The sequence below is a fragment of the Mixophyes fleayi genome, chromosome 1 (assembly GCF_038048845.1).
Source record: "Mixophyes fleayi isolate aMixFle1 chromosome 1, aMixFle1.hap1, whole genome shotgun sequence".
NCBI lineage: Eukaryota > Metazoa > Chordata > Amphibia > Anura > Limnodynastidae > Mixophyes > Mixophyes fleayi.
In genome coordinates, this window is record NC_134402.1 from 286,973,649 (window position 1) to 287,117,827 (window position 144,179).

The window sequence follows — 144,179 nt, forward strand, 5'->3', positions numbered from 1 at the left end:
GGGACACACAGTTCCATTCATTCTTATGTATATGTGATCCTTGCAAATTACTATCCCTAGTATAACATAATACAATGCTTATAAAAGTATTCTATAAATGAAAAGAAAACAACAATCAAAAATGATCTTGTAACATTATACTGCTGTCTTGACTTGACAGCTTGGTAACATATTGTCATTCATCTGTGTATGCATCATGCCATGTAATACAGATTTCCATATTGTTCTGTTAAAGTAATTGTCACATTCAGAGTTAGCCGGGTTTAACCATGAAAACCAGCCATTTCTGTCTAGATTATATTCAGGGTCATTATGTTGCTTTCTTAATTCATCTTTCAATCTGTGGATCTCAGCAATATGGCTGCAAAGGGGGTCACTGAAATTAACTGGAATGTATGAGCAGCAGGTGGGGTCTATTGTCACATTCCCCCTTGGGCTACTGTGAGGTATCAAGTACCAGCTGATGCTGTCTATGTACCTTAACATGAAAATGCAAAGTGTCAGTCTGAATTTCTAGTATGTTCAAGATCTGGTCCGTGACATTATCAAATAGTTTAGCCAAGGCTTCTATGTTATGGGCATTGTTTGCGATGAAATGGGAGAGTGAGTGCATATCCAGCAATCAGAAAATTTCAGTTTCTGCAAACATATAATGCATCTGAACAAATCTATTGTCCCATGGATCCTGCAAGTCTTTATGTACCTCTCTTTGGCTATGATTGTGGTATATTGATCCTTCATCCGGATCTCATGTGTGAGGATCCAGAAAAAGAGACCAGACTAAAACTGCAATTGCAAAAGGCGTTAGCCCAGCACAGGTCATTACTTTAGCAACAGTGGACCCCTATTGTCCTGACAATTTTGGACCCATTAATTATCTTTTAATGGTGTCCTGTTAATGTTCTTGCAGTGTGAAGCGCGGATCCACGAATCTAGTCCTTCCACCTTCACTGAGGTTGCTGTGGTCAGCAACACTAGAAAAGGGCCGTCACACCGTGGCTCAAGTGCTTTTCTGAAATGTTTCTTTATGCATACCGAGTCCCCTGGCTCGAGACTGTGAGTTCCACTGATCTGATTAGGATCTGGAATCGAAGCAAAAACCTGATGGTGGATTTTGGTTATTTTTTTTTTTTCCTTTCAAATTTATCATAGAGTCAGTCAAGTCACCATGTTATACTGTAACTGCTGAGGAAAAAAACACTCTAACTTAGTGGGGGCACCAAACAGTATCTCATAAGGGGTTAGTTTGGTTTTGGTATTTGTGGTATTCCTTGCAGAGAAAAAAGCTAATTGTAGACATTCCATTCAATTTAATAGATCCCATTTAGCCTACCAACTTTCCCCACTACTTTGTGGATGGTATGATCTGTGGTGAGCATGTGTGATGCAAAATCTCCCCTAACAAATGTGTACCTCTGTCACTTTAAATGACTTTTGGAACCCCATATCTGCAGACCACTTCAACAAGGATTTTCTTCGCTACAGTTTTTACGTTTTCTTCCCTACAAGGCCAAGCCCCCAATCAATCTGAGCTAAGGTTTATACAGACCAGGACATACTCCTAGAACGAGACCTTTGGCAGCGTAATAAAATATACCTGGAATCTTTGGAATGGGTAATAAGTCTTGACAGTGTGTCTTTTGGGCACATGCACAGTTTTACCTGGGTTGTGAAGGGCAAATATAGTGCATCCTGACACATAGGCCTAAGCTGCCTGAAAGAATCCAGGTGCAATCCAATTTTCTCCAACTTGTTAATCATGGCATCACATGATATGTGAGCCTTTCCATGTAGGAGTTGAGCTATTATGGGATAGAGTGACCGAGGTAGGCAGTATCGATGTCCTGCTAATCATACCTCTTGGTCCTCAACTGCTCCTTCTGCTTTACACTCCCCTAGGTCCTTCAGGGAGATTTGGCTCTGCATGGTTTTAAAAGTTTAAACATCAAATGATTCAATGCTCACTGTCATAACTGGGGTGGGAAGGGGCTTTAGAGCTGCCTCTTTTCCTGCTTGGTCTGCCAGGGCATTTCCCCTATTCTGCATGTTCTCTTCGCTAGTGTCTGCTTTGACCTTTACTACTGCTAATTGACTGGGCAGCTGTAGTGCCGTGAAGAATGACCATATGTAGTCTTCATTCTTTATGGGTTTACCTGCAGATCCTACAAAGCCTCTACTTCATACTGGGCCATAGTCGTTAGTTACCCCAAAAGCTTAACGTGAGTCAGTGTTTAAATCAGTATGTCTGTTTCTGTTGTAATGGCATAACCTGTGTGTGGGGTACCATGAACCATCCACAAAGTGGGGCAGGTATGGGAACATCTGGTATGTGGGGAGTACTGGCTGTTTCTTAATTCATTAATTCAAAGCAATCAGGACTGTCACAAAAAGAAAGAAAAAGTTTATTTTCTGTATCTACCCCTGTGACCTTGCCTCAATTTCCTCCCCATCATATGTCCACCCTGTCACTATTCTCCCCTCTTTTGAACTCAGCAATAATAACGTAGCTGGTTTCAAAGCAGTATATCTTTTCATTATGACATTGGAAGGTGTTAACAAGACTACGTTATACTTAGTCTGGCAGCAGACAGGTGCCGTGTTTGTGCTTGGTTGAGAATTTCAGTGACTGCATGTAGAACTTTGTATTACCAACAATGTCCTTAGAATTTGTTGCAAACAACATGAATCCATGGATCCATCCTGGAATGTAGTGGGATAGGAGCTTTGCAGCATGAATGTGCAGCCAACACATTTGCAGCAACTGTGTTATGCTATCAACAGATATCAGATTATCTAAGCAATATTTCCAGCACCTTGTTAAATCCATGCCACAATGAAATCAGGTTGTTCTGTAGGCCAAAGGGCTGTCCTACCCAGTATTAGAAAGGTTTACCTAATAGAGTGCCCCAACCATGGTCGCCTCAACTGTGGTCAAGCTTTCCTGAAAGATGCAGAAAACTAGCTACACCCAATGTCTAACTAAACAAAGAAATATTGTTTACAGTTTAGAAATAAAGAAAATGTAAGTTTTTATATTAGAAGTAAACCGTATTTCTTAAATAATGATCAATGATTAATACAGGAGTATATGATCAGGCTAGAATGAAAAGGCTATGGATTCTCCATTTTAAGTCAGCGGGAATTTGGTAAGTAATCAACTAACATCCAGTTGATACAATACTCATTCTTTTTTTGACTAATGGGTAGTCCAGTCCAATTTCAAAGCAATATCTGGAGCATATTTGAAGAAATTGGATGTCACAGACTACAACACTGTCATCTCAGACTCCTGCAATATGTGGTCAGATCAGTTATGCAGCTAGGGCTAGTTTCTACAAATATCATACTAGTAAATACTACTCATATTCTGATTCTGCTGTCCCGATTGAGGTGCAGGGGGAGGTTGGTGGTGCAAGTCTCGGTATCAGCGACAGTTGGAGGCATGGCCTGATCACGCTGTAATCCTAGACCAATGGCTGCACACACTGAAGGAACTTTTATGCACTTGAATGTTGCGTCAAGATGAAGTTCCCAGATTATTGAGTGCCTGCACCAGTATTACAAAGCCGGGATACCACCAGCCACTGCGATTCATTGCTACGAATACCAACTGTGCAAATAATTAGCAAAAATCATTACATTGGAGGGAAATTGTTTTTTTGTACATTCCTTTGTTCAAACCATTGATTACTTGTGTCCAAATGTTTAAATACTGTATATTTAGTTTACATAGGGAGGAGTAGCTTAGTGGTCCATGAAAATATAACAATAACACAATGTTTTTATGTTTCATATATATCGTTCAAACTTATCAAATACTACTGCAATTCGATGGAGATATAAAACACAATAGCCCAACAGAATGACAATGATTGCATTTTATTATAACAGAACATAATATGCAGGTTAATCAGGTTTAACAATTTGTATTCTCTGTACATTACATACAATATTGAACAACCATAAATGTGTTCTTCTTAATAAACACATTTTCAGATGTCAAAAATATATTACATTGATAAACATAGTTTCCTGCATTATTACATTAGACCTATTTTAAAATTGAAGCCATCAGTAATCTTTTTACTTCTTTATTCAACATGAAAACAAGTAGACATTATAAAAAAATATTTATAGGATATTGTAATGGTCAAATAAATGTTATTTCTATATATGTGTTTGACTTTTTGTATTACTGTAACATCAGTTTGATTTTTGAGTATGTTTAATGTATTTGGCAAATGCAGTTTTGAAATACATACTTAGATATTTCTTGATACTCCTAGGTAGAAACCTGACACTGTTTGCATCTTGAATAAATATCAATCTTGATGCAACCGGTATTTCCACATCAGATTAGCTTTTTTAAAGCGGTGTATAAAGCTCATTTCATAAGAATGTACTCAAATAAGGTCCTCACGCGTTTTATGATCTTAGAAATCTATTTAACAGACTGGTATCACATTAACGTTTATGAAGGTAGTCGTTTTTCATTCTGTATTAAACAGCTTTTCAAGCTAGTTTATTTAGATAGAGCATCGGGAAACAGTACTTACCAATGTCACTACATAGCTTCACCTGAGTAAAAAATGCTGCATGAAGTCCTTTCAGAGTTGAAGTTGATATTGTGTGACAGGGAAATGGTGTTTCCTATAGAGAGCGTTTTCATTGCTTGAAAAATTCTGCATTACATTACTTTTAGTAAGATGATAAAGGTTTGTTCAAAGCAAAAATATCAACAGGGTGAATTGCTGAAGGCAAATTACAAGTTTGTTAATGATATTTTCATTTTTGCTTGTTTTGCAAAAGCAACACCATTTTTATTGCTAACTCAGCACTATGGCTTCATTAGTACAAAGTGTTACTGAACAGAAGTGTGGTGCTGCTGCTTTGCTTAGTAAATGGCTCTGCAAAAATTTAGCATTATTAATTTTAATCTCAAAAGATTAACATACAACTACTATACTATCCTCCATTATGTTATACAATTAATTCAATTAATTCAAATAACCAAACCAAGACTTTCTAATCTAATAAAACAAAAAAGGTGTTTAAACATACAAAAAATACTGATTCCCCTGAACTTTATTGTGTAGTTGTGTTATTCAATCCAATTATACACTTATTAAAATGTACATTGTTTGCCTGCAATATTAGGAGAATGAATGAGAGATTTTATCAGTGTACAAACAATACATGACTCTCTACTAACAAAGAAACCTGCTTAGAAACTAGTGTGATTGTGCGAGAAGTATTCTTACATCCTCAGTGTTTGACTTCTGGTGTCAGTCCTCCAGTGTTATACTACTGTAATGGGAATGGGTGCAAAGATTATTTTATAGCTGGACAGAAATGTTGTGTTAGAATTTTGTATTATATTCGAAAATATCTTCATCTGTGTCTGCTTCACCAATTTCAAACCTTAGATTGATCCTCCCAGGTGAGTAGTCATTTATTTTCAAATCTGTAGGTGAAGAAGATGAAATGTTTGAGAGAGCAGAGGAAATAATGACATACCAGACAATGGAGATGAGAGAGGACATAGAGATGTGGACTAGCTGTACAGCTCTACCTTTCATGTTGTTTCTGTCAGATCCTGATGCTATGGGGACATGTAGGAGGGGAAATACACTGCATAGCTATAGCAACTAACTATGCACTGTAACAAATACAATCAATTTATCACACATTAAGTTGTTTGGGCTGTAAGTGGACAATGAAAACAACTAAAGAAAGGTGATGTCCAAAAAAGGTGAAAAATGCCCAATACAAAAACTGCATACAATAAGACAGTGAGATATATAAATAACAGTGTCACATATATGGCCAATTTATGGTTTATGAGTTTCAGCTTATGATATGAAACTGTAATCACTAGTGGAACGTTGACAAGAGGGGAGTGTGGTGTAGTGAGATCTAGCTACTATATAGGCAAGGACAGGACATGAAGAGGTGCATCTTTTCTTCCTATGAAAGGTGAACACTATTATTTCCCTAAAAATAATGTACTAAAAACTAGTTTGCTTTCTTTTTAAGTGTGATCATTTTACAGTTAAAACATCTTGATGACCACAGCCCCAGTCCCTGTATTTATTATTCAGCATTTTATATTTCTGCCACTAAGTAATTTGTAATAATTGTTATCACTAAAATCTGAAAATGGAGCGAATATCATTTAATTGAATTCAACTTTGCATATCCTTTTAGCTGTGGTTTACAGGCTTTGTAAGGTGACATTAACAAAGTTTAGCCTAGATTGGTATCGTTATATGAAACGGAAGCTGCACAAAGTGTCAGTTGACAATTACTGATTACGTCTGACCAGTGATTGTCTATCACTGGAACACTGCTATTCTGAAGTTATTTCCTATGGGAGCTGTTCCCACAGCAGTAATGGAATCACCAACCCCAAATTACACAGATCTCAGTGCTGGTACTGGCATCATAGGAAGGAATTACAGCAGACATGAAAACCAGAATGGTATGTAGCTTAAAGAGCAAATAAAATATTTAACTTTTTAAACTTAATAAATATCAAAGTCTGTTTATTACTTAACCAAATAATATAAATTAAATGCCCCCCGGCCCAGCCCGCTCCTGAGGACCAGTGATGTCACAGAAACTCAAATGACTCCTATCCTAAAAATGTAGGAAGAGTTTCAGCAGTCTGTAATGGAGTCGGGAGGTAATACCTTTCTCTTACAAAGCTGTAGTGGAAAGGCAGCACAATATGGAACAACGTACCTACTGACATGTAAATTTACATATGACCGTATGTCTGTAAATATTTACCTATTCTATATTAAACATTTACTTATTTCTTCATTAGTAATACTGTTATTTTCAGTCAAATTTAAAAAGCTGAAATAACACTTGAATCTGTCTGACATACCCTGGGGGGTACCTGTAAAACAGGTCAATGTTGGGCACACCTACATAGATTTTTCCCCACTTACAAACAATTTTGTTGCAGTGAAATAATCAGATCCATGAACTGTTTAAGGACATACAGAACAATGACATTGTTATTAATTCAATACTTTTTCAATTCCATTGTTTATCAATAAACTGTTGTGTCACATGCAATTGTGATCCACAGCAAGCACAAGGTAGGATAGTTTTGAGTAGAACAATGGCCACCATTGTGCAGGATAGTGATAAGTAAAATACTGCTTAATCTAATGAATTTAAAATAGAGATAACAGAGGATACAGTATTAAGAGACATTTATGATTTGTACAAAAATGGAATCCACACAAAATAGATGAATAGGTCTCACTTGAAGCTATATTTTAAACATATTTTGATTATAGTGTCTCTTTAAAATCTATTGGCTGTTAAAAAGTAAATGCTTCAAGTCAGGTTATAGCTCTGCTTGTTAACAACTTCAGCATCAGTGTTATTTTGATTAACTCCATAATATTTATTTATAGTGATTTAAGAGGTTTGCAATAGTAGTGTACCTATATTGGTTCCCATCCTATGTCACAGTCGCTAAGATTTTTTTCTCCAGAAAAGTAAAAAAAATGCAGCATGTTTTAAGACAGCAGATACTGGTTGAGAACCAATTACAGGTGTAAAGCACAAATAATTTCATGTCCATATGCAAAAGAAGATCTAGTCCTGCATCACGATTATATTTATATTTACAGATGTTCCCTGGTTAGTGGCTTGTTGGGCGTGGTGGATAGTAGACCTTGGCCTATACTGTCAGTGGGATATCTTTTGCGCTTTCTAGGTGTATCCCTGGCACGTTACTAAGGACAGTCCCCATGTCTTCTTACGGTTATGATTAGGAGAACAATGGAAAAAGTATAAATGAGTGGATGGTCCTAAAGTGTTAGTAGGCAGGACTTGGACATGATATTTTTACACTTTCCACCATGTGTATTTCCAGCCTAACCTGCAAAATCAGAATGAAGTTGTGCTGTGTGCGTGCACTTTGTTATGTGCCAGGTGCGCAATTAGACACAAACAGAAATGCAAGGCTGCATATTTTGTGGTTCATAAATTAACTTTATTATCCCCAAAACTGTATGTTAGCTACTGCCATATTCACAACTGTCTTTCTGTAGCAGGTAAGTTTAATATTTACTTGACTATGCATATATATTGTTCACTGATTCAGCATGGTCACCATCTGTAGACTGATGGTATACATTTACACTTCATTTAGCGCTGTGAATTAAATGGCTGTGATTTAGTAGTGTAGGAATGTATTAACTGAACTTTTTTTTTTTGCCAGCTAGATGTAGGAATCCCTTTAGAGGGAATAAAATAGGGAACCTTAATTCCCGACTTCCTCTCATGCTATTAGTAGTTAAAAAAATCTGCAACTGCACTTACATGAATCATAAGTTTATGGAAAGCACTCCATTACCTGTAGTATTATAAACAACAGACATTTTACCAGTTAATGTGGGAGGGTTATATTTCCATCCTCCATGAAACTTAGTGTACTGGTTTGATTGCTTTTTTGTGCTTGCGCAATTAAATATGATTATATTATAGTCCCACCAACCTTTGACAATAGGAATACATTATAATTAGTTTTTACACCTGGATCAAGATTATTTTTTTTCTATACTAACAAATAATACCTGTAAATTAAAAAAAATTATACATACACAATTAAAGGGGATGATATCCCCCTGTGGCTTTCCGCAGGAAACATGGATTCCTCCTAATTGAACCAAGACTGGAGTGCTCTTGTCATGATGGATCAGTGACAAGTGCCTGATTACCTAGTTTCTCTTGCTCTCTCCTTTTTCATCTCTCCTCCTGCCAAGCTTTGGATTTGAGCTACCCTACTAAAATGTGGAAGAAAAAAGGGCTTACAGGTTGACCAGAACATTCCTGGTCATCAAGCCCTACTCATCCACTAGATGTGGAGCCTGGTTATAACACGCAAGACCAAATCAAATTGAGACCAAATCCTGTAGAAATTTAAAAAAAGCCATGGACGATGTTAAAGCAGAAATATTATCCCTCGGAAAGAGAAGCCTTGAAAATAAAGCAATTGAGCTCTGCAGTTTACAAGCGACAGAAGATAGAAAGCTAATAATTATATGCTCTGAGCTGAGAAGTCTTAAAGAAAAACACAAAGACACTAAAAATAGGTCTCAACGAAACAATTTACGAGTTTGCATTGTACCATCTGCTTCTCCCCTACTGGCTTTCTTCATTAGCCTTCTTCCTCCCTCTCTTTTACCCCTTGTTCGTTCCCCTTTACTGGCCACTTCTTGCGTCTCTCCCCTTCATCTGTTCTTTAATTTGGTGTAGTGCCCAGACACCTTCTCAGCTCCTTGTTCTGTAGAATATGCTACATTTCGTTGATAAGCATCTCCAGGCTGAACTTCTCCATCTACTACACATGCATAACTATGAAAATCCATAACCATACGGGCCATACACAGGTTTGTTTTGATAAGGCATACATGGGCCTCCCCTTCTCCTTTCTATCCTTCTCAGATTTTCAGTATTCCTCATTCCCTCCCCTGTCACCCACCTCCTCTCCTCTGGTCCAGGGGAAGTCTGCTAAATTCACTCTAGTGTGGACCCAGAATCAGTAAACTTTTTCAGCCTCTCTAAACACGAGTGGCACCGAAATTAATATCTATAAATGTTAACGGGCTAAAATAACATAAAAAGCGGACAGTGTGCCTGCAGGATAGAGGAAGCCGATATCATCTTCTTGCAAGAGACGCACTTGAAGGAAAGCACACCCAGCAACGTGGTAAGCAATTCTCCCAGACCTTTCTTCTTCAGCTAATTGTAAGAAAAGGGTCGGGAAGTTACTTACTCATAATAAGGTTCCCTTCAAGCTCCTCCACTCAACACAGGCCTGGTTAAACCAAGGCACAATTTTTGTCGCCCCAATTTTGCTAGTACCAGCCAAGTGTGGAAGCACTAGGGTTGGTTAAGCTGTTTTACATTTATTTCCATTTTTTTTATATATTGCCGTTTTAATCTGTTTATTTATGTCGACTTTCCGACTGTGTCCACATTTTACATGTCGACATTTTAACTGTGTTGATATTATGATCATGTATACATTATGACTGTCGACATTATAACGGTTGACATTATAACTGCATTGATATTATGAACGGCGACATTACAGTGTTGACATTTCAACTACATCCTCTCAATAGCATCACTTCAGAAAAGCAAAATAGAAAACAAAGTACATTTCTAAGACACACTTCAAACAGTCTGCAATTACAACTCTGAAAACATATAGCAAATGCCCTTGAGGTTATCAAGCATTTCTGATGAAAAGGTGGGACTGCATGACTCTGACTTGCCATAGATAAACTGAATATAGGATCCACATGATCTTAGCAAAACTCCAGAGGAAAGCAAAGACTTAAAATAAGACAGGGATAAGGAGTTTAATAACTGAATTGTTAACACTGTGATTGTCCTTCTGACATGGTAGGGGTCACTTTAATATAATTTTGTGTTGCATGGCTGGCTATGGCAGTATTGGTGCTATTCCTCTTCTCGGAAATGATTGACAGGCCGAGGGCAGAGAGGTAGGCACGCAGCAGCTGTACTTAATAGACTCAGCAGCAGTGAAAGACTGTCTCATCATGTGCCGCATTTAATGTAAAAGTGTCAATGCTGTTTAATCTCTTCTCTGAGCAGCTCTTAAATAAATCCCTTCCTAAACTCTTCTCAGAATATTTTTATAATCTTGAAAGTAGAATGTCAGCACTGTACTGGAAATTAGGCAGAAGTTACACATTTAAACAACATAATAAAGAAAAAAGAAGTGTTGATTTATAGCGTAATCAGACATGTTCATTACGTACCAGGCAGTTTGAGTCTCCTGCAGCAAGAGTTGCATCTGTGTTTTGAAACAAAGTTTGTAAGTGCATGTTCTCCTAAATTGGCTGGTCCAAACACCATACCTCTTGACCTATAGAGAAAAGTGGAGTGTCAGAGTAGTCATCAAATCCCTCTATGGAATTTTGTGTACCTACGATGAAGACTAACACCACAGCGGTGCATTCAAATGTTATTATGTCAGTGTACTGAAGTGATGTCATGAAGTGATGTCATAAAATGATGTTTAGCGAGCACAACACTAAACTGGGCTGCAGAACACTTTTTGCATCAGGTTTGCCTTTGCGCAGGCGAGACACCTCTAGAATATCAAGTATTCATGACATTATTTTTTTTAATTGAAATGCCATTTAGTGTATTCAAAATTAATTTTTCATTCATTTTTCAACATGTTGGAAAATGTGACACCTAAAACTGAAAACCTCCAAAACTAGCATTGCTTTTACATTCTATTCAATATATCATTAGATGTGCTTCTAGATGCAATAACATGGATACATTCATAACCCTATATTTTACTAGTATTGTGGTAGTTACAAATAATATTAAGGCATTATATGCCACCAGAATGGTCCAATAACTTGTTTACAAAATGGAGAACTGCATGTGACATTTCTCATTCATGAAATGAGCATTAGCTTTAGCTAAGGACTAAATATTTCCTGTAAACATTGTGATTTCATGCAACACATATGGAAACTACTCAATTAGTGCAATAGCAAAATGATATACACAATAACAGCTCATCTTCAGCTCAAAGAGGTCCCAGGGTAAAAACAGAGAGCAGAGCAGATGAGTGTTCCCACGAGGCTGTAGACATCTATTAACTATAGATATTTTGTTTCCTCGCAAATAAAAGACTTCATGGAATCAAAGACACAAAGATAAAACACAATATACCTAACATAGAAGTAATAAATTATACTGCTGCTGTTTTAATTTGTGTAGTTGTGTTATTCTGTCATCCAGTAATATGTAAAGATAGATGTTTGAGCTGATTAAATGCACAATTGTTCCAATTACGGAAGCTGGAAACCCCCCTTAAATATATTATACTCTATTAACTGTGGATTAAGACAGGCCGTCTCATGTGAAAGGGTGCAATCTGCAGAGAAACCCCTCTGATGAGCACAGATGGACAGACAATCTCAATTGAATGTTACATCGGCTTTAGTATTTTCAGAGTGGCAGCTTGTAAAATGTGATTAAACTTACTGCTTGTCTTCCGGTTTAATAACAGATGGATCAGTAAGATTTTCCCCAACACCTGTAAGATAAAAAAAGACACTATATATATATATATATATATATATATATATATATATATATATATATATATATATATATATATATATATATATATATACATATATACATATATATATATATACATACATACATAGATGTATATATAGATAGATAGATATAGATATATATCTACACATACGCATAGACATACAAGAGAAGACAGTTTTACAAATTGATATTTTCTATTTTATCTGTCTTATATTTTGGTCAATTATGTGTTTACATTTCTCAAATTATACTTCAAGGTCTTCAATCACTAAATATTGCTATTATCCTACAAACTGGAGGACTACAGATAATAGATGCATGCAAGAAAGATTCAGAACAGTGAAACATTGTAGAAAGCCACTTTGGGTTTAAATATGGAAAGCTAGATAAAGCTGCCATAGTATAAAATCCTTTAAAGAGAGACAGGGACATCTGCTGTATATCTGAGGTAAATCCAGTTTGTAAATATGTGTGAGATGTAACCTTAAACTGACACTGGCCTATGTCAGATAGCTAAGAGATGTGCTATGTATGTATGTATGTATGTATGTATGTATGTATGTATGTATGTATGTATGCGGTTTATATAAATAAAGCTGTCTAACTGCAGTTGTTATGGTTCTGTGCATGTGCTGTAGATATAAATCAGACAATTTATCTTCTGATATTTCTCTAGGCAAATGTTCTATGAGAATTCTGTCCACATTAATAGAACCACATTAATGTTGCAGGCTGAATGCAATTAGAATATTAGTAAACACAATATATGATAGTAATAAAAACAAGGGAGGCATTAAAGAATCAAACTGAGCCTTTCAGCTGGACAAACCTGTTCCAAAACAATTCAACATGCAGTGCGATATTTGATAAACTTAGTAAGAAAAAATAATTGTCCAACAAGAACCTTATATCTGCAGCCATATATCATACTTACCCACTCTCCTGGAATGTCTGGGCAGCCCAACCGGACCCCCGGGAGAGCAGGCCATTCTCCAGCATCCATTTGTGCCCTCCCCCTCTGCTCTTGTAATTCACCTCCCTCCCTTGCCCAGCCTAAAGTTGGCAAGTATGCCATATAAATATATATCTACAGTCAAGAACATGTATTAAAACTGGTGCACATGAAAGAGGTTCTATAGCATTCAAATAAAAAAATCAAACATTTTCTTTTGACTTTTCTAAATGTCACAGAGTAAAAGCTAAGGACCAGCCAAACATACTGATATGTAGCCACATGCTGTCTAACTTTAAATATGTGAAGCCAATGCATTGCACTATATACTATAAAACATTTACAAATTGAACATTTAGATAGATTATTGTTTTTTGTTGCCTATTACTTGTTTGCTAGTCTTTACAGTTAAGTACATGTTTCAGGAGAGAATAATTGCTTATCACTTCTCTATCATGTATTATCTTTGTTTTGCCCAATAAATGCTTGGTAATCTTTTTCATTTGCTACGCAGTTTATGCCTACCCTATCTATGCGAGTCTTACCTTGCAGGTCAAGAACAAGCAGCTCTCCACTCGTGAATTCATAAGTCCAGTGAGAAAAGGACAACAGTGCCTCCTCCAGTAACGTGGTCGGGGTGATTTCATCGCCATTGTTGTTGTTATACTTGCGGAATTCTCCTGTCATACATTTTTCTATTGTTAGCCATTGGTTAGCAGAATGACAATAGATCAGGAAGACTTCTAGGAATCTGCAAGTACATAAAAAAGGCGAACAAAAAAGCACTGTTGAAAAACTTGCTTCATAAAAATGAAAGAAATGTAATGTTACAAATATCTATAAATGGAGATGCATAATAAAAATTCAGAACTGGTACATGTCACATAAGTAATTGCATTTCCCGTGTGGAGTAAAACTATTATGTTTGTTATTTTTCATAATTGCAGAAAAATTATTCTGCTCTCCTTTAATATAACCTAATTACTAAATGATGTAACAGTTCCAATTATCCATGGACTCCAAATTATTGCAAAATATTATAATGTGCAAGTCCAAAAGCAAAAAAAAATTAAAAGGAGGTACACAATGTTTAAAATTAAACAAAGGCAGTTGCCTACATTTACCAATCTAAAAGGCTGCAGAGTATCAATCAGTGTCTTTTGGGCACTCACTTGATTCACCTTCTCTTTTCTACATGAATAGTAAAAGACAAAGAGGTAGATTTACTAAACTGTCTAAATAGAAAAAGTGGATGAGATGCCCACAGCAACCAAACAGATTCTGGCAGTCATATTCATTTAAACGCAAAATAACTCTGGAATGAACCCGAAGGCACTCTGCGCTACCCCAACATTGTGGATTTCCGTTCGCCCTCCATAGTTGTGAAGGGTAATCCGCCAAGTTGTGGCACCATATTAGCATAAAAAATGCGTTGCCACGATGTTCATCCGCTAATTGACTATGCCTTTAGATATCATATATCTAGTGTATCCTAGAAAATGATGGCTAGATGCTGATTGGTTGCTGTGGGCATTACCTTAATCACATCTATGACAAACAGACAGTACAAAAATCTTTCTATCCCATACACCTTAAAACTTTTTACAGAACTTTATTTTGTATAATTTTTATCATAATAATCTTTTAAGGTATTTAAAATTAATGATACTGAGGACACATGATGAATAAGGGGACAGGACCACTTCTGAAACATTTTACAGTACTCTGACATCAAGGGGTAAATGTATCATACCCCGGTTTTGTCAACTCCCACGAGTTTGGCGTCTTTGCAGCTTAAATTTAAAGCGGGAGGATTGTTTAGTTCAGCGCTCCCTAAATTGTGGTGTGTTTGATCTGCAGCCTCTTGGGACCGGAGAGGGGAAGGGGGGAGGGAGGGATGGGTATTAAGGTTTAGGGTAGCTCAACTCTTGGTTACAGTGAATATCAATGGTGGTCCCTGGGCTCATAGACAAAACTGGCATGTAAAATAGACATTTATTGATATAATCGAGTTGCAACTCTGTATACCAGTAGGTAATTAGTAATGTGACTATCAGCTGGATGCAGTAGGGGATTAGCAATGTAACCATGATCTGGATTACAGTAAGTAATTAGTAATGCAACCATGGTCTGGAATACAGTAGGTGATCAGTAATGTGACCATGGTCTGGAATACAGTAGGTGATCAGTAATGTGACCATGGTCTGGATTACAGTAAGTAATTAGTAATGCGACCATGGTCTGGAATACAGTAGGTGATCAGTAATGTGACCATGGTCTGGAATACAGTAGGTGATCATTAATGTGACCATAGTCTGGAATACAGTAGGTGATCAGTAATGTGACCATGGTCTGGAATACAGTAGATGAACAGTAATGTGACCATGGTCTGGAATACAGTAGATGATTAGCAATGTAACCATGATCTGGATTACAGCAAGTAATTAGTAATGCGACCATGGTCTGGAATACAGTAGGTGATCAGTAATGTGACCATGGTATGGAATACAGTAGGTGATCAGTAATGTGACCATGGTCTGGAATACAGTAGATGATCAGTAATGCGACCATGGTCTGGAATACAGTAGATGATTAGTAATGTGACCATGGTCTGGAATACAGTAGGTGATCAGTAATGTGACAATGGTCTGGAATACAGTAGATGTTTAGTAATGTGACCATGGTCTGGAATACAGTAGATGATCAGTAATGCGACTATGGTCTGGAATACAGTAGATGATTAGTAATGTGACCATGGTCTGGAATACAGTAGATGATTAGTAATGTGACCATGGTCTTGAATACAGTAGGTGATCAGTAATGTGACAATAGTATGGAATACAGTAGGTGATCAGTGATGTGACAATGGACTGGAATACAGTTAATATTTAAAAATGTGACCATTATCTAGAATAGAGTAGTTGATTAGAGGAGCACCAGATATAAATTCTTGAACCTCTCCACTGCTGTTTGTAGTGTAGTTGCCTTTTTTGTTTACACTATTAATCTTCTGTTCCACCAGTTGCTTAAATACCTGAGTGTCATAAGGTCACCATGTCGAAATTAAGATGATGGTAGAACAAAATCTAAGCAATGCAGCCATTAAGATACAAACATAATGAGTACAAATTGCAATTTTACCTCAGCATGTAGGGAATACTGTGTGGTTTCAATTGATTGAAGGTGTAAATCAGTTTCTGTGCAGCTCTCTGTTGCTGAATCTCCTGTATAATGTAAATCAGGCATATTAACCTAATGGCTGTCATAGGTCTTTTAGTCTTTCATAAACCTGTCCCTGACCATCTAGCACTTCCTACCCATAGACAGACTGCTCCTTTGGCACTGCTTGGGACTGCTCCTACGGCACACAGCACTCGCGGCTCGATAATTCCAATTGGGGAAGGAGGATTTATGCAAAGCAGCTGACGGCGTACTATAGAAATCGGTACCATAATTAAAACACCCATTTTATTTGAAGCAGAAAGACAGACATTGCAATATTATTACGCCTTACATGCCACCCAAGCTTTTTTTTTAAGTAACTTATACCTTGGACTATTTATAGGCATCCATTTCCTACACTGATAACGCAGATACAAAAACTGCCCCTTTCCTAGGAAAATCAGAGCCCATGGGATCACTAACACATGGATTCCACAAGAGTGGAAAACTAGACAAGAAGACTGGGTTTGTAAATCCACTTTTCTACTATAATAATCAGCTCATGGGAACGTAGACACAGTCTGCCATTTAGCATACCTATAACACACATCCGTCACACTAGAATGGTGAAATAATCCTCTAAGTCCCCAGTTGTCACCATGAGCGCAAAGCCCATGCAAGCAGATGTGATAAGGCTACATGGCCACAGTTACAGCAGTTGTATAAGCATGCTATGTGCGTGGGAAATAACCGAGCTAGGATGTGAACACTGAACTGGCAAGGTACAGCATTTCAATATCTGAACTCGTGGAGGAGATGTCTAGTTCACTGTATACTAATACTAATTAATCTACGGTCATAACAAAGGGTGGTTTATAAGCAATGTAGGTAGGTTATGTTATGCTCACAAGATGTTATAATAAGTATCAAACACACAGACCTAGCATATTATTATAAACTATGTCTTTCTAGAAACCCAACATATTACTTTAAACAAACCATTTGCACAGTTTTCTATTTTCCTTTTATAAACCATAATAAGTAACAATATTCTTTTAATATTCAGTACTGGAATGTTTTTGCAAAACAGGCATATACATGCCATTCTTTCTGGGAGTTATATTAGGAGATAGAAAATAGACTACATAGGTACTTTTGACCCAAGAACAGTTACATGCAATTTTCCATCAGTCGCATTACGTGTAGTCGGCCCACAAGGTGCCATTTGTTTGATGACTAAACTTACACATGATTATCCACTTTAACCTAACACACCTTCTTTTTCAGTAACAAATGTGATCTCGGAAAATGGCTCACTAAAGGTTGAAAAATTAACAAAATGTCAAACCCCCGCCTCCTAAAAACAATCAACTTTATAAAGCCCCTACATAATATGGTTTGCATAATTAATTTAAATATATACCACAATTTTAAATTGACCTCACCCTGCGACACAACTGCAAAACAGTGTCACTGCGGAAAACCTTCTGCCAGGCCTGTACCACTTCAGGAAGAAAGGATTTAACTATGAAGACCTCTCCAGGAGCCAGGACATTATGTTCAGACCATGTACAGACTACTTTTAGTGCCCTACGCAGACCTCCATCCATCTCCTCAGGAGACAGGACCTGGAGCATTGCTGCCATCCCTCTCTGAGACCATGTGGACATGCTCTTATCCAGATTGGATGGGGAACTCTCTTCCAGCCTATAGACAGTGACTACCTCTCCAGCTGTAAAACAGAGATAAGTTTGGACATTACTATGACACATTTACAGTAACATACATACTGTTTCACATTAGATGCCAGATCTAATAATACATAATTATTTGCTTATTCAACAAGCTAATATGTAAAAGAGAAAAAAATATGTGTAATTTAAACTATTTAACTTTACTGTATCCAGAATTGTGCAATATTTTAAGAGACAAAATACAAGTAATGAAACAGACAATTAGGTAACAATATGCAATTCAGAACATTTTCATGTGGTCTTAAAAGTACCGTATGCAAAGAAGTTCCATGGAAGTTATTTATTTTTGGAAAAAAAAAAATTCTCCTGGAATCATCATTTCTATTTGTATTTTAGAACATGCTGTACAAAGAAATGATACTTAGGCTCATTTTCAAAACTGCAAATAGTGGGGACGTGACTCTCTGCCCAGGTCAATATCTAAGCAGCCACCCTCATTGCCCCGACGCTCCTGGTGCCCCCGTCTGTTGACATAAGACACTGCCGTCGCAATGTTGGACTGCAGACGGACTTGGTGTCCATGAAGTATTGCCTGGGCTCTTTGTAAGGCCATTAGCATGGCTTTAGCTCCAGAATGATGAATGGGAGCGAAGCATCCCAAACGGTCCAGAGATCCTGGAGCCGTAACTGAAGAATCACAGCCTCCCATCCTGTCAGGCTGACGTCTGTGGTTACCAAGATCCAGGACCATGGGGCAAAGGACCTCCCCACTGTCAGATTGTCCTGAACTGTCCACCATCTGAGGGAAGCCTTCGTCTCTAGTGACAATTGTATCAGCTCTCTCTCCAACTTCAGATGGGATCCTGACCAGTTTTGTTTTTTTTTGTTTTTTTTAAAGGTCCCAGAGTGAGTGCAGCCGAGCCTAAGAAATGGTCTCAAAAGTCGCTACCATCTTTCCTAACAGACGGATGCACAAGTGGACCGACGGTCTGCGGCAGTACATAACCCGAGCCGTCAAGTTCCTCAGTGATTGAGATCTGTCCTCCGGAGGGAAAACCTTTTGTCTGTTGTTGTCCATGATTAGTTCCAGAAAGGTCATTTTCTGGCATGGAATCAATTGTGACTTTTCTCGAGGGGACTTGGTATATTCCAATATGGCGGCCAGCAGCATTCCAATAACCGGGGCTCTTTACCGTTTCTGGCAGCGCCGGTATATCGGTCTTAAATCAGCATGGCAGCGGCTATCAGAAGCTTGTCAGCGCTGAGTAGTTTTAAAAGAATAAAATAAAATAAAATAAAAGTTTCGGTGTTAGTGAGAGCTCTGTACAGTTAACAGAGCACACTGCTGCAAAATTAAGTTAAAAATGATTAGTAAAAAAGGAGTATTTCTTCCTGTAATCTAAAGTAAGCCCAACTCCCTTGGGCACTTAACTAAGACTGTAGAGGCACATTTGTGCAAAATAAAATGTGCTGCATATCTGAATATTGTTCAGTTGGTAAATGAGTTTTACTGTATATTTATTTAGAGACATGATTTTATATATGTATTGTTGAATATAGGAGAAGAACTATATAAATATTAGAACCATAGTATTGAAGAGGAAAGGGAAAAGCAAGCTCAAAGATGCCTTATCCATGTTACCTACACATAAAAAAAAAAAAATCGGTGAAGTGTTTCAACAGGTGTCTATTAATGAATCAATGTAACTAGTATGAAAATGCAGAATTTGCTTAAAAGCTGATCTCCAGTTAAAAACTTAGATAAACAAAAAAAAAAAAAGAAAAAGAATAAAGATTAGAGGTCAAGGTATAGATTTTCAAAAGAGAAATGATACTCAGGAACCAGTCAATTTAATAAAGCCCCAAACAATGCAATATGATGAACAATTAGAACTCACCAAATCGATGCACAGGGGTAAAAGGTATGGTCTGCGCAAGCCTCATTAAGTTGTTTCTTTGCACCGCTGAAACAGAAAGAAAAACACTGCTGACCATGCACATTTCAGCTTCTTTAATAGCCAGAGACTTAGCACTTGGTATTACTAATTTACATTTTAATATGTCTCACACATACACAATAGAAGTTTTTCTATGTGTCATTACATAGGAATGGGTATGATATCATTAGATGATGTGTACCTATTTTTCGAGCAGCAATTAAGCATGCATTATGGACCATTCATATTGTACTACATAAAGATCTGTTGCAACTTTGAATACCGGAACTGATCCATGCAGGAATTTACACTAAGCACCAATATGTTTCAAGATATTTTGCTTCCTCGTGGATTATGTGTTGCCTTTCAGTCATTCAAATTTACTGACAGTAAAAACTAATCAAATAAAAAAAATAATATATACACACACACATATATATATATTCATTATATATATATCTATCTATCTATATACACACACACACATATTGTATATATAGTGGTTTTGTTTCCTAGGACAGTTCTGAAAATGTTATTACTTCCTTATGATTTCCTAATGCACTGTATGCTACTATTTCACTTCTTGCTGCCTTTAGAATGACAAATAAAATATCAGAAAAAGTGAGTACAAAAATAAAAAATGTATGTAGTAAAAGTGATCAGAGGACATGTACAAACCAATTTTAAAAGTAATTAGAAGATGGAAATATCTTCAAAACAATTCATACGACATCCATTGCATTGATTTTACTTTTAAAATGTATAATAACCTCTCTCTAACTGCAAGTTTCTAGCTAACTAGCTGTAAACCTGGTAATCCTGAGGTGTATGCCAAATTGGCAAAAAGGCTAGAGATTTAACAAGAAACTTATTGTAAGTACCTCTCATTACTTTGACTTACCTGAGTGATGTTTAAGTCTTGAGAGGCTTTTAAAGAAGCAGACATTTTTTGTAATGGACTCATAATTTACGTACTGATTTGTGCTGTTATAATGTCCCAGTGCTCAGTAAATTAATAACTTACATTTGTAGGAGAGAGGGAGAGCATTAGAATCAGATTTTCCATGTCAATTTTGTTACCTCGGTCATTCCATTATCACACCAGCACTAGAGAATACAATTATGGTTTTGCATCCATTGTGTCCTGTCACATTTCCTTTAGTATAATGGTGTGACATTATTTTTTTTAGAAATTGTATAAAACAACAAATAATCCTAATTGTGGGCATTGTATGGACCTCCCATGTTTTCAGAAAACATCTGCAAAAATCTAGTGATAAAAACATTCCTGTATTGCCTTTTACCTTGAGAAAGATGCTTTTATATTTTAAAGGAAACAATACACAAACAGAAAACTAAAAGCACTGAAACACATGTTTGACTAAAGAAGGACAACAAAATGATGTCCTGTATAACTGATTCTCCAGTACGTGTTGGCTGTTGCTGCACCACTCCATTAGAGACTATGCTGGATACGTAATTTACTTTTTACTTTGTCCTCAGAGCGTTCTCAAAGCCTTCCTGCAGCACAATTTACTATGTACTTAATGAGCATTCCCATAAAGCTCCATTATATTGTTCTAATGGTTAATGATCACGAACATTGCGCATAATGTTGAAAAGATGTAATGGAGGAAATACTTGTCAGGAAGTGTGTGTAAACTGATTCATTTGCTTACAATATTTTTGTAAGAGGTAGTTTAGAGGTAGTTTACTAAGATTTGTTAATGAGCATTCAAAGAATTTGAGAGCTTGATTTAACAACCCCTCCCAAGTGCATGTAGTCTTAGACTGTTGCCTGGCAAATCAGTGGGGTAACAAGACCAAAGCCTATATCTGCATTACAAGCAGAGAATTGCTTGTAACCCACCAAGAACTGCCCGTTGGTTTCTATTTACATTTACTTTAATTCTCAAACTTAAAAAATAAAACGTATCTTTATTTTATTGAATCTGTGCTATTTTATCTCTAAAGCACGGAGACTTCGACTTCTCTATCCAATGTACTGAATATATTTTGTTTGAAATAGCATGTATCCTTTGCACTGTTAATTCTTTTTTGACCGTTAATAAACACTTGTTTAAAAAAAACAAAAAAAACTTAACAGAGTTATCGATAATTTTTTTGACAACACTGCAACTTTCAATAGAGGTTCAGGAAACACGTTCCTGCCCAAGGGCTAGATTTACATTCTAGCTTTCATTTATTTAGTACCTTCTACAAAATGACAGCTAGAATCTGATTGGTTGCTATAGGCAACATCCCCACTTTTTCAAACCCGCAGCTTAGTAAATCTAGCCCCAAGTGTGTAAATCTGTAAGAAAGAGAGGTTCAAAACAGCAATCCGCACTGTGTCAATTCCTAACACCGACGTCAAGTAGCAGAACTGTGGCTCTGTCCATCTAGTGCCTGGTTTAGAAATGGATACACAGTCCTGTTTGTATTTGAACCGCTACCAATTTCAACACCACTACAAAAAACAGTGCATAGTTGGAGTTCGTTAGGTCTTTTGAACTGTGGCGGTCCCTGGCATGAAACACACATGGTTGTGCTAAGTGGTGGGAGAAACCACAAAATAAAACAGTACAGATTTTCCAAAATTGGCATACTGGATAAATCTGCATGTACCTATTATAATAACAATGTAATGATATGTAGGCTAAGTGATTGTCTCAAAAACCTTTTAATACATTAAACAAATATTTATAAGCAAATTTTAATAACGACTGCTTAAAATTCATTCTCCACAATTGAAATTACAGAATATCTTTGTGTAGCTTGGATTTTACCTAACTTGAAAGAGACATTCTGGGGCATATTCAATTCCGATCCCGATTCGCGGGATCGCGCCGGAACGGCCGCGAACGTAATCCGCGGGTACCGCAATAACGTGGATTTTCGTTCGCAGCACATAGGGCTGCGTACGAAAATCCGCGTTATTGCGATACCGTATTACCGGCAGTAGTGCGCATTTTCCGCGGTAACACGCGTTACCGCGAATCGGATCAGAATTGAATATGCCCCTCTGAATGTTATCCATCTGTTAGGATAATGATGACAATTGAGAATTGATAACTTTGACTATACCAGGTATGCAAAATATTACCAAAGGAAATTAATTAAATGAAAGTTTACTTTAACATTGTAATGACAGACTTACTTTTAATTGTGTCCGAGTTTCTGAATCTATAGTAAAAAGAAAATATACATCTTAATGAGAAATGTCATTCTTTTAACTAACCAAATTATTACTCCATTTAAATTGGTCTGTTATTTTTGATGTCTCACTGAATAAAGCAAGCTATATCACAGAACTCAGATATAATTATCAAAACCAATATGCACACACCTATGTAATTAAATTGTTACGTGAAGGGACCTTGGATACTTGCAACCACTTCTCCTGATCTCTCCCCATTGCTCCTCTCTCGTGTATTTGACTGCCTTTCCGCCATCTCCTCTTGGATGTCACCACGTTTTCTCAAACTTAACATCGCTAAAACTGAGCTCATTGTCTTCCCTCCTTCTAGATCTTCTTCCCATCTTGATCTCTCCATCACTGTTAACAATACTACCATCTCTTCTGTTCCTCAACTCTGTTACCTGAGCGTCACCCTTGACTCCGCCCTCTCCTTTGCCCCCCACATTCAATCTCTTGCCCAATCCTGTCGTTTCCAACTCCGCAATATTTCCCGCAGCCAGCCCTTCCTTGCTCAGGATGCCACCAAAACTATTATCTACTCACTCATCGTCTCCTGTCTTGATTACTGCAAGCTCTTATTCCCCGGCTTCCCCCTCTCTCACCTTGCCCCCTCAGGTCTATATTTAATGCTGCTGTGAGACTCATCTTCCTGTCTCGCTGCTCATCTTCTGCCTCCCTTCTCTGCTTTGCCCTACACTAGCTTCCTTTCTCCTACAGAATCCTTTTCAAACTCCTCACTCTCACCTACAAGGCCCTCTCCCACTCCTCTGCCCCTTATATCTCTAACTTCCTCTCCAGTCACACTCCATCACGTTCCCTGCATTCAGCCAATAACAGTCGCTTCTCATCCACTCTAATCACCTCATCCCACTCCAGAATCCAAGATTTCTCCCGGGCTGCCCCCCCTTCACTGGAATGACCTTCCATGCTCCATCCGACTGTCCCCAAATGTGTGCACCTTTAAACGGGCACTTAAAACTCACCTCTTCCTCATACCTTACCAGCCATCCATCTAACCTGCTCTCCATGCCTGACTTCCTCACTTATCTTCCCCTACCACTCCACTCGTTTCTCATGTCATTGTTCCCCTCTAATTCCCCATTGTACTTCATGTCTGTTTCCCCTCCCTTTAGGATGTAAGCTCTCACGAGAAGGGCCTTCTTCCCTCCTGTCTCTCTACCTATTCTTCCGCTCCCTCCTCAATGTGTAAGCTATGTTGGGACCTTAGAAGGCCTGGTATTTTTTGTTTATTGTTCTGTATGGTTCTACCCTGTATGGTCCGTATGGTCTGTATTGTCTGTACTCTGCACGGCACTGCAGATACCTTGTGGCGCCCTATAAATAAAGATTAATAGTAGTAACAATTTCCTGTTTAGTTAACTATTAAATGTATAAACTCTAAACAACTGTTGTTTACTTACAGCTTTACTCTCTTATCTATTTTTAACTTACACGATACCACTCTTGGCACTTAAGCTCCAACTCGATTTAATGAACAGTGCAAAACCCTTTAATTTAGGACCTGTACATCTAGATGATCCACCATGCACAATCCAAGGTTTACTCTCTGCTCTAACTGGTAGTGTGCCTACGTGCCCTTGTTTTATGTACGTTCTGCGCAGCAAAGCGATGTGGCACATTACAAGTCAATGATAATAATGTGCAAAGAGATAAAAGAGGTGTACTGCGTAAACGTATAAATGCCACATCATAAGACCAAACTCCTACCATATAGTACAGCAGTGGCCAACTTGTGACTCTAGAACGACGCGTGGCTCTCTGAGCGTTGAAATGTGGCTCTTGGCCAGGAGCATCAACAAACTATAGCTCTCCAGGCAACAGCAGGGGCAGATTGGAAAACATTCCACTGTTCGACTGACCAAGAGCAGCTGTGTCTTGTGACCTCCTTTGAACAATGGAGGGATGTCGCAGTGTCGTAGACAATCCAATCAGGGAAGGTGGAGGAGAGAGTGTAGTGGAATGTGTGTAGGCATGTGGGGAGGTTTGATTGGCATGTATGAAGTATATGGGGAGATCTGATGGCATGTATTTGGAATTTGGGTATATCTAACGGCATGTGTGATGGTTTATGGGCACGTAAGGGGTATGTGTGGAGGTCTGATGGCATGTATGTGAAATGTGGATAGATCTGATGGAATGTGGGGACATTTGATGGCATGTGGGGATGCCGAAGGGCATGTAAGGGACATATGGAAAGGTCTGATGTAAGGGGCATGTGGTGAAATCTGGTGGCAGGTGGGGAGGTCTTATTTGCGTGTGCAGAGGTATAATGACGTGGGGATTTTGATGGGCATGCAAGGGACGTGGGGAGGTCTGATGGCAATTGGGGAGGTCTAATGGGCATGTAGGATATCTGGCAGGGAGTTCTGGGGCAAGTGGGCAGATTAGAAGTCATTTGGAGAGGTCTGATGACGTGCGGAGGCCGATGTGTATGTAAGGGAAATGTGGGGATATCTGATCGCATGTGGGTACATCCTATGGGTATGTAAAGAGGTCTGAGGGATTGTGGATACAGAAGCAGCATGAGCTACTGTAGAGAGAATATAAGTACCCTTTGAACCCTCCTCTGCTGGACACAGCAGTAAGATAATAGCTGTGCAGTGCAGAGCTGTGCTGATTTTATGATTATTCTGAACATTATGGCAATGTAGGATACTTTTCTATTTTGCTTAGCAAGATATTATAAATTAGGTTATATTTTCAATGTATGTTTGTATGCGCATGTTTATATTGGGTATGTATATGCACACACATGTAAAAGGTAAAGTTGATTCTTTGCAGTACCTAGAAATATTTTTTGGCTCTTGGTCTCTGACTGGTTGGCCACCCCTGATATTGTATCATCATGTAGTATTACCCCTCATTTATGGCTCAAATTAATCATGAGAGTGAACTCTGGGAATGACATTATTGCATGTCGTTCGGTGTGTTTGAAGCTTTGATTTACATTGAAAAACATTCAAATTCTTTAAATTGAGGATTGGCCTGACTGACCTATTTGGTTTGGGTAACGGGAAAAGGCTAAAATAATACCCTGTGCCCTTTGATGAATCCGGCACTGGTATTATCACCCCTGAATCCAGGAATTCTCGAATAGCCGCTTGAAGGGCTAGGCACCAGTCTCTGGAAACTGGCAAACTGGTTGTAAAAAAACGAATCTGAGGCATTTCTCGGAATTCTATTTTGTATCCATGAGTGACTAGACTTGTCACCCATGCATCTGAACAGGTCTCCCTCCAAACCTGAGTGAAATCCCGAAGACGGGCTCCTACTCTGGAATCCCCCAGGTAGGACTGGACACTGTCATGCAGAGGGCTTATTACTGGATCTGCTCTCTTGCGAGGAGGATGCGGCGGCAGTACGACCTCTGTACCTGGACCCTCTAGGAGACATGGCAGCTCCTCTGGTTCTTCCTCTATATCTGGAGGAAGTCTGAAAGGACCGAAAACGATTGTGCAGCATAGCTTTTATGTGGAGTTAGAGTAGCTAATGGCAGAAAAGTGGATCTTACCCTCGTAGCCTGGGAAATCCATTTATCTAGCTCTTCCCCAAACAACATTTTCCCGTTGTATGATAGAGCTTCTACTACCCTCCTAAAACCACCTTCAGACTGTCATTGTCTAAGCCAGAGATTCCTGTGACCAGCAACAGCCATAGCAGATACGTGGGATCCGACTATACCCACATCTCTAGCTACTTAACCTTAATAGGACACAGCCTCTCTTATATGGTCTGTTAATCTTACCATATCCTTTACTACAGCTCCCTCGGTTATACCAGTTTTGAGCTAAGTAGCCCATTCCTCTACAGCTTTGTTGACCCATACACTAGCCACGATGGGCCGCAATTGCACTCCAGCTGCTACATACATATATTTAAAAATGGATTCTAACTTCCTGTCTGAACTATCCCTTAACGATGTAGCTTCCGGTACTGGTAAAGTATAGTATTTTTTGCTCCATAAGACGCACCTGACCATAAGACGCACCTAGTTTTTAGAGGATGAAATCAGGAAAAAAATATTCTGAACCAAATAGTGTCATTTAATAAATATATATTGACAGTGGGTATTGGCACAAAAAAGGATGATAATAAAGCTTTCGTTACCACAAGTATGATTACACACATATAGCAATATATTCTATAAGTGTCTCTGGTATCATATATCAACTGTCCAACATGTGGAGAAAGTGTCTAGTAAAGCCAAGAAGGTAAACTGATAATGTTTTATGAACCTGCAAACTCCTTGGTGGAGATATAGGAGTGGGTTTAAGCAAAATACTTGCAGTTCTGTTGTCCATTTATCGATGGTTCTTATTTCGGTCTCAGTGTCCGAAAAAGTCCTAGAGCTCCACTTGTAGTGAGGTGCGCACCTCTCAGCTGTCCGGATAGCTACAATGTAGCTGAAGAAAGGTTCCGTCCTGGTAAGTAGAGAAGTTTGAGGTCCCCGGCTGCTACTGTCCGATACTTTGTGGACTCCTTTTTGCAGTATTCGCTCCATAAGACGCACACACTTTTTCCCCCACTTTTTTTTGGGGAAAAAGTGCGTCACTGACTTTAATGACCTGTCGTACCGCCATTATCAAAGCCTCTAAACCCTGCAACACTGACTCTGACCCATCCTGGATCAGGTCTGTGTCTGAATCTTGAAGAGATTCACCTTCTTCTATCAGAGGTAATCTCTCACCATCAGATTCATGTAACACAACGGGCAAAACTCTCTTTTTAGCCGCAGAATTGGCATGAGACACAGAAGCTGCCGGTGCACCGACTGTGTTAAGAGCACTACCCTGTGTACCAGAGATTGAGCCCATTCAGGCTCAAGTTGCAACAAATCCGCAGATTTCGAACCTAGATGCTCCTCTCTCATGTCTAGAAGCGGCTAATTCAGCTGTTAATGCGGACATAACCCCCGCCATCTGAGCTACCCACACCAGGGTCGATTCGCTTTGAGGGGGGGGGGGGGGGGCGACTGTGGACTAATAATAGGTACACAGACTTCACAATATTGTACAAGATTACCCTGCCCCGTAATGAACTTAGTTTTACAAGTTCTGCAGACTACAGATTTTTCAGTAATCTTAGCTGCCCCTTTCCCTGCCATGCTTTTTAACCACAGATAGCATACAACAGGAAGATACAGTGAAAGGAAATGCAGGAGAAGCAGATAGAGAGGAATATCAACTCTAATATGTATATACCAAGTATACTCTGCGCCTATATACATGCAGCATATGAGACACACTTGGTCCTTATACTGTGACACTGTACTCATAGTTTTACTGCTAACTCACTGCTCTATCCCCACTGTTCAAGGGCTTTGAGAGTGATCCCGGCTGGACGGTTCGGGCTGAGAAGGGACTGCAGCGAATCTGCTGAGACCTCTTCCTGAGCTAGCATACTAGACCACCTCCCCTGAAGAGAGGGATTTTTATATCTGAGGCTGCCCCCAACATGCTCTGCCCACTTCCATTTTTTTTTATTTTTTTTTGCACCTATGAACCACAGCCTGCCCTGACTTACTAATACCGATCCACCCACTAGAGGAAGAATCAGCTTTACAGTACCTGTTGCCTGTCTTCCCCGGGTTGCGGGGATTAGCAGCGGTAACCAGATGCAAGCTTTTTGAACAGCTGCGGTGCAATATCTAGAGACAGAGTGGTCTCGTTTGCTGGGATCCCGTGCCTCAATCTATATGAGAGATAGGACAAATCCCCCCCCCCCCCCCCCCCCACGCATCCCTCAGTGCAGATGAAGGTAAGAGGCAGAACAAACTTGCCTTTCTTCAGGCTTGACCTTCTCTAAAAATTAACAAATGTTGAGAAATAAAAGTAAAATCTATTTGAGAAGACCAATGCGTGTCCACCTCCTCGGGCATAAATTCTAACCTGGCTTATAAGAGGGGCATAGAGAGGATATAGTCAGCACTTCAAACAAAACTTTATTGTGCCAACTCCAAGCAAACACCACTCTATACCCCATTGTCAAAACTTTCCAGTGTCTCCTATGGATGAAAGAGAAACCAATTTTCTGTATCGTTTATGGTTGGTATTTGTTTCTTTAAATCAGTGACTATTTAGAACAAAAACAGTGATATTCAATGATCACAATGTTGTCACACTCTGCTAGCAATACAATGCCATCACAGTGGTACTACAAACTACAATTGGTTTTGTTGGTACTACTCAATATATAAAATGACAATGCACAAAGCAAAACTTTTTTGAGAAGTTAAAATAGACAGACATTAAATGCAATTCTGAAGACCTGGCAAACAAAAATTAGAAGTATAAAACATGAACAAAAATTCCTGAATGTAAACATTATATAATTCACCAGATGAAGTGCCCTCTAGGTGTTTGGCAGTTTATGAAAACTGAGAAATATATCATTACAAGATTTTATTTCAGGTAGAGCTATTGTCCCACAAACCTAGGATAAGCTACCAAGAAATGCCTGCAAACACCTCCAGGCTTTACAAACTAAAGTTCTCTGAATATGTTCTATAGACAGCCTGGGTAACTTTTGGGTTTCGGCCTTTTGTTGTTTCGTATAGTAAGGTGTGTTCTCAACAATGCCACACATCCTCCTCTGATGTCTATACACCTGGTAGAAGTTTCTTTACTACAAAGTTGGGGGTGACCAGCACTTTATACTTAATGCATAAACAGCCACATTATTCAAATTACAAGCCATAATTGTGATCAATGCTCTTTAAGTAAATATATATGCCGGTCCAGGGGTGCCGAGACGGGGGGAGCAGGAACAAAATACTGGGACCTGGGCCTGCCTATGCAGTAGGAGGTGTCAGCAGCCTGGTGTGGCCCCGCCCCCGTCAGTGGCTATGGAAGGGGCCCCAAGAAGGTACTGTAGCGGGGCCTGCAATTTCTCTTAGCAGCCCTATATCTGTCTTTCCTGTATGCCAGTTCTTGTAATACTTGTTACTAATCAGAACAGGAAGGAAGCCAGCAGATTGCAGATAGAACTGTTGACATATATGGTTCAATACATAGGGCGCACTACAAGACTCTCTCCTTCGTGAAAAATAGGTAAAAAGTTGTTATATTTTAGAACCTGTATTAAAAATCAGTCATCTTTTCAATAAATAAATGACAATTTCATGCCCCCGCCTATTGACATATCATCTTTAATACATAAAAAAGGAAAATAGGCAACTAGTACATTTAAGAAAACTGTAGTTAGAATGTGATTGGTTGTTATAGGCAACCCCTCCACTTTTCCTTTTTAGAAGTTTTAGTAAGTCTACCCCTCTTTCAGCATAGTATGTTCATTTTGAGAAAGATCATCATAATAATTTTCTGTAGAAACCATGTACATAAAGTATATGCACAGATGCCGCTTTCATTGTATTTTGAACTAGTATTTCAATTGTTTGTACATCCTAGTGTTAGGCTTTGTAACAAAGGTTATCCCATCGAACGCTATTCAATAATGAAATTTACATTACAAGAACGAAAAAAGCAGACAGATTGGTCTGTTATAATTTAGAGTTGCTTTTTATAGTCTCCTTTTATGCATCTTTATGCACATCATGGTGAACATTAAACCTGCAGGCAAAAAAGGCAATTCTGAATATAGTAAATGAAGGGCCATCATAAAAAAAACAAACAAGAATACTAAGCCTTTTTTTTCTAATGGACTACATTAGCCTACATCCCTGTCATTTACATTGCCTCTGGAAAATCAGTCTGCAACTAGCTTGTCTGGTTTGCAGAAACACTGAATTGGTGGAGAGAGTGAAAGGTTGCTTCAAAGTCCCATCTACTACCACTTCAACCTTTTAGATTGTGTCCCAAAATACTGCTAGGTTTAGCCCAATTTAGGTTCAATTATGTGAGTCTGTCGATTGCAGGTACCAACAATTATTTTGGCTATAAATGTGTGCTCTCCACCCCTTAATATAATTTAAATAAGCTTATCACACAAAACAAAACTTTGTTTTTTCTTGTTAGTGCAAAACATGCACCTAATCCAGGCTTGGCTAACCTGTAGCACTCCAGGTGTTGTGAAACTACAAGTCCCAGCATACCCTTCCAGCAATAAGCTGCTATATATTGGCAAAGCATGTCGGGGCTTATAGTTTTACAACACCTGAAGTGCCACAGGTTAGTCAAGCCTGAACTAATCCATACTTAACCATCCAGCCATCTCAACTCAGGCAGATGCTGACATTTTGGTGCACAACTTCATACACTTCCCTATAAAACTGAATGCATTTGCACAGCAAGTTTACACTTACACAAATGAACCTGTCTGCCTGGGTGGGAAGCTTATGGTGGACAAATTTAGCTACACTCTAGGTATGTCAGAGGTATATTTCAGCACAGTAATGCACAGTCTGTACTATATAGTAATGTTATTTAGTGGCTGCAATTTGTTTTAAATAATCAAATGATTCATGTGGATGAGTGATCCCTTATGACCTACAATTATGCACAAAAAATGAAATCTATGGACATACACTATATGGACAAAAGTATTCAGACGCTTAACCATTACACCAACATGGACTTGTAATGACATTGTATTCAAATACATATACTTTAATATGGAGTTGGACCTCCTTTTGCAGCGACAACAGCTTCCACTCTTCTTGGAAGGCTTTCCACAAGATGTTGGAATGTTTCTTTGGGAATTTGCGCCAATTCATTCTGTTGAGCATTTATGAGGTCAGGCAATGATGTTGGACGAGAAGGCCTGCCTTCCAATCTCCATTCCACTTCATCTCAAAGGTGTTCGATGGGGTTGAGGTCACTGTCCTGTGCGGACCAGTCAAGTTCTTCCACACCGAACTCATCAAATCATGTCTCTGTAGTCATGTTGGAATAGAAAAGGGCCTTCCCCAAACTTTGCTTGTTGGAAGCATAGCATTGTCCAAAATAACTTGGTAAGCTGAAGCATTAAAATTGCCCTACACTGAAGATAGGGGGCCTAGCCCAAACCCTAAAAAACAGCCCCATACATACCATTATCCCTCCTCCACCAAACTTCACAGTTGGCATAATGCAGTCAGGCAGGTAAAGTTTTCCCGGCATACACAAAACCCAGCCTCGCCCATCTGACTGCCAATCAGAGAAGCATTATTCGTCACTCCACAGAACACTTATCCACTGCTCCACAGTCCAGTGTTGGTGTGCTTTACACCACTCCATCCGATGCTTGGCATTGGTCTTGGTGATGTGAGGCTTGCATGCAGCTGTTCGGCCATGGAAACCTATTCCATTAAGCTCCCGCCACACAGTATTTGTGCTTACATTAGTGCCAGTGGAAGTTCGTAACTCTTCGGCTACGGAATCAGTAGAGTGTTGATGAGTTTTACGCACCATGCACCTTAGCAGTCGTTGACCGCGAACTGTGATTTTATGTGGTCTTCTGCTTCGTGGCTGAGTTGCTGTTGTTCCTAAACGCTTCCACTTTCTAATAATATCACTTACAGTTGACGATGGAATATCCAGTAGGGATGAAATTTCACAAACTGTCTTATTGCAAAGGTGACATCCGATCACAGTACAACACTTGAAGTCAATGAGCTCTTCAGAACGACTTATTTTGTATCACAAATGTTTGCAAATGGGTAATAGCAAACGTTGGCAATGGGCTTGATTGAAATACCTCAATTAAATAATTAACAGGTGTGGCCAAATAATTTTGTCCATATAGTGTATTTCTCTTTAAAAAGAATTTATGGTGCAGGAGGTTTACATTTCATTGTGCAGAAGTGTGTGAGTGCTTCCCAATGGTAGGAATCAAGAGGGTGAACAAATACTACCATAATATTTGGAAATGAAAGTGTGCTAAATCTTTTGTGAAATGTAGAAACAGTCATTGATTACTGTACTTACAATGTTCTCGTCCTTAGCTGAGCGGTGCCATTATGCAGGTCCTAAAAAAAGAAGATAAATGGTTATGTGGTACTGAGTTAAAAGCCAGTAAGCTATTAAACACTATAAAACAGGTTTTATTTTATTTTGATAAACTAATGTTATGTAATGAATGTTTGTAAAATAAGATCTAATTATTATAAATATAATTATAAAGTGCATTTAAAGTAAATCTGAAAGCGCAGGAAACTTAATTAATATGTGTCCTCCATTAACAAAAAAAAAAACACTGACATTAAGGTATAATGAGTAGTATTTGTCCAAGCATATGTAAAATCACATTGTGCATGCGTGTCTTCTGTATGGCAAACATTGTGAGCTCCATACATCTTATGACATAATCTATATGAACATCTGCATGTACATTACAACAATTACATACTGTGTAAAAGTGGAAATTGAAGTAAATAATTTATAAATTGGACAAAGCAGCCCTTCACTCCAACACCTTTGCCAACATGGTGCTACAGCCTATAGCAAATACCAATCCTAGGTTGGTCAGCAAAGAGCTGGTGTCTGAATGGAGAGGGGGCAAGGGGGCTGCAAAAAACAGTGTGCCCCCCCTCCCCCAGACTCTACCAGCCCTGTTCTGAAAAGCACTAAGGCCTTTTTTCTTCGCCCGCTGTATAGCCTGAGTAATTCATAAGAATGGGACAACTGGAGTAAACTTGTACCAGCTTTAGTTGTGTCCTGATCCACATAACCAAGGGGAAGCTGGGGAGAACGCTGGTGCTTTTCAGTGTGAGAGAACAGAGGTTGGTCGCCACTAGGATGCAGGGTCAATGCTACCCAAAGGCTGCTTAAAACTCTGCACTGTCCCCATTCGGAATGCCAGCTGCTCACATGGAGGAGAAGCAGCCAGAAACTTCTTACCTGTGAAGCCATGGTGTTTCTCGTATGCTTAAACTGTGTCTCCATCTATACATACTATGTCTGTAAAAGAGCAGTAGTCCTTCACACTGCGCAGGCTACAGACCAATCTCTCTTCTCAACGTAGATCTTGAACTGTACACCAAAATTCTGGCCACCAGACTCAATCCTGTACTTCCATTCCTAATCCATCCCAACCAGGTCGTCAAGCCCCAGATAATACCAGGAGGGCCATCGACCTGATACACGCCATTCATGCCAGCTACTGGCATTGGATGCCGAGAAAGAATTTGACTGCAACTCTTGGCTGTTCATGCTTGGTGTGCTTGGCTCGATCGGCTTCTCTAGTAAACTCCAAACAGGCATTTCAGCTCTTTACCAGACTCCCTCTGCCATGGTCTCGGCCAACGGTCTTACCTCCAAACCTTTCACAATCTCTAATAGTTCTTGTCAGGGATTCCCCCTCTCTCCTCTAATATTCGCCCTCATTATTGAACCACTAGCGGCCAGATTAGGCAGGGCAGCACGGTGGCTAAGTGGTTAGCACGTCTGCCTCACAGCACTGGGGTCATGAGTTCAATTCCCGATCATTGCCTTATCTGTGTGGAGTTTGTATGTTCTCCCCGTGTTTGCGTGGGTTTCCTCTGGGTGCTCCGGTTTCCTCCCACACTCCAAAAACATACTAGTAGGTTAATTGGCTGCTACCAAAAATTGACCCTAGTCTCTTTCTCTCTCTCTGTCTGTGTGTGTGTCAGGGAATTTAGACTGTAAGCCACAATGGGGCAGGGACTGATGTGAGTGAGTTCTCTGTACAGCGCTGCGGAATCAGTGGCGCTATATAAATAAATGGTGATGATGATGATGATTACGCAATAATCAATCCAGCTCAATTTTTGTACGAATAAAAGAAAATGTCTATAAGCTTCTGTTTCACTGGTACTACGTCCCTACCCGTCTACATAAGATATTACCCTACTTCTCTGACGGTGGCGTTGATGCTCGGACGCAGGCACTTTCCTACATATATGGTGGTCTAGTCCTAAACTAATCCCTTTCTGGCGCGAAGACAAGTCCCTGATGGAATCAGCAATTCAAATCTCTCTCCCTTGCGAACTCAAATTCTTCCTTCTACCGTTTGGATTTCCTTCTGCCACTAAATATCGAAACACACTGGCTCACCACATCCTCTCTGCTGCCACATGCCAAATTGCATCTGACTGGAAACAAATTTATCCCTCACCTATCTCCGCCGTGGTCGCCAGGATTTGGCAGGTTCACCAAATGGAATTTATAACCAGTATTTTACGCAACACCTCCAAAATCTTCAATAAAGTTTGGTAACCCTGGATGTCCTATTTTCCATCTCAATTCCCCTTTACCTAGGTTGTGCTTACCCTCTCTCTTACCCCTCCCCCCCTTCTCCCTTATCGTTTTCTGCTATACCACCCCTCTCCTTTTTTTCTCCTCCCTTCTACACTCTTTATTTTCCTCTTTTTCATTCTCTATCTTCATTCTATTCCGGTGTTTCACAACCTGACCTTGCTTCTTTTCTCCCCCCTTTCTTCCTTCTTTCTCTCCCTCTGGGACTTTTCATAAATATATGAAAATCGACCTTTCACTCTATTCTCGCTTTTACAAGGACTCAGAGTATTATTCCTTTTCTTGTTTATGTAATGTCATTTGCAAATACCTCTGATTTCTGTTATTTTTAACTCAAGAACGTTAATAAAAATTTAAAAAAAAAAGAGCAGTAGCCACCCTGGGGAAAGAGTGATTATGCAAAGACTGCTCCGTGCATCGTCTGTACCATAGATGCACTAAGAGCAGGCTCTTGCAACTGCATGGTATCCACACTGTGCATGCAGAGGGCCAGCTAACACACGGGAAGAGCTATTAAGTTTAGTGCTGTGGATCTCAATCTTCTTCTTTCACCCTCATTCCACGGTGGTCTCGTGAATCTGGGAGTCGGCTGACACCGAAGCACAAATTGAGCCCCAGGGGTAAGCTATAAGGAGGCCTGTATCATATTGTATTGTATTCACCGTGTGTAATGTTACAACTGTTACAGTGTGACAGATTTAGCTTCTTCATAAATGTGTTATAGCTCTGTTAGTGATTTGTGTTAAACAAACATAATCACATATTAATCATAATCAACATAATTCAGATATTTGCCTAAGTGGGAAATTAAGCTCCCAGAGGCTGGGTGAAAGCTGCAAGTTAGTTGGTAAAATGACTTGGGAGACTTGCCGGTTAACTTTGTGTACACTCTCCACCGGCCGGTGCGTGCATATATCCTGTGGGTGCTTCAGAATTGTGACATTATTAAAGAAACTCTACATTTATATTAGCTAAGTGACAATACAAGGTAACAATATAATGGTATGACAATAACAGACATGATAAATATATGATTGTCAAATCTCTCCAACTAGAAGACTCATAAAAGACTGTGCTTTTTTATTTATTGTATTTCCATACATACCTGGAAGCATATAAAAAACTGCTGCACAAAGTAATTAATTTTCTAAATTCTACCAGAAAAACTAGAGGTAACATCTAGATGGTGGCTAAGGGTTACAAGACCTTACTTTCTGTGCACCAGTTTTCTTAAGATTTGTTAATAATTTAGTCATATCGCCATTTATAGATTTTCACTCTTTTTTGTAGCTGACGGCTTTACAACAGTTTTAAGTGATCCAAAGTTTCAGTTTTGAGTAAGTAATCACTTGGTAACAACCGGTGCAAAGATCAGCAAAATAAATAGTATAGTGACCCACATTTTATACTCACAGCATTGTACAAATAAAATATCCGATATTTTAATCTACTCGTATATAGTTGTACTATTTTATGTGTGCTTACCTCTTGAGATTGTCTCAAGTATTCACTTGTTTGCACAAGACTTCTTTCAATTTCTTGGGTTTTTAGTTGCTGTCGTACATAACTCATGTGCTCCAAACCTGGCAAAAAAAAAAAATAATAAAGTAGTGTAGTCTGCTATTTGATATGTAAACTTGACTGGGTAGCACAACCTGTTTGCCATAACTAAAAGAAAATATAGTCTTTTTTAAAAAACTTATTTAAATTTAAGATTTGAACAGATTCATGAACACTTAGTAGTACACAGAAAGACAAAATAAACAAATGCCTGCTAGAATATGGATGCAGGACATATATGTAAATACTATGGTAGAACAATGCAAACTAAAATGCAAAAATAGGGTGTCAATCCAAGAGTAAGTTACACACCAATAAACGAAGCCTGGATCTGAACACCGCAACCATCAGGCAGATAAGTGTGGTGTACTGTTTGTCACAATAGAGTAGAAGTAATGTCCTGCATTTCACATTGCATTGGCCCCAGTCTAAGGAATATAGTAAAGTGTGTCCCCTTTAGTAAATAAGCTAGCGGGTCATATGTTCCAAGCGTTTTACAACCATAATGTGGAATATTACCTGAAGTCACAAAGGTGGTGGCATGTTTTCCAATTGATTGAGATGACATATCTGACCATAGTTACAAAATTATGTTGCTGCAACATTCATCATCATCATCATCAACATTTATTTATATAGCGCCAGCAAATTCCGTAGCGCTTTACAATTGGGAACAAACATTAATAAGACAATACTGGGTAATACATACAGACAGAGAGGTAAGAGAACCCTGCTCGAAAGCTTACAATCTATAGGACAATGGGAGTTAGAAACACAAGGGCATGTGCTACATCATATTGCACAATGGACCAGCCAGACTGCAAAGGTAAAAGTACTGAGTGGGCTGTGTGTGTTGCAATGTTGGTCAGAAGGTTGTTGTCTTGCGTTAGCAGTGTAGAGGATGGCAATAGGGTAATCTAGGGAAATTAAGATGATGGTTGAGGAATATCATAACCTTGTTTGAAGAGGTGGGTTTTCAGTGAACGCTTGAAGGTTTGAAGACTAGAGGAAAGTCTTACTGTGCGAGGAAGGTAATTCCACAAAGTAGGTGCAGCCCGGAAAAAATCCTGTAACCGAGAATGGGAGGATGTGATGAGAGTGGAGGAGAGACGTAGATCTTGTGCAGAACGAAGGTGTCGAGTAGGGAGATATTTTGAGACAAGTGAGGAAATGTATGTCGGTGCAATTTTGTTGATGGCCTTGTATGTTAGTAGAAGAATTTTATATTGGATTCGTTGAAATACAGGCAACCAATGTAGAGACTGACAGAGTGGCTCAGCAGAGGAATAACGGTTTGTAAGGAAAATTAGTCTAGCCGCTGCGTGCAAAATAGATTGTAGGGGTTCAAGTCTGCCTTTGGGAAGACCAGTAAGGAGGGAATTGCAATAGTCGATGAGGGAGATGATGAGTGCATGAATTAATGTTTTTGCGGTGTCTTGTGTCAGATATGTGCGTATTCTGGAAATGTTCTTAAGGTGTATGTAACATGATTTAGATATAGAGTTGATGTGGGGAATAAACGACAGTTGTGAATCAAGGATTACACCTAGGCAACGAGCTTGCGGAGTGGGATTTATGGTCATGTTATCGACAGAAATAGAAATGTCAGGCAGGAAGCTTCTGTTCTTGGGTGGGAATATTATTAATTCAGTTTTTGAAAGATTGAGTTTGAGTTGGAGAGAAGACATCCAAGATGAAATGACAGAAAGACAGTCAGTAACGCGAGACAACACAGATGGTGAAAGATCAGGAGAGGATAGATAAATTTGTGTATCATCCGCATAGAGATGATACTGAAATCTAAAGGAGCTTATTAGTTTTCCAAGAGAAGTGGTGTAGATAGAGAATAGCAGAGGACCTAGTACTGAGCCTTGTGAAACTCCAACTGATAAAGGAAGCGGAGCAGAGGTGGATCCAGAGAAATTAACACTGTAAGATCGATTAGATAGGTAGGATGAGAACCAGGATAGGACAGTGCCTTCAAGACCTAGGGATTGCAGCGTTTGTATGAGGAGAGAGTGGTCAACAGTGTCAAATGCAGCAGAGAGATCCAGGAGAATTAGAAGAGAGTATTGGTTATTATTTTTTGCTGTGATCAAATCATTGACAACTTTGGTCAGCGCCATCTCTGTGGAGTGTTGAGAGCGAAAGCCTGACTGAAGAGGATCCAATAAGTTATTTGCTGTAAGAAAGTGTGTGAGGCGTGTGTAGGCAATTCTCTCGAGAATTAATGACTTATTTAAATTTAAGATTTGAACAGATTCATGAACACTTAGTAGTACACAGAAAGGCAAAATAAACAAATGCCTGCTATAATATGGATGCAGAACATATATGTAAATACTATGGTAGAACAATGCAAACTAAAATGCAAAAATAGGGTGTCAATCCAAGAGTAAGTTACACACCAATAAACGAAGCCTGGATCTGAACACCGCAACCATCAGGCAGATAAGTGTGGTGTACTGTTTGTCACAATAGAGTAGAAGTAATGTCATGCATTTCACATTGCATTGGCCCCAGTCTAAGGAATATAGTAAAGTGTGTCCCCTTTAGTAAATAAGCTAGCGGGTCATATGTTCCAAGCGTTTTACAACCATAATGTGGAATATTACCTGAAGTCACAAAGGTGGTGGCATGTTTTCCAATTGATTGAGATGAGATATCTGACCATAGTTACAAAATGATGTTGCTGCAACATTGCTCACCGGAATGTCATACCAGTGGATCCAGATTTATTTTAAGTTGAGTATTAACCACCAGCTTATATTTAAAACCCAAAATACATGTTTCCTGAGAATATATTAGGATAATTACTAAAATGCGACTACAGCTTGTGTATCCCTGCGCTGGAAATCAGGTGATCCACTAATATACTTCCTCATTATTTCTTAATAATTTCAAATAAGAACAGGGTTGACGAAAAATATAGAGATATTGCAAATACAGAAGTAGTGTATTTCTTTGACAAATGGTGGTATACACAACACCTCCCTAACTGTGCACTTACAGGTCAAGCAATGACCACATGCATACTGTGATGGGGAGTTATTGCTTAAAGAAACATTCTGCCATATCCAAAATGGATGTTCTTCACTGAATATGATGAGTTAACAGTACACACACAGTCCAGATATTAATGTTCTCATGTGTTTAGTTCCATTTTAAATCTAAATATTTTCATTCGTATTATAATGTAGCTTTGCAGTAATCATGCTTGCAGTACTACAGCAAGTAACCATCCTATCTTCGATGCAGTAATTCTATACTTTCTTGAAAAGCTTAATAATTTTCAATTAAATGGATCATAATGTTTTTTTTTAGCAGCAGGTGGCCACTTACTTAGCTGATTAAAACTGGATACAGAGAGCCTGTTCTTACAGTCTTCCTCCTCTTCATTCTTCCAACTGCTGCATTCTGCCGGTTCCAAGCTCATCTGGGTGCTCTGAGAACAACCATCAACAGTAATCACCTGCAGGGAACAATCAAATATAAGCTCAGATATGGAATATCTTATCTATGTTGAAGTACATTATGTCTCTTGTTTGGCACAGGTCAGACATATGGCAATATTTCACCGGCAGGCAATGTCACCCAGTCTAGTCAGAGACAGAAGTGATGTAATCATCCCATGCACAGTTAAGATTATAATATGTTGTTTCTAATCCTCCACAGCTTGTCTAACATACTATAAATGTTCACTTAAGCAAAATAAACACAAAATGAACTGAAGTTTTATAAGCATGCAGTATTAGGTTCCACTGTCATTAAATCTTGAAAATGTCTCCGGGCTTGTTGCAAAATAGATTTTTTTTCTAGTATAAGGATAAATTAAAGGATCACTAAGCATAGGGGTAAAACGGAGTGTTCAGTGGTAACCTGACAAATTTTTTCAGCTGTCATTTTAAGCACATTTTCGGCATGCAAATGCATCCAACTCTAGAAGAGTTCATGTATGTGTTTTTTTATTTTTTTTATTTAACCATTTTGTCAGTAGCCCAGTCCATTATACTGTGTGGGGGAAGTATGTGCATTTTACTCAACCATAATTTATATTTGTAAGAGTTGTGGTTATTTTTTGTAACTTTTTAGGTATAATGGATATGAATCTTATGGACACCTTGTCCATTATGCATTGACTACATGGGTGGCAATTTCCATATGACTTATTGTCAGCAACGGGTCCACAGTAATCAAGAGCACAGCAACAAGTCCACAGAAATTAGCAACATAGCAACAAGTTTATGTAATCAAGACCACATACATCAGGTGATGAGAGAGACTCCTCTCATGTCAAGGTCTCGTGAACAGCACTTGGCTTGACAGTGCTTTGCAGAGCTTCAACACAGAACACTCTTTACAGTGGACTGTCTACCCTTATAAAAGACTTGGGGGTATATTTACTAAACTGTGGGTTGAAAAAGTGGAGATGTTGCCTATAGCAACCAATCAGATTCTAGCTATCATTTTGTAAAATGTACTAAATAAATGATAGCTAGAATTTAGTTGCTATAGGCAACATTTTCACTTTTTCAAACCTGCAGTTTAGTAAATGTTCAAGATCTCCACCCTGCCACAATCATCCCTCCTAACCAGTGGTTGTGCAGCTGTTGAAGAACTCGACAAAGCCATCCGCCAGACCCATCAACATGGTCATTGTTTGACCTTGGTACAGAAACAAGTTTACTTTAACATTTTATATGCACAAGCTTTATTTCTAAATTTTTATATATCTTTATAAATATTTTATATATTATTTTGGTTTACAAATAAAGAAGCAATTCAATGATAGATCTACTACTAGCAGATTACTTATGTGCAGTGGCTGACAGTATTATGAATTCTACGGATTGCAACTCTTTACTGCACGTAATTTGACGCAGAAAATATAATGTTTTATTAAAACTTAAGTAACTTGTTTTCTTCAAAGCTAAAACATAGCACAGATATATCTGATGGGGTTAAGCAGTACCAAGTAGAGCACAAAAAAAACAACTCATTCCCCTCTCTGGCTCAGCAACTCTTAAAGCAGGGAACAGACGATTAAAGTAGATCTACAATAAAGAAATGCCACATTTGGGGAAAAGAGCAGATGATACTAGCTAGTTAACAATCAAACATCATAAAAGTCTGTATGATAATCTGTGGCTACCTATCAACTTTCTACAGAGGGATGATCTTTCCAAATTGAAATGGGGACAAACAGTAAGGGCTAGATTTACTAAGCGGCGGGTTTGAAAAAGTGGGGATGTTGCCTATAGCAACCAATCAGATTCTAGCTATCATTTTGTAGAAGGTACTAAATAAATGAAAGCTAGAATCTGATTGGTTACTATAGGCAACATCCCCACTTTTTCAAACCCCGCAGCTTAGTAAATCTAGCCCTAAGTGTGAAAAAGTGTAAAATATCCTTTTCATCTTCATTCTAAGGTTAAAAAAGTCCTCACCATCAGACTGATGGAAACAAACATAATGTGACTGAGCAGAGCTTGGATCCAACATTTTGTATAGAGGGCAATTAGGAAGGTTAAGTATCAGAGGACGAGCTTATTTTGTGTACGTGTTCTACTTCCTGCAAGTTATGTCTGTGCCCCCTCTTAGACTGAAGTAGAAACACCCACTAGTGTGACCTCAAATCCCACCAGTCCTCATTTGGAAATTAGGATTTCAATCATTTCCTTTAGGGCTTTCCCATACTACACACCATGGACAAGTTATCCACAACTCAGAAACTGAGCAGTTGATTTCCATGTGTAAACTAGCCATAAATAAATAATTCGGCACTGCACATAGTAAATCCACCAGCAACACTTAAAATAAAGTTGTGGGAGTTGTGATGTATGACTCAGGGCAGTGGTATGGCAGAGATGAGCCACAGATGTATAGTCCTAGTTAAACTAATCTCATTCTCACAAGTGACCACAATGACATTATTACAATCTCCTGAGTGGGCTTACAGGTACTTGAATTTGTGTCTGTTTGTTCTTCTCTTTGACAGATCTCCTGAAAGTGTTCCGTAATTTCTCTTTGGCCCATGTAATTTGATAGTACTCAGAACATTTTGCAAATTCTGAAAAAACAAAAAATTGACAAATACATTTCCTGGACTAGACCACATGGATAAATAAAATACATACAGGTCTACAAAGATATTATAGCATCAGTAAGCACACAACAAATCGATCTTCTCTGAGTAACATATGCATAATAAAGGAGATGGTTACTGTCACTTTATTTTAGCATGTGACTGCAATGTATCCAGTGTTTTTGTACATACAATTGATTTACTTAATTTGCAAGTTATTTTAGCTGTAACCATGTTTTGGCCATTATAATTATCATTGACAGTCCCAGAGCAGGTACAAGTCACAACACTATCACAGACAAACAGCAGTAAGAGAGTGACTAAAGAAACACATTCGCACAAGGGGTATTTGGTGTATAGGATTTTCTATAGCAGCAGGGGGAAGCATATACGCTCAGGCAGCGATTTCAGCTAAAATATATGTTTCTAAAGGGCTGAAACAACCGATCTCCCAAAATGCTGGCAGAATATGAAGGAGCGGTATTCCTCGCCAAAGAGGGTGGACCATGACTGGATTTGAGCAACACATAAGTGTAACACTCCAATAACATGAAGTCCACTTTGGTTGGGTATGCCCGCTGATTGAGTAATGCATGGCAATAAATAGTTTGATCGGCCAATTCTAGTCTACACCCTTTAAAAATATAAGTTAACAGACTGTACTAAAATAAAATATAACATTTATTACAGCCCACTTATAAAAATAAAGTAAAGGTGGGCATCTCTGTTTACTTCTTCCACCTAGACACTTAGGGGCATATTCAATTAGCTTTCGGATTCGCGGTAACGCGCGTTACCGCGAAAAGAGCGCATTCTTGCGGGTATTACGGTACCGCATTAACGCAGATTTTCGTTCGCAACCCTATGGGCTGCGAACGAAAATCCACGTTATTGCGGTACCGTGTATTACGTTTCGCGGCTGTTCCGGCGCGTTACCGCGAATCCAAAAGCTAATTGAATATGCCCCTTAGATTTGTGGTCCTGAGAGAAGATCCAAAACAGGCACTGTTTGATCTCTGTTTCCTGTTTTCTTTAAACATGCCTTTCTTTAGACATAGACAGAGAGCATGAAGTATAATAGCATTCATTTATCCTGTAGGCATAATACATGTTTATGTAGATACAAATATGATTAGATAACAGTATGACCTTTTATTGTACTTGTCTTTCCATCTTTCTTGTCATTATGGCTTTTAAAACTGTTTTTATGGAAATTCCAGTTCATATGAAGAGGACTGGTCCAGAATGAGGTGCTCTGTTGCTGGTTCACACCGCATTTGGAGTGGTTATTATTTTGTATGTCCTTCTCTGAGCTAAGGGAAAACACATTTGTTTCATTGTCCTGGACTTTTTGGTCCATGGTATTTAAACATTGACAGTTTATATAGTGATTGGGGTGAATGCAAAGCTGTTGGCTCTTGCTACCATTAAAAACGCCAACTTCGCCTTCTTCTGAAAAGGCCCAATTCACAAAACCTCCTGCAGGCTCACTAGTGTTGAAATCAAGACAATTTTCAACTACAAGCTTGGTGGACTGCTGGTCACAGGCATTTTCATTTGCTGATACATTATGAAATTCATTTAAGTTCATCACTGGAAGCTTTAACTCATCTTGTAGCGTCACAAGTTTACTGTCATGCCTTTCCTCCTTGTGGTCTCCGGCATACTGGTCAACTTGTAGCGTGCAAATTATATCTTCGGTTTTATCGTCTTTTAAAGCTTCTTCGCCACTATCAATAACTTTCGCAACTGAGAGGTCAAAGACAGGCTCCTCAGGGTAAGCTGACCCAACTGGACTTGATGGAACAAGCAGAAAATTCCCATACCGAGGAGCTGACTTGCTTTCTGATGACATTCCGGAAGTGACCGCATCACTTTCAGTCTCTAGTTCCTCCGTTTTACCATTTTCTGTAAAAGATGTGGATGTTTGTCGAAGTGGATTGTGGCACTCTGAAGGCCACTGGCTCCTTGCCAATGTCCTGAGAAGTGAGGGTGGCATGCTATAATAATTATGTTGTCTGTTGTTCTCACAATATGTGACATTACTCCAACTATGTGCTATCTTCTTGTATGACAGGTTTGTCTGGTCTTTTATTAGGGCTTCTTCCACTTGTAAAGAGTCCACTGCTGAGATTACTTTTAATGTGTCCACTGTCAACGCTGAAAGGTCCTGCAGGTGCCCCAGTTGACTGTCCAAAGAAATCAGGGAGTCCTTGATGCAGAAGACTTTCTCATTCATCTCTTTAAGCTGCAATAACATTTCTTCAGTTCTATATACAGCAAGAAAAATTGTACTTATTAACGAGGATCAGTTACTTTTTGGGGTTTTGCAATCAGTATTATCAGATAACATTTTCATGCAGGTTTCATTGATATGTGTGCTGGATTGCTAATAACTCATTTATGCTCATATCATCAATCTAGCATAGCTAAGAGAGTTTAAGGTGATTGTGCTTAGGTAAACCAGAAGTTTTATTGTTATTGTGGATAATGCCAGTTACAGTTCTATGGGAAACTGTCAGGTACACTGTAGCCGTGAACATTTATTGCTGCTATTACATAAGAGTAAGAAAAAACTAAAGCCTTACCTTAGCGTTGTAACACGAATCCTTTCACTGTCACTGGAATGAAAACTTTCATTTTTCTCATGAAAATAGGTTTCCACGCATTTTTCCTCAAAGTCATGGAGTTTCCTCAGGTCATCATCACTGAGGTAAAGTTCTAAGAATACAGAAAGGTAAAATTATTATATTATATTTTTCATATCTTCATAAATTTGAATCACTTTTCTTCACATAAATACACAACATACAGCTAGCAGCAGCACAAACTCTCTCTGATGTACACAGATTACTTATAACTAGAGATGCTCAGGCTCGGTTTCCCAAAAACAAACATCCGAGATGCGAGTACCAAGCCGAGCAGGTTCGGTACTTTTGCGCACACTCGGAACGGAAAACGAGGCAAAACGTCATTGTTACGTTGTGAGTTTTGGATTCTATATATACCACCCTCCACGTAGATCTGGCGCTATTTCAAAGAAAGATACATCATCATCATCTATTTATATAGCATCACTAATTCCGTGGCGCTGTACAAAGAACTCATTCACATAAGCCCCATTGGAGCTTATAATCTAAATTCCTAACACACACACACACAGACCGAGAAAGACTAAGGGAAATTTAATAGCAGCCAATTAACCTACCAGTATGTTATTAAAGTGTGGGAGGAAACCGGAGCACCCGGAGGAAACCCACACAAACACAGGGAGAACATACAAGCTCCACAGAGATAAGGCCATGGTTGGGAATCAAACTTATGACCCCAGCGCTGTGAGGCAGAAGTGTTAACCACTAACCACTAAGCCACCGTGCTGCCCACAAAGAAAGGGTAGCAGTGTTCTTAGCAGTCTCCAGCGCAGTTGGGCACCGTCATTAATAAGTTACAGCTCACACAAAAACAGGAGAGGTGGCAGTTTTCAGTGCTGAAACAGAAATAAAAGGGCTAGCACTGTTCTTAAAAGTCTTCAGTTACATTGTATTGTGCCATAGCTCGCCCAGAAACAGTAGAGGTGGCAGTGTTCTTGTCAGTCTACAGTCTATGTGCCATTGTTAATTGTCAGTGCTGAGAGAGAAATAATAGGGCTGGCAGTGTTCTTAAAAGTTTCCAGTCACATTGTACTGTGTTATTATTGCTCACACAGAAACAGGAGAGGTGCCAGTGTTCTTGCCAGTCTACGTGCCATTGCTCATTGTCAATGCCACTGCTGTGTGGCAATGTTTCCTAGATGTGCTATGAACGGCCGTTTGCTTGTGTCGATTAGCATTCAGCCACCTCGCTGCAGTCGTTGTCCAAAAGTGAATGAAAATAATATTGGGACCTGTGAGCTGGTCAAAATTGTCTGGAAATTAGTGTTAATGAGGTTAATAATAATGTAGGAACAAAAAAAGAAGCAAATTTATGTGATTTTAGCATATTCTAGCAATTTTTCTAAAAAATACAGATCCAAAACTATAACATGCGAGGGCGGTTTTGACAAAACCAAAACACAAACTTAATCCAGATCAAAAACCAAAACACGGGGGCAAGTGAACATCTTTACTTATAACTGGGATAAACTCAGGAGGCCAAAGCCAATATATTTGATATATAACTATATTTAATATATATAATTATAATGAAATGCAAACAAGGACAAAAGAGGAACAAATTGAATTAGCCCCGAAAGGGAATAGATTTAACAAGTAAAAAAAAGCTTAATGTACCCCTGTCCATATAAATTGCCACAAGTATATCAGTCTGCGTGTGTGACATCCAAAACTGAATCAAAACTGGTAACAGCTCCCTTGCTATTCTGCCATGGAATACAGACACTGAAATGTGTTAGATATGTATCGCCATACACTTTCACCTTAAGTGTGACCAGCCTTCATACCACCCCTGCTATTCACTTTAAATGATCTAAAGTCAAAATCCAAAAATACCATGCCAGTAGTTATAAAATTTAGCCACATGGTGGCACTGCCGTTCTATTTAGGAAACCCATTCACAAGATAATAAATTTCACAAGGAAGGATTGTTTCATATTTTTAACAATAGGATTCCCGGTAGTACACTAGAAGTGATTCTCTGAAAGTCCACATTGTACAATAATGTCAGCAAGGAGCTTGATTTAATTAGGCAATTTAAAAGGATGAAAGAAAGCTGAACTGTGGGTTGCAAGTGTGTTAATCACAGGGAAAATACTGTTTTTATACAGCTCAATACAGGCAAATCAAGCCATAAAGCTCTGTAGAATAGAGTGCATGATTAAACACATCACGCTGTGGGGTGAATTTTTTACACTATCTATTTAAGCTATTACTTTTTGTCCATTAAAACACTAGAGTGACTTTGTGCTACTTAGTATTTTATTGTACTGCATACAGATTTTTTTAAAACGGAATCTTCGTAACAAGAATACATACTTCAGAAATGGTTTTACAGGCACATTTCACAGGCACTTGTCAAGCATTTGCAGGAACAGTAACAGTTGTTAAGGATATGTCCATATAAAGTTTTGGCTCTGATAACTTACTGTTTTATTTATTTTAAAGTATATGTATTATAAGTTTCCATTGCACACATTGCTAGATTACATAATAATGTTAATTGCTCATTTAAAGTTGAGAGTGTGATGCCCCATATCCTACCCAAACTACCCAATAATACAGTTTGTAGACTGTAATATAGTGAAATTAATGTGTTTTTCTGCATATGTGAAATGTAAAATCACACATTTTAAAAAACAATGTATCACCATTAAATTTTAAATTTTAATATTATATTATAGCCAACCTTTATTATTATTATACATGTCCTTTAGCATGTTCAGGGGTGGATTGGCCATAGGCTTTACCAGGAATTTTACCAGTAAGCAGGTGCCCTAATGATTTGGTCCTGATGTGTGCATCTTTAATTTTTTCTGTTTTTTGAACAGGTTAATGGGGGGTAGAGGAAGAAATAGGAACAGGTTAGTAGAGGTAGAAATGAGAACAGGTTAGTGGGGGGTAGAGGTAGAAATAGGAACTAGTTAGTGGGGATAGAGGTAGAAAAAGGAACAGGTTAGTGGGGGGCCGAGATAGAAGTAGGAACAGGTTAGTGGGGGTAGAGGTAGAAATAGGAACAGGTTAGTGGGGAATAGATGTAGAAATGGGAACAGGTTAGTGTTGGGTAGAGGTAGAAATAGGAACAGGTTAGTGGGGGGTAGAGGTAGAAATAGGAACAGGTTAGTAGGGGGTAGAGGTAGAAATAGGAACAGGTTAGTGGGGGGTAGAGGTAGAAATAGGAACAGGTTAGTGGGGGGGAAGAGGTAGAAATAGGAACAGGTTAGTGGGGGGGGGGGAAAGGTAGAAATAGGAACAGGTTAGTGAGGGGGAAGAGGTAGAAATATGAACAGGTTAGTGGGGGTAGAGGAAGAAATAAGAACAGGTTAGTGGGGGTAGAGTAAGAAATAAGAACAGTGTCACGATATGCCTCCTGTCTCGGCCAGGTACTATGTTGGACTTTTTCCTTTGTGTGTATCCAGCCTGCAATACCACTGTTCCACCAAAGGGGCCACTGTGGTACTTGGACTGCTACCTGCCAGAGCTAAGCTCATTACTTCAGGATGCTTAGCCCCTGTCCCTGGCCTATAAAGACTGCCTTCCCCCAGCAATCCTTGCCAGTTCATCTGTTGCTTTGTCCTCTGCTGGTTCTCCTGTGAATTATCCTTGTTTGACTTCCTGGTTTTGACCTATGCTTGTCCCTCCGTTTTGGCATCTCATCCTGGGACCCCTGACTCGGCCTTGTTATGATAGCACCCACAGTTCGCATTCTGTTTTCAGTATCTCCTGTGTATTGGTCCACAGACTATTGCACCCTGTGTGTCATCTCCTTGCTATAACGGCCATACTCGGCTGACTTTTCATGCCTTACCGTTTATTGCATTACTTACCTGTGTAACCCGTGTTAAATAAAAACCACTTTGTCAGGATTCCCAATATAAAAACCACTGAGAAAATGCAAGTGGAACAAACAGGTTAGTGGGGGAAGAGGGAGAAATAGGGACAGGCTAGTGGGGGTTAAGGAAGAAATAGGAACAGGTTAGTGGGGTAGAGGGAGAAATAGGAACAGGTGAAATGGGGAAGAGGGAGAAATAAGTTTAATTAAGGTAAGATACTATTGAGGATAAGGGTGATAGATATAAAGATTTTGAATTAAGTTACTATGAAGGGATTGAGGGAGGTAATTAGGGGGTTAATGATGCTAAGAAGGGTTGTTATGATGCTGAAGGCGTTAATGATTTTGAGGAAGAGTTAATTAATGATGAGGGGTATGATATTGTGTGGCAGTCACAAAAATGCCATTTGTATTGTATTGTATTGTGGTCACTAGGTTGCTCTCTGTATTGTATGTCGGTCATAAGTATGCTCTCAGTATTCTATTGTTCTTTGTATTGGATTATGGTCCCTAGGATGCTCTCTAAGTTGTATTGTACTCACTAGGTTGCTCTATGTATTGTGGTCACTGGGTTGCTCTATGTATTGTGGTCACTGGGTTGCTCTATGTATTGTATGGCAGTCACCAGGTTGCTCTATGTATTGTATGGTGGCCATTAGATTGTTCTTTGTATTGTATGGTGGTCAATTGGATACAATTGGATACACTCTTGTATATTGGTCCCTCGAATGCTCTTTATATTGTATATCAGTTACTATGATGCTCTCTGTATTGTATGATGATCACAAAGATGATCTCTGTATTGTAAGGCGATCACAAAGATGCTCTCTGTATTATATATCAGTTACTAGGATGCCGTCTGTACAGTATGGCAAGCATAATATGCTCTCTGTATGGTATATCTATCAATAATAATGGTATAATACTGCTCTGTCTTGCTTGCATTTTGCTAGTTAGGTCCGCCTATCATTGTGTGTTGTATTAGTCTCACCCACTACTGACGAGACTAGGGATAATTGTGTGCTAAACCCACCTAAATTTGTACTGACACCGCCTACAGTTGATTTGGTTCCGCCTATGCAAGGACACTTTCAGAATTCTTTCCAGGGCCACTTTAAGATGCCAATCCCCCCCTGAGCACGTTCTTTAAACCTGTTACATCTGACTGATGCATGATGTTAAAAAATAGTCCTAAGCACAAATTTCTTATTACTTACCTCAGTTACAACATGATTTTGTAGACTAAAAAAATATTACTGTATTTTTATAGCTATAAATTAACACCCCCGCCCCCCCTATTTCTGCAAGCATAAAAACTTTTTATTATTAGTGGTGGCTTCTTCAGTGCCTTATTGCAATAAATTTAGTAAGCCAATCAGAACAGCTGGTCACTAATGAAGATACCATTTATAAAACTAAACTTCTATATAAACATTCTTACAGACAACGGGCCTGAGTCATTAAGGAGAGCAAAGAATAAAAAAGGAGTAACATTTGCACCTGGGCAAAACCATGTTGCATTGGAGGGGGAGGTAAATTTAAAATGTGGGGACAGATTTATAGTTGGGGTAGGACATGTCCTAGATCAACTTTAAATTTCAGTGTAATAATAAAACTAGCAAATATTTGTGTGCTAGATGAAAAAACAGCCACTATTTAACTTATGTGCAAAATAATAAACTAATTTGCATCCCTTGCATTGTAACATGGTTTATCCCAGAGAACATTTACTCCTTTTTTGCCTTAATGACTCAGGCCCAAACAGACAATTACTAAAAAATACTCTTTTGGATGGAGTAGCGAGTAGAATACAAGTGTACGAATATTATTTATTGTTGCTGAAAATAATCTCATACATTAAAATCGGACACACTATAATGAAGATCAAAACTACAAATTGTTAAAAAGCGCCAAAGTTAGCACCAAGTGTTAACATATAAACCAGTTAATCCAAATTTTAAACATTAGTTATGCTATTTCGGACTATATTTGGAAAGTTTTAAAGATTCTAAATATTCTTAAGAATATAAACAATTTAAAAAATAATTTACTTACTCAATCCAACGTCACCTTCGTCCTGGTCACCCTCGCTGTGAGAGTTTTGATGACACAGACGGTCAATCAATAGATACACATGGCTCAACAAGATTAGAGGCGGAGGTAACCATGGCTTCTCATGGTACATCATGATGTATCGGTAGCGGTTATACTGCCATAGTTTGTGAGAAATATTTCTCATTCCCCTATATACATTACTGAATTGAAAGAAAAAATTCTAACATTAAAAAATGGGAAGAAACAAGGCACAATCAGCCCAGCACTGTGCAGGAGAAAGGGTGCAAATTAGTTTTTTATTTTGCACATAAGTTAAAAACTGGCTGTTTTTTCATGTAGCACACAAATACTTGATAGCTTTATTTTACACTGAAATTTAACGCTGATCTAGGACACGCCCTACCCCAACTATAAATCTGCCATCACATTTTAAATTTACCTCCCCCTCAAATGCAACATGGTTTTGCAAAGGTGCAAAGTTACTCATTTTTTTTAAATTTACTTTCTTTAATCAATCATGCCTTCTGTCTTCAGGATAAAGTAAAGGTGTGGCATGTATTTTCCTGTCAAAAAACCTTGGGCCCAATGCAAAGAAAAATTTTGAAGAATAGAGTCTACAGCATGAACTCCAGAAGAGGGTAAGTCTGACAATGGGGGAAGTTTGGGATGAAACCCTTGGAAAGCAAGGAAGGGAGTAGTGGCAGTAGATTCATGACACTGATTATTATGAGCGAATTCTGTCCAAGGTAATAAATCCACCCAACTGTCATGCTTGACAGAAATATAGCACCTGAGGAACTGCTTGAGTTCTTGGTTAGTTCTCTCAATTAGGCCATTAGTCTGGGGCTCATAGGCAGACGAGAAGTAAAGTTTAATTCCACAAAGACGGCAAAAAGCTCTCCAAAATTTTGAAACAAACTGAATACCATGGTCGGAGACTATCATGTCAGGGTAACAATGCAATCAAAAGATTTCTCTAATAAGAAGATGAGCCAAGTCTTTCAGAGGTATGAAGTGAGGTGCACGGGAGAGACAATCCGTAACTACCCAGGCACCAGAATAGCACTTGAAGGATGGTAGGTCTGTAACAAAATCCATAGAGAGATGACTCCAAATATGGTCAAGAATGGGAAGAGGATTTAAGAGCAAGTAGGGCGCTTGTCTAAAACCTCATTTCTGGCACAGACAGACCAAGAAGAAACATATCCCTCAACATCGGAGTGTAAGGAGGGTCACCAGTAGGTTCAAGAAATGAATTCCTCGGTCTTCTTGACCCCTGCATGTCCAGCAAAATGAGAGGCGTGAGCCCATCTGAGTAGTTTGGCTCTTAGGTGGATTGGAATGAAGGTTTTCCCGTGGGGAATTCTCTAATCAATGGTTGTGGTATTAGCCAGAATACATTTGGGGCCCAACACGAATTTCTCCTTAAAAAGAGGTTCCTGGTCAGCAGAATCAAAAGACGAGAAGGTATCAGCGTTTTTACTTTTGGAGCCTAGTCTGAATGTAATAATAAGGTCACAGCGGGAAAAAAACAAAAGACCATCTAGCTTGCCACGGATTGTAAATGTTACAGATTTTTATGATCGGTGTAGATTGTCACAGGGAATTGAGCACCTTCTAACAAATGTCTCCATTCTTCCAGTGCTGATTTTATAGCAAGAAGCTCTTTGTCCCTGATGTCTTTTCCGCTGGAAAAAGTTTCCACAAGAAAAAAATCACAAGGACAAAGTTTACCAGAAGGACCTCTGGGACAGAACGGCACCCTCCCTGAAAGATGATGTGTCCAGTTCCAGGAAGAAGGGAAGCGAAGTGTTGGGTTGCTGAAGAATGTTTGCAGAGTTCATTGAAGGTGTCAACTGCTTTGGTAGGCCAGAGCTTGGGATTAGCCAATTTTCCTGTCAATGCAGTAATGGGGGCAACGAGAGGAGAGAACGTCTTGATGAACTGCCGACACTAATTGGTAAATCCTAAAAATCATTGCACTGCCTTGAGTCCAACTGACTGAGGCTAATCTAATATGGCCTTAAGCTTACCTGGATCCATCTGGAGCCCGGAGGCTGAAATCACATAACCTAGAAAGAGAAGTTGTTTCTTCCCAAAAAGACAGTTTTCCAATTTACAGAATAATTGATGTTGCCGAAGCCGAGTAAAGATTATAGATACATATTCCTTATATTCTCCCATGCTCTGTACTCTCATTGGGATGTCATCCAAATAAATGATTATGAACTGATAAAGTATATTGCAGAAAATCTCGCTAATGAAGTTTTGTAAAACAGCAGAGGCATTACATAGCCCATGTCACGAGCACTAGGAGTCTTTGCCCAGGATATCACAAGATGATATTCTTACCAGAGTAATATAGCTGGTACTATGGTCTTCTGGTAGCAGAGTGACTAACGGAACAGGAGAATCAGCAGATGGTGAGAGAATGCTCAAGGAAAGTCTATGACTAGCAGCAACTGGTAATGACTTGGATGAATTAACATGAGGAACCAGATGGACGAGTAGACGTGAGGAGAGTCAGTGGTCTGCATACAGCAAGTTGTACCACTGCTATAGTGAGAAGGAATGTCCAGGAGTAGAAAGGAGGTAGTGAAGTCAGTGGTCTGCATATAGCAAGTTGTACCACTGTCTATAGTGAAGGGATGGATTCCAGGTGCAAGTAGGTAACGCGGAAGTCAGTGGTCTCCGTACAGCAAGTTGTACCACTGCTTATGTGAGAATGGGCATGAGTTGATGAATGGAACACAGAAGATACACGGGAGGCACGAGGAACTTGATCCCACGATGATAACCACAATACAATAATAACTGACAAGCGCTGCTTAAAGTATACAAAGTCACTATAGAGATCCAGGTAATTGGAAACAAAGTCAATAGTAACAATAGCTTCAATAGATGGAGAACTCCGGAGATGAACACAACACAGTCCAGGCGGATATGCAATATAATAGCAAAGTCAATGGAAAGTATGCATACCGCGGTTCAGGAGAGCAGGCTGTCACGGAGAAGTGTAGAGATACCTGAACGCCGGCAGGAGGAGAGACCACTGGAGGATGGAAGCGGTAATCAGGTTGGTGCAGCGCACGAAAGGTAACCGACAATCAACGGAGCAATACTCTGGAAGCAGTAGTAAATAAAACTGGAGACATGATGAACACGGGAGTGTTGAGGCGGTCTGGTATCCGGCAGTAGTAGCGGAGGTAGTGGAGGGCAGACACGCTTAACACAGGAGAGTTGAGACGGTCTGGAATCCGGCAGTAGTAACGGAGGCAGCGGAGAGCAGACACGCTGAACACAGGATAGTTGAGGCAGTCTGGGATCCAGCAGCAGTAGCAGACAGGAATCAGCTGAGTGCAGACACGATGAACACAGGAGAGTTGAGGCGGTCTGGGATCCGGCAGCAGTAGCAGATAGGAATCAGCTGAGTGCAGACACGATGAACACAGGAGAGTGGAGACGGTCTGGGAACCGACAGTAGTAGCAGATAGGAATCAGCTGGAACAGAATACACGAGGAAACACAGGAACACCTTCAGAGGCTCATGGGGAATGAGACTCCAAGATCAGGCAACTAGGTAATGATCACAGGTGGTTTAAATAGGGAGGGTTGCCTGATCATCCAATTAAATAAAAGCAACAGGTACTGAAGGTTTCATAAGGGCTGCACATGCGCAGACCCTCAGGATGGCGGACGGCCACGGTTCCTGAATACAGGAGAAAGGGTACTCACAGTCCGGTGAGTGACAGCCCAAAGGGCATAACCAGTTACTCAAAGTGCTTGTCTCGTGTATTAAAGTCTGTTTTCCATTCATCCCCCTTCTTGATACGGATTAAATTATACGCTCTTCTGACGTCTAATTTAGTAAAAATTAAGGCTCCTCTGATCCGGTCAAATAACTCAATATTAAGGGTAATGGGTATCTGTTGTTTCACCGTAATGATGTTAATACCCCTATAGTCTATACAAGGGTGGAGAAACTTCCCCAGCGCCTGAGAAAATTTTTCTGGCGAATCTACGCTGTAAATTCTCCTCTATGTAAGAAGCCATGGTCTGTGTCTCGGGAAGGGATAAAGGGTAGACATGTCCCCGAGTAGATACTTTACCAGGAAGCAACTCAATGCCAAAATCACAGGTTCGATGAAGTGGTAACTTGTAGGCCTGTTTAGAGAATACATCTGCAAAGGTAGCAGACTGAGGAGGGATGTCTAAGAACACCTCGAAGGCAGCGGAGATGACAGTCAGGTCCCCAGGAGAGAACTTGCGCTGTATGCCAATCCAGTACCGGCGCGTGGACCTTGAGCCAGGGAAGTCCAAGGACTAGGGGAAATACAGCCTCGGGAATTACCGGACGTGAGATAGCTGCCCTATGTAGAGCCTCAACCTGTAAGGTTAGAGGGGTGGTACGTTCCCGGATAGATGCATCTTTAATCTTACTACCATCAATGGCAGTGATGGCGATGGGCTGATCCAGTAAGATGGTTGGTAAGGAGAACCTTGCAGCAGAAATAAAATTCCCAGCCACACCAGAGTCGATAAGGGCTGTAAGCTGAGCCTGAATCTGGGGATGCCAGAGAAGCACATTGATGGAAAAGTTAGAATCAGACAGAGATGAAGCAGCAGCGGCCAACCTGACCTCTCCAGAGCCAGTTAAGCCTTGTCGTTACAGACAGATTATGTTTGAAGCTTCTCTCCCTTTGTTCTGTGGAAACACAGGACTGACCCAGTTGCATAGGCTCCACTGCAAGAAGCATGGGATTTTGTAAGCGAGGAGCCAAGCAAGGGACAAACCAACAGGAATGCTTCCTTTCCTGGTTTCGCTCCCTGAAATGTATACCGATCTGGATATAAAAGGGAAATGAGAGCATCCAGAGAGGCAGATAATCCTCAGGAAGTTAGTAAATCTTTAATTAGGACGGAAAGGCCTTGTCAAAATTTAGCTACTAAAGCTTCATTATTCCAATGAAGTTCCGAAGCGAGGGTACAAAGCTGAATGGTATATTGACCCAGTGGAAGAAACCCTTGGCAGAGGCGCAAAATACCTGAGGCTGCTCTGGACATCCGACCTAGCTCATCAAAATTTCTCTGAAGGTCTCCAAAAATGTGGAGCTGTTATGCAACATAGGATCGTTGAGATTACCAAGCCAAGGCCTGACCAAACAAGAGGGAAATTATGTTTGCTACTTTACTTTTTATCCATAGGGAAATGCAATAATTGAAGCTCAACCTGTATGGCATATTGGTTTAAGAACCCCCGCAAGCCTTAGGATCTCCATCAAATTTTGGGGGAATGGGAATCTGGAGTTGACTAACTGAGGCAAGAGGAGATACCGGATTTTGGGCAGGCGAGCAGGAGCTGAAAGAGGAGCTTGAGACACAAGAGAATTCTGGAGTGTATCTAGGAGAATAGAGATGCCCTGGAGAAATTGTAAAAGCTGGGCTTGGTTTTTCTACTGTTCGTCCGCTCGACCGACGAGGTGTTCCAAAATATCTTGCGGAGAGGGGTTACCGGAGTCCTCCCTAGTAGGTCAGCGCAAACTGTTAGGTCTGCTACTTCCATGGGCATATCAGTCAGGATTTACACAGGCTTTCTCCTAGGTGCAGAGTCTAATGAACCCCCTTGTCTTCACCAAGAACTGTCGCAAGGCTCTGCTGCAAGCGGTTTGTAGGTCGCGATCCCTCGAGTAGCCTCCTGACGTAAAAGTAAAAAAGATGGAAGGCTGCGGTAGGAAATGTAGTCAGCTGTCCGAAGATTGTACACAATCAGGCAGTGTGGTACAGAAGAAAAATTTAAGCCGAAGTCAGGATAGCTGGGGTCTGATACACAATCAGACTGCACAGTACAAGGGAAATAACAGGAGCCGGTGTCAGAGAGAAAAGCCCAGCTCAATTGTTGGGAATGAACAGAAGGCACGGTACCAAAGGGAGATCCACAAATGTAGTCAGGCAGCCAGGTCATATACAGGAAGTCTACAATGCACAGGATACACAGGGAGCAAGGGCAGGACACTGGCAACTGAGAAGAGGAGCTAGTTGCTGACATGAACTGGTGCTCTAACACAGATCCTGTGTCAGAGCTGAACTAAATAGCCTTGCTGATTACATGACTGCACTGCCAGAAGCCACACACCCAGAACTCGGGTAGCGCAAGCAGCAGCTGGACGGGAGCAGGAGCCTGGAAGCAGGTAAGTCTCTTACAAGTATGCTCTGATATTGTTGTGAGCAAAACCTATCCTACTTTTGTGAGACTATGGACACATGACCAAGTGGTTGACCAACAAAACTGCTCAGCTGAGACCCTGCACCGTGCTGCACAGGTAGTATGAAACTCACCATTCTGGTAAACTCACATTTTCAGGAATAGGTTTCCCCTTTTGGGGGGGGGGGGCAGGTAAATTAGTTGAAAATGCCATTGGTATCTACAAGTAATGCCTTTAGATCCCTTGTCCTTGAGCAGTACCGCTCCAACTTGTGGTTCAACTGGTTCATCATACATACATACATACATTCAGTTGACCAGATTTGTTCACAATCTGTAAAACCATTTCCTGGGTGTAAGATATGACTGCTAAGAAAGTCTGCTTCCCAGTTTTCCACCCCTTAATGAACACTGCTGAGATTACTGGAACATTTTGTTCTGCTCAGCTCATTATCCTGGTTTCCTTCATTGCTATTCAGCTCTTGGTATGTATGCCACTTTACTTGTAAGAGAAGAAAACAATTATCATCAAGTGACAAATGGACAGCTCCTGTTGAGGTTGTGGACTCTGAACTGTACAAGTAGTGACTGAAGCTCGTTTGGCGACAGCCATTGGCTAGAAAAGTGATGGTCTGACATTCAATTTTCATATGAGCTTGATCTGGAAAGCCCACAGATGGAATCGTCGAAATTGTACTGCCACGAATATCGAGATCATCTTTTCCTAGACCTCCGTGCATAACAGAATTGGCGTCAGTTTGAGAGCATTATAGAATGTATTATTCTCTGTAATGAGAGAAATTTGTCAAACAGCAGTCCTAGCAAATAATTTGCTTGTCAGGTATCAGGTTGGACTACTGTTAGTTAATTATCCACCCATGGGACTCTAGGGTTTGGTCTGTCACCTCCATGTGAATCTGGAGTAAAGTTAAGGATCCTGGTAAGGAATGACTGTCTCTGACATCGATCACAGAAATCACCCATAACCTTCATGATCTTTATGCATACTCTTGGCGCCTAAGCCAGGCCGCAAAGTATTGCCCACAATTGATAATGATGAGACTAGACAGTGAATCTGAAATGGTACTGATGACCTACCCAGATAGGGGCATGCAAGTATGTATCTCTGACGTCCATGGAGATCGTGATCTCATTTTACTCCATGGTTTTTTTTAACCTGTCTCAGAGACTCCATGTTAAACCTCTCCACTTGAAGCTAGGTGTCTAGCAATTTGTGGTTCAAAATAAGGGGTATATTTACTATACTGCGGGTTTGAAAAAGTGGAGATGTTGCCTATAGCAACCAATCAGATTCTAGTTACCATTTATTTGGTTCATTCTACAAAATGACAGCTAGAATCTGATTGGTTGCTATAAGCAACATCTCCACTTTTTTGAAACCCGCAGTTTAGTAAATATACCCCTAAAAGTTTTGTCTGGTTCCAAGACCATGAAAAGATTGGAGAAAAACAAGCAAAATAAATCTCAAGCTGCCATAGCTAGCACACTGCAAAACTGCACTCTTCTGTGGACACGTATAAAAAAATCTGATTCCCAGCAGAGTAGGGGATACAGAGGGAGTGGAGATTCTTAAAGTTTACACCTCCTGGTTGAGCCTCTAAATTCCCAAGGTTCCAGTGTATGGATGTATGAAAAATAAACATTGGCCCCGCCCAAAAGAAATAAAAATGTTGAAATTGTATGCTCTACCCATAATTTTGTGGTGTGTTTGTGTGTTACTTAATACAGATTGTAAGTTTCACTGGGGCAGGGACTAATGTGAATTATTACATTTTCTCTGTAAATCACAGCATAATATGTGGGCGCTATATAAATAAATGTTAAAGGAGGAAAGAAAGAAAGTTCATTACAACATGTCATTTATGTAGTAAAACACAGTTAACACAACTGGGACTTATTTTAAAAACAACTGTGCAGTTTTAAGTGGAGGACAACATATTCATTTCAAAGTTCACATGTGCATACCATTGATACCTACTTAAAAAAGGAAATCAGTAGGTTAACCATGATGATGTACTGAACAAAGAGGTAGACAGCTTGTAGGAATGGAGTGATGAATGAGCCAGGAGGACAATCTGGATTTTCTTCACAAGCTGAAAATTATGAATATAATAAAAATACTAATCATCAAGACAAATGTAAATCACACCACCATAGTTCTTAGACTACTGTAGGGTACACAGGATAGATTATACTGAAAAGTATGTCGTTAAAAGTAATGCCTTAGCATTGGCAGAACCAATTTGATGGCAATTATAATCTTGCAGTAACGGAAGGGCAAGATTTGCAGCTGAACCCGAGACTAGTGTATGTTTACCACCAGACTGGACTGGATGTTTACAAATAGAATAAATATATGTTAGAATGCATGTATACACAAGACCAATGCCCAAAACTGGATAAAGTGCTGAGAAAGGACAGGTCTCAGCTTACAGTATCTGGAGACAATTATTCACCTTCTCTAGTAAACCACTAGAGAAGTCACTTTATTAGATATACCTTTCTAGCACAGGGTAGGATCCTCATTTGCTTTCAGAACAGCCTGAATTATTCATGGCATGGATCCAACTAGATGGATCCATGCCTTTTTCAAACCTGCAGCTTGTAAAATTTACCCCAAGGTGTCTCCGGATCGTCCGCGAGACACCTCTCAGCGGAGATTTGACTGAAATCTCGGCTCATCTTTCCTCGCACCTCTTAAATGACTGGAGATTTCTACCGTAATTGCCGGCAATGTGCACAGCACGATGTCAGCCTGAGTTTCTTTATAATGTTTTAGAAATATATCGCAGGCAGATGCCCTCTCTGGTGACAGGGTGACAGCAAAGGAGATAATAACTGGACAACATCTTAGAATACTTATATAGCAAAGAAAGCTAATTGCACTGTTAAATAACAAAATGTTTGTATTTGTTGTAAACAACTACTTTTATGTGGTACCTTTTAATATCCATTTATTATCTCACTAACTTCCTCATGTTAAAATCATGGCTATAGATCCATTCAAGTTATCTATTGTGACCAAAAAATGTATGTGTAATGTATTTTTATTGTCATTATCTCAACTCACATCTGTCCTCCCAATGCCGTTCTACCTCAGTCATACTCATATTTACAACCTCTAGCTTGTATTTTACATTTATCATGTTTTGCTCCTCTCTCCTTTACTCTAGCCCCCTCCATTCTCCTATACCCCTCGTCAAACGCTCTAACACCCCCTCTTCCTTCTCTGTCTCTTCCCTTTGTCCTCCCTCTCCCACAGTCTCCCCTCTAATATTCTGCTCTTGCTCTGTCTCAGTGCCTCCTCACTCTTCCTCTCCCCCCACACTCCTCCTAACTCCTCACCCCTGACCTCTTTCCGCCCCCATTGTCCCCCTTGCAACTATTTTCTCTGCCACCCTCTGCACCTACCTCTTCCCCTTCTCCCATTGCATCCAAGACTCCTCCCTGCCCCCCTCCCCACTACTGCCTTTATCTCTAACCCAACTAGGTGTTTGAAGCATCTGCACTGTCTAGGCCCGTATACCTCCTAGGAGTTGCCACCATCCTGGATTCTTCACTACCTTTGCCCATAAACCATCTCGGCCTCTTGCTATACTACTTAGGTTCAGACACCATTATGGCCTCTGCACCTTCTGGAACCCTGCATTATCTTAGCTTCTGTAAAATCCAGACCCTGCAACATTGTGGCCCAATCTAGGCCTCTTCACCATCCTAGCCTCAAGTCTAAACCCTAGGTCTCATGTCTGCCAACTCTACATCCTCCTCACTGTCCCTGGTTTGTCTTATGCTGAATTGTTTTTGAATGCCAGGCAATATGCTCTGTTAATTGCACCTACACATGTATAATTCTGCTTACATCTACCCACTGTTCTTCTCTGTAAGTATTTATGTAATTTGTGCTATGCTCTAACCCCTTATATACTACGCTGCAGAAACCTTTTGGCTCCTTATAAACAAAACATAATAATAATATGGGATGTATTATTACTTAAAATACATCCAATCCAAAACTCCTTATTGCTACAGTAGCAACTATTAATTCAAGGCATCAGTATTATCCCTTACCATCTATTTCGCCTGCATAGACTTCCCCAAACATCATCCAGTATGGCTGAAATACAATATCACGAGCCAGGGTCCAAGAAGGAGGTTCTAATGGTGAAAGAATTGCTTTTCGTGCCACACCAAAGGCCAGCAGCACAATAGCCATAATAATCACAATGCCATACATGGTTGATGTCTAAATATACAAATTTAATATAACAAGGTTAGTTGGTTTTAAAAAAAGAAAAAAAAGAAAGATATGTACATAGAAATAAAGCACAATTCCAAGAAATAGTGGTGGTTTTCTGTATCCTTGATCCATTCCTACTGTATTTCTTCATGTTCAACTATGAGAATCATCGTTTACCTAGCTATGAACACCATATATGTGTGTGTGGGCATTTTTCCAAGTATTAATGATCCATTCTCCAAGTGAAGTTTATGCAGTTTAAACAAGTGCAGACAACTGATGTATGCAACATGGCAATCTCATATGCTGGCTGGATGATTTAGAAACAAAAAGTCTCTGAAATGGTGCGTGTATGGGGCTCTAGAGACCAGCAAAAGTGGTCTTATGGATTTCAAACATTCCTGGGTAACTGCAGCTAGGCAGTGATGGTTATTACCATGTGTTTGGCTATATGCTGATGGGTTGTCATTCTGACCACTAAATGGAACCATTTTTAAAATCTTTTCAGTTTTAAACAATTTAGCCACCTTTATTTAATTTTTCTAATTGAAGGGGGAAAAATAATTTCATTAGGACCACCAGTCACACCTGGTTACTACCATCCCAGAAAGACGCTGGTCAGGGCACCAGAGCTACACTGCGGAAGACGAGGCTGTGAAATATGTAACCCCTGAGACTAGATGAGGACATAACCATTATTTTATCCATAAAGGAAAGAAAGGGGTAATATATGCTATATTCATTCGTTAATTGTACAACCCAAGTAATTAACTCATACTATGAGATAAACAAGGTAATCAAAACGTAATTTTGTTAAACCTTACCATCTTCCCAATCATAGTAATGTAAAGTCCAGCTTGCTGATTTACAGCAAAGAAATCTAGAAGCCGCATGTACCAAAATATGATATCCAGACAGTAGATAATCCTTCCAGCTGTTTGTAGAGGTGGCTCAGCCCAGCGTAAACCAAAGCCAATGGCAAATAAAGTAATTGCTATGGAGTCTGTCAGATTCCAGTATTCATTTAGCCAGAGTTTGACCTTCTGACTGAATTTTCCAGGTTCAGACATAAAAACCTAAAGACAGAAAATAAAATAGCAGAGAGATATTTACAGGGAAAAGTAGCTCAGTGATGACACTATTGCAGTTTGCTACAATGATCATCAGCAAGAGTCTCATGGACGAAATTTAACAATTTTTTTGTGGGAAACTGGGTATAAAGCAGATGTCCACCACAACAGATTCACCATAACATCCTGACAGAACTTTTTATAACATGCATTTATCATGAAAGGTAGGCATCTGAAGACCCCCCCAACATAAGTGTTGTAGCATGGAAATAAAAGGGACTTGCAACAGTGCAAGGAAATAATTGTCAAGAAATAAAATGGGCAAATTGCATGGCTGTGCATTTTTAAACAACTGTACAACTTTACCTTTACCGCTGGCTTTTTAATTATATAAAAATCTGGAATGACATATTTAAGAGAAAAAGTACATTTGTGCAATTACTTTGCAGCCATGGTATTTGTCAAGCAAACCACTATTTGGCAATCTATGGTTTGCAGAACAAAATCAATTTTATTTTGTGAGATTATGGAGATTTTAAAACTACTTGCAGATAATAAAAAGCAAAAAAAAAGTGGATTAGAGAATGTGAAAGAGATATAGAAAAAAAAAATAAACAACTGCCTTGCAACAAGAGGACATCCTTTTTTTAAAAAAAGGTGGGGCATAAAAATCAGTTGTGATGCTAAATGTCATAAAATACCACAAGATATTTAAATTGTTAAATAAATTAAAGAATAAAAAAAAAAATCTAAAAATAAATGCAGGATGTAATTTGGCAAGTATACATATTGTGCACCAATCATAATACATAATTTATATAAAAAAAAAGTATACATAAAACCTACATTACCTACTTACATAAATATATAGCCACAATTATTTTTGCTACTTAACGTTATCAAGTGATAAACAATGGCTATTTGGAGATAAGATGTTTATTTTAGCAATTTGTGCATTCCTCATCTATCCATTGAATCTCTACCTAATGTCAGTGGCTTTTAATGAAAATGGAGCAGTGTAGCATCTTTATCTATTATTATGAAGTTTAGGTATAAGAAGAGCCAGCAATGAAAAGGGAACTATAATAGCTTATACAGGCACGCGCTATACACACCTATATGTAATATTTTTAAAGTTAGTTAAGCATTAGGTCTGCATTCACCTGTATATTACATGAATATTTATGTATATGAATCACGCACATGTATATTGTGGAATTACTCTGAAAAATCATTATTCACAAAGTTAGTGGAATCATTTAGTATGGCTTCAGCTCTATTTAATTAAATCATATTTGAGAGCATATTACCAACGCGTGAATTAATATATTAGCAAACAATTCACACATCTTCCACAATTACATAGACATTAATAGTATCAGGAGTTTATTTACTATAACGAACATATTGACTAAGCACACTGCATAAACAAGATGTTGCCCTAAAGGGATACATAAAATTGGGCACCTTGATTTAAAACATGATATGCATTATAATACAACCAATTAATCTCTACGATCCTAGAGATAAGAAAGGAATAGGTAGAAATTCTGCCGACAGCTCCCACCAATTACCTGATACAATCAACAATGACTACTTCTGCATAATACATGATTTCTCTCAAGATACGGCACATAAATGAACTTACGTCCTAACATGAATTAGGCCCACAATCTTTAGGATGGTGGAAAGGCAGAAAAATATCAAGATGTGTAATGTGCAAAAGTCACATCAACGTGACTACCGCTCCTACCGCTTTTCCGTTTTTTCTCATCAAATACTGTTCAGTTTATCCTCATACATGGCTTCCATCAATCATGACAGTGAGCGGATATTAGAGCTGTTTCATTACATGACACTTTTTTGAATGTGAAGCTTTTTATTGCATTGCTTAGAGTGCGCACAGAAATGTGCTTCTTTGTCGAAGTGCGTCACACAGGTCAGGTCATAAGTACAACAAGAGACCTAAAGACCTGAGCTGGTGCAAAATTTTAGCACTTTTACAGAGTTCACCTCATTGCACAGCAAGGAATGCCCCTAAAAATGTGTACTTTTCAACCCTTTAATTTCAATAAAACCGGTGCGCCTCCTCCATACTCCCTGACTGTCCCCAACTCCTCCTCTCTGTCTGTGCATTCTTCTGTGCCTCTCCAAACGTTGCCATCATGCTATCCAGACCATGCCCTTTGGTGGAAATCAAGACACACTTGCGAAAGTTAAGGCGACCATCAGGATTAGACCTGATTTTGCTCTGGGCCTCGGATATTTTGAGCTTCGTAAACAACCTCCATTACTTTCATAAAGCTTATACAAACTTGTAAAATAGGGATATAACACTTTGCATAAATATCATATGCCTACTTTTTTAACGGATTAAAATGACCACAGTGATTTACTTCTCAAAAAGTTGTTGAGGTTTTGAAGTTTCAATGATGAGTACAAAAGACAACAAAGGATTTTGGAGGTAACACATGAAATTTCAAACATCCCAATTTTTGTGTGCATAATGAGAGCATAAAAAAATGCACCACTGATTCCCAACGGTTTACAGCTTTTATACTGGACATCTAGTGTAAAAACGCCCCATGTGACAGTCTTGTAGACTTACAGTGGGTTCATTGACATTAATTATGTAAATAAAAATATGTATGTTCTTACATTTAAAAAACAATGATTGGTTAAAACGTTTCTCTGGTAGCTGAACATAACATAACCTATGTGTATCTGTGTCCGTCCTTCCTGCATTCCCTACATGCGTCTGGGTGTGTCAGCCCTGTCCTCCCTATGTGTGCCTGTGTCCGTTCGCCCTGCCCCCCCTATGTGCGCCTGGGTCCTTTCTCCCTGCTGCCCTCTCTATGTGTGTCTGGGTCTGTCCTCCCTGCCCTCTTATGTGTGTATGGGTTTGTCCTCCCTATGTGTGTCTGGGTCCGTTCTCCCTATGTGTGTCTGGGTTCATCCTCCCTGCCCTCCTTATGTGCGTCTGGGTCAGTCATCCTTGCCCTCCCTATATGAGTCTGGGACCATCCTCCCTATATGTGTCTGTGACTGACAAGTCACATGAGGCACACACCTAATGACAGGTGCCTATCTCATAGTTTCTTAGTATAAACATAGGCTAGTATTGTTATAATGTTGGTTAAGTTAGTTAGTAGTTACATAGTAACATAGTTGATGAGGTTGAATAAAAGACACCAGTCCATCAGGTTCAACCTATTTTGAATCCCCTGTGATTCCTCTCTTATATTTGAAATTGATCCAGATGAAGCAACCGCCAATCTGTTTCAATCGGGTAAAATCCATCCTGACCCGATATTGCAGTCTTATTGCTCCCTGGATCCATTACTATCCTTCATTTTAACTACTGGTCATAACCCTGGATACCCTTTTCTGCTAAAAATTTGTCTAGCCCTTTCTAAAACATATCCATTGAAACTGCCATCAAAACCTTATCTGGCAGTGAATTCTATATCATGTAAAGAACCCCTTCCTTTGCTGGTTGCAAAACTTTCTCTCCTCTAACCTTAGGGGACGACCGCGTGTCCTGTGTATAGTCCTTGGGGTAAAAAGTTCCCATGAATGTTATCTGTATTGACTCTTAATGTATTTGTACATTGTAATCATATCCCCACTTAGACAACTCTTTTCTAAAGTAAACATGCCTAAACTAGTGAACCTTTTCTCATAACTTAATGACTCCATACCCTTTATCAATTTTGTCACCCTTCTCTGAACCCTTTTTAGTTCCAAAATATCTTTTTTATAGAGTGTTGCCACAACTGTACTCCATATTCAAGATGAGGTCTTACCAACGATTTATATAGTGGTAAAATTACACTGTCTTCCATTGCATCTATGCCCCTTTTTATGCATGCCAATACTTTATTGGCCCTTGCAGCTGCTGCTTGACATTATTATTTATAAGGCGCCACAGAATCCGTAGCGCCGGATACAGAAGCAAGTAACAAATAGATGAGGTAACAAATGAGTATGAGTAATGTTATGAGGACTCACACTGAGTTTAGCAAAAATCGTGACAGGACGAATGAGGGAGTCAGTAGACAGGCGAGAACTTACATTATAGAGGGAGGGGTGGTGAGACATAATAGGACCAACTGGGAAAATATGGAGATGGCAGGCAAGTAAGAGGGGATAATGGATAGAATGATTAGTAGGTGGTAGGATAGTCAAGCTTGAAAAGAAAAGTTTTGAGTGAGTGTTTGAAGGGCTGATGGTTGGGGAAGAGTTGAGTGAGACGGGGTAGGGAGTTCCAAAGATTAGGGGCATCATGGCAGAAGTCTTGAAGGTGAGCATGGGAAGAAGAAATGAGAAGTGAATTGAGGCAGAGGTCAGAGGCAGACTGGAGTCGCTGGGTAGGTATATACCCCGAGACAAGGTCAGAGAGGTAAGGGAGAGAAGCGATGGTAAGGACTTTGTAAGTGAGGGTAAGGAGCTTGGACTGCATTATGAAACAGACAGGGAGGCAATTAAGGGATTTACACAGAGGAGAAGCAGAAGAAGTGAGGTGGGAAAGGAAGATGACCCTAGCCACAGCATTAGGTAAGGATTGAAGGACAAAAAGTGAGAGTCAGGAAGGCCAATTGAGCACTATTGCTAGGTCTACTGTCTACAAGCACTCTCAAATACTTTTCCATTATAGATTCCCCTAAATTCCTCTAAAGTTAGCATAGGACATTAGTGTTTACTTAGGTAAGGTATAGTATAGCTAAGTACAGTATAGTGTAAGATTTCCTAGTATGAATCACCACGGAGAGTAGTGTGAAACGGAATGAAGTGGTTTATTTTCAACACAGGTCATACAGATAAAACTAAAATGCAGTAGATGATAAGACAAATAACTCAAGTTCATGGAAACAGTGAAAACATGATCCCAAGATATCCAGGTAGCTAAGGGACAACAGCATTAAATATCTGGCCCTACAGTTTAACCACAGGTACGGGTTAGACAGAGTAAGCAGGTTAGGCTGGGAAGCTGAAGTCTTTAGTTTTCAAAGTTATACAGTGGACTGTAGATACTGGATCTGGTTTGCCAAATAAAGCAGAGAAGCTGGAGACTCTGGTATTCCAAGTTACACTGGGGACTGCAGATATTGAGTGTTTTTATTCCCGATATTACAGGTGAAGTGCAGGCACAAAGAGATGGGCTTACCAGGTAGTAGTGATAGTCTGCAGGCAAAGATAGCACAGAGGTAAACTGGGAAGATTGGAGCTGGATACCAAACAAGTGAGATAATCTGCAGGCACAGAGAGTCCAGATATCCAGGTTAAGCTGGGAAGCTTGTGAGCTGGATACTAGGCAGGCGAGATGATCTGTAGGCACAGACAGACTCACAGGAGAATCAAACATAAGGAGGGTCAGACAAGCCAGGGGACAGAAGCCAGAAGGCACATAACAATAGCAGGGAGAAAGTAGGAGCGAAGTCAAAACAAAGCCGGGTCTGGGTCATAAGATGATGTGCAAAACAGAGAGACAAGCAGAAGCCAATACCAGGAAGTCAGTCAGGATCAGAACACAGGCGTTACATGGAGGAACCAGCAGCAACAAAGACAATTGATGAACTGACACAGGTTGCAGGGAAAGGAAGTCTCTTAAAGGCCAGCCACAGGTAATTAGGATCCAAATCTAATAATGGAAGCTTAACCCTTACCAGGCAGGATCTGCAGAACACAAAGCAACATCTACAGGGAGATGCTGTTTGAATCTGAGGTAGATTGTGACATAGTTTTTATAAGGGTTATGAGCATGAGCAAGACTGGCAATCAGCTGGTTAATGTTCCTTAAGGCCAGTGTTCTAAACAGTTGGGGAGATATAATTACGTTTGTCCGTTATTTTCATCTGTTAAGAGCTGGGGTCTCATGCTGTATAAGCTCTGATCTGTTGACTTCATATTAAATCATGTTGTACCCTAATCCTGGTGTCAGTCAAGATATAATAGCACCATTAACTCTCACTAATATTAAGGAGTTGGGGACAATGAGGGCATTCCTTGTATGGAGTGGGCACACCAGTTTGCCCAGTTTTACAAAAAAGGGGATTTCATTTTACAGATCAAGTTAATGGAAATAAAATTAAGGGGTGGAAGGTACACATATTTAGGAGCATTCTTTGCTGTATAATGCTGAGCGCAACCATTTTAACTCTGCAAAGGGACTTTTGAATTTTAAACTACCTTAGTGCAATCGTTGTTCAGGTATCCTCCTGACCTAAGTGGCATTCAATTGTTACTGTTCTGCAAAATATTGGTCATATTCCATACATTTTTTTGGCAGTAAGTGTGGTGCAGAATAGCATTATGGGTAAAAGCAAGCAAAAGCAAAACTTGATGATCGTATCACCGGAACATCACATCTGAGAAATGGATTATTCAACCACAAAACTATTTGCATAATATTTTGACACAATTTGTTGATCTCTACTACTTAATATGATAATTATTATTGATAATATGAGCACTGTATAGTAAAATAAAACATGTTGCATATGTTTCAGAGTTAAAAGTATAGTTGGTGAGGAGAGCTGATCTCTCTCCAATCGAAATGGTATTACAATCTTGTTAGCTCCTTTGAAAACTCACCTCTCTGACTTTCTCAATAGCATTAGTAAACATGTAAGTAATAACCAGCCACTCCTGAACACTGGGAACGGACTCCATCTCCACCAAAACCACATATGTAAAAAGCATGAGGAAAACCAAGTATGCCATCTGCAAATATTCACACATGCATTAATAAATACATTGGATTAAATACTGTAGCTATATATGGTCATGTACAGAATACAACAGTGGCTTTTGTGAACCCAAGTTAAATGAAATGGGGAAAGGTTTCAAACAGTATCTGAAGTTGTAAGTGCATATCACAAGCTATGCTCTTTTTTTTTCTAAAACTTTTAATACATGAACGAATGCGCACTGTGTATCCATAATCTCACATTATATTGATAGTCATTGAGTTTATATGATCTATTTGATAGATAACACTATGGGTGTGGTAGGATTTATCGGCTGTCACAACGCAGACAGAGTTTACGGCAACATTAAAATAGCAATTAATAGAATAGCGACAAGCAAAAAATGTAGACTGAGCGTCTAACAGACACTACAAAATATAGACTTGCCATGTAGCCGACAGGTACTCTTTCCCCCACTTTTATTAAAAGTATTATGGCTACCACCGGGCACTATACAGTCATGGACAAAAGTTTTGGGAATGACAAAAATATTGGTTTTCACAAATTTTGCTGCTTCAGTGTTTTTAGACTTTTTTGTCAGATGTTGCTATGGTATACTGAAGTAAAATTACAAGCATTTCATAAGTGTCAAAGGCTTTTATTGACAATTACATTAAGTTTATGTAATGAGTCAATATTTGCAGTGTTGACCCTTCCTTTTGAAGACCTCTGAAATTCACCCTGGCATTGCAATAAGACAGTTCGTGAAATTTCATCCCTGCTGGATATTCCAAGGGCAACTGCAAGTGATATTATTAGGAAGTAGAAGCGTTTAGTAACAACAGCAACTCAGCCAGGAAGCGGAAGACCACATAAAATCACAGAGCAGGTTCAACGACTGCTAAGGCACACAATGTGTAAAAGTCGCCAATGCTCTGCTGATTCCATAGCCAAAGAGTTCTGAACTTCCACTGGCATTAATGTAAGCACAAGAACCGTACAGTGGAAGCTTAATAGAATGGGTTTCCATGGCCGAGCAGTTGCATGCAAGCCTCACATCACCAAGACCAATACCAAGCGTCAGATGGAGTGGTGAACTGTGGAGCAGTGGAAACGTGTTCTATGGAGTGACGAATCACGCTTCTTTGTTTGGCAGTCAGATGGGCGAGTCTGGGTTTGGCAGATGCCGGGAGAACGTTACCTGACTGACTGCGTTATGCCAACTGTGCAGTTTGGTGGAGGAGGGATAATGGTGTGGGGCTGTTTTTCAGGGTTTGGGCTAGGACTCTTATCTCCAGTGAAGGGCAATCTTAATGCTTCAGTATACCAAGTCATTATGGAAAAAACTATGCTTTCAAATTTGAGACAACAGTTTGGGGAAAGCCATTGCTATTACAACATGACCGTGCCCCACTGCGCAAAGCAAGGACTACAAAGACATGGTTTGAGGAGTTTGGGTTGGTAGAACTTGACTGACCCGCACAGAGACATGACCTCAGCCTCATCGAACACCTTTGGGATGAACTGTAATGAAGATTGTGAGCCAGGCCTTCTCATCCAACATCAGTGCCTGACCTCATAAATGCTCTACAGATAGAATGGGCACAAATTCTCACACAAACACTCCAAAATCTTGTGGAAAGCCTTCCAAGAAAAGTGGAAGCTATTATCGCTGCAAAAGGGGGACCAACTCCATATTAAAGTATAGGAATTTGAATACAATGTCATTACAGTCCCTGTTGGTGTAATGGTCAAGCGTCTGAATACTTTTGTCCATATAGTGTATATGGCAGGGTTTCCCAAACTCAGTCCTCAGGGCTCCCTAACAGTGCAGGTTTTCCATATCTCCTTGCTGGAGCACAGGTGCATTCATTACTGACTGATACATTGTAACAGATCCACAGGTGGTCCTAATTATGTCAGATGTGATCCGGAAAACCTGCAATGTTGGGGAGCCCTGAGGACTGGGTTTGGGAAACCCTGGTATATGGTATACCAAAAATAATAATTAAGCTTTTTTCCAATATATATCTTTTATACATATATATAAATATAAAATCACAGAAACAATATACATTATGTTAAGTTAATTTCCATTTCCCATTACTCTAAAATAAAACAATAAATAACTTACAGTATGGAACCAAAACTTGACAATAGGAGCATTGTAGAACTCCCTGACTTTCCGAGTTATTGGAAGGTTTCCTTGTACATAAAAGCTTGTTTCTTCACTTGTATTTTTTGATCCCTTTTCTGCATCAAAGCTTTCCTGAAAATATATTTATTTTTAAAATAGTGATGACAACAACATTTGATACAATTGCACATCATTTTTGTAAGTAATGGCCCCATTACACACAGTTTGTTGTATAAAATTAGTTCGGTTTTATAAAAAGACTGGATTCAAACACTGAAAACATTACAAGACAACAACACAATCACATTTTCTATATCAAAACTATTAACCACACATAGTAAATGTATAATGATACAAGATGGATGAACCAATGGACTCTGTCATTGTGCAGTTGGGCCTTTTAACTATCATAAGGCTATTTATAAAGTGAAGCAATACTCACCGCTACCTGTTCTAACCTCGTATTTGGTGGGGGGGCATCCACATAAAACCTAGCAAACTGGTGGAAGTCCTGTGACTGAGGCACGTGAGACATTTCTGCCTTGGTCTTAAACTCCAACATCAAGATGAAGGGTGGCAACAGAATTCCTAAAATAACCTTTAGAAGAGGATTTAAAAATGGAATTAGATGAATGGTGTAGCGCAATGCCATGGAAGGTGTAGTACAGTTGCTTAGTAAATAACTCACAATGCTATTAACTATAATAATCAGCAAATCATATAAAACAGTAGTTGGCTCTGTAATACTTCCCCAGGAAATTATCAGAGAGAGTTAATCAAAACGAACATGAGCCCAGTAGAAGGAAAAAGGGTTACACCTGGCCTGATACACCAGAGCTACTGTACAGCCTTTATAATAGGACCACATTTTTTACTGTGATAAGTAGATTGATGCAGATAGATGTGTTCCTAATACAAATATTTTTAGTTGCAATTGAACAAGATTTAATTGTGAACATGAGCTATTAAAATAAAATAGAAGGGATGGAGAAAAATGAAGCGTGAGGCTGTTCCCAGTTTTCAGTATTATCGCTGAGCTTTCAACAAAAGTTCTTAATTTTATCATCATACTAGAGGTTGTGTTTTGAGCTACTTTCTACTGTATTCTGTTTTGTCAACCTAAAATCATAAGATGCATGTCGCCCTGTGTAAGATTATTTTATGACTATTTTATTTGACAACATGCACAGTAGTGAGAAGAAAATACAATCCCCTTACTCTTATGCTTTATAAGGCATGAATGAGGGTTGGCTCAGCAGTGCTTTGGAAGAAAATGCGAACATTTAGGAAGTTCAGTGTAACAAAAAGGGCATCAAAATTTACAAGTAGCCAGTGCTTATGCTAACTAAATTGTGTCTTAAAAACAAAATATATAAAATATATAAAATCTAACATTAATCATGTAGATGAAATGTACAGTTATTAACACACATTATGGGGTAAGATCGGATAGAAAAATGCATGTCTTTCTTTCTGGTGTGAGTGGTGTCACAAGGGTGCTTTATCCTGTTAAAAATGCATTACCATTCATATACCCAATTGTAAAGCGCTACGGAATTTGCTGGCGCTATATAAATAAATGTTGATGATGATCATCATCATCATCATTTCATGGTGACAAGAGAGGACACTTTTCACATGTCACAGCTGGTGAGCAAATAAAGCAGCATTGTCACGTAGGAAAATATTTTTCTAGGTTGCCTCTGCCCTTAGCTGGAGCCTTGTGGGCTGCTCCATGCAGCCATTTTTCTTGAGGTTCTTTTGTTTCTCTGACAACCCTGGATGAAAACCAGGGGGGTTGAGGTTAATGGGCTTGGGGCAGGGAGGGCAGGACAAGTGAGCAGAAAAACAAATCACAAGTCAGAGCCAAGATATTGCAGATTGTGATTGGTTCTCCTATCACAACCTCTTTCGCCATCATTGGGGAAAGCATGCAGCTTTAAGCATACTTGCCAACTTCTTATAGTTGGCATCTGCAAGCTGCCGGGGGAAGGTGGGGTGCGGGGGGCGAGGCTCAGAAAGTCACATAATTTTGGCCCTGTGACGTAATGACTCAAACCTGTAATTTTACAGCGTTTCCCTGAGAATCGTGGCATTTTAGATCTAATTCTGACCACTTCACTAGGAAGGGGGCACCTGCGGGAGGCTGCCATACTCTCCCGGTAGACCCACTCGGAATTCTAGAGTCTCCTGGACATTCCGGGAGAGTTGGCAAGTATGGCTTTAAGCACAGCATTCAATGTTTTATGTACTTAACCACTCCTGTAAGACAGAAAGAGCATTCCTCTCTCACTTTTAGCTTTCACTAAGGGAGCAACTCAGCTCTTATAACGTTCAGCGCTGTTCAAGCTTAAAAAATATTAGTGTTAAAAATGCCTGTGCCACGCCTTGCTCAGGCATTATTTAATTAGCAAATGGTGAAGGCAGAAGTTCCTGTGATACTGATCCCATGTAATCATGCAGGGCCAATGTTCTGAAAACTGTCAACTTAATGAAGAATGGTTCTCAGGAGCACAGCGAGCATGCTCCTGCCAGAAGGGGATTACTCACATTCTAATTAATACTTGTTCACAGCTGCTCAGAAAGATATGTAACTTAATGCTGGCATATAAAAATGTGGCCATGAAGAAACTGACCAGCTGTAACACAAAGGTAAATGAAAAACATATGGTTTGTGTACCTGACCTAAACAGTTATCTGAACAGACAACACATAACTAACTAAATTACTGTAAATTTGTAGTTAAAGTCTGATGGGTAATTAAGATATACAACACCTTAAGCCAAGAGTTTTTCCTCATCTTCAGGCACCCCATCCACATGTCTGTCAGTAGCATCTGGGTGCAGGTGTGAGACACAAAGGGACGCAACGCTGATGACACCGCAAGTTTTAAGCAGGTCGAGTTGCTCCAGTTCATTAACTCATACGTCAGAAGTTTCATTGCCATTTGTTCATTTAGTTTAAAGGCATTTTCTAAAAGGTCCAGAGCCAGCTGGGCAAATTCTCTAAGCAAAATAAATAAAAATGATTGGAATCACCTTATGCAAACTAAGCAATTAATACCAAAAGTGAATCACTTATGTACAACGTCCATGTACAAGTAGCTCCTTGACCTTTAGTACATGCAACCTTAAATGTTTTTTTTTTGTTTTTAATACTTAATTTATAATGCCTCATTTGACTTATTTCAGCATTTGAAATCACTGATTTGGGCAACTCATGCTGTAAATTTCAAGGACCACTAAATAAAAAAAATACAAGTTTATTTATAATAAAGAGCTAATATTAATAGTCAAAAATACATATGTAAACGTTTTTGAAAACGAGGGACACCAAGATAACTATGATTGTAAGGAGGACAGATTCTTATGCACACTAAACTTTCTGTTTCTTAGTTTATTGTAGGACACATGCGTCCATCGCGTTTTCTCAAGATAAAAGATTACATACACATTTGTGAATGTTGCAAGATGCTTAGAGAGTGGGTTTTTAGATTGGCCAAAAGGGAGTGGGCTCTACATAGAGCCCAATGTCTGACCCACAAACACAGGGCTCTGAATTGCACACTGGGAACCGAAGAATGGGGCCTACATTGTAAACTGACCACCAAAAAATGGGCACCAAAATGTACACTGCCCCCAGACAATTAGCTCTGAACTGGCCACCAGACAGTGGACTCTGAAATCTACACTAGCTGCTACTTATATATAGTAAACTAGCCAACAGAGAAAGGGTTCCGTGTTGCACACTATCCAGCAGCTGGTATATTGTGTAGGGTCACTGTTCTATTACAATGTGGAAGGCACTGCATCCAATAGAGCAGGGACAATGATTACTTCAGTGTGTGCACTGAATAAATTGTTTGAACAGTAATATTATCAAACTGTAGCTTCAATTTAGTGACTTTTTAAAATATGTTGTAGTATACATTAAAATGCCTATTTATCTACTAAATATTTTTAATGAGGTTAATTACATTTAATAACTGCAATTGATTTTTTACAACACTAACAATTAATAGTCTTCTTTATGCTCTTACTTTGAGTATTTCTTTAACTCTTCTGAGGTGTCATCCACCATGTTGCTCTGCTTTGCCTCGTGTGCCATAGCCCGAAACAGTTTGCAAGCAATCACCGCTTTCACCATAGCCTCTCCCCCATGCTGCCAGAAGAACATGGCCATATTCTGTCTCTTCATCAGCACTGCCCAAACCAAGAGGTCGTTGTAAGGGTAAATAAAACCAGCTAGCTCGTTGTCATCCGTGGAGTTTATCTCATCTTTCGGTTTCTTCTTTGATTTATCGGTACATGTAGTCTTCTCCTTTAAACAAAAGATCTTATTTAGAAACTATCACTGAAGTAAAGATGTATGAACATATAAGAAGCAATACAAGTTATTTAAAACCAAAAGGAACCAAAAAGATAACTGAAAGTGAAAACAGGATCAAAGTATTGCTGCCTACATATCTCAGCAGAAGTGCCCATCTACAGAGTCACAGTAGTAACATTCCTGGGATGGTGGGATAACAATCCCATCTGAAGTGTTTAGAATATAACACTATGATGAGGGATATTTTATGAAGCATATTTAGGACAAAGTTGGAGAAACCTGTAATAATAGCCTTCGTTACCAAATACTGGTTCATATATTTTGCTACTTCATAAAATGAATTTAAGTTTTTTAGAATCTTCTTACTTTTTTTTTTTTGTTTGATTTGGTGCAGCAAGAACCTCCAAATGTGCACGCCTGATTTGTTGCTTTATATTTTTGTGATTTATACCCAGGAGTCTTCACTACCTGTTACATTGCACCCTTCTAAAGAGGAATAACAATCTTCTAAAAAAAGCAGCTTGCTTGGTATAGTTACTATGGATTGATAGAACATTTTGCTATTTAGTACAGTAACAGCTAATTATCTCTTGGTTTCCCAATATCCTGTATATTGTGTTTTAGTTTAGCAATAATGCAAGACAAATCATTGACTGATTCACTCTGCCACAGCTCAGGATTCATATTTCCAAGCAGTGAACCTTGGCACAATTTCTATTACTATCTTTTACAGCTTACGGTTCATTTTGATTAGTATCTCCAGTTACAGCATATTTACAAGTACAACTTGACCAGTTACATTTTATAACAGGTAGTAATAAAAAACAAACCTGCTTCTCAGTTATATACTTGAACTAGATATTTCATGTGTTGTTACTGTTCCTGAACTTATCACCACTGCATAAAAGTTACTCACTGCTCAAAATTATATGACTTTATTTCAAGTATTCAGTCCCAGTGTCAGTCATCTGTCTAAAGTCTTAGTTTTAGGCTACTCAGAATGTAAGAAAAAGAATCAACATTTTTTAACACTAGTAAAAGTATATAAGAGGATCAGGGAATAGAATTCATTGGTTCCAATGACTCCATACCCACCGTTGGCTCTGTGGTTGGCAGTGTCTTCTCGAGGCTACCTGCTTTTTTTCTCGTTCTGTAAGTGAACACATGGGGTCAATGGAGTGCCCTCCATTGACTTCCCTCAACCACAATTGCAAGCGTGGGTTTCCACCACTTCTCAAATGTGTTAATATGGGGTATGACTTGTGTATTCCTAATGCCAGTGGGTAACCAGCCTAACAGTGTGTATCCTGATTTTACATATTTCAGACTCCTATGGGCCAATTCAATTCTGCCACGAATAACGCGCTGTTAGCAATATTACCGTTATTACGGTAAAACTATGCATAATTACCCTTAATACGATCATTTAAATGCTGGATTTTTACTCGCGACTCTATGAAATCCAGGTTAAAATTACTGTATTAACGGTAATACTGTTAACGCCGCGTTATTCGCAGAAGAACTGACTTGGCCCCCTACTGTACACAAATAAACAGGAGTAATAAGAACAGGTTCAGATTACTACTTTTTATTTAAGACCTACAAGGAAGTATGGGGTGAATTGGTGTGGGCAAATGTCTGGTCACATGGGTGTGTCTCAGTTTTTCATTTAAAAAATCTTGAAGCCACTATCTAGGAGAATCAACTTGAAATTCTGTGCAGTCCTGTAGCTGATCTACAACACCATGCAATGATACTAGCCAGATTCCATGTTAATAAGTCATCACAGTAGTGAAAAAGAATTAGTTTCATTCACTACTATACAAGAGTATTGTATTGAACAGTTGGCTAACAGCTGGATGAGCTCTTAGATTGGCTGCCAGAAACTGAGACCTGCATTGTAAACTGACTTACAGTCAATGAGCTCTGAAACCTACACTGGCCACCAGACAATGAGCTCTGAAACCTACACTGGCCACTACTCTTTAATACACATCTCGCGTTTCCTGGCTGCCACACTAACCACCAGAGAATAGAACCAGTATTTTGACCCAGTCACATGAAAAATGACTCTGCACGGGCTGGCTACACTGGTACATTGTGCGGGGCAGGACACTGTGCATATTATGTAAGGTCACTGTTCTGTTATAAAGGTAGTGTAGGAACACTGCTCTGCTTAGTGCGTATGGGCACCGTTGGGATTAATGTCTGAATAGTAATTTGCAAATTAGTGCAGAGTAGCTTAAAGTGTATTTTGCTAACTTGCCAAAACCAGCTTGTCCCACCACAGATCCCAGACACTGGACCTCTACTATAGTGTCACAAGGAGTCCGTTAATACATTTCAGAAGTAACCAGACTGAAATTGCTGTCACAGTAACATTCATTGTGAAGGGTTAGTGGGTTATGAAAACACTTTCTGATGAAACATACATTTTCTGATAAGGAAAGGTGAGAGTGTACATTTCATCACTTACTGTACAATACGACAGACATTTGCAAAGTATTTCTAAAAAATGTTTAGCAAGTAGCTGAGCTATATACCAACAGGACTACAACAAAACAAATACATTTACACTGCCTAAACTACACTGTTAACTTTCTGTTACAAATCATGCCCTGAATTCCTGTTCTGTACTTAGTCCTGTACGTGCATGTGGTAGATTAGAAACTTGATTCTAGCAGAACATTTTCAATTAAACTGTATCTAAAACCTGGATGGATCACCTTGCGTTTATAAGGCTGGGCTGTTCTGAGGAACTGGGAATGTAAGGTATTCTCGGGTGACGGAAGATTGCTGTTCATCTGGCTGTTCTGGTTTATGGAAAGATGAGTTAGACTCTGGCAGAAAGGTCAAAGAAATGAAAAAAGGACAATTGATTTTTAGCCATTTGGCACAAGAACCTAACATTCAAATAACCCACATTAAAAAGGTAATTACATTGTGATATGTGATATAGCAGCGTTCACACTACAAAAATATTTGGATCTAAAATACAATTTTACAATTATTAAAAAATCATGTGCATACAAACATAAGTAAAAAATTCCCATACCCTATTAAAATGTAATTTCATAGTTACAGATCCAAATAGGCTTTCAGATAGTTTTTACAATAAATATTTGAACCGGCCTCGATTGTCGAACCACTTTGAAGATCTACTGGAATTTCTCAAATTTTGGAACCACTTAGCAATCGAGAAAGTCAAACAGGTTCAGCCATATCCAAGCCAGACTGGCCACTTTCAAGCTGGTTTGTGTATGTTAAATTTTAAATCTTTTGGCATTCTTTATTGTGAATGACCAACTTGAAACACAATAGTGTTCACAGTTTGATTTAAAAATCAAATGTTAAAATACATATATAATTTAAATAGTGTTTTTTTAAAGAAAATGTTAAAACACTAATTTTGGCATGAACCACAAACATAAACACTGAAGGTGAATCTGCAAATATGTACTTGACTGCAAATATGTTCAGGGCCTACGACCGAATATCAAACCGGTTGAAATATGCAAACATCTCTAGTCAGAAGGTATCCAGCATGCGACCACTGCAAAAAACTACTGGTGTCGAAAATAAGTGTTAAGTCATATAATTCTAGTTTTGAGCAAGTTATGATTACTAAAATTTAGAGGACAAGTACCTTTTGTTTTCTGTAAGGGCCATTATATAGGGCTCGAAAACTCTTCCTCGTGTAACTGCTTCGATAAGCTCCTCCAATCAAGTACTCAATCACTAACCCCACGTCAATCAGTGAAATTTTGTAGTCTGGGGCAAGATTGCTCTGTGTGCATAAAGGTCATTACTGTTTAGATGATTTTAAAAATATAAAACATATGATAAACTATAACCATCATAAAGGGTTTTAAAAATAGTAGAAATACTAAATTGTCAGTATAACTAACAAGAGACACCCTTTTTGTGAGCTGGACCAATATTCCCAAAAATGCAGGCTGTCCAATTGACTAGAAACCAGTGATATTACTGAGGCACTACATGACCAGAATTGCTAGGAAACCGGCACCTAATGAACAGTTAGGCTGCATGATCAATACTATTGGTTCAGTCAACAAACTGGCTGCGTCCACTGCGTTCTAAAGAACGATCATTTATATTTTACACTTTAAAATCCAGTAAAAATTGAAATATAACAGACCATTGCAATGTATTTCTTTTGACAAAAAGAGAATTAGAATTAATTGCATTTTTTTATGCTACAGACAAGGAAAGTCAAAATTGCTGGTAATCTACTTGTACAATATTAATGCTCTTGCTCAGAAATTGATTACAGAATAGTTTCTAATACAAAAAAAAACCATAAAAATTGATTGATCTTCAATCAGACTAAAGATTAATCAGTTGATAAACTAAAATGATGGAAAAGCTTAAGAATCAATCAATTCTTGTGTGTTTTTTTAATGTGTGTGTGTTTATGTATATATAGATATATGTAGATAGATATTAATAAAGATAAAGGTCCTCGCTTTGATATTCTTTTATGTATTTATGATTTATTACTGCGATTTGTAATATAAGTTATTTTGTTATAATAAATGTATTTGATTTATAAATGTTGCAAAGTGCATTATTTTGGTGGGTTTTTTTGTTGATTTTTGTTATGCTGCCTGTGACATCCTGTTTTAATTGTTGTTTTGGGAAACAACTGGTTATACATTTTTTTCCATAAAGCAGAGGCATAAGGAACATTCAATAGGTTACCAGCGATGATGATGTGTGCTACATCTGTATGCCACTCTTACTATTGCTATTCTGAGGAGGTTTCATTTACAACTAAATACTGAATACACAGCCTCATTTAAAAGGACCATTAAAACCCACCAAAATTCAAAATTGTCCATTGTGAACCATGAAGGTAAAAATACAATACAATAATGTTAAACTAAAATATCATTCAACTGCATGACTATTATGTGTACCACATGTTTAAAACAATGTCCAAATGTGATTTAAAAAGCAGAGACTAACTGCATATAATAACTGCAGCTTTACTATTCTCTGTTTGTTTTCCAACAATAAAGTAGTAAAAAAAATGTAGACTACTGTGCAGATTATTATATTAGGAAATTTGTATGCTTTTGGCAAATCAATGGTTATGTGCAACGGTCATCATGGTGCAACTGTGTGTGTAAAATTGTAATGAAGCATTTTTATTTTATTATAATAAGTAGTTTTGATAATATTTGTTAATTTGTTAAGCTTTGTCTCATTTTAAACAGCAAGTAAAGCAACTATTGGACATTAATATATGCCAAAAGATATGTATTATTAAGCTGAATAATATCCAGGAAATAACTGGAGTGTTTATACTAAATATGCCCAACATGCCCTCTTTCACTCATCACTGAAGCTTTTCATGTTAGATGGGAGGTGCTTCTCTAACACAGCAGGCTTAAAGTAACAGAGGGAATTGCAGACTTGTGCAGAAATGCTCTCTGTGGATTGGTTGATTCATACCCAGGGGCAGCAACTTAGGGCTAGGTTTACTAAACTGCGGGTTTGAAAAAGTGGAGATGTTGGCTATAGCAACCAAACAGATTCTAGCTGTCATTTTGTAGAATGCACTAAATAAATGAAAGCTAGAATCTGATTGGCTGCCATAGGCAACATCTCCACTTTTTCAAACCCACAGTTTAGTAAACATAGCCCTAAGTTGCTGCCCCTGTGTATTTTCACTGTACTGTAGATGGAGCTGTAGTCTCTATTTAAACTATAATGTTGCTGATCTCTTTGGTTCTGGTCACAAATGGTACAATCCTGCCATTTCATCCAAGGATGAGAAAGGATGAGACCCCAGTACTGTAAGTAGACAAATTTCTTCCGGTGTTTCCAGTGCGGTTGGAAGATAACCTTCTGTGGTCACCTATGACCAAATTTACCAGCATGTCCAATATTCACACGATCACATTCAAATTGCATTATCAGGTATGGAGTCATTTTGGAACCGGAGCCTGCAATATTTAGCCAAATGTCGATATTGCAGTGTCTGTACAGCATAAGAGTTAAAGCAAGTATCACCAGGCAAAACTGACTGCTTTTCTACAGTATTGCACAGGAAATGTGGCCTGCTCAGTGAATCAAAATAATAATCAAAAATAAAACACAGAGAAAACCGATAACATAAATTGTTTTTGTAACATTAATTGCACTAGTTGGAAAGTAGTGAACAAAGAAAACATCAAAAAGTTTCAGTGTCCCTTTAACTAAAAACACAATTCAGGTAATCAAGTCTTTGTCAAGGATTCCAAAGCAGATTATTGTGACACTGTAGTAGATCTGTAAATGGCTTACTAAAGACTGACTTTATAAGTACTCATACAAAAGAGTAAATTAAAATCCAGAATCAAGATCAGCTCATAAATGCATTTTATAGTAAAACAGTAAGGGTTAGAAAATGAATAATTTATGTGACACATGATTTCACCAACTGCAATTTTTTTTGCTGGAATAAAACAAACCAAAAAATAAGATATAGCTTGGAATTCAATTAGCCACGATGTTGCACATTTTTACCATTAATATATGCCCCCCGAGCTGGTCCCATAGTGGGCTACCTTGGCTGGGTCATTTGCATTCTTTTTTTCCTTTAAAATGTTCCTAAAAGTCGAGCCTTGCTGTCCAAGCTAAAATTAGCCAACCCTCCCCTGATGACAAGAGTAGCATAGAGTGTGTTTTGCCACACACACTTGATTTATACAACTGACCATAGGGATCTCATTAATAGGCTAAAGATCATTTTGAAACTTATTTGGTTATAAATCATAACTTAACCTATTATTCTACTTCATGTACAAAAGTCTTTTAAGTGTAACATGGTCTTTTATATACAATAGTATGACTACAATTTAACAAGACGTCCACTCTGCATCAGCCTTTTCAACTAGTACCAATAAAATGAAAACTTTATCCAACAGAAGACTGTGGTAGGATAAACAAACATTCTCATTAATAAAGTTGCATGTTTTCATTGAAAATTAGAAAATGTTACCTTCTTTACATCTCCAACAAGATGGTGTAAGAGTACATTTGTTGGTCCTTGTTTCTTTAATACAGAAAAAGAAAATATTTAATTAAAACACATATAAGATGCTAATAAAGAAAGAGTGATTATGGAAATGTGAAACAAGCATCATTCCTTACTATTTATTAAATAATAGCATGTTGGAGACATTAAGGGGCACATTCAATTGTCGGCGGGTTCCCTGAGCTGCGAGCTGAAATCCAGCTAGTAAATTAACGTATTAACGTTTTTTCCGCGCACGATTACCGTAATAACGGTAATTGTGCGCGGACCGCGGGATTTTCGGCAATCCCGCCGACAATTGAATATGCCCCTTAGGACGTGATTCATGTTCAGCCACAACCTGTGTGCAAAAAAAAAGCTTGAGCATAGTTTCAACTGTATTGAAATCCAAGCGAATCTCAACATCTGCCTAAACCAGGGGTGTCCAACCTTTTAACTTCCCTGGGCCACATTGGAAGACGACGAGTTGGTTTGGGCCGCACATAAGATACACTAACAATAACGATAGCTGATCATCCAAAAAACCATAGAAAACATAGTTAACATATATATATATATATATATATATATATATATATATATATATAATATATATATATATATATATATATATATATATATGAGAAAAAAAGTGATATATATATATATATATATATATCACTTTTTTTTCAAATCCCCCTATACTTACCTTTCAATCGCCCTGTTCAAAAAATCCTCTCTAGTTATTATACTATAATCACTTTTTGTATTGTTTCGATGCAATATCAATAAAGTGCATTTATGCCAGGCATTGTATATCAGGGTGCCCTGACCAGGCCTGCGGTACCTGACATATACATCACTGTGACCCTAAATTGTGACCTGTTTTGCTAATTACACCACTATGTTAGTTAAGAGATAAAAACTTATAATGGGCCAAAGAGAATAATATATAATGCCCCATTAGTATTACAAGTAGAAGTATGTAGCAGGGAGATAAGGTTCATGATGCTCCAGGACCAGGTGACTTTTATTCACTGGTCAGCGTCCCTTGAAATAATAAAAAAAATCCCCCTTAACTTACCTTTTAATCGGCTTGTTCTCCTGTCCTCTTCTCTTCTTTTCTCCAATTCTGTGCTGCTGATTGTTCTTCTCGCGCGGGTGACTCCTCTGTGCTGCGCTCCGCAATAGATGTTGGGTGTGATGACATCACGCCCGACATTCACTGCGAGCACCGCACGGAGGAGGAGACAAGGGAGGGGGCCGGAGTACCAGCTGACGTGACCGCAAGGTAAGTATTTTCTTTTCTTTTTTTTTTGCAGGATTTTTTTTTTTCCATTAACAGTGCTGCCCCCTTGCCACAACCAAAACTCCTTCTGGGCCACATTTACAGGCGTGCTGGGCCGCATGTGGCCCGCGGGCCATGGGTTGGACAACCCTGGCCTAAACGTTACTTGTCACATGTAGACAGACAGAAAAGACTGCAGTATATGCACATGCGTCTGTACACTAAAAGGTCACATCAAAACACACAAGATGTAAGTCTAATATAATTGAACAACTCTTGACAATACTGTATAAGCATTAGTAAATATATGGATTTAATAAAAGAATGTTTTTTGGGGTTTTTTACATTAAATACATAAATCAAATACAATGCGTTCATATAGTCAATCGTAGTTGCATACACATGTTCTTTGCTATCTAGTGGCATGCATACATGTAGTTTTTAATACATAGCTGATGTTATGACAGTAATCACTATCAGTCGTCGTCGCTGGATCACTTAGAAATTACTTGTTTCTTACTAGAAATGCAGTGTTTGCGTCACATTTATCATTTTACTAATATTACTATAAGAAGCGTTATAAGTTATTTGGCTCAAGTATCTTAGATTTTTAGTGCAATACATTTGAGTATGAGCATTGAATTGTCCCAATTATGTTGATATACTGTTGATATTGTGTGGAAGTGAAATGAATAAACACTTTAAAATATAAAAAACAAAGTAAAACTTTTCGTACGTTGCCATTTAAATATGGCTTAAACTGAAAGGCTTTCCTACCTACAGCTCACAGGGAATACAAACACCCACATTTTCAGCATTACCCTGTTTGAACACCGCAAATGAAAATGCAGCAACTGAACCAGTAATAAATAACAAAGATATATTAGAAACATGAAATGTTGACTGGCCAAAGGTTATAAACACACGCCTAAATTATATTTTTTAAATGTAACTACTTACAGTATTATAAAGCTCTTCCAATCTGGTTATGGTCAAAAATCGGTGCATGTTTACCCCGTATTCAATAAACAGCTTTACAAAGTCCACACGGTCCATTACTAATGCATCCTGCATTGCTTGTTCCAATGACCCGACCTTTTGAAAGAAATAACAGCAGTTAAACGAATGAATTAAATATAGTCACTATATTTATGTTGCGAATATAGTATATTTCAAAAGCTGACGTAACAGTGATTTTAAAAAGCTTTTACAGTGTTTATGTATCTGATCGAAACCAGAGTAACACCATTACTGGCTGGAGCTTTCAAAAGTACACAGAAAAATGTGCAAAATTATTATGGGATGCAGCGGTCACTGATGCTACACTGGTCTATGGAGAAATGTAGCTATTGTGCATTAATAGAGCACAATTGCTACAATGCAGAGCCTGATTAAGACTCCATGGGGCTCTAGACAGATTTTGGTTTGAACCTCTCTTTGACCTCTACATTTTAAAATATATAAAATACACACACATAGAGAGGGGTGAGTGGAACCTGGTACCCTTGGCTCTAGGAAAAAGACTAGGGGCCTGATTCATTAAGGATCTTAAATTAAGAAGTTTCTAATTTCAGTCTCCTAGACAAAACCATGTTACAATGGAAGGGGTGCAAATTAATATTCTGTTTTGCACATAAGTTAAATACTGACTGTTTTTTCATGTAGCACACAAATATCAACTTTAAGGGCTAGATTTACTAAGCTGCGGGTTTGAAAAAGTGGGGATGTTGCCTATAGCAACCAATCAGATTCTAGCTTTCATTTATTTAGTACCTTCTACAAAATGAAAGCTAGAATCTGATTGGTTGCTATAGGCAACATCCCCACTTTTTCAAACCCGCAGCTTAGTAAATCTAGCCCTAATTTTCAGTGTACAAATAAGCTATCAAGTATTTGTGTGCTACATGAAAAAACAGTCAGTATTTAACTTATGTGCAAAACAGAAAACTAATTTGTACCCCTTTCATTGTAACATGGTGCTGTCCAGGAGACTGAAATAAGAAACTTCCTAATTTAAGATCCTTATTGAATCAGGCCCTAGGTTGCCTAATGTATCGTCCAGCTCTGCTACAGTGACATAATTAGAGTACTAAAATATAGGTTATCCTGTAAAGAAAAAATTATAGTGGAGAGGAGTCAGTCTAAAACAAAACAAAAATATCTTCAAAAATGTTATAGCTTAGTTTTTACCAATCATTATGAACTCAAAGACATAAGCCACAAGATCCAAGTGTTCGTTTTCTTTATTTCATGGAAGCATGGGTGCAACACTCTAATAAGAGTCTGAACAAGAAACCATGCATTTGAACAATCTTATATACCTTTACTGTTGCTGGGCAGAAATTTAGTAACTACCCCCCTGTACAGAATTTGTCTTTGGAGGGGCCCACTACACATCTAGTTTAATCAAGTCTTATGGTATCCGTTATTATGTCCTCATAAGGGCCTAGGTGGTTTCTCTTAATCAGGTACAGCAGGACTGTGCAAATCTTGGCTGTCTGACAGGATCTCGTCCACTTGAGCCGCTGGTTTAGGAGGCTAAACATTTTCTCAAATTAATTAAATAGCAAAACACTTATACTTTTACACAGCACATCAGAATAAGTTAGTTTAAGTAAACTCCCCACAGAATGGGAGACAGCTTGAACAAAACTGAGTGCACCTGTAAAGAATACTGTTATGACTTCATATTAAAGAAAATTATTGCAAATAATAGGAATAAAACTAAATAATTTCTCATTTTCATTAACCATCATCAAGAGAAATTTAAAATAAAAATGTAAAAAAAGGTGTTTGTTGCTTAGAGCTAATGAACCTCCAAGAAAATACTATGGTGCTCCGCAATACTTTTGTATACTTTGTTTTGTAAAGCACAACTATCCCTCCCAAGGCAGTACAACTTTAGTGGTAGTCTAGAATAACTGCAAAAGGAAGTAATGGACAAGCATCATTAAAATAAAGTAATTAGCTCAGATACCTGAGGGTATGATCCTGAGCCTGATTAGAAAACACTGTTCCCACAAATAATGTGTTTTTAAAGGGAAGCTATAAAGTTATTTATTCCTCTAGGCATCTCGAAACGGTAAATCAGTGGGTGTTCATCCAGGCGGAAAATAGGAGTTTACACATATTTGGTCAGGTGTAGAGAGTAACAAGTTGAAACCAGATTAAGAGAGGTAAGAAGAATAAAACTTGTATAAAAAGGACAGTGTAGATGTCAAGCAAAAATTATCAGCTATGAGCAAAACAGACGATCAAGGCTGATCTTTGTGAACAAGCTGAGCTATAATATTTTGGTATAATGTGTAATGGATCTTAACTGCATCACAAATCCTAGTGTGAATTGTACTTTTTCTGCTAGGAAGTTGTATATTGCTGTTGAAAATACTGGGATCTTATAATTACATAACAATAATAATATAAAACAATAGTACACACTTTCCAATGTTGTCCATACACTAAAATGTGTTTCTTTGCAATATCCACTCTGTTCCAAGTTAATGCCAGGCTCAACTGGTCTGGTGCAGACATGTTTGTTCCTAGAAAATATAATGTACATGATACATAAGTTATACAGTAATAACATCCTAGATACTTTACTGGTAATACTCGGAAGATATGTGTCCATTTTTTTAGTGCATACTTTAATACAGCGTTTATTCAAAACCTACTGAGCAAAGCTGCTCTAAGACACTAGTGACCCTTGCGATCACAATAATGAGCCATCTTACACTTACCAAACCACCCTGAAAGATAACACATCTGTACACCCAAAGTGGAGGGTGCCAGACATTTCCAAGAATGCTGAATTTTTTTTTTCACATTTCCACTAGTACAAAATCATGCTGTATAGCAGGGGTCGGCAACTCCCGGCACTGAACTGCTGTGCATGCGCAGTTCAATTCATCTCTCCGACACTGGACTGCTGCGCAGTTCCTCCGAAGCTCCATTGCAGAACGGATCCACACTGAGTCTGCAATCGGTAAGTTGCATAAACATTTTGCTACTGTTACATGAAATTAATTGTGTGCATTTATGTGTGGGAAATATATGTGTGGCTTATCAATAATTGTGTGCATTATGTGTGGGGCATATATGTGTGGCTTATCAATAATTGTGTGCATTATGTGTGGGGCATATATGTGTGGCTTATGTGTGGCTTATCAATAATTGGGGGCATATATGTGTGGCTTATCAATAATTGGGGGCATATATGTGTGGCTTATCAATAATTGGGGGCATATATGTGTGGCTTATCAATAATTGGGGCATATATGTGTGGTATAATATGAATTGGGATATTACTGTGGCATAATGTGAATAGGCGGCACAACTATTTGGCATAATATTAACTGGGGTTTTATTAAGAGGCACAGATCAACTTGGGGGCTCTACTATGTGGCATGATAAGCATTGCGGGCACAACTATGAGGCACAATATGAACTGAGGGCTCTACTAAGTGGCATAATATGAACTGGGTACACTACTGTGGCATAATCTGATTGCTGAGCACTGCTGTGGCATAATATGAATTCAGGGTACTACTGTGTGCCATGATTTGAATGTTTATTTGCTGGTCATATGTATATGTCTGTGTGTGTATATATATATATATATATATATATATATATATATATATATATATATATATATATATATATATATATATTTTATGCACATACATACACATGCATATATACACATGCATGCACATACATACACACACACGCATCTAGCACACCGATAGAAAAAGGTTGCCAACCCCTGCTGTATAGGGTTTACTGCATTTTTACAATATGTGCTTAGTTTTCCACCAGGACATTAGGAACATTAGAACTTAGGTTTGTTGTGGGATTGGGCTGCTCCAATATCGTTAGATCTATGGTTAGTGCTAGGATTTATACTCAAGAAAATATAAACTGTGCATATTAGGCTAAAGAGTGGGTCATCAGGTATTACTTATTATGAGTTAACACAAAGGGATAAGATTAGAGCTAGCAATAAAATGTAGGTTAACATTATCCTTTTTAACAGGAGAACCAACCAGTCACTAATGTTAAAGGAAGAAATTTTCCTCTTGAAATGTCAATTTTAGCAGAATAACGGACTCGAATAGTTAAACATAAGACAAAATAACAATGACACAGTCAATGAACCAAAGGAGGTAAAATAAGGGTTTGTAAAGAAGAAATCTTTATCAATGGCACGCTTGCACCAAACAAAGGAAACAAATTGTCCCAAAGAGTTGCTCTTCAGAGCATAACCCAATCTAGGCTTCATTACTAAGAATCTAAAGTTTGTCCTCTGTCCTTGGACATAGACAAATGCCCTTTTGTGTGGTTTTTTTTAAAGATAGGATTACCCAGGAGTAGGTCTATTTACAAGCTAAAAACTTACCTTTAAGAAGAGCGGTTAAGATTTCCATGTCAATATCTTGTTGCTCTTCAGACTCGGCATCAAATATAGTGATCTGATAGAAGCAAATAAAAACAATAAAACATGGTTATCTACCAAATCCATTGATGCTTTGAACACAAGCTACTATGGGTCATCCAACTGGACTAGGAGTCTAACTGCCAGTGATTAGCTCCATCATGAGTTTTAGAACTACCAAGTTATTAAAACTTTTTTAATTGTATTAAAAAAAAAATAACTAGAAGGTTAAATGTATTTTTACAATGTACCAATTAAGGTTATGTGTGACAGAAAATATATGTGGTAGTAAATTACACACAATGCAATAAAATCAATAACTTTTTTGCACTATTTGACAGTTTTGTAAAAATATAGTGATTTAACCTATGCAATGGGAGATTGATTTACATACAAAGTAAGAGGGTGATAATCCGTCTTCAGACAAGCAGAGAGCAGGAGAGTAAGATTTACAAAAAGGGTGCAAAAATATAAAAGGTGCAACGCATTAAAGTCTCATTATATAAAAGTAAAATACAAATTCAGGTTAAATTAATGTAAACTAAGTTAGGGTATATTCATATGCAGCTCAATGGGGCCGTTTTTTTTCCTGCTTCTGCACTATGAATTGAATGATCTGGTTGCCAGAAGTGGATGTGTGAGCCTTATATTGAGCAATAGTCTCTTATTAAAGTTCCCTTTGAGTGGCATTCTATTCCATTAAACAACAGGTTAACAGAATGTATAGGGGAAATATAGACTAAACGCCTATTTACATGTAACTAAAAAAACATGAGAAGGCCTTGATCACATTGTGAAACGGCAGATGGGCAAGTAATGTAATAAGATGACATATATTGAATGCATAAGCTGAGACATGGATAGAACCGTAACACCCTTTTGGCAACAGCATCTTGCAGTCTTGTAGTTTTTTTGTAGATTACCCCAACAATGAAGCTGCGAATAGGGAAGACACCAACGTCTTGCACAGGGACTCTTTATTAATTATTATTATTATTATTATTATTACTACTACATTTTATTACCACTAATTCCACAGCGCTGTACAGAGAACTCACTCACATCAGTCCCTGCCCCTTTGGGGCTTACAGTCTAAATTCCCTAACACACATAGACATACAGACAGGGACAGACAGACACACACACAGACTAGGGTCAATTTGTTAGCAGCCAATTAACCTACCAGTATGTTTTTTGGCGTGTGGGAGGAAACCGGAGCACCCGGAGGAAACCCACGCAAACACAGGGAGAACATACAAACTCTCCACAGATAAGGCCATGGTTGGGAATTGAACTCATGGCCCCAGTGCTATAAGACAGAAGTGCTAACCACTGTGCTGTCCCACTTACAATACCCAGCCACAGTCCTCAAAGCTACTTTGTATGAGATTACTATTTTAGAAATAATCTGGTCAAATGAATAATTTATTACATACATGTCACCCATTATAAAACTAATATACACATTCAATAGAAATGCTGCAAACTATAATAGTGATTTAAATTCTGAATAAAGAATGACTTTATTCACTTACAGAATCACGGTACTCCATACATTCCATCAGAATATATACAACATGATTAGCTTGTCTATGACCAAGATTAAATGTTTTCTGAACCATCTCCAAGATTTCATCCTTCAGTTGTGGAGGAATCTCCCTGATGGAGAAAAATATTGGGACAATCACCACAGGAACTATATAAATCTACCATCTCTCATGCATTGATAATAAAAAAAAATAAAACGTAAAAAAAATAATCAGATCATAAAAATGAATATGGAAAGGAGCCCAGAGCTTTTACAAAGAATATTTTGATATCTGTACAACCACTGCTGAGACAGATATTTTCATACTTTAGTACAAGTGTCCCTAGTTTTCCGTTGCATGGCTCTATACAATAAAATGGCATGCGGTCCGCATAAACTGACTGGATTGAGGGGGTTCCACATAAGTGCAAAAATTAAATTTTTATTTTGTGGAATAAGATTGTCTAAATGACATTAACGGGAGGAGAATGCACCATTACAGGGGTGTTACCTGCTCTGCAGGAGAGTGCACAGCCTTTTGCTCTCTGTAAGAGGTTTCATTCCAATACTTATAATGGGACAAACTTTGCACATTTACATTTACAATATAATATAAATACTGAAACAAACTAACAGTGACGGATCCAGGGACGGGAAATTAGGGCAATCGCCCCCGCCCCCCTAGCAGCCGGAGTATACCATTAAATTGCGACTGAGACGCTGATCAAAGCGGAAGGGAGGGCAGGGCCAATCGGGACACAAATGAGAGGTAATAATGACAGTCCAGACATCATAATGTCATAAATTAATCTCAGTATTTTAAGAGAAAAAAAAGAGAAGGTTAAACTAATAATTAATGTGACATTCCCATCCTGTGCCTTTTTAGGTTTGTGCACAGAATGATTTTTCTGGAAGGATTCAAAGACTATGAATTTGCATGCTCCCTGAAATGCACTGGTTTACGCACACTTGGTTTACCCCTAATTCCCACAAACCCACAATATGTTCTCAGACCCCTCTAGAGATATGACAGACATATGAAAGAATATTTTTAGAAACGTAGATGTTCTTGGTAGAACTTACTGCTCCGTCAAACACCCTTGCTCCTACCTATATGTTTTACAGTTGTGACATCAGCACAGTCCTCTTCCCTCAATGGCTAACATGACAACCTCATGAAATACTGACTTATTTTCACATAATGCATCCTGACATGTTTGTAATAGGTGAGGCAAGTTTTGGTAAGCTATCCTGCAACAGTGGGCCTGGATATGGTCTTCTCTCACTTCACTCTTCTCCTTTCCCTTCTCTCTATTCCTGCTGTCTTGCTTCACGAACTAATCTATGCCAAATAGCTCTTAATGGAGTGACCTTTAATACATATTGTACCTTAGGAATATATCTATATAACTCACCAATTTAGGTGCCCTGTTACTAAACTTTATTTTTTCCTTAACTTTGTTTTTTATTAAACCATATTTTTACTGGCTAAGAAAAGAGATAGCAATGCATTTTATTATAGAGTGCTGATGATAGTCTCACTATTTCTCATGGTAGCGTTTCAGCCCTGTGTCTAACTCCATAGTTCTATTAGTTGGGGAGCTGTGGTTTGTGGGAAAACATAACCGTAAAGAGATACCTCCTTTAAAAGCACTCTAACTTTAAATATTTTATTTGTTAAATTATAGCTAGTACAAGATGTTGTATTGTGAGAGGATAAGCAAATATAAATAAGATTGACAGAAAAGCTTTGTGCAACTATAGGGTAGACAAAACAATAGACTACAGAGTTTATCCTTTTGTGGTGTTAGAAATACATTTGGGAAATTAAGTAAATTGGCGCAACAAAAAAATATTACACATTCATATCTTAATATGTACAATAAACAAATACAAAATAGAAATAAAGTTAATGTAAGAAGAACATCTTACGGCTTATCAGCTGTGTGCTTGTGTGTAAAGGCCAATATATCAGCTGCTCTCCCTGTCCCTTCACAGACCACTACCGGAATTGATGGAGTACTTCGGACATATTCCCATACCATCAGGATCACATTTGGACCACCTTCTACAACCAGTCCAACCACAGGTACCCCTTGTCCCATTCCTGTTGGCACATCATACGTTATATGTTATAGTATGTTACAATTATATCTCTATGCACTTAAAACATGACACATAGTGAATTAGTCTGCACAAATTTAATTTTGTTTTATTTTACCAAGAACCTGTCTGATGAACCCAAAGGTTCAATTCAAAAGGAATTGCCTGAAACTCAATATAACCTAGTACTACATTGAAAAAAAACACCAACCGTGTATCGAATACAGTAGTCAACAAACCAACTTACTGGTATGTATTTTCTGAAGCGATATGTATTCCTCTAGATTTCTCCTAAGTTTCATCTCATTACCATATTTTCCAACTGTGCCGTCGTCCACCATGATGAAATGGGAGTGCATGCAGTTCAGACTGGTGAGCTTACTAAGTGGATTAACCAGTGTTTGGTAAAGGCAAGCCGTCTGAAATTAAAACAAATGGAACAAAAACAATTTTCATCTACCACTGAGGATTCTGAAATAATAATATCATTGTTAAATATGCATCGCAATACATCTCCCATGTCAAACTGACCTTTGTTTAAATAACGAAAACTATGTGACACCCAAACTCAATCAAGTTTACGGATTATAAAAATACTTGAATAAAATATTTGAGTGCTCACATCTTTCCCAATAAGATCTTTCTGATTCTCAATAACTCCCCAGGGCGGGATCCCGATTGCACATATTTTCCTTAGGTGTTGGGAAGCATGCGCTTTCAAGGCATCGCCCACATGTTTGGAGACTCCTGAAAAAAATAGGACACTATCAGAACATAGACAGTCAATGTACTTACACTGACATATAAAGAACAGTTAATAACTGAACTCATTAGTAAAAGGTCATTGTTTTGAGTTGTATTAAACTGTAGATTTGCAGTGCAGCATTTCATGGAACAATCTTTTTAGTTTTTAACACATTTGGAGATTGCTAAGTTAAGAGGAAATATGGTTCTTAATGTCTTGTTACAATACAATCCAAAGGACCACTAAACCTAACGTTTAAGTTGCCTTACACAGACTACTAATAATATTCCCAAATATATAAGTAAAAAGTTTAAATGCACTGACTGTGAGATATTTGGCACTGTATTTATATTTGCTGAACAGGTGAGGTCAAGCTAGTGTTTTCTGTGATCAGTCAAGGGAGGCTAAACGTGGCTGGCTGAAGTGTCATTAAATCTAAAAATCATTACATCGGATTAGAATTATACAATGCAAATTGTCTTTTATTGGTCATGTAAAAATATTGTCTTGTTCGTGAGAAGTATTTTATTTTATTTTTTTGAAAATATTTTTATTGGGAAATTGTGTACCAAGTAATTAGGGGATGGGTAGGGGGTACAAAAAGGAAGAAGGAGGGGGTGGGTAAGGGGAGGGAATGAGTTTGCATGACAATCTTATATAATACATCGCAAACTGAGGTACACAAAAAGTATTGATCATCGTGACACATGCTGTTACCTAAAAATAAATGTTGGGGGTGTAGAAAAGGAAGGGGGTGGGAGGGGTTGGATGGGCGATGGGCGGGGTGGTGGGGATCAAGGAGATGTAACTAGGGGGACGGGGGAGAGAGGTACCGGACCACATGGTAGTTATATGAGTGATCGAGGAGAAACAAACAATTATTAGGCTAGCAGAGGGCGGTCTGATGAGTGGGAGGTTGTGGTTAATGCTGGTTATGTGTTCCAGCTTGTCTGTTTGTCAGATCTTATGTGTTAGAGCTTAGATTGAGGGGATCTTTATTTTCTTCCAATTTTAGGTAATGAGGGTTCGGGCTGGGTGTTATCCGCTCCTTGCCTTCCGAGGATAAAGCACGTCTGGTCAGGGTGGACAAGCTAGGGGAAGACCGCAGCTAGGCGGTTTGCCAATAGTTTAGCGAAAAGATTGTGGTCCACTTTCAGCAGCGGAAGAGCATGTGGCTGGAACACAAAGGGAAATCCCGTCGCTCTTTCTGGAAGACTAGTATATTCGCTGCTGTGGTGGCTGCTTTTGGCAAGTATTTTGTCTGCCCATCAATTTAGCTATCCATTAAGACCAATCAAAAGCTAAGACAACTAGACAGCAAGAAGAGGAATAACACAATTAAAGTGGTTATGCAAAATAATGCCATTTACAATATTAATTAAAGCCATTTAGAACAAAATCTACAAAGGATTTCTGCCTTGCGTCTGTTTTGTTTAGTCCCTTATTTCACAGCATGTAAAAATACTGAAGGCAATGTACAATGACACAAAATTACCTTTTATATTTATTTATAACTCCTATAACAAAATTTCAGAAGACATTATGTGAAAGGCCTTAAAGGTATGCAACTACACAGTTATATAAATACACCAGTAAAAACTTATTTGTCATCACTTATGGCTTAAACAACATATAGACATCAAAGGAAATGATGATCAACCACTTAAGCGCCTAAATAATTTGTGTAAATTTTGTAAGGTGGGCAGAAGGCATCACATATTTATTTGTTGAACTTTTGTCAGTAAGCGGAAACGGGTAATGACAGATGAGTAGAGAGCATAAGGCCTTTTCAGCAAGGTTCTTAATGTCATTGTGTTGCAATATTTAGTAAATATTGAAAAACAGTATAATTGATCTAATCCCCTGTACAGTGGTGCTAGAAAGTTTGTGATCCCTTTAGAATTTTATGAATGTCTGCATAAATGTGACCTTAAATGTGTTCAGATCTTTATCTAAGTCATACAAATAAGGAGATCTCAATAATCAAATATCACACATCACATATCATCCATCTATTGATCCAATGTTCAATTTCTTTGTGACAAAAAGTATGTGAACCTCTAGGATTGCCAGTACAGTTATGGAGATAATTAGAGTTAGCAGTTTCAATGGGATGACAATCAGGTGTGAGTATGGATGGCCATGCCCTATTTAAAAACCACAAACCTGAGCCTTCATTACCAAAAATCGGTCTTCACCACACAGGTTTGTGAACGAATGACATGCTTTGATCAAAAGGAGATTTTTGAAAACCTCAGAAAAAAAAATATTTTCCAGTGCTCATCAGGCTGAAAATATATTGCAAAACAATTTCTAAAGACTTTAGGATTCACCAATCCACTGTCAGGCAGATAGTGTACAAATGAAGAAAATTTAGCACCACGGTTACACAGCTAGGAGTGGCCATCCAACAAAAAACAATCCAAGATTAAGGTTCATAATATTTTGGGAGATCACAAAGAACTCCAAAGTAATGTTCAAAATATCTCTTGCACTGGCTAATTGACTAATGTCAGTATTCATGGTTTCACCATCAGGCAAACATTGAACAAAAAATAGTGTGTATGGGAGGATAGTAAGGAGAAAGTCACTGCTCTCCAAGAAGAATATTGCTGCCCATTTAAAGTTTGTTAAAGATCACCTGAATGAACCAGAAGTCTACTGGAAGAATGTTCTATGGACGGAGGTGTCTAAAATAGAACTTTTTGGCTTAATTGTAAAATGTCATGTTTAAAGAAAAACAAACACTGCCTTCCAACATAAGAACCTCATCTGAATAGTGAAACACAATGGTGGCAGTATCATAGTTTGGGGCTGTTTTGCTGCCATGGGATCAGGGCAGCTTGCAATCATTGATAGTAATATGAATTCTGGATTGGATAAGCAAATTCTACAGGAGAATATCAGCGCATCTGTTCATAAAATGAAGCTTAACTGAAGGTGGGTCTTGCAGAAATATAACGACCCTTAAACACACAAGTCAGTTTACAATAAATGGATGAAGAAGAAGAAATTTAGCTCTTTGGAATGGCCAAATCAACGACCAGACTTTAATTCAATCAAAATGTTGTGGAAGGACCTGAAGCGGGGTGTTTATGCAAAAAAGCCCACCAACGTCAGTGGCGCACGCAGGGGGGGTTTCTGGGTCTCCTCTCCGCTAAAAAAGTGCCCTATATAGTGGCACTGTAATATTCCGCAGCCGCGGCGCTGTCAAAGAAGCATCTGCGGTGGTGCTGTATTGTATACAGCACCGCCGCGGACGCTTCTTTGATAGCGCTGCAGCTGCTGTATTGTACTGTGCTGCCTAAACTGAGCTGCTGCACATGCGTAGGCGCATGCGCGGCAGCTCTCTTGCTTTTTTAAAAATGGTCTGTGCGTCCCTGAACGTACATTAGTTGAAGCACTTGTGTAAGGTGCAATGTGCCAAAATTCCTGCGAAACAAGATCAACTAAGACCTCATGTTGGTGAACGCTGGCCAGAACTTTGACCCGTGGAGCCGGTTCTGAGCCTTTCACTGGATGGATTTGGACGCAAACTTTACAGACTGATAACATTGGATCCCAGAAGACATATCAGGGGGTTGAGGTCTCGTTCAGACCTCCTGTTGGTGTACGAGGGGCAAAACTTTGATCTGGGGAGCCTGTTCATATATACATAAAAGAAGAAATTTGTTTGTTTCTCTGTGTGTTTTTTTGGTTGTTGGCAATAATATTTGACACCCCTGCACTGATTGGGATGAAATTAAAGCCAGGTGGTCCAGTTAAATCCTGGTCAGGTTTTAAGGGGGTTGAGGTCCCTGTCGGACTTCCTGTTGGTGTCCGCTGACTAGAACTTTGACCTGGGGAGCGTGTTCTGGGACTTCCACTGGATGGATTTCGATAACATTTAATATAAAAACAAAAACAACACTGAGCAACCACCTAATGGCTGTGTTGAAAGAGCTGCTAAGCTACAAATAATATTTTAAAATTGTTGACAGTTACATCTAACTCATTGATAACTTAATAACTAAGATTTAAACACGGCAACGCCGGGTACTTCAGCTAGTATATATATACTTGACAAATGAATAATTTTGGAGGACTGTGTGGTATGATAACAACCTTTCTAAGTTTTGACAGGAGTTACTTTATAGTGTCAATGATTTAGAAACTTTGGGGCTCACACTACTTTGGGTGTATGCCCATTAGCTTAGTATAAGTACTGCAAAATTGTACTGCGCATGCCTATAAAAAAGTGTATGCCTATATCCCTATGCAGATCTTATGCTTGCACCTCCTAAGGCTTGAAAAGAAGGAATAGAGAATGTAAGTGGCGTGCAAACTCAGTTCGAGTACAGTAAGGATGCGTTTGTATAATTGCGAAATGAGGCAGACCCACACAGAGAAGCAGATACCCCTCTCAATAGCCGTTTCACTAGCCTAAGGGCACTGATGATGATGACTGTCGCCAGCAATTGCTAGCCGCTTCTAATTGGACAATTGAGCCTATATTTTGTGGGTGTATTTTCCAATTAATTTTTTGCTTCTTTAATTCATACACAAGAAGCAAGATAATACCTGCTATATTATAGAGGGCTTTTTGTATTTAAATTAAACCTAATCGAGGATGCATTTTCCACTATTAAAACAAATATTGAAGCACATATCTTGTGTTTATGACATGATTTGGTGTAAGTGTATCTGTATGTAAGCGCACCTGACAAAAAACTGGCATATATCCTATGAGTGCAAAGCTGGATGCATCTTGAGATCTATTTTACCAGCAATATAATCACAGCACAAATCTTCTGCAATGCAACGCACGTTTACAGGAAAGTCATTCATTCAGACGAGCCCTAATGGTTATTGGACGATCAAACAGAATATTACTGACAAAGTGAAAATTAACTCCAAAACATAATCTAATTATGTTCTGTAATCTGTAACCTGGATTTCAATAGATATTTGACATCTGTATGAAGGCTCATGTAAATCAGCATAAGTCTGTCTGCATTTTACACCATAGCACGCCAAACATCTCTCACTAGGATGCCATAAACAATCGTTTTGAAAAGCAAAGTTTACAAGATTGAAAAACAATGGCAAAATACCACACCTGTATAGAGTTTTCCACTATGTAGTGTAATATTTATGATGTAATTTTCTATTGCTGTACATCACCTGGAGTCCTGTTGTATTTTATTATTATTATATTATTATTATGCCTCATGGTACAAGCATAACATTTAAATTTATTGACCTTTTACCTACTGGCTCCAATCTTTTGGTGTAATAATTGTCTGCCTTGCCAGATCTGGCCACCTCCTATCCTTTGCCTCCCTGTTGCATACACACATCTTCACTTCAATTGGTTCGATCTAAAAATTAAGCACCTTTTGACATTCCTCAGAACTAACATGGGTGCACAGACCGTCTTATACACAACTCCTAAATAATGGAACTCCTTGACTGGTTATTATAATCCTTTATTTCTAAGAGTTCTGCCGTAGAGATTACAAACAGTAAAGTAGACCACACAAGATATAACAGCACAGAACAATAAAGAAGTACTACTAAAACCATAAAAGCCCCAAGCAAAGTCAGTGCCAGTGTAACTGGAGCAGAAGTAATAAGTACTGAGACAGGAGGGAAGAGGACCCTGCTTTTAAGAGCTTACAACCTAAGGAAAGAGTAAACAGACAACAGGCAAAAGGAGAATCAGTGGAGGGAATCTAGGGCAAGGGAAGCGCATAAGAGGGATGGAGGATGAGAGTGGGCAAGGTGAGAAAAAGACAGAAGATTAGGCAGATGTTTGGTAGGCTTTTAAGAACAGGTGAGAATTGGATAGAACGAGGGAGGTCATTACAATGGAGGGGGGCAACTCGGGAGAAATCTTGGATTCGGGAATGGGAAGTGGTGATTGCAAGGCACTGGAGGGATCATGTGTGGAGAAGAGGTTGGAGATGTATGGAGCAGTGCAGTGAAAGAGGGCCTTATAGGTGTGGATGAGTAATTTGAAGAGGATTCTGTAGAGGAAGGGGATCCAGCGTAAGGCAAGGCAGAGAGGGAAGGCAGAAGAAAAGCAGCGTGATAGGAACATAAGTCTAGCGGCCACATTAAGTATAGAGCAAATGGGAGCAAGGTGGGAGTGAGGGGAGGCCGGTGAGAAGAAGGTTACAGTAGTTAAGATGGGAAATGATGAGAGCATGAATAATAGTTTTGGTGGCATCCTGGGACAGGAAGGACTGGATAAGGGCAATGTTGCGTAGTTGGAAGCAACAGGATTGGGCAATGTGGGGGGCAAGGGATAGGAAGGAGTCAAGGGCGACACCCAGTCAGCGGAGTTGGGGAACAAGCGAGATTATGGTATTGTTAACAGTGATAGAGAGGTCAAGGTGGGATGAAGATCTAAAAGGAGGGAAGACATTGAGCTTCCCTCCTCTCCCACGCGCGTATCCAAGACTTCGCCCGCGCTGCCCCCCTCCACTGGAACAAGCTCCCTCCCTCCATCAGAACTTCCCCCAATCTGTCCAGTTTCAAACGGGCTTTAAAAACTCACCTTTTTCTTAAAGCCTTTCAGTCTCTCACTTAACTTCCTACCTTATCTTCTGCCTCCGTCCCCCTTCTCTCCCTCTCTCCCCTCTGTCTCTCTGTCTGTCCACCCCTCCCCTTAGATTGTACGCTCCTCTGAGCAGGGCCATCTCTCCTCCTGTTTCCACCACTCCTAACTCTGCTCTCCAGCTACTTAGCCCTCCTCCTCGAGGACCCTCCACCCCCCCGTCCCCTCTGGGGGTCTCCCTGTCTTCCATGCCCTCCTTCTTGGGTTCCGTTGTTTGCGGATCCTCCCTCCCCCTTCTTCCGCCCTCTCTAGCTGTGCATTGAGCTTACTGAGTTACTGTGCTTACTGTTTACTGTACTGTGCTGTCTCACCTTGTACTGTAACTCGTTTGTCCCTGTACGGCGCTACGGACACCTTGTGGCGCCTTATAAATAAAAATTTATAATAATAATAATTGAGCTCAGTTTTGGCAATATTCATTTTAAGAAAATATATGGATATGCAGGAGGGGTTGGAGGAGAGGCAAACGCATACACTAGAGAGTAGTGGAGGGGAAATCAGGAGAAGAGAGGTAGAGTTGAATGTCACTGGCATATAGGTGATACTGGAGACTGAAGGAAGTGACTTACACAATTCGTCAAGCAACCACCCATGCCTGTTTTAAGAAATGTCACTGTGAACATATGATTACTGCTAGCAACTACACCTGTCTTTACTCATCCCTAGACCTTTTCCCTCATTCTCGGAAAATCACTCCTCTGACTCCCCCACTGCCACAAGCCCTCTATTCCGTCCTTTTAGTCCTCCTGTGTTTTGTTATCTCTTCACATATTCCCTACTCCCCTCATTTTTCTCATTATCCACAACTTACCACTAAATACATTTTTCTATCAGTTTTGCTGTGTGCTTTCCATTTCCACCTGCTATGCCTTCTGCTTTATGTATACTATATTTCACTTGCAATGCCTCTTTTTCTTACTCCTGTTTTGACGTAACTGGTCCTAACTATATATATTGTTGATTTACTTGTTTGCCTGTGGTCTGTAATTCCCTATCTCATATACTACGGTCCATGTTTTACAATATATAATTTTTGTTCTCGTCAGGCTGTGACTGAAAATATCCATTATAAAAAATATAATAAATGGCATAATAAATAAATAAAATACAGCTACACAATCCACAGCAGTCACTTGTCTCTGTATTTTGTATTTCAGCACAGCTTTCAATGAAAACCCTCTTGGGTCACTTGGAAGCGTGCCCCTCTATTTATTATTTGGCAGTAGGCAGAGATTGGGGATATGTACAGGAAACAAGCGGTTCCTGACAATGACATGAAGAAGGTGGTTGCTTGGAACGCTTTATCTGGAAGCATCACCTAATAGTACGCAAAGTACAGAAACAAGTACAAATACTTGTTTTGTAGCAATGTGGGAAATTATGACATTATTTATTAGAGAGTATCTGCTTACATTTTCTTCAGTTTATAAATGTTCAGTAAATATGCATGCATTTAGATATTCTGTCCAGCTATGCCATCAGTAAAGTGTCTATTTTGAGTACATAACATGTGGCTGGCTAGCTTTACTTTTACTAATTTAGTGCTGTCTACAGACAGGGCAACATTTCATTACCTAGTAATAATAAATGATCAGACCACTTCTAACTTGGGAATGCTCTTATTTAATCATGTAAAAAAAAGTCATACAAAACATCAACTGCTTACATTTACATATAAAGCATAAACAATACCTGTATTAATGCCCTCTGTCAGGATCCATGCCCCAGTAGTCTCCGCAGCCTTCACCAAGCCTTTACCAAAAACTTGCTTGACCTTCGAGGGAAGCTTAAAATGTTGGACCCCTCCATGAACAGAAATCACAAGCTTGGGAAGCTCCATCTGCCATTCCTTTATCATCAGATGCATTAACTGGTCTAGAGAGGTATCATAATCTATTCGCAAGTACTGAGAAAAGAAAAATTCATAATCATTCAAAAATGTCCAGCAAAAGAAAATTTTTGTTTGAAATAAAATTGTCAAATATTCAGTTGATGACCATATGTTATGATTCAGGACAGACGTTATAGTTTCCAGTGAATGTTTTATTAACTTGGGTTTTTCACAAAGGTATGTTACCTCTACAATGAAGGTTAATGTTTTAGAACATTATTTAAGTGAGAGTTTGTTATAGGACTAAAATAACCTGAATATAGTAGAACATAGAATGGACATTTTGATTGGTAACATATGAAACTCTGATTATTAAGTAAAATGGCACAATCATATGTTACATGTTGATTATGACTCACTTGCTCAACTAATTTTCATTTTTTTAAGTTTCACTTTTAAAAAAAATATTGTTATTGGAACACTATAATGAAAGTAAAATTATATCATAGTTCTTGTGTTTGGTTCTTATTTATGTACCAGTTCCTGAATGATATGCCCATACTATTACTCAAGGAGTGCCTCTTGCAATAGTAGTACTCTTTGACTGTTATTATATACTATTTAGAGAGCACCCAAGCACATAAAAAAAATCTAAAATGGATCAACAATAATTTAATAAAGTAAGGGTTTATTTAACACTAACAGTTGTGTGCTACAATTTGGTCAACAATTAATAGATTATATCATTAACACAATACACTAGAACTTGTTGGATAACATACATTGTATTGCAGCAACAGATAACAAACCTTTGCATGGTATGTGTGATGACCGTCTTGGAAATTGATGGTACCAAAAGCATCTGTGGGGCTTGTCTTTGTATGTTTTTGGACCAACCATTCTTCATCACGTCTCACTTGTGGATTAGGATAAATTGGCCAATCATAATCTAAACCAGGGTGGTCTCCAATTAATCTTCCACAGCAACACCTAAAAAGTCCATCAGACTTTTTTAATAAAATGTCACCAGAGGGAAAATAGTAAAAGTAAAGAGGTATACCTGATTCATACTTTCTTATTTTTTACACAATAAATGACCCTGCCAGATGATCATGTTACGTCCATAACTATCATTTAAAATAAAGGATTGTCCGATGCAATCACTGTGGTTCCAAAGCACATAGGTTTTATTCACAAAGTATATTAAAAGACAAAGTTTGGTATACATACGCGTGCGACAGTTGGCACCAACTCAAGCTTCAATCAGAACGCTCTGAAGACCAAAACCAGAACTCAACAATTTATACACTGTACAATTGTAAAATAATTGTAATCACAGAGATATACAGTTACTTCATTCATAGGTCAAAGGTTTTTGCATTCTCAGGTACTCATACAGTTTGAAGTAGAAATCATGAAATTGATTAACGATTTTATGAAGGCCACAGTGAAGTTACACTACATGGACAAAAGTATTTGACCACACCTGTTAATTATTGAATTGAGGTGTTTCAATCAGACCCATTGACAGAGATGTATAAAATCAAGCACTTAACCATGCGGTCTCCATTTGCAATCATCTGTGATACAAAAATGGGTGATTCTGAAGAGTTCAGTGACTTCAGGTGTGGTATTGATAGGATGCCACCTTTGCAATAAGATGGTTTGTGAAATTTCATCCCTGCTGCGTATTCCACGGTCAACTGTAAGTGATATTATTAGAAAGTGGAAGCGTTTAGGAACAACAGCAACTCAGCCACGGAGCACACATGGGGGTAAATGTATGAACATGCTGGTTCTTCAACACCCGCGTGTTCAGCGTGTTCGGCGATTAAATTTCAAGCGGCGCTGCATTGTAAAGGGAAGTTTCCCTTTACAATGCAGCGCCGCTTGAAATTTAATCGCCGAACACGCGGGTGTTGAAGAACCCGCATGTTCATACATTTACCCCATGGTGCACAAAAGTCGCCAACGCTGTGCTGATTCCATAGCTGAAGAGTTCCAAAGATTTCTGGTCCTTAATTACTTCAGTAATCTCTTCAGCTGTAATTGCCATACAAAGCTGCATTACAGATTGTCGGGAGAGTCGTGTCGTGTCTATTTTTTATTTTAATAAATCAGCTATTAGATGCTCAGTTATGAGAGAGGATACATCTCGAGGGGGAAAGTATTTATGAAATTCCTCTCTAATGTTCTTGGGATCGTATGTGAGAGTATTTGGGAAAGTTTTGATGGCAAGATGATTATGGCAAAGATTATGGCTAGAGCGTCTGGATCTAATTCTAGATGCTGGAATTGTATTGGCTTTGTCCCCTTTCCCGTAGAAGGTTGGCCTGAGCCATTTCATTTTATGGGCTGTCTGATTTGAGACTATTAGATTCAATTCCCCTTTTACTGTCTTATTTTCCTGCAGGAAACCTGAGTCTAAGGTTTGCTTATGCATGTGTTCAATATCTTGAAGTTATTTAGTCAGCTCGATCATCCTGTGTAGCTTCTCTTTCTTCTAGAGCCCATTTCTGTCAATTGGCCCCTGATTACAGCCTTGTGGGCCTACTACAGAGTACCAGGAGTGACATCCGGGGTGTCATTGATAGCCAAATAGTCTACAAATAAGTCTTTCATCTTAAGTTTAGTGCCTGAGTTATGAAGGAGACCCTCATTGATTCTCCATGTTGAGAAAAAGGGATGTTCAGAACATAGTTGAAATAATCTGAGACTAAAACTCTCATCTATTAGAAGAGGTGAGCTTAATGTCCTAAAATGGTGAAGAGTCGGTGTTGTTCTTGGTTTGGTGCGTAAAGATTAACCAAGATGCAGAGAAAATTATGGGGTTTATCTTATCCTTATCCCTATGGGAGTCCAAGATTTCAAAGGTGATATGGTTAGAAATTAGAGTTGCCAATCCTTGTTTTTCTTTATCCGATGTCAAATGCAGGGAAAGTCATTGGATACATTTTGGATCGGAGTTCTGAAAGGTGGGTTTGGGAAAAATGAGTTTCTTGAAGGAAAACTAGGGGGTAAATGTATCAAGCTGAGAGTTTTCCGGCGGGTTGGAAAACTCAATCAGATTCAAGCCATCATTTATTTAGTACATTCTACAAAATGATAGCTAAAATCTGATAGGTTGCTATAGGCAACATCTCCACTTTTCAAACTCGCCGGAAAACTCTCCGCTTGATACATTTACCCCTAGGTCTTCTTTGGAGGACTTAAGCTGGGTAAATAATTTCTTTGAAGGACTGTTCGTTCCCTTAACATTATAAGAGAGTATGTGTATGGGCATTATGGGTGTTTAGAGGGGAAATGACAGTTTAAATGCTCAGGTGTGAGACTTGGTGGTAGGGAGGGAAATGTTATATGGTGTAGATTTAAGTAAGTTTTAAACCATTGATGTTTTGCTGTTACTTACCTATTGAGCATTTGAGCTTCGATGTTTGAGTCCTCAGGACTGTTTCCTCACAGGCAGAAAAACTTTGAGGAACCCTCAATTTGATGACTAATGAGTTTCCTAGAGCATAGAGAGAGGATGGCGGGGGTTGACTTATATTCTATGAACCTCTAATGGGATCTCATAGGGCTAGATATGAGGAAATTCACATTCAGGAAGAGAACTGAATGGTCAGACCAGACAAAAGAATGACATCCGTTGCACACAAGACTTCTGTATTTGCCGGCCCACAAAGATCATGTCTATGCGTGAATTGCCAAAGTGAGGAGCTGATAAGTGTGTGTAGACCTTTCCTGATGCATACAGAACCCACCACGAATCATAAAGATAATATAGTTTTACAAATCTGAAAGCTTACATGATTCTCAAGGAGTCCCTGTAGTAGAGGAAAAAGGGGGCAGGGGGGATTTGTCCTGTTTTATATCAAGCAACAAATTGAAGTCAAACCCTATAATGACACAGCCCCTCAAGACCTGGGATAATGTAAGGAAGGACTTGTTTAGGATGGTACCCTGCCGCATGTTGTGGGCACACACCAAGGCAATACTGATGGGTGTCTGGTGGATCGTCCAAGTCAGAATGACATATCTACTTTGGTCATCGAGAATTAGGGAGTATACGTGCGCTTGTGAACCTTTTATTGAATACATTAATTCATATTTTTCAGTCAGGAGTTGTTATTTTGGATTGTTCAATTGTATCCTGAAGGAAGTTTGTCATATCCATGTGCAACAAAAAATCTCTGTGATAACACAAATGCATGGCTAAAATACTCAGAAGGAAGATAAAAAGATTAAGTAATATATTTAGTAAAAACATAAGAAGTGCATGTACAAGTCGGTAAATTAAAGTTATCTGAATGCAGAAAATCTAACCACGGTGACCAGTGAGAGTGATGATGATGTGGTCAGTGAGACCGAATTACACTGTGGGGCGGTTACACTGTTCAAGTAAGCTGTAAACCAGTGACTTATACAATGTTCTTCCCAAGTGACACAAGACTAATTGACCTCTAAGATATTTTTTAATAATAAAAAATGCAAGATAAGGCATGCAACCAGGATATATGTTTAGGCATATGTGCTCTCTACAGTTATGTCAGATAAATTACTTTGCTCAATTACAAAAATGCTTTGAATCATTGAAATCGTCCGGATTTGTTTCTTCAGCTTTGTGAATAGGAAAAATTACCAAAACCATATGGCTCTGGTGGATCTGCAGTAATTACCATCCTTCCCCTTATTTACAGATAGCAACATTTACCCACTCTACAATGGGCACCATAGATGGCAGCTATAATGTCTTTGTAAACTGCCTTGATGTCCATGGAAATTCTAAATCTACAATACTGTAATTCGCTCAGAGACGGAAACATGCTCACACACTTACTGACAAGAAATGCATTCTACAGATTAATGGAGTGTGGCCAGGACTGGAGTATATGTGAGGTGAAGCTTACAATATGTACAATATCCTTTAATACTTAGTCAAACTGTGAAAACAGAGTTGCACTATAAAAGAAACAGAAAACATTTGCCTCTCTGTCATGGGACAATGGCTATTTACTCTCTTAAGCATCAGTAAACATTTGATCAGCCTTTCTGACATTTTTCAATTGTATCAGTTCAACAGCATAGCTACAGAGTTAATTATTACAGTTATTGGCCTAATTTAAAGATACTTCACCTGATTAGGTTTTGGCAGACCTGACACCCACCATGGCATCTGCAAAAGATGAAAGTACAATCCTGAGTTAAACACAAGAGCATTACTATGAAACATTATTTGCGGACATACAGTTTTTTTCTGCACCAACACAGTTATGGAATGCATTATGCTCTGGTTTTACTTATTCCCTAATTGCCTAGTAAACATTTCAAGGCATTTGTCATTCATATAAAAAAAAGTTGCTTATACAAAGGTGCAATAACACATTCTAAAAGGTTCATCAGAAATAAAATTCAATGGATGTTGACTAAACATTATTCAACGTATTATACAACGTTTCATAAGGAATAGGTTTTTCAAGTCTTTTATTAAATCCTAATCACTGGTCAGGACTTTTCACTATGTTACGTTCTGTAAAACAGGCATGCTATGAGTCTGTGTATTGAATGTGGACAACCCATCAAATAAATGTCAACAGTCATCCCTGAGACAAGATGCCCAGCGTAACTGGAAGAGATATACTGGGTATTTTTCATGAAGCACCCAATAACATATACACCCAATAACATTGTATAGTTTATGACCCAGCATTGCTAGATCAGACTTTTGTTAAGTTTGTAAGCACCTATCACAAAAACAGAAGCACTTTTTAAGAAATAAATTGACCTGGACAAGTTCAGTTTATTTTAGGAACATGGAGTTTACAGATCTGTTTATTCAATATTCAGATTTTAAGAGTTCTCTTAACAAAACTAATTTTCGTTTACAACATGTACTTTATATTTTACATACATCCTCAGGACAAACACCAACAAGCATGAATCTAGCGAGTATCACAAATGTTAAATTTAATTTCTGTCAGAAATGACCAATTCTAACTTCTAAGCAGTATGTGCTTCTAGATTAGCTATTCCTAAATAATGTCATACCTGTGGGGATCCCTAGATGCTGGTATAATCTTTGCACATTCCCTTTTGCAGAAAGTGCCTTCAATCCAAGATTTTTGGGACTAAATGATAAAAACAGAACATTACCATTACATTAAATCAATAAAAAATGGAGTCACATTGATTTCGCATCCATCTACTGCTAGAAGATGCTTTGGTCTGATGTGGCAGTTAACTAGGCAAACAAAAGGAAAATTGCAGGAGAAAAAGTAGTAGATTAGCAGTATGCAGTTATGTTTTAGATTTACATTTCTCTTTCCACCTCTCAAAATTGCAGTGATTAACACAAACGTGTGGCTAGACTAGTTTCATCACTTAGTTCTTCATTTATCGCGTAGTCTCCTTCGTTCCTCTAAAAACTCTCTACACCATCCACTCGCACTTGCCTCTCATGCCTCAGACATTTCTCTCTGACTTCTCCTTATCATTAACCTTTATTGATAACAATCACCAAGAGACCCACAGAAAGTTTAGATGATTAAACATCAGTCCCAGCCACAGTGTGGGCTACCATACAAACACAGACACAAACAAAAATATGCTGTGGTTAATACCATCCAAAGCCAATTACAGGTTTCCCTACTATAGTTGCTAATAGTAACATTTTAGTGTGCAGAGTGTTTGAAACTTGTGCACGCTTGGAACAAATAAAAACTGCAGGCGTGCAAAAATCATAAAAATAGGAAATTACACTAAATCATGATTCTGTCCTGTGGTATTTTGACACAAAGAATTTACCCTAAAAGTTTTTAAAGATTCATACTATGTTAACCTTATTAGACGTTCTGTATACCTTTGTGGAGTATAAAAAAATGTATCTAGGGTGTGGGTACATTTTTAAACTAACTTTAAAATGTTATTTTCTCTCTTTTATTTTAATATTCTTTTTTATTGGTTTTCAAAAGTTTTAGTAAACACAAACAATGTGGGTACAGAAAAAAGAAAAAAAGGGAGAGGGATGCAGTAGAGATCGCATATAATTGAATAACAAAAACATTAGCAACAGATCAACTAATTTACAACATTGTAGCAAGTATAAAGCTATAAAACTCATACAAAGGTAATAAAAAATAACTGATAGTTCAACGTGTCTCATCATGTGAGAGGCAAAGGAAAGAGGAGGAAAATATGAGAGGGGATGTAACAAGGGGGATATGGGGAAGCAGGATAGTATCACTATCCGAGATTTAAGATTAAAAATTGTAAAGAATGAAATCAATCTGATAGTGGGGGGTGGCTCTGTAGTGCTCAGTCCAGAAGTTCCAGGTGATAGCAAATGTATTTGGGTTGTTATTATTTATGCTAGATATGTATTCCATGTGGTAGATTTGACAAATTCAGCTAACAATGAAGAGGATAGTGGGATGTTCTGGATTCTTCCAATTCAGTGCGATTTGGCATTTTGTAGCATTTAATATGCGAGTTATTTCTGCAAACACAGAAATAAATCTCTGCGTGTGCTCGCGGGTATCTGGGACGTGACATTGCAATAGTGAATATAAAGAGTCCTGTAAGGTGGCACCAGTGATGTTCACAATTATGTAATGTATTTCTTTCCATAAGGGGCTATTTTCGGACAGTGCCATCAAATGTGGGACAGAGTACTCTCGCTATCGTATAGTCTCTAAGATCACAAAGCAAGGATCATCTCCTGAAAGTAGATGACAATAGCAGAACACAAGAGAAACAAAGAGAACTAACCTATCATAAAGCTGCAGTATCACTAGTAAAAGATTTAACTAATGTGCCTCTCTCCTAATCACTGTCCTGGGGCTCTTCCTTTCCACTTATTCCCAAGCCGAAAACAGAGGGTTGAACGAATGAGTATGAGGACCAATTGCATGTCATTATCATTGGCTCTCATGCTCACCCACCCTCCGCCATTTTAAGTTGACAAGCTTAATTGCTTTTTGATTCTGCAGTTGGTGGAGGGGCGGTGGTGGGGTGCCTTAGTGACATCTTTCACTAAGTGATAGTGCAGCTTTAGAAGAAATTGCATAGATATTATTATAAACTTTAAATGCAAATTCCTGGACACCAAACTATTGTTCATACCAATAACTATTTTATAATTTAATATTAATGTGCATTCATTTGTATGTCTCAATCCCTTGCCCAATAATAAACATATTCCACAAATACCATGATAGAAAATTTATTTTTGGAAATGAGATCTTTATAAATAACCTGACAAAACAATGCAATATATTAGGCGAGGAATTCAATTCCCTGCATTGTTCTAAAGAACACCACATGTGGTGCACAATTACCGTCACTACGGTAATTGCTGCGTGTTATTACCGTTACTACGGTAATATCAACGCTCCTTGAGCTGCGAGCAGAAATCCACATTAAAATTACCGTAAGAAAAGTAATTGAGAGCGGGTACACCTAATATTAAGGATAAAAGCAGGGCCAATAGCATTGCTCACGTAGGGAGGAAAACAAACTAAATGAAGGTAAGGAACAGTACATAATGAGATAAGAAAACAAGTACACAAAAATAAAATGAGTGAGTGTATCCAAGAAAACAGATTTGTTCTATCTGTAAGATTATTACACATTAATGGATTACACATTAATGGATTACTTTATGTTGATAAATATCTTAGCTAAGGGGTCCTTAGTCGTAGGACCGCATGGTCCAAAATGTGTTGGGTTACCAGACTGTTCAGCTCATAGAGCTTTTATAGCAATAAAGACTGGGTGGCATCCAGTTGGCTTATCTGGGAATTTCCTATGTGTTCATTGTAAATAGTGGTATCTGGGCTCATTTATCAGTGTGAATGATCATGAAAGAGCAGTATATCCTACTACACCCAGTGGAGGAAGAATTTAGAAAGAAGTTTGCCAAAAGCCCATATATTAGTCTGCACAGAATGAATTCCTATTTTGGTGCAATCAGCCACATATTGTTAAAGTGGTCTGCAAGTCTGTGACTGTAACAGTGCTTTATATGTATGGCATAAACATTTTACGACGCATTCCCATTAATGCACAGGCTTGGATTGACTTGTTAATTTTATATTTTACATTAGTTATAACACTGAAATATTACAAGTATTTATTGTATGTAACAGTTTGTTAAGTAAAAGCAATGCTTAAAATTTGAAAGAAACATATCTACATAGCAATGACGGCTAAGGATAACTATTTCTTCTTAATTCTGTTGGGCGGAGCTCCATAGATTTGGGTATTCTTTAATGAATTGCTAGTTTCGGAAATGAGTATTGTATTGCACTGACCTGCAAAAATAAGATTTTTGTGTTGTGGTACAAGATTTGCAAGAATTTCAAGGGCTGAAAATTGAGCATTTACAGAGCATTCTCGGTTTAGCAGTTGGTCTCTTTAATCTCACAAAACTACTTGATTACTTAACATTTACAGAGATGGCAGAGATCAGGTATTGGCCAATATGTTTACAATATTTTTACTATAGGACATGTAATTTTTTAGTGACTACTTTATCACTGTATTGCTCTCTAGGTTGTGAGGTTTTTAAGATCAGACACTCAAATTTTCTTGTTTTCTCTGAAAACAGTGTATGAAGCGGTGGTTTTTACCTTTAGTTAAATTACCATTTGAAATATGGCCGGCAAAATCCCCAAAATTAAGAAATTTGACAAAATTGGAGTTTAATACATTTACCCCCTCCCCCCCTGATATCAATAAAGTTAAGATTATGTAATCATTCAAATGAATTGTGACACACGACACTATGCTTGTGAAACACCTATTGACTGGTGGAAATATTCAACAGGATCTGAGATTTAATACTGAGAGTTGTAACTGTAATTACTTGAATTCACTGTGACTCACTTCATATTGTGCATTTGAAAGACCCATTGTTTGTTGAGCATACACAACAGGTTGATATGGGATTATGAGCAACATATGAACAAAGGAATACTAACAACATCACACTCTTATCAATCACATAGTGAGCTGCTACTAAATGTGAGAAAAATGTTGTTCAATATCAAACTGCAATAAGGATATTTTCTGATTAACTTCGCTCTGTGACCGTCATAAAAATTAATACATTTGGGCCCGAAAGATATGACAAAACTAAATATATAATTATATATATGTTTATTCTTGAACATTTTTCATTACAAGGAAAGAAACCCTCACTTTCTTTTAAAAAAAAAATATTTTCTTTTTTCACAAACACTTACTATATTTTGCTAGGATACATATTATTATTATCCTTTATCTATAAAGGCACCACACAGTATCCGCAGCACAATAAACGAGTGTCACTAAAACTTCAAAAGCCCCAAGCGTAGCTAGTACCAGAGTAGCTGGAGCTGAAGTAATAGGTATAGACACAGGAAGGAAGAGGGAACGGTTTGCATGAGTGAGGGCAAACAGACAGCAGACACAAGTGGAGTCAGCGTGGGGGTCCGAGCAAGAGGAGCGCAGTGAGTGGGGGGTGGGGGTGAGAAAGGGTGAGGTAATCAAGCATTGAGATGTTTAGGCGGATGGCTAGTAGGCTTTAAAGAATACTTAATGTGGAGTTACGAGAGGTTTGTGGTCTGTATTTTTAATAAATAATAAACAATATGACTGTTTATATTTAGTATTAAAAAAAGGTCTCCAAATTTAGAAAAGGAATATTTGTTTCTTATTTTCTACGTTTTAAGATATTCCCAGTTTTTATAGTCAGTGAAAATTGTAAATGGAACAGAGGAACCATCTAATAGAGGTCTCCACTCTGAAAGTGGCTTTCAAGTTCCTTGTCCCCAATTCCATAGTTTTGCTCTGCTGGTAGTAATTTCCTGTGGGAAGAATGCAAAGGGATGGGGAAGCATTTTGCCCCTTTGTCTCTCTGACAAGATAACTTGTAGTGCTTTATCCAAGGCATCTATTTCCAGGATAAATGGAAATGCAGGCTCAGGGTGAGCCCAATAATAACACAGAAAGTAAACCCATAAAAGCCATAACAATAATTATCCAAGAGAAAACTCAGCAGCTGAACTAGGAGACTGTCAACACCCTACACAGGAAAACACAAAAAAGCAGCACTTGAGTTTTAAAAAATCTGATAAACTTAAAATCCTTATTCAAATGTAAGTCAGAATCACTAGTGATATTACAATATAAACAGATTGTTTTCAAATTAAAACATAAATGACATGATAAATTATATGACATGTACAGGAATAACCTCCTCAATAAGTTAGTACATTCAGCTTAACAAACTATATCAATAGCTCTTCATAGACCCTAATGTCCAATGTTAAATAGCAGATATATAAAAAAAACAATGTGTTGAATATATAAGCAAAAATCCTTGCAAGCAAACAAACAGTCCAGAATGAATAGGCTACATTGCTTATATTCAATGGATGTCAGAAAGCCAATATAATCCACAGGAACCAATTCAGTGAACGAAAAAAGAGAACAAAGATCTAGCAGTATCACACACTATCAAGGTGGTGAAAGCACGTTGTGACTCAGGAGACCACTGAAAGATACAAGTTCTCTTAGTGACAGCCATTATGGTCACAATTTTAGAGATTATTTTAATAAAGCAGTGCTAATAATCAATGGCCTTGGTCTCAGCAGGGTCCATTTGTAAACCCTTCGGGGAATTGATGTCATCCAGAAATTCAAAGGACTCTTGTTCTTAGGAATATATTTCTAATTTAGCAAAGAGGTTATGTTGTCAGAGATGAGCTAATACAGTTTGGACGTGTTTTATATGTACATCAAGGGATTAGGAAATCATGCAAATAGACCACTCATCATTCTCACTGGAATGAATTGCACCCTCTTGAATGAGAGGAAGCTGGTAACAGTTTTAGGTTGTGATCTGATTTAAGGAAGAGAAATCAATGCAGAACCTTAAATAACAGTCTCTTTTTCCCAACAAAGAAAATGATGGCCGTGCAGGAGTAGTTAAATGGCGGATGGATCCTCGATTCAGACTATCATCCAGATATTCTCTTAATACTTTCAGTTCTGGTTAGGATAAGGCATAAATCAGTCCAAATAAGATTTGGGACCTGGACAAGAACTCAATAGACTAGTAGGGCAATGTGAAAGCATTGCTCGGCCTGACGTTTATTAAAGACTTCTGTGAAATCATATTAAGCTGCTGGACTTTCCATAGTCAACAGATTGTATGACTCATTAGGGTTTGTAGTTCTAGACATTATGCAGGGGAAGTCTTTACTTAGACAACTTATCAAAAAAAGAAAGTACAAGAACAATAAAGAGGTCCTAATGGAGTGTGCTAAATTAAGAAATAAAATAAGTAAATAAATAGAAATATGGTTGCTACTAGAGGGACAAGGTACTGCACAACCTAAAAAACTACAAACAAATATGAGACAGAAATCGACAAACGCTGACACTTTCTGAAAATCGATACAACACTATGGTAAAAAAAAAGAAAAAAACAAACATCAGCTTATATAGATATTACATTTATTGGTACATAAAGATAAAAATTACACAAAATAGTAGATTAATTACATATCTTGAAATATGACTATAAGCTCATAAAAATGTCTGCAAGAATCATAACAACAGCACAAGTTCCAATGTTAGTAAATAACTTCAATATAATATAGATGCACAATCTGAATTGAAACACTGAGCAGGATGGCCAAAAGTTGATTGAAGCATTTGAAGAAAAATCAGGAAGCCAATAGGATTCCTCTAATTACATGCTTGTTAGGCTACAATTAAAAACACCACAATCAGAGTGGTAGTAAATTAATAGCCACAAATGATGACAAATCCACCAATATTCCTTAATAGTTAGTGAGGTTGTCGAGTATTTGTTGTATTAGGAACCTAAAATAGCCTTAAAAGTTAAAAACAAAATGTTATGGCTTTCCCTCAGTGAATATAGCTCTTTGCAGTCCGTCTGGTAATAAAACCATATGCCCTGGCGGAAACAATATATCAGTAAGATATATCAGTAAGAGAGAGTGATGTGTGGAATCATGCAGGAATACAACCAAGAGTTGCATCTGTCACTTTGTTGTTCAAAGCGTAATATCCATATTTTAAAAATATGTGAACAAAAGTTTAAATATCTTGTCTTTTTCTTTGACATCCTTGTATAAACAATTTGCCTGTGAGAATACACACTGCACGGAGTTACTCACACTGTAACAATAATCCTGTCATAATAACGTTCAAAGAACAATATCCATATATTTCTTCAATATATGTAAAAGAATGGAAAATTTCTTACCGATTCTATAAATGAGTTGCAGTCACATTTCCGACACAGGAAATGTCGTCAGTTAACCTCTTCCGACACATCCATTCTGAGGACTGGTTGAAAATGTTGACAATGTGATTGTCAACATTCACATTAAAAGACCAATGTTGACCTGCCAGCAATTCATGTCGACAGATTAGCTACCGAAATTTCCTGTATTTAAACATCCTGTAAACATCCTTATATGTTTCCTTACATGTTCCTCCATGGTCTAGCAGTGTTTTCAATAGAGGAATAATATACATAAACTGCTCTCACAGGGATTTAAATGTCGGCCTCGGCCAATCAGCTAGCTGAATCAATTAAAACATTTACTAAACAATGATATAAAAATATCTCAAATTTATTTTGCAAGCAATAAAGTTTGAAAGATGGGTCCTTACAAGAGCATAAGGAGTGCAAATACTAGTTTTTCAGTAGAGCGACACATTAAAAACACTTCTATGGAACTATATATCCTACAACATAGTAACTTAATTAAATATTTGTTTCCTTCAGAAAAAAAAAATGGAATAATTGCCAACACCGAGTCGCCTTCTGAAATGAAAAGCATTATTATTTTCCTGCAGGCATCGTCTATTTGGCAGAAGGCCTTTCCAAACAGTCTTAAGCTTACATATCACAGCATACAACTTCAGAAGAGCTACTCTTATGACAGTATTTACGTATTGAGAAATGACTTACGAAATAGTGGCAGCTATTGTCCATTTCAGTAATCTCATATCTCCGTTTATAAAAGTTACATTTTCACATATGAAGCATGGAGTCAAAATATAGGTTCAATCTCACCCTCATTTTCTAATTCACTTTAGGTAATAGCTAGAGCATTATCAGGCATTGTCCTCCCCTCATCACAAGCAGCAAAGAACACAACCTGCAGCCAACAAAATTGCTTCAAAGCTAATAAGAGAGCATGTTCAAATAGCTAAAAAGAGAAAGCTCAAATAATCCACTTCAAACTTGACAACATAACAAGTTATTCGCCAGTGTCTATACAGCAAAACATTTACATCAAGTGAATCAATTAAACCCATACTTGCCAACTCTCCTGGAATGTCCGGGAGACTCCCGAAATTTGGGTAGGTCTCCCGGGCGAGCAGGAAAATATCCCGCAAATGGCATCTGCTCCTCAAAATGACGCGATTTGCGACGAATCGCGTCATTTTGGCCCCGCCCCCATGACAAAACAATTTTGTCGCTGGGCCAAAATGCTGCAATTTGCCGTGCTCCACCCTTCCCACCAACCACGCCCCCCCCCCCCTGACTGGGATCTCCCGGAATTAACTTACCAAAGGTTGGTAAGTATGATTAAACCTATGAAGCTTTGGCACCATCTTGTCCTCTGTATACACATTCTAGAATTTTGTAAAATAGAGACGCTCCTAAATAATCTTAAATCACACAAACAATCAGAAATAAAATAGGAAACACCATATCCTGAAGTGATTTAATTATGTTTAGTTTAGTACAGTATATTAACAAGTGATGTTAATATATGCATACTCCTCTGTAGATATCTGTATAAACAGTAAGTTCTGATGTCACCACTTCAGTGTTCATTAGAAACCATGGGTATTATAAGGAATAAGGCACCCTCTACTATAAGTCATTATGGATTTTAGAAATTACATCAGATTTCTGCTATCTGTATAAAAGCACTTAGACTACAGCCTTGAACTTTTGTATGATCACAAAACTCATCAGCAACTTCGAACATCCATATAATTTCCAGTAAGGAACACATTATTGCATATAGAAATTATTCAGTAAATTCAACTATTTTATTTGTACAGAACTAAGAACATTCTTTTTTTAACTAAAACCAACTTATAATAAGACAATGACAAAATGATTGTCATTAAACTTTCTGCTGACTTGTGGTGGAAATCCAAGCTTGCAGGTAGTTTTGAACTTGTGTGTTGGTGATTTCACAAGACATATCAAGTGACGGTAAATAAATAATCTTCTCCCCTTCCAATTCTTACCAATACTATAGAACTTAACAATCACAACTACTGTTTTGTAATTTTTAAATATTTTTAGTGCACTCTGCTATCCAGTCATTCCCCTGTGCTGTGTAGAATGTATGTTTATATATTTTTAAACCATAAGGCAGTAGAAGAATTAATAATATGTCCATGGGCATCTTCTTTATCTCACTTTTAATAGTAAACTATGTAAACAATTATAGCAACAACAAAAAAAAAATCATGAATTGTTGAATTTCTTTAATTTGTGTGAAAGTTTGTCAGGCACCATCCCTCATCAGTGCCGTGACAGCCACCTGTCCGCTCCTCTGCTGCGTCTGGTTGCCGAGCAACCAGATGCGAATACTTCCATTTCCCTGGACAGGTCTTCTGCGCATGCCGTTGCTAGGCAACAGGACACTACTAGTTGCTCTGGTGGCATCCGGTGACGCTGTGCCACCAGTATGGTACCAGAGTATTGGGTCCCCAGCCCCATTCTTCTGATCTCTCCTATGATTTACTTACCTGGCATATGTTTTTTGCCTGTTACTTGACCACTCTTCCGGATCCTCCTTGTATACTGTTGCTGTCAGAATGTTAACAACACGGCTAGTTTAAGACCAACCCTTCTGGATATCCCAGTGTACTGCAACTGACAGAACGTTACCAATTTGGCTAGACTGACCACCCTCTACTTCCTGTATCTCCCTGGTGACTCAGTAGGAGGGCCGCGACCTGCACGTCTCTCGCAGCAAAACCCATACCTCCTTGCAGGTGTCCCTGGAGAAGACCGGAGGCGCGTTGGAGCTGTTCCAATACCAGCAGGTGCCTTTGTATCATATTCTGTGACAAAGTTATTATTACAGCAGAGAAACAGCCATATGATGAGTATAGTGCTGCTGGAGAAAGTTTACATATGGACATAAACTAAGAAGGAATTTAATGAACATTACTTGCATTAAAAAAACCTGAATTATTAGGGTGCTAAATAATATTACAGTATTCTTTGTAGGGTGTTTAAACCATTATACCCTATGATAGATATGGATAAAAAGTCAGATAGAATAAACTGATAGTTTTCACACAATAGTACATTGGGTGAACTTAATTCTGAGTCCCAGTTCTAAGAGGCATAAATGAGTCTCATAAGTTTGGATTATCTGTATAAGTTGTCATGTGATATCAAACAAATCATAAATATCAGTGTCAATTCAGTTCACATCTATAACTGCTACCAATATTTCATTCAATACAATTTGAGAGAAAAAAAATAAGCATCTCTAAACCTCAAAATTTAAATATCCAGATATGGACCATTAAGATAATGTACCCAATGCAGGGTTACCCTGACATTCTGCTGCAACTCTGTAAGTGAAATATTACCTCCCCTCTCTATTAGAGCTGAAGCTGTATCTTGGTTACAAGTTGATAATATAATGAACAAAATATTTTTTTTCAGGCAATCAGATGTTTTAACCATGCAATGTTTTGGCTAAATTTATCTAATTATCAAGAGATTATTTATAAGTTGCAAATATTTTCTATTATATCAGCAAGAAAGAGATGACAATAGAAGGCTGTGTGCACCAGAGCAGTTTTCATACTTCTGAGCTAGGACACATTATTCTTCTGGTACACCAAGAACACAAGGTAAAGTAGGCACACCTGTGGCCATGATCATCAGCTATTTATATAGCGCCACTAGTTCCGCACCGCTGTACAGAGAACTCGCTCACACCAGTCCCTGTCCGATTGGAGCTTAAATTATAAATTCCTAACATGCATACACACGCACACATATTGATACCTATGTGAAACATCCAAGCCTTTTCACATAATGCAGTTTGGATATGCATGTGTATTAAAAGGACCCATTTCCTTTGTCATATTGCGATCTGTAAAAGCACTAGCTGTGCATCAGTTCATACGGACCAATGATCTCTCTGTTGACTGGGTGGAAAAAAAATAGGATAAACTATAGAACGAGCGAATTAAAACAATCCATGCACTTAGCTTTAGAGTTAAGAAGAAGCCAAGTCAGATACAATTGAACATACAGGCTTGGTGTTTTCTAATCTCTAAGTACTACTGTATTTGATATCCTATCTCTAGCATTTTCTCAATTAGATATTGGCTTAAACCAGGGTAGAGATTTAAGTTTTCATTAACTTTAATCTTAGTTAGTGTAATGAGAATCATGCATATAAAATGTCAAACTTCACCAGCAAGAGAAAAAAAACATTTTGCCTCTTCCCTTCAGACTTGAAGACGTAATAAAAAGATTTATAAGCGTTTGCAGACAGGGCCTTATACAGTTTGTCTTGATTTGTACACATATGTAATGTCTGTACACGCTTCACTTATTGGACATTGCTGGTTAAAATGTTTCTGTTTTACAAGTTGGGTGCAGTATTAAAAGCCAACACTTACATTTTAAGGGCTCATTCACACCTATTTGCTATTTAGCCATTAACAAACACATAAACAGAATATTTTGCCTACTTTTGGGACCTCCACTCTGGCATATCCCAGAAAAGAGGTCCAAGGGGCAAGTTCTGAAGGGTGCCTGATGACTCGATTCACATCCCCAAAGCCAGTAACTATGGGAAATTGTGGTGGATAACTAGGGCTGTACGAGAGGGGCAACCACCCAGTGAGCAAAGATAAGGAAAGTGCAGGATTAGGAATATTTTAGGTTAATTTGGTTATAATAATAGTTTGGGGAAGGCAGTTTTTTTTCTTGCCCCAGGCGCAATCTTTTTAAATTACAGCTCTGGTGGATACAATAGCGGTATTACAGGTAGTTCATATCAAGATATGGTAACAGATGGATACTGAGGAGGAGGTACAAGGGAAAGTTGAAGGGTAGCCCTAAAACGTAATGAAAAGAGTTCAGTGCAGATTTTGGGTTCTCGGAAGAGTACACTGCAAGGAGACAGTTTGGGTGATATCAACAGTTATGTGCAGGCAGGAGGAGGAGTATTAATTTATTCAGGAAAATAGGGATAACTGGGTTACAAAGGAAGTGGGGTATGAAAGACATATTAATAATGGAAGAGTAAAGAGACAGTGAAACAGAGTGACTAATGCAGCTGGAATTCTTATAAGAAAATTCCAAGAACATAAGCAAACATCGAACAGCCAAGTCATCAGAACCGGGTAACAAGAGAGAACATTCTGAATAGAATAGAAGGGGGTTTACAAAGACAATGGATAAATGGATTCCAGCAGACAATGCAAAATGTTAAAGGGGTTGAACCAGGACAAGCCCACCAGCTAACTCTAAATCCATCCACATTTTAAATTTTCTCCATCTGAAAGGCAATGTGGTTTTGCTAAGGTGCAAAATTGATTTCAGCACTAAATGAAGCCCATAATGTTGAAGCACAGACTGAGGAGTTTTCTGGGGCTATTGCACGAGAGATTTTTTTTTCCCATCTAACAGAAATACAATGTTTACAATTTTTTCAACTATGCTTTTCGATTGATATACATTGGTTTTACCTAGCTGATGTCACACAAAAACATTTCATTGCATGCACCATTTTCAGCCATTAATAAAATAGCTCAAGCTATGTTATTTCTCCTGCATTTGTCACACAAGCAATTAAACCACCGCTCAAAAACTGTTCATATATAATGTAAAGGTTATCAATAAGGGTTTTTCATGGGGACCAAAATAGGAGATAGTTTTAACAGTGAAACATCCCGCTTGACGCCAGACAGTATATATAAAGGGAGATTCAATTCACAAGCCAGAAATCAATCAATCCTGTTCACATCCGCTAACCTTGCCACCATTTAAAAGTGGTGGACTAAACTGATGTATTAACTCTGTTGACAGAACCCCAGGAAAAACAGCTGCATGTAGCAAACACCTGGGGATATATTTACTATGCAGTGGTCCCACAGAACGCGTTTTGAAATAATTTTTTGAAACGGTACTTTTATTAAAGTCAAAGCCCATCAGGTTTGTCTTTAATAAAACTGCTGTTTGAAGAAAATGACTCAAAGCGCCAGGAATGGGCTATTGTATGGAAATGCTGCATAGTAAACATACCCCCTGGGCTCCTGCGAGAAGGACGAGCCCCCTAGTAAGATCTCTTACATAGATGTCAATGCAGCTTTAAGCAGCCACTTTGCTGATGAGACAATGGTGCCAGATCATAGAAGGGTCTAGGTGTGAGAGCGAGCAAGAAAGAAATACATACAGGAATGTCACAATACAGAATGTATTAGAATACAGCTTGATACCCCAATTTACAGGCTAAATACAGCAAACACTCAAGCTAAAAGCTGCAGGTAAGAGCAGCCAAAGGTAGAATTACACATAAACATCTCTAGTAAGTCAAATAGTCATTTGCTCACAATTGTAATTTAACTTTAAAATCCAGTTTCTTCCTGACCACATATCATAATAATAACAACAACAACAATCAATGATTAAAAGAGGACATAATTTCAGTTTGCCATTAACAGTAGTTACATTTTTAATTGCGGATTTATTACAATAATAAAATTTGTAATTAGAAAGTAGCAAATAGTAAATCATAAAGCTTTAATTAATACACTAGATATATCAGTCTTTCAACCCCGTTATCTCATATTTGCAAACAAGAGCCAAATTACAATGACAACAGATATGAAAGTTAATCCTGTGCTGAGGGTTACTAAGGTCATAAAAATCAACCCTTCAACTCATAGTAAACATTCCAAATAATCCAGAGATTTGTACACAACTGTATGCCCCTTAGATAGCTGAAACAATGACATCACTTCCATCTGTCTCTGAGGAATAAAGACTATTCCTCACACTTGTGAAAAGAACACAAACTTTGTCATAGGTTACTTTCAAATCAGAAAAAGAAAAATACAAGTTTGGGCAAGTTTTTCCTCAGTTGTTATTTTCCAAAGTAGTCTTACTTGAACGGACTTTAAATAATAAAATGTGCACACTGTCTGGTAGCACATTTTGGGGGAATTTCATTTAATGGCCATTTCAGCATCCTTATTATTCTACCCCTTCTGCCATCAGAAGCAAATTAACAGTGACGCTGTGTATATTAATATGCAGATTTGAAATAAGGTATAGACCACATACTAAAGAAAACATTCCCAAACACAGTAGTACACCCTGTGGCTAGCAGTTAATTGCCTTAAGAAACTATATAGACTTTTAATGAAAATGTTTGACATAGAACAAAAGAATCAAAACAGTGTTTCAACATGCCACACTTACTACCAACAAGCATAGAAAGTATAGTATTAATAAAGTATAAATACTAGTGGCAAAGGACATTAGAGATATATGCTGAGTAGTAAGTATAGATATAGAAGATTATTGGATTGGAGAAAAGAAGGGTTATCATTGGCAATGATGCATATGCCCGTTTCTGAGGCACCCATGCATGCCCAAACTAGGACATGAACTCCACCATGTTGACAATGACTTAGTATGGTCTGGATAGTATGCGTTTCACTGCTACATCAACTCTCATCTTGTGCTCAATTTTGTAGAGGTTTAGCTTTGTCTCATCTGTTCATGACACGTTATGCAAGAACTGGCATTGTTAATCTCTGTACTGTTTAGCAAATAATAATGCAGAATATTGTTGGTGTTGATGAGGGTCAGTAAAACAAAATAAGTGGCATTTATACAGTAAACGTCCTTAAGCAATATATATGTGTTCGTGGGTGTGTCTGGGTGTATGTTTGTGTGTAATGGTTTCCAAGGTATTCTCATTATGATTCTCAGTGGAAAAAATAAAATAACGGATAATATTATGGTTGAACACATGACAATTTTATGGCAATAAGCGTATCTTGCTACCAAGCCAAGAAAATAAAGGCCTACTTGGCGTGCCCAAGTATACCATAGGTGATAAGTGGTGGATCTCTGCTAAGAACATGCAAGTGTGACAAGCTCGGATTCATTGGTCCTTTTATTTTCTTAGAGTTTCCTGGACTTATCTATACAAACTTAAAACTGCCTAGTCCTCCAAAAATGTGTTGGGTTAATTCAGATACACATGTGTCAGGAACTACTGAACCAAGAAACTTCTCCAATCCAATAATTAGGAACAGTCTGCGGTACAGGAAATGTTGTTTTTCAATATACAGAAAAATTCTGCACATTGAATCTTTTGACTGCATTTTCCAACATGCGCATTGATCCACTCAATTTGGAGTGGAAAATATTGCTTGTTTTGGGGAGATACATCATGTACACTTTAGTCAATTGCCTGATATTGCAGCCAACATTGCAGTGTGTGCGACCAGCTTTACTGCTCTGCCCTAAACACTGGTTTTACTAAAATTTTGTGGGTTTATAGTAGCCTTTGTTATGTTTTAATTAATAATTTCATAATAAAAGATGACTACTCTTTAAAGTCTTGCATATTTCTTGGCAGATCCTTTGACATGTTATGCCAGGTTATACAGAACACTGTGTATATCTTCTGATAAGTACTTTATTACATGTACAACTAAAGTGCTTAATAAGTAACATCTTGATGTTTACTATGAGTTTGGTGAACTTTATGTCATTAGCTTTGTATTTATACTGTTAATGGTTGTTATTTTGGATTTTTTTAATATAGGATTTAAGCAAACACATAAATAGTATGTCCCACTAAGAAATTTTATTTAAAGATGCTGTAGATGGAAAATAGTAATTTAGCCATAGAGGGGAGGTTGGCAGTTGGCTAGTTGTGAGCTGATGAGACAGCACCCTCTAAAATGAGAGTAAGGTATAACAAAAGTAGGCATGCGTTAACTGTTTATTAGTGTTACATAGAAGAAACATGTCACACAAGTACTGTGTGTAATGCATACAATATAAAACCGAACGGACGTGGAAACCCAGGGAGTGGGGAAGGGGGATGTATCTTGTAGAAAGCTAAAATTACAATGCTCTGGATAGCTTGAAGTGTCAGACTGGTTACATACTACAGTGTTTCCAGCCAATTATCGGGCCAATCAAACGATAAACGACCGTTGGGGCCAATATTGCATTAGTGTATATGCTACAATGATGAACGATATACATACACACACTTTTTTTCCAGTGGTCAAAGTAGGCTGGAATACGGTGGTATGCCATGCCATCACTTCTCATCCTGACTTCATTGTAATGCTGTCAAATCCCACTCACTTACATTTCCATTACATTTTTAATATATACACAAACACTGATAGAAAATTACAACAAGTGTTTTGAATTACAGAACTATCTTCGCTGTAAACAGAATGATTTAATGTTTCATAAATGGGCCTTTCTTTACAAAAGAACAGTTTGCTTTGTGTGTGGTTCTACACCTATATAGATTTGTACTAAATTACTAATCAGTGGATCTCAGTAAATCCAGGCCTTTATCTTTATATCACTAAACTGTTTACTTTGCAAAAGTGACTTCAGGATAGACCATTTAATCCTTGACTCAACATGCCCTTATAGTAGAAGCAAGTATTGGCACAGTGCAAGAAAACTTTATACATTACTATGGCAATGTGTCAGAAAACACACTAAATTAATATTTGGTACTTATAACTGATAAAATATGATAAGATTATCTGCGCGACTCTTGCCTAAAGATGCCCATACACGATGTTATCGTGCCAGCTAATTAGGCTGTTTTCAACTTAACTGGCTGAAGTTCACAGTTTGTATGAGCCCAAAGACTGCTGATGCTGATCAACATCTGAATATAATCTATCAGATATAGATCAGGATGGACAATTTTAAAGCTGGAAATTTAGACACTGGTGTGGCACGTTTTAAAATACGTTTTAAGTGATGCAATTTTAAAACATTTTCCATGCACTGCTCTTAGACCAATACAACTTTTTGTAGTGAAAGTGCGTAAACACTTGAGAAATAGGCCATGCAGCATTCTAAAATGTTAAAAGTAGTGTTAAGATTTTAGAACTCAATGGTGAGAAGACTCTATAACAAACCATTCACCCTATTTTTAATGCTTTTTACAGGCGTCAGGTAGTGGTTGAAAAACGTATTTACAGTGTATAGGTTTAAAAGAGCCTTAAATTTCCTCAGTCTGTAATAGCCAGACTATACTGATGCATATATTATAATATAATATGTGTATATATATGTATATATATATATATATATATAAAAACAAAAGTAGAAGTGCCACACATAATGTATCACAAAGAGAAAAAAGTTTTCTTAAAAACAGGACAAGTGAATTGGCCTCGTACCAAAAATAGAATAATTGGTAGCTTATCCGATGTAGTCACTCCAAACAACAAATATGTAGTAGAATCTTCTTATATATATTCTTTATTGCATGAGAACTGGAAACTCAGAAGAAAGACTATTATTGTGCAGTAAGCCTGAAAGGCTAATATGAGAAAGATATTAGACAAATAGTGGCTTATCTGTAAGTCTCCTAGATAGCAAGTATAGATTCCACAGTTCCACCTGGCCAGGATAGTACAGGGTGATCTACAGAGAAAAGAACAGATGGCCTCCTCCTCTTCAACGCGTTTCGTCGTCAGACTTTCTCAAGAGGTCAGGGATAGTAGCATCCTATACTATTCTTATATATATATATATATATATATATATATATATATATATATATATATATATATATATATATATATATATCTTTGAAATTTCACATTCACACCCTACAATAGAAAGACAAACGGAACAGATTCTGCAGGATCTGGTTATAGGAATGGAGTATCAGTAGTTAATGGGGATATAAACATTATCATATTAAGTTCTATTTTGGGTTGGTCTGTAAGTGGTTAAGGAACAGTTTTTAAAACAACAAAAAGGACTTAAGTGTTTTAAAGACAATGGCCCTGTAAGGGTAAAATTGTATGATTATTGATTTAATATCCATCTTGTGTTAAGCTTTAGAAAATAATATGTTATAGCCTTAAAAGAAATTAGCAGATATTTTACTCAGAATGAGAAGAGAAAAAGATTGAAGCCTTAAGAAATGTTACAACAAGATTTTCTCAGAGAACATGAACAACCCAAGGACGCACAGTTGAATGTGTTTTGTAAAGTAACAACAAGACTGGTGGCAGAATGCCTGAAAAGATAAAGCATAAATAAGAAAGATTTGTTTAAACTTACAAGTTGCAGAGTACGCATAATGCATAATTAACTTGTTGTTTTCATAATCTACTGTCTTATAATTGGTTGCTAAGCTTCTATACCTCTAATATTCTACTGTATAAATAAAGACCCTGGAGTAAGCTCAGTGTGGAACAGAATTAGAGCTACTCAGCATTATATCATACAGGTGTTGAGTGTTTTTCTGTTCACCAGTCGACTGTAAATCAATGAAGATCTGACTGACATTGAAGGTGATTAATAGAAGTATTGGTGAACCCCGATACCCTAACATTTCTGGGGGCTCATGTCTGGGATGCCCCAATAGCTCCACACCTGACGCCAGACTCCACTGATGTCCAGAGAACCGCTGAACTAAATTCCTTACTCAGTGAGTAAGAAAAAGGTGTAGATTTCTACCTTCTTACTCTGTTCAGTACTTCTTTGTATGTCTAAGGAAAGTCAGTTGAGGTGATTAGAGGATATTCCATGAACCTAATACTTTAGTCAGAGGAAAGAATAATGAAATTATAAAATGTATGGATACAGTACATTATGATGGATGTAGACAATTTGAATTAGAAGATAATAAGAAGGACATATGTAAACATTGTTCCTGTTGTGTTATCTTAAGAAAAAAATCAGGGTGTATGGGACCTAATCTAGAGGGTGTTACAACTACAAATGTACATTATGTTTTTTTAAGTAATGAAAGAGAGTTATTCGGCACATTAGGCTGCCAGTTAAATAAAGAGTTATTAGAGAAAAACTTAGGCCACGATTGGTCTCACATTATCACTTACTAGCCCCAAAATCAGGTTACCAGATTATAAACCTATATGCCCATACACTGACTTGAGAGGAAAGATTGGATCAGCCATAAGTGCCAGCCTTTTAATCTAAAGCCGATAAAACTCACGGCTGCGGGTAAATGTATCAAGCTGAGAATTTTCCGGCGGGTTTGAAAAGTGGAGATGTTGCCTATAGCAACCAATCAGCTTCTAGCTATCATTTTGTAGAATGTACTAAATACATGATAGCTAAAATCTGATTGGTTTTTCAAACCCGCCGAAAAGCTCTCAGCTTGATACATTTACCCCCTGGTGTTCCTAGGGCAGACTAGGAGATAAGGGATTAAAGACACTTGTAGTCTGTACAAAGGGAAAATTGTATTACCTTATTCCGCTTACAGGACTTTCTATCCTAGATACTGACAGTACTGTGACCAGTAATCCAGCAATGGGGGCACAGAACAGTAAGATGCCTATTATAGGCAAACCCATGGATATAATGAAGGATAAAGAAGGTAGTAAAGCTCTTAAAGGGATTAATAAAGTACTCAAGAGAGCAGGATTTCCCCCAGAAGGGACATTAGACTTGGAGAAATGGTCTCGGTTTTATTTGAATAACAAAGAATGGATGAAAAGGCTTGGCTATGAACATCAGGTCAATATGTGGATATGCTAAATGCATGAGAAGCTGAATGATATAATGAATCAAGTAGGTTGCACTATAGATGTATGTTTGATGCTGCGCAGCTGAAAGAGTGAAATATGCCCCTCCGCTTATTCTGTGTAAAAGATTTCAGTGTGTCGAGATAAGAAGGGGGCTATGAGCAGTGGGGAAACTGCAAATCGCTCTCCTCCTTTCCGTAGAGTGTGAAAGAAATTTTGAAGAAGGATCCTGTTTTTGTTATCTGACAATGTATGTAACATTGATAAAAAGGTTCTTCAAGTATGCTTCAATAATTCAAGAGTAACTAAAATGTGTCCGGAGGGGTGATTTATTGTATATTGAAGCTGACTTCTATTTAGTTTAATAATGGGACTTGTAGTTCCACAGCAGTAGGCTGGAAGATATCAGTTAATTTCTCTTCCTGTATGTCAGTTTTGTCTCCGTCTTACTGCGTGTGAGGGAGATCCGTGTTTGTCTATAGTGACCGTTTTAAAAGATACATATTTCAAGGTTGAAAAAGTTATACATTTGTAAATGTAATGTCTGCATTGCTTAATTGTAAGATTTTGAAGAGATGCAAAAGAAGTTTTAAAATCTTTGGTTCGTCACTGCACGATTCAGTGGACGGACAAAACTGTAAATAATGTACAGAAAGTGTCAGAAGAAAACACTAACCTCCAGCTGACTGGGGTCCAACGAGCTGTTTCTGTAGTTGAACAAAATAATTTTGTCTATGAATTTCGAGGAAAAATAGCTTTCACTTTAAGTTAAAAGAGAAAGATGGTAGTGAGCTTTTGCTTTTGCATGTAGATATTACAAGCGGTTTTAATCTGTGTGAAAATGGTGCTGATGAATGTTCTCAGAAATCAGGGGGGGTTGTTATGCCCATAAAGAAATGTTACGAGATAAAATGCCATCTGTGAGTGAGACTTGTTTAAGGGAATATACTTGTACTTTCAACATGGAAATCACAGCATCTGAAAATATTTGTGAATATTTGGTGATGGGAGATTCTGTTGAGAAAATGCTGAGTGATTTGTAGACACAACGCGAGGTGTCTAATGAGAGTACTCTGATTTATGAGAGGAGCAGTGTTGCTTTCAAAATGGTTGATTGCCTGGAACCTTTTGAGAACTGGTTCATTGAATGTTTGAAAACCAGGAAAACACATCAGAGTCATTCAAGTGGGCTGTACTAGGTGATGATGAGAAAGGAGTGGCTTTGAACACTCGCCCAGGTCACGTCACTTTGACATTCCCTGCCTGTGATATTGGGGACTGCTCCTTTGTGGAAATCATGTTTTTATAACATGGAATGCATAGCATCACAGTAAAGCTACACAGAGAAACATGTAAACAAGTGTCTTATTAGCAGCTATTCACTACACAAAAATGTTTACTGGTTACCTGATAATGGTGTACTCATATTGACAAGCATGTTACATGCAACACCCACTGATTGGGAAATGTGAATTAATGACAGCTACTGTAATCTCCAATGAATAAATGTTAATCAATATACAAAAGTTTTTCTCTCTTCACAGAGAGTCTCCAGCTACAGAAAAAGACCCTTTAGACAATCCAGACTGAATTTTTCCAACTTCCAATGAATAGAAGTTTGCAATATGTTTTGGTCCACAGCTACAACAAACACAAGTAAAAACTAGTGAATAATTTAAATAAAGTAAACCAAAGCCGTAACTTAGAATTCTAGTGCCTGGGGCGAGAAAAACAAATGCCGCCCCCCCATGCCCTCAATTTTAACCAAATGAACCTGAAACATTCCTAAACTGCGCCCGCCTTCAGAGTTGCACCCTGGGCGGTCGCCCCTATCGCACAGCCCTAGTTATGGCCCTGATGTAGACTCTGCTGAGTAATGACTACTGTGTTTTGGAAAAAGATATTAGACTTTATGGGCTATTTGCATAGCAAATGCATGAACTAGGTGTTTTTTTCTGTATGTCGTAGAAGGTATGTTTTTGAAAAGAAAAGGAGAAATGGACTAACATAGTTGAATATGAAATGATGTCTTGGTTTGTTTTTTGTTTTTTTGGGTTTTTTTTAACAAAATTTTATATTAGATGGTTTGAAAGAAAGTAAAGCAATGTAATGTCAAATTATGGTAGATAACAAAAAGTTTTTATTTTTATCCTCATAATAGTTTTGAGTCAGTGTTGTAAACACATTCACTGCCCTTATTTACTGTACTGTAATCGTCATGTACTGTAAGTACTTCTTTGTATCTTGAGTGTTGCAATGCATTGTTGGGAATTCAATGTTTGTACATAAATGAAAAAAGACTTAAGACTTTATGAGCTATTATCCATGCTTCTGCATTGGCACTTCTGGATGATAGCAAGCCATTTACACTCTCCTCTGAGCAGAACCAAATCTTTAACCAATTTTAAGCTGAAGTAACTTCAGCACCAACTTTGCCAGATTATGACAAGCCTTTCACATTATTGTGTCATGAAGTCAGTGCACATGCACAGGGGGTACTGACATGGTCGCAAAACAGAGATCACTTGCATACTACTCTGCACAATTAGACCCAATCATAGGAGCAGAACCCACCAATGTAGGAGAAGTAGCTCCAACTGCTGTAATGCTTGAAAAGAGTAAAGATATTGTGCTATGACATGGTGCCACATGCAGTCAGAGAAATTGTCAATCAAGTAAGGACAAAACATTTGTCTGTAGCTAGACTAACTAAATATGAGGTAGCCTTGCTTAGTGCCTCACATGTAACAATTACCAGATGCACAGTCCTCAATCCAGCAACCCTGCTCCCCATTGATGATTCAAAAGAGGGGAGTAAGGGGAGTCACAATGAAGATGAATCATCAGAGGATATGAGTGAAGTATCTGAAGAAGAAACTGAAGAAATACAAAAACTTTTGATGATTGTATTGAACTCATGCAATTAGAGGCTTTGGGCCTAACAAACAAACATGATACACCACTCCCTGATGCTGACATAGATTTATATCTAGATGCTCACGCTACAACATAAACGGCACACCGTATACAGGTTGTGCTGTTACTACACAGACACACATATTGATTTAGCAATCACTCCAAAGTCATATGTCAAGCACAGGAAGCTGAGTTAAAAGCATTGACATTGGCCTGTATATACACTGAAGGACAAAAAGTCAGCATTTACACAGACTCGCGCAATGCCTATGGTATAGCTTACAACTATGGCCCAATATGGAAAGGCAGAAACTTTATGGGGTCATCGGATAGACTCAGAAAACATGAAAACCACATAAGAGAATTGTTTACTGCCTTTCAGATGCCTGCCAAACGGTCAGTGATTAAGGTGAAAGCACACACCAAGGAAACAACGCCCGAGGCAGAGGGAAATAGACTGGTAGACCAAGCTGCTCGAGAAGCTGCTGTAATGCCAATCCCAGAAGGGAAATTTACCTATGTGCTATCCCAAAGACCACAAATTTGACCAAACCATACTCCAAGCTATACAAAACCAAGCAACAGAGAATGAGAAAAGAGCTTGGGCTAGACTAGGTGCACTATAAGTGCAAGGAGAATGGTGTAAAGGTCAGCAAATATGTCTATCAAAAGCACTTTACCTGACTATGGCCAATATAGTACATGGGAAAGTGCACCTGGGGAAGGATGCTATGGTAGCACTAACAAATAAAATACTGGATATCACCAAAGTTTGCCCAAGCAGGGCAGGCATTAGTGTCTGGTTGCCTAATCTGTGCACAAAACAACCTGGGTAAGTCTGTCCCAACTCCACAGAAAAGCACCCCTCAGACACTGTATCCTTTTCAAAGGATTCAGATAGATTTTATTTGGCTTCCCAAATGCTCAGGGTATTAAAATGTACTTGTGTGTGTGGTGACCTTTTCAGTCGCTGGGCAGAGACGTGGGCATGCAGAAAATCAAATGCAGAAAATAATGTCTGAAACAGGCCTGCCATGGGTCTCATGTTTACCTGTGGCCCTGCACTCAGTAAGAACCACTCCTAGGAAAGATACAGGTTTAACACCATATGAGACTCTGTATGACACAGCACACAGAACAGGCTGTTATTTTTCACAGCAACTACGGCATGTACATAGTGATTTGTTGCCTTATTACAGAAACAACTAACTGAAATACATGGCCAAGTGTTCTCTTCCATTCCAGACCCTAATTTTGATACATGTACCGACATACTGCAACCTGGGGACTGGGTGGCCGTGAGAAAACACGTCAAAAGAAGTCTTGAACCCAAATAGAAGGGTCCTTATCAAGTCCTGTTGACAACTCCCATGGCAGTGAAAGTACAGGGAAAAAGACACCTGGATTCATGCATCACACTGCAAAGTCTTCAAATCAGGGGAGTCTTGTTCTGATAAATATAAATGTATTGTCTTATGGTATTGAAATGTCTTGAATAGTTGTGACTGAACTAGGGATCAAGGCCTCCCTAACGCAGTGTGAAACAGACAGATTAGTGATAAATTTTCTATGCCACTGTGAGAAAAAGAAGGGGAAGGAGTTCTCAACAATTTGCACTCATAGGAGAGTAAACTCTAAAAATGCCTTTGTGTGGATGCATAACTTCATTGGCAAAGCTGTCAGTAATGATTCATTTTGGACATTGGGAATATTGGCATTAGTAGCAAAGGGTTTGGCAATCCTGTTGATCGTATATGTGGTGGTGAAAATTGTTATATGGCTAATTAAGAAATTACTGACACTTGATTGTTGTTCCTGCAGGAAAAATAATGAGCTTCCTGAACAGCAATGATCACAGAAATTTCTACAGGTTTAATGCCTGAGACAAACAGTGAACATTATGAACAATGGTCAGCAATCAAACCAAAAAACTGCAGTCTGCAACAAGAGATTGACAGTGACCATTGAGAAACCAGAATGAAAATTTATATCCTTTTTGCATTAGGATTGATGAGAATCCTAGGTTAGGCGTGGACCCCGGGTCACATACTAAGTTGGAAAAAAAAAAGATATGAGCAGAATGGGCAGACAATTGTGGAATGGAATTGAAAAATGGATTGTCACATCATTAGTGGGACATATTTGTTCCATGAAGAAAGCAATGAATATCTTGGTTCATCCATTGTTACTAATCCTTCTTGCAATAACTATAATGATTATGTGGAACTATTACCCAACATGTAATACAAGGAAAACTTGAAATAGATATCAGAAAAGTATTCCCCTCTATACAACTTGACTAAACTTGATAATGATTCATTATCAATATTTTTAAGGCATATCAATAAAATTGTATTTTATTTAAATATTTATACTCATCCATTGTTCTGAGTGCCCCTCAGTCACTTGCTTTTCTCTTTTCTTTTGGTACTTACTACATTTCTGGTGTATGGGTGCACCGCTCAGGATGTTTTTTGCTATATTACAAACATCCTGATTGATGGGTTACAATATTGAGAGCTTATCAATAGACCTTGGCATGAGACCCACCTAGTGCGGATACCTTTCTTTTCTACAAACTGTTTTAGAAGTAGTTGGGTCAAAAAAATGTAATAAGTATTTAGGTCAGGACAGAAATACTTATTTAGTTGTATGCAAAAATGCCCCTCTGCATCCAGACAATCTGCCCCCTCACGTTGCCCCCTCTGCCCTCTCTCACGCTGCCCCCTCCTCTGCCCTCTGCCATGCTGTCCCCCTCCTCTGCCACGCTGTCCCCCTCCTCTGTCCTCTGCCACGCTGTCCCCCTCCTCTGCCACACTGTCCCCCTCCTCTGCCCTCTGCCATGCGGTCCCTCTCCTTTGCCCTCTGCCACGCTGTCCCCCTCCTCTGCCACGCTGTCCCCCTCCTCTGCCATGCTATCCACCTCCTGTGCCCTCTGCCACGCTGTCCCCCTCCTCTACCACGCTGTCCCCCTCCTCTGCCCTCTGTCACACTGTCCCCATCTTCTGCCCTCTGCCACGCTATCCCCCTCCTCTGCCATGCTGTCCTCCTCCTCTGCCATCTGCCACGCTGTCCCTCTCCTCTGCCACGCTGTCCCCCTCCTCTGCCCTCTGCCACGCTGTCCCCCTCCTCTGTCTCGCTGTCCCCCTCCTCTGCCACGCTGTCCTCCTCCTCTGCCGCGCTGTCCCCCTCCTCTGTCTCGCTGTCCCCATCCTCTGTCTCGTTGTCCCCCTCCTCTGCCACGCTGTACCCCTCCTCTGCCCTTTGCCGCACTGTCCCCCTCCTCTGCCCTCTGCCGCGCTGTCCCCCTCCTCTGCCCTCTGCCGCGCTGTCCCCCTCCTCTGCCCTCTATCGCGCTGTCCCCCTCCTCAGACAAAGTTATAATATTCCTCAACCACCCTCTTACCCTCCCCTCCCTAGGTTACTCTATTACCACCTTTACACAGTTCACACAAGACAACAACCCTCTGACCAACATTGCAGTGTCACTGAATCATCATATGGCCCACTAGGCACTCTTTAATTCTGCATTCTGGCTGAAGCAATATCTAATGTGTGAAACTTGACCCCATGTATCAGACTCCCATTTTCCTATAGATAAGCTTGCAAGTACGGCCCTCTTACCTCTCTGTATTACCAGTATTGTTTTATTACTGTGTTTGTTCCCAACTGTAAAGTGCTACAGAATTTGCTGCCACTATATAAATAAAAATTGATTATGATGAGGCAAAAAAAGAAGTAAATTTCCTCCTGGACAAACCATGTTACAATGCAAAGGGTGCAAATTTGTTTATTATTTTGCACATAGGTTAAGTAGTTGCTGTTTTTTCATGCAACAGACAAATACTTGATGGCTTTATTTTTACAATCGAAATTAAAGTTGATCTAGGACAGGGGTTGGCAACCTTTTTCTATCAGAGTGCCACCTAAAATCTAGTGAAGCCCAGGTGTGCCAGTTGGGTGTGATTATATATATATATATATATATATATATATATATATATATATATATATATATATATATATATACATACACACATACATATACACACTAGGGATGTGCACCGGCGACTTTTGGTGTCTCGTGTTTTGTGTTTTGGATTTGGATTTCCGTGATGTTTTGGGTTCGGATTTGTTTCGCAAAACACCTGCCGAAAGGTTTTGGTTCGGATTTAAGGTTTTGGATTCGGATTTTTTTTGAAAAAAGCATAAAAAGTTCAAAAATCAAGTTTTTGGGCTTATTTTCACTCCTACGCTATTATTAACCTAAATAACATTCAATAACAAGCATTTCCACTAATTTACAGTGTATTCTGAACACCTCACAATATAGTTATTAGTCCAAAACGTTGCAACGAGGTATCTTTCTGGACTGCGTAGAGGAGTGGTCACCACAATATATATAATAAGAAAACCATCAACTGGTCTGAATCGCACCAAAAAATGTACCTGGACGGCGTAGAGGAGTGGGTCACCACAATATAATTTAAAAACCCTGAACTTGTATGATTCGCACCAATAAATGTATCTGGACTGCGTAGAGGAGTGGTCACCACAATATATATAATAAGAAAACCATCAACTGGTCTGAATCGCACCAATAAATGTATCTGGACTGCGTAGAGGAGTGGTCACCACAATATATATAATAAGAAAACCATCAACTGGTCTGAATCGCACCAATAAATGTATCTGGACTGCGTAGAGGAGTGGTCACCACAATATAAATTAAAAACCCTGAACTTGTATGATTCGCACCAATAAATGTATCTGGACTGCGTAGAGGAGATGGTCACCACAATATATATAATAAGAAAACCATCAACTGGTCTGAATCGCACCAATAAATGTATCTGGACTGCGTAGAGGAGTGGTCACCACAATATAAATTAAAAACCCTGAACTTGTATGAATCACACCAATAAATGTATCTGGACTGCGTAGAGGAGTGGTCACCACAATATAAATGAAAAACCCTGAACTTGTATGATTCGCACCGAATAATGTACCTGGACTGCGTAGAGGAGTGGTCACCACAATATATATAATAAGAAAACCATCAACTGGTCTGAATCGCACCAAAAAATGTACCTGGACTGCGTAGAGGAGTGGTCACCACAATATAAATTAAAAACCCTGAACTTGTATGAATCGCACCAATAAATTTATCTGGACTGCATAAAGTAGTGGTCCCTACAATATAATTAAAAAACCCTCCACGGGTCTGAATTCCAAAAAAAAAGGTTCTGGACTGCGTAGTGGGGTGGCCCCGGTACACAATTTTTTTCCGGGGCCACAATATTATTAAAAAACCCTCCACGGGTCTGAATTCCACCCAAAAAGTTTATGGACTGCGTAGTGTAGTGTTCCCCATAATATTATTTAAAAATTTTGCAGCAACAGTCAACGTTGTTTAATATCTGATACACCTCTATCTGGACTGCATAGTGGAGTGGCCCCGGTACCCAATTTGGTACCGGGGCCACAATACCTCCTCCAACCATGGTACAGAGCATTCATCATTGAGATCCCATCAAGTATGTTAAAGACAGACAGGGTCGAAGTGTTATTGGTTGACTTTGTAAACCAAAAAACTGTCCCTGTTGCACATAGTCGTGCAATGAAGACTGACTTTTTCATTTAAAGGCACCATCTTTCAAGTGTAGTGTTTGTAAGTCAGATTATACTTTTGGTAAAATTTGTTTAATTTGTTCCTCTTTATGGTAACTACTAATAGAATTAAAGTATTAAATAGAATTAAAGTATTAAATAGAGTGGTATAGAGTGGTAGTGTGGTAAAGAGTGGTCCCCACAATATAATAATAAAACCCTCAACTGGTCAGAATTCCACCAAACAAGTATCTGGACTGCGTAGTGGGGTGGCCCGGGTACCCAATTTGATACCGGGGCCACAATAAAATAAATACACCCTCAACTGGTCAGAATTCCACCAAACAAGTATCTGGACTGCGTAGTGGGGTGGCCCGGGTACCCAATTTGATACCGGGGCCACAATAAAATAAATACACCCTCAACTGGTCAGAATTCCACCAAACAAGTATCTGGACTGCGTAGTGGGGTGGCCCCGGTACCCAATTTGATACCGGGGCCACAATACCTCCTCAAAGTTCCAAGTGTAGTGTTTATAACATCTTAACACTACACTAATTCTAGCACGTCAAAACCTCTTGTTTTAAATAATGACAGGGCATTTAACTTTTGATTTAATTTATTGAATTTGTTGGCATTTTCTTTTACTTTTTGAACATGGCAAATGACTGTTGAATGGTCACATAATGCCCAAAAAATAGTTGCAAGATGGAATTGTCCTTGGGGCCTCCCACCCACCCTTATGTTGTTGAAATAGGACATGCACACTTTAACAAACCAATCATTTCAGCGACAGGGCCTACCAAACAACTGTGGCTGAAATGATTGGTTTGTTTGGGCCCCCACACCAAAAAAACAATTCATCTCTCCCTGTACAAACTAAACAGGCTCTACTGAGGAAAGATGTCGTCCTCATCCTCAACCTCTGATTCCTCTCCCCCTACAGTGTGTACTTCCTCCTCCTCACACATTATCAATTTGTCCCCGCTGGACTCCACAACCACAGGTCCCTCTGTACTATCTGGAGGGCAATGCTGTACTTCATTGAGGAATTGATTATTCATTTTTATAAACATCATTTTTTCAACATTGTGAGGAAGCAACCTCCTTCTCCGCTCACTGACCAGGTTCCCCGCTGCACTAAAACCTCTTTCCGAGTACACACTGGAGGGGGGACAACTCAGGTAAAATAGAGCCAGTTTGTACAGGGGCTTCCAAACTGCCTTTTGGAGTTCTACCACGTCACTACCTCTAGTTAATTTAGATTGCAAGGCTTGTAAATACTTTGAAGATAAAAAAAGCAGGCTGCACAGACTGTGGAGCTAGAAAGTGAAATTAAATGGACCACGTTACTTTGGTGGCTATCTATGCCCCCCACCCTGCCCTACACTTGTAGTTGAATATAAAAAAAAGCAGCCTGCATAGACTGTAGAACTAGAAATTCAAATATACAAAGAAATGGACAAAGGCAGTTTGGTATCTGTCTGCATCAGATCCCCTCTCCACTAGGAGTAACATAGAAAACTATTCAGCCGTTATATAATCTAGAATATAAATAGAAATTGAGAAAGGCAATTTGGTATCTGTCTGCATCAACATCCTCCTCAGCGCCAGCTACATCAATATCCTCCTCCCGGTGTACAACATTCACACCTTCATTAGCCAAATCTGTAACTGGACTGTGGGTGATCCTTCCAGCATATGCAGAGGGCGTGCTGCAAATGCTGGATGGAGTCACCTCTTCCCGTACAGTGATGGGAAGGTCAGGGTTCACAACCAACAACACCCTTGGACTCGCCTTGGGGATTTGTGATGTCATCTGTTTAGAAAGCAGAGTTCTTTGCTGTTTTGTTGTTGTTGCTGACAGCATAACTCTCTTAATTTTTTTGAAGGGGGGGGGGAGGAGGAGGGCTTAGATCCTTGGGTGAAGCTGGACCACTAGTCATGAACACGGGCCAGGGCCTAAGCCGTTCCTTGCCACTCCTTGTCGTAAATGGCATATTGGCAACTTTACGTTTCTCCGCTGATGATTTTAAGTTTTTCTTTTTGCTACTTTTACTTAACTTGGGCTTTTTGGATTTTACATGCCCTGTACTAGGAGATTGGGCATCGGGCTTGGAAGACGACGTTGATGGCATTTCATCGTCTATGTCATGACTAGTGGCAGCAGCTTCAGCATTAGGAGGAAGTGGGTCTGGATCTTTCCCTACTTTATCCTCCAAATTTTTGGTCTCCATTATATGTAGCACAAGATACTGCAGAATGTGTGAACTTGGTAATATTGCAGACACTACCAATGGACTTATACTGCTGGATTGGTTTTGCAAATTTAGTTATAATTATTTTTTATTTATTTTTTTTGTGTGTTTTTATAACTTTTTTTTTATTTTTTAAAAACTTGGGAATAATGGGTAAATAACTATGCCCTTAGAAGCACAGAGCACAGGACACAGCACCACTGGACTGGACTGATATACTGCAGAATGAGTGAACTTTGTAATATTGCAGTACCAATGGACTTATACTGCAGAATGAGTGAACTTTGTAATATTGCAGTACCACTGGACTTTTACTGCTGAATGTGTGAACTTGGTTATATTGCAGTACCAATGGTCTTATACTGCAGGATTGGTTGTGCAAATTTTGTTGTAATTATTTTTTTTTTTAATTATTTTTTTGTATTTTTTTTTTTATAACTTTTTTTTATTTTTTAAAACACTTGGGAATAATGGGGAAATAACTATGCCCTTAGAAGCACAAAACACAGGACACAGGACCACTGGACCACTGGACTGAACAGGACACAGCACAGGACCCAGCAGCACCACTGAACTCAAAATTGACAGAGCACAGCACACAGCACCACTGGACTTTTACTGTTGAATGTGTGAACTTGGTAATATTGCAGTACCAATGGGCTTATACTGCAGGATTGGTTTTGCAAATTTTGTTGTAATTAATTTTTTTTTTAATTATTTTTTTGTATTTTTTTTTTTATAACTTTTTTTTATTTTTTAAAACACTTGGGAATAATGGGGAAATAACTATGCCCTTAGAAGCACAGAGCACAGGAAACAGCACCAGTGGACTGAACAGTACACAGCACAGGACCCAGCAGCACCACTGAACTCAAAATTGACAGAGCACAGCACACAGCACCACTGGACTGATACTGCAGAACACAGCACAGCACAGCACTGCACAGCACAGAACTAAACAGCACAGCACGAGATCTATCAGGACAGAGGACCACCTAACACACCCTCCCTCTACCCTGATCAATGCCCGAGTGAAGATGGCGGCGACTAGCGGGGAATTTATAGGTTCCGAGTATCGCGAGATCCGACAACGGGATTATGACTCGGAGCCTCGCTTTCAAGTTTTCATTTGGCGCCAATACCCGGATCTGTCTCGGATCCGACTCGGATTGGAAAGGTTCGGGTGCGCTCGGATTCACAAAATCCGAGTGCGCTCATCTCTAATACACACACACACACACACACACACACACACACATACATACATACATACATACATACATACATACATACATACATACAGGGCTGCCTAGAGAAATTCATGGCCCCAGTATAGCAACTTCATGTGTCCCCCTTTATAGTCAAGCATGGTAAAAAGAAATGTTGTGCCGCCGCAGAGCCATGCAAGTGGTCGTTCAATTGGGGACGTGCAGTGCATCATTGGGGGCTTGTCTAGCAGGTGAAAAGCACCAGGCCACCCTCTTACAGAAAAATGCATTACTCACACATGCCCCCTTGCTCAGCAGCTTTGCTCACATATGTCCCCTCTGCCCACATGCTTTAATCACACTTGCCCCCCCTCTGCCCAGCACCTTTAGTCACACATGCCCCCTCTCCAGCACACCTTCTTACCTTATTCTCCACTGCACAGCATGGGAAGATATCCAGCAGCTCGCCGAGTACCATGTGACCACTGCAGTCACATGACCTCGTGTCTGAAGATACCTGAGCTGAAGGGGATTTAGCTATTACCGATCCCCCCCGCACTCAATAAAAAAAAATAAAAAAAAAGTACTTTTAAAATAAAAAATGTATTTTCAAAGATAGGTCTCCAGTGGGGACTCGGGCCACCAAGCAGGCCCGGGCAATTTGTAGCCGCCCCCTTCCCTCTCGGCTATATATATATATATATATATATATATATATATATATATATATATATATATATATATATATATAATTTTATGAGGCTAATATCATATTAACAGTAAGGGACCAGCAAAAAAACGTTATGCCGCACAGTAGTGCCCTAGTTCACATCATACCTCATAATTGTGTCCCCAATTCATCTTATGCCTCATAGTTGTGCCCACGATTCATACTTTGCCACAGTTGCCCCCACAAATACATAGTATGCCACAGTTGCCCCCAGAAACACATAGCATGTCACAGTTGCCCCCATAAATATATAGTATACCACAGTTGCCCCCACAAATACATAGTATGCCACAGTTGCCCCATAAATATATAGTATGCCACAGTTGCCCCCACAAATACATAGTATGCCACAGTTGCCCCATGAATATATAGCATGCCACAGTTGCCCCCACAAATACATAGTATGCCACAGTTGCCCCCAGAAACATATAGCATGCCACAGTTGCCCCCAGAAACACATAGTATGCCACAGTTGCCCCCAGAAACACATAGTATGCCACAGTTGCCCCCAGAAACACATAGTATGCCACAGTTGCCCCCAGAAACACATAGTATGCCACAGTTGCTCCCATAAACACATAGTATGCCACAGTTGCCCCCAGAAACACATAGTATGCCACAGTTGCCCCCAGAAACACATAGTATGCCACAGTTGCTCCCATAAACACATAGTATGCCACAGTTGCCCCCAGAAACACATAGTATGCCACAGTTGCCCCCATAAACACATAGTATGCCACAGTTGCCCCCAGAAACACATAGTATGCCACAGTTGCTCCCATAAACACATAGTATGCCACAGTTGCCCCCAGAAACACATAGTATGCCACAGTTGCTCCCATAAACACATAGTATGCCACAGTTGCTCCCATAAATATATAGTATGCCACAGTTGCCCCCACAAATACATAGTATGCCACAGTTGCCCCCACAAATACATAGCATGCCACAGTTGCCCCCACAAATACATAGTATGCCACAGTTGCCCCCACAAATACATAGCATGCCACAGTTGCCCCCATAAATATAGAGAAACGCAGAAGCTCCGTTTCGGCCATCATCGGCTGCTTTGCTGAAGCAGCTTCAGCGTCGGCATGCCAGACAAAAGTGGTCAGCGTGCCCTACCCCAACTATAAATCTGTCTCCAAATTTAAAATTTACCTCCCCCTCCAATGCAACATGGTTTTGCCAAGATGCAAAGTTACTCCTTTTTGATTTTTGCTTTACTCTCCTTAATGAATAAGGCCCAATGTGTGTGAATGCTCAGACTAACAAAATAAATATATTTTTTTCCATACCAATCTGTCTTTGACCACAAACAGGAAACATTTACAATATATAATAATGTCAACAGAGATGGCTCAATAAGAAAGAAGTACAAAAGTGAATAAATGTTCTGCTTATACCCATTAAATAATGGAGCTAAGAATCAGGCACATAAAGACCTTTAACTCTTATGTCAGGGCGTCGGAAATACATTGGTTATAGATATTACTGCACTGCCGCTAAGAGCTCATTTATGAGACAGAGCTCTTAATAGATGTGTCTTATGAGGGTTTTTTATTTTGCCAAGGCTGGTTTGTTTCAAGAAAAAGGTTACCAACTCTACCAACCTTCTGACTTAGGTGAGGAAACAAAGAGGCTCAATAAGGGTTGTGTGGGGATATTTTTATTTCAATTACATTTATTTTAAATTTGGTGTGTGTGTTAACTTATGTTTTTCTCTGGTGCACTATAGATCCTATTGAGCCCTGGGTGCCAAGGCATGCAGGCCCTGAATTCCAGGACATGCTGGCTTCCATGGGTATACTTGCTACCAGTTCCAGCATGTCCAACCACTTAAAGGTGGCATGGACATGCCGAGACCTGTCATGCACCACAGACAAAATGATCAGTTAACTCCTTTTTATTAACCCATACCCACTTCCCAGGGGTGTGGGAATAGCCACAATGCTATCAGCACAGGGCTGGTTTGTCCTAGTCAGGAGGTGGGGTGCATTTCTTTTGTGTGCCTAATCTCCCTAGGGATCTCAGCCCTATACTGATCGGCCTAGGGCTGTTTAGTACTATGGCAGAGGGACCCCATGATGTGGATTTCCCTGCTACACGTAGATAAGCGCAATATGAAGATACATCTCAGTCTGCATACAGACATACTCTTACTGCACATGCGCAGTATGGAAAAGTGCATTTTGCACTTCCATTTCAGTTTACAAAACCCTTTATGAACAAAATACAGAGGCAGAGAGATTAGTATCTCCTAAATTGCTGTTTTATGATGGATGGAGCCAGAAAGTGCAATACATTTTTTTCTAGTTTACTTTAAGTTCTAAAAGTATATACGCACTTGTGTAACACACTGCAAAATTGACAGTGCCAACATTTTGGGGGAGCCAAAATCACTGATTGAGAGACATATTTATCAATCGTTTAGGGCATGATTCATTAAGGGACGTAGAGGGCGATTCTTTTTGTGTGTAATTCACACAATTACTCTGCTCACGTACACAGAACTCAGCAAGGTTCGAATCATCTTGGAGCACAAAGGACACGTGATACAGCCTGCAATGTCAGAGAGGGAACAGGGCAGGGAAGGGGCATATGTACATAGCCAATGTACAGTAAGGGTGTGCTAAACTTCGAGCGCACGGTGCTAGCATGTCTCTTATAAATTATTTGTTCATTCAATAATGCTTTTCTTCTTTTAATACAAATCATACTATAAACTTTCATAAAGAGAAAAATACAAATACATTAAACAGGGTACATTTACTGTTATATGAATAATCTAAACGAGGAATATGTATTCTTTGCAATAAAATTTAACATTTTTAGCAAATTAATTTGGTGAGAAGTATAAAAGAGAAAAAAATGCCCCCCTCATCACACTGTGATCTCCATCATACTGCACCCTCTTTTTTATCATACTTTTGTCCCTTCACTCCAC

General features: G+C 38.7%; 1 protein-coding gene across 1 annotated transcript; it reads right to left on the reverse strand.

The window, feature by feature from the left end:
• Positions 1-3,860: 3,860 nt before the first annotated feature.
• TRPM6 (transient receptor potential cation channel subfamily M member 6) lies at positions 3,861-117,329 on the reverse strand. The gene is made up of 38 exons (XM_075205035.1): positions 117,285-117,329; positions 108,735-108,814; positions 107,824-107,862; positions 103,499-103,679; positions 102,551-102,764; positions 94,135-94,259; positions 93,760-93,931; positions 93,342-93,516; positions 91,417-91,540; positions 89,846-89,918; positions 87,886-87,986; positions 85,408-85,542; positions 83,145-83,198; positions 79,782-79,922; positions 78,862-78,975; positions 75,846-76,126; positions 74,583-74,811; positions 72,249-72,404; positions 71,804-71,938; positions 69,575-69,703; positions 62,735-62,986; positions 61,742-61,916; positions 59,652-59,766; positions 51,451-51,650; positions 45,501-45,633; positions 44,062-45,182; positions 42,785-42,897; positions 40,170-40,299; positions 36,753-36,850; positions 32,979-33,019; positions 23,053-23,078; positions 19,854-19,919; positions 17,707-17,993; positions 16,241-16,323; positions 13,645-13,850; positions 12,067-12,118; positions 10,818-10,924; positions 3,861-5,464 (listed from the first exon to the last, which is right to left on the reverse strand). Exons 1-38 carry the CDS (start codon positions 117,327-117,329, stop codon positions 5,361-5,363), a joined length of 6,012 nt encoding a protein of 2,003 aa, XP_075061136.1. The 3' UTR covers positions 3,861-5,360.
• Positions 117,330-144,179: the final 26,850 nt, after the last annotated feature.

What these genes read in the sequence shown, in the direction of transcription:
- TRPM6 (XM_075205035.1), bottom strand. Translation starts at nt 117,329, where the DNA reads ATGGTGCCAAAGCTTCATAGGTTTAATCATACTTACCAACCTTTG. An exon ending in TTGTTGGAGATGTAAAGAAG is followed by an intron (nt 79,923 to 83,144) that starts GTAACATTTTCT and finishes TTATGCACACAG; the next exon opens with AGCAATCTTGCCCCAGACTA. An exon ending in TTTTGCAGTTGTGTCGCAGG is followed by an intron (nt 16,324 to 17,706) that starts GTGAGGTCAATT and finishes TACATTATACAG; the next exon opens with GAGATTCAGCAACAGAGAGC.